The 120,685-nt window shown below is 34.5% G+C and overlaps 6 protein-coding genes across 17 annotated transcripts in view; 3 read left to right on the forward strand and 3 right to left on the reverse strand.

The window, feature by feature from the left end:
• The window catches only part of LOC126753357 (semaphorin-1A), a 505,489-nt gene extending 501,033 nt beyond the window's left edge, over positions 1-4,456 (reverse strand). For 6 of the 7 annotated variants that reach the window (XR_007666127.1, XR_007666126.1, XR_007666125.1 and 3 more), the window contains exon 1: positions 1,259-1,380. The gene's annotated coding sequence lies outside the window, so the exon portion shown is untranslated. Of the gene's footprint in view, positions 1-1,258; positions 1,381-3,864 lie in introns of those variants that run through there. The other variant, XR_007666123.1, reaches the window with a different exon arrangement.
• A 6,150-nt stretch (positions 4,457-10,606) lies between these two features.
• On the reverse strand, positions 10,607-92,849 carry LOC126752035 (uncharacterized). Of its 6 annotated transcripts, none has more exons than XM_050462566.1 (7): positions 89,968-90,094; positions 88,456-88,558; positions 40,020-40,558; positions 39,768-39,829; positions 30,368-30,515; positions 28,928-29,163; positions 10,607-11,859 (listed from the first exon to the last, which is right to left on the reverse strand). In XM_050462566.1, the coding sequence occupies exons 3-7, from the start codon at positions 40,037-40,039 to the stop codon at positions 11,045-11,047; spliced, it is 1,281 nt and encodes a 426-aa protein (XP_050318523.1). In that variant the 5' UTR covers positions 40,040-40,558; positions 88,456-88,558; positions 89,968-90,094; the 3' UTR covers positions 10,607-11,044. The 6 variants fall into 6 exon arrangements, with proteins under 6 accessions (XP_050318523.1, XP_050318522.1, XP_050318524.1 ...); XM_050462565.1 differs by lacking the exon at positions 89,968-90,094 and adding an exon at positions 89,749-89,956; XM_050462567.1 differs by lacking the exons at positions 88,456-88,558; positions 89,968-90,094 and adding an exon at positions 92,721-92,849.
• A 1,310-nt stretch (positions 92,850-94,159) lies between these two features.
• On the forward strand, positions 94,160-94,786 carry LOC126752131 (anaphase-promoting complex subunit 11). Its single transcript, XM_050462709.1, has 2 exons — positions 94,160-94,408; positions 94,506-94,786. The coding sequence occupies exons 1-2, from the start codon at positions 94,315-94,317 to the stop codon at positions 94,667-94,669; spliced, it is 258 nt and encodes an 85-aa protein (XP_050318666.1). The 5' UTR covers positions 94,160-94,314; the 3' UTR covers positions 94,670-94,786.
• A 36-nt stretch (positions 94,787-94,822) lies between these two features.
• On the forward strand, positions 94,823-97,678 carry LOC126752130 (putative protein TPRXL). Its single transcript, XM_050462708.1, has one exon. The coding sequence runs from the start codon at positions 94,831-94,833 to the stop codon at positions 95,803-95,805; it is 975 nt and encodes a 324-aa protein (XP_050318665.1). The 5' UTR covers positions 94,823-94,830; the 3' UTR covers positions 95,806-97,678.
• A 266-nt stretch (positions 97,679-97,944) lies between these two features.
• Positions 97,945-99,865, reverse strand: LOC126752129 (phosphatidylinositol glycan anchor biosynthesis class U protein). Its single transcript, XM_050462707.1, has 5 exons — positions 99,637-99,865; positions 98,941-99,574; positions 98,601-98,872; positions 98,392-98,534; positions 97,945-98,329 (listed from the first exon to the last, which is right to left on the reverse strand). Exons 1-5 carry the CDS (start codon positions 99,755-99,757, stop codon positions 98,219-98,221), a joined length of 1,281 nt encoding a protein of 426 aa, XP_050318664.1. The 5' UTR covers positions 99,758-99,865; the 3' UTR covers positions 97,945-98,218.
• A 451-nt stretch (positions 99,866-100,316) lies between these two features.
• On the forward strand, positions 100,317-102,954 carry LOC126752838 (U3 small nucleolar ribonucleoprotein protein MPP10). Its single transcript, XM_050463831.1, has 3 exons — positions 100,317-100,520; positions 100,586-102,320; positions 102,734-102,954. Exons 1-3 carry the CDS (start codon positions 100,417-100,419, stop codon positions 102,896-102,898), a joined length of 2,004 nt encoding a protein of 667 aa, XP_050319788.1. The 5' UTR covers positions 100,317-100,416; the 3' UTR covers positions 102,899-102,954.
• The last annotated feature ends 17,731 nt before the right edge of the window (positions 102,955-120,685 follow it).

A 120,685-nucleotide genomic window follows, 5' to 3' on the forward strand; every position in this document is an offset into this window, starting at 1 on the left:
GTGGGTTCAGTTTATAAAGGCTAAGGGCTCTTATAAGCACGATATCTGCTCTAAGGACACTGTTTTGTATAAATCGTACTAGTATAGAATGTACTGTTGGCTTTCAAAAATACCGGTGCCCTAGTAAATAACTATAAAAACCGTGATTACTGCTAAAAATAACGCTTTTATGGCACTACATCGACTTTTGGGATTCCCAAGCACTCAAAATTCGCCGCAACCCTATACAGCTACAGGGACTAAAGTAAACCTTTATATACATATTATTGGTATATTTATTTTGTACACCATTTCATTTTGGGCATTTTCCTCTGCAACCACACACACAAGCACAAACACACGGCGCTAAGGCGTAAATCCAAATTATCATCCCTGTGCGCTGACAGGAACCGGAGTAGAAAACAAGGAGACCACCACTCTATATATGCACGATGTACATATGTATGTATGTATGTTTGTATGTAGTTGGGAGCAGTCGCAACGCAAAGCGTATCCCTCACACCGTGTGCAGGAGACGAAATGAAAAATCAATGGGAAAATTTTCACAACACATACAACAATACACGGCTTGTTAGTGCCTGCCGCGGCTGCTGCTTTTACTGCCGTTATTCCTGTTGGAGTGCGACAATTGCGCCTCGTAACAAGCGCGTTGCAAGTGAAAAGTGCAAATATTCTTAATTATTTCACCAATTAGACTGCGCTAGTGTTTGCTGATTGGCAGCAGGTGAGCGCTAAGTGATTTTCAAGTACGCATTGACAACTTTCATGCGCCGTTAAACGCGTAGCACGGTGATGGGCGGCTTTGCAACACACAAAATTACTAAATTCACTCATTTAAGCAAAATTTCTTCGCATTTTTCGATTTTTCTATTTTGCACTCACGCATTTTGTCTGTATTTCACAAATTCGCACAATCATATTTGCCACAATTAGCGGTTCATAAAGGTCGCTTGTGCCGCTGCCACACGCTTGTGATTTAATTATTCAATTTGCACAATTTATTTCAATCATTTGTTTACCACTTTGCTACGGAGCGCTGCTGAGCTTGTCAGCGCGTTGTTAAAAATAATACACATTTTATTAGCACTAGCACGCCACCGCCCCACGTCGCACGCCCCACAAGCAACATACGCACTGCATTAAATGCTGCATTTAAATTGTTTAGTGCAAAGCCGTTGAGTGCTTTGCCACTGCTACTTATGATTTGCATATAGTTTTGCATGTAAACTATTTCACTTTATACACAGCGATCACTTACTGCAATGTATTTGCATTATATTTTTTCATTCACAAACACAATTTTCATTGAATATTTATTTGATTCACTTTTTTTCTTATTTTTTGCTTCTCAATGCGTGTTCCGAACGCGCGCGGCACCACCTCCCCAAAAGACGGCAAAACAGAAACAAAGTCGCTGTCACTTAGTGTGCAGCCAGCGGCGCCCGTTCAGTGTTGCCGGCGCTCGCTCTCGAATACTACGAAATTTAACATGCATGCGCAGCAGAGTGGAACGTTCTTCCAATCGGAACACCACAACTGCAGTGGGAGCGAGTTACTCAGAGAGCGTAAGAGAGAAAGAGTGTGAGAGAGAAATTGAAAGAGCGTAACAAGCGCATGAAGATAATACATGAGAGTATGTATACAAATTATGTAGCTTAGCAGTGAGCGGGTTAACGAGCGCAGAAAAGCACACCAAGAATTATAATTTACGGCACTAGATATAATTTATAAAGCTAGGCAATGGAGTTGGTAGAATAGAAAACTATTTTATTTCAACAAAAACAAAAACAAAACTTAAATTAATATTATTATTAAAAGAAATTTATAATTTTTGCTGTTTAATTTATTTTTCTCTAACTTGCCACACCGTTAGAGAACCAAAAAGGTGGAAACAGTGCTGCCATTATAGTAAAGCTGCCAGGTTCCCAAAACTTTTCCCATATTTTTAATAAAAAATAAAAAAAAAACAATTTTTATAAGAAATGCAAAAATAAATAAATAAATAAAAAACTAAAAAAATAAATAAAAGTTAACAAGATTCAAATTAACAGAAAAAAATGAAAAATATCAATATAATAACTATAAATATTTTTATAGTAAATTTATAAGCGAAAACGTATGAACTAATTTGTAACAGCTATCGAATCTTCACAGCTTAAAAACTACAAACATTTAGAAAGACAAAAACCACAGTGAATCCTCGAAAAGAAATACTAAAACTTTCAACATATTTACTAATATACCTCCGAAAGAATTACTAATACCTCATTTAATTTATGGTGTGACGGCTATGCATTCTGTACGGTCCAAAAAACAAAGAAACTTCAGAAAAAATTACTAATATACCTCGGAGAGTTATACCTCATTTAACTAATGATGTGACGGCTATGGATTCTCTACGGCACAAAATAATCCAAAATTTTGGGAGACTACATCCGCAGCGAATCCTCAAAAAGAAATACCAAATCCTCCGGGAAAATTACTAATATAAAAAAATATTTTTTTTAACTCATTACAATAGGTGTTAACACCTTTCCAAACCAGATACATCCTTTGCAAGTCAGAAAAAACGTGTTTTTAGTGGCTTCTCTATTAGTATTTAATAATGCGCATTTACAAAATCTAATGTATTTTAATAATCTGCGGTTCATTTTGAAAAATTTTGTATTCATTTGTTACCGTAGCCGAACTCCAGGAGAACCATAAACAGTCGGTTCAACGTTAAAGGAACGGACCTGGCTTTTCGGCCAAGGATTGTCAAATAGGCAAATTACATTAGGAATGTTTTATGCCGCTACAACAACGCTACAACCTCCGCAAAACCGTGTCTGGCGGTGCAAAAATTTTTCTGATTTGGAGATATATAAACTATACGTATTTTTTATTTCTATCATTTTCCTATCTCATTTTGTCTCCAGCATATCAGAACTCGCATTCGAAAAAAAATCAAATTGATTAAAAGTTTTGACTATACTTTGACGCTAAAGTAAAATTACAGGTGATACCAAAGTTCGTGTGTAAAAAATATTTTATGCTCTCCTCATATAAAGGGATCAAAATATAAATAATACTTAGGGCCGTTTTCTCTATGTCTGGATAGGAGCCACCTGTCAGTTTAGTTCTAATTAGCTTAATCAAGGCCACTTCTTTCGGTAAATACCCGGTTTTTTTAACCAGAACTGCTAACAAAACCCAGAGAAAACGGCCTTTAAAGGCGTTGACAAAGCTTTATATTGAAAAATGTTTGAAAAGAGTTCAACATTTAGTCTTCGAATCTGCCAGAAAGAATTAGATAAGACTCCTTTACTTTCATGTTCTGATTAAAGCTTCTTTGATTGATGTTTTTAAAAATGTTTTATTTGGGTATGAGTTCACTGCTTCAAGAAGTTCTCGAGTGTTTTGCTAATAGTATATTACTTCAACTTTCCGCAAATAATATGTTTTACGTTTTCCTCGAGAATCTTGCTAAGCATTATTTAAATTTTTCGCAAATTCTCTGTTTAACGTGTTTCTAAGCAAATTATGATAATTAGCTTTTTACAAAATTTAAAATAATTTGGCAATCCGGGGTTATACCAGAAATAACTTCAGCTTAATTTTGTCAATTTAGCAGAACCTATTTGTCATTCATTTTACTTAAAAAGTTTTGACAAATATAGATACTAATATTATCAAATTTATTACTAATTAGTAAATGCTTTTATTATTATTAATATTATTATTATTAAAAAAATATATATTATTTAATCTAAATATTTCACGTAATATTTTTAATCCAACTAATATTTGTCTATTCTAATATTTTCATTTCCGTTTTTATTTAACTACAAAGTGGCAGGCTCTTAATCTACATAAATAACTTACTTGACAACTCCAAAAGGGCAGCACTGGTCGCTATTATCGGCTGCGGCTGTCAACAATGGTTATTGCAGGTTTTTATGACTACATTTGATTTGTTTATAAACTGTGCACCGACACCGTTTGTCACAAGAATTTCTCACTTAATATTAACACAAACATGAAATTTGCTCATTTCATTAACATTGCCGCACTCACCACATAAAATCTGGCATAATTTGTGCTTTACACTTCACCGCTTTATTATTATTTTGCTACTTCTAACACCGCCGACCGTACACACACACTACACTCTCGGCTTGTTTACGAATGGGGCGAGTGGGAGAATGCAGACATTCCACCTATTGGAAGTGGCAGCAGTGTTGTTGTGTAAAATGCAGACAAACACAGCAGCGGTGCTTCCATGAAACAGGCAAGCGAAATCGGAAAAAAAGCAAATGTGAAAATTTTGTTTTCAAACACCACAAATTTCTAGCGTAAAACACCGGCAAACATTTATTTTTCATACAACACGCGTGCAGCACACTTTAATTGATAGATTTCATACAAAACATTTAATTTTCACACACTTTTATTTAGCTAAAACGACACAAATATAAACGCGACCGCACCACCGGACAATGAACTTATTACTTCGCTTTTGCGCTCTCTCGCTCAACTGTTCTTGGTGTGTGTTACTGCACTCATAGTTGCAGTGTAGAGTGTGCAGCTGATAACGGGGTGAAAATCAACGGCGTTGAATTCGGTTGCTGTTGGTTTATAGTTATACTCGTATCTTTTATGGGTGATTTATGGGTATACTTTATTAAAAATTAAAGGAAATAGTTTAGCAAAATATTTTTAGAAAAAATAAATGAGTAAATATTTTTTCAAAAATATTGTGCGTGTGTATAGGAGACCTTGAGTATATTTTTTTAATAATTCATTATATAATCACTAATAATGTCTATATTGAACACAAGTTAAATCTGATTGTAATATAAGTATATGGAAGGATATACATATATATATATATGGTAATATGTATTGTATACATACATATGTATGTGTATTGCACATACAGATGTCTACTGCTATCAAAATGCCTCGAATCTCAAGCGCCTAAAAGTATGCAAAGTTTATTTTCTTTGTGCATATTTCAACAAAGCAAATCATGACGGTTACCAATTTGAAAGAAAAAGAGTTATAAACAGTAAAATAATATGTAAAAATATGTTTTTATTTTTCTAGCAAATTCTTTTACTTGATTTATTGATTCATGGCTTTGCTGCTCTGTAATGTCAAAGTATTCAGTTAGCTTTTTTTGGGAAATACACTGATTCCTTAATATTCACAATCCACAACACCGATTTGACAGATAAAATATACAAAATTGTGCTAGATAGTCGCTTTTGGTGCATTATCGTAAAGCCTTATGACCTTGCTATCTCATTTCATCGTTTCGTTCAAATCATGTGGTGCTCTTAATGGAACTACTTATATCCCTAATGCCATTCAAACCATCAAACCTTTAATGGCGTAGTGGAATCCAAGATAGAACACTTTGGGCTTGAAATACAGCTGGACATACATACACAGAGAAAGTAGAAAATTTTTTCCTTGTTTCCTTCCTACAGCTACTTATGTATTTCCCTTATGACATTTCAAGTCATCACACCTTTATTGGCGTAATGGATGCGTGTGCGTGATGTATTCAAAGTGTTCCACGTCCAGTTTGTGAAACAGCTTTCGCAAAGATAGTAGAGAATTTTTTCTCTTGTTTGTAGATACGTTATCTTACTTTTATTCAAATTGTGTATATAGCTTTCTTTTGATCGTTCTTAGTGAGCATGGTATTGACTCGGCCTCGGATTCGTCTAGAAAGACTCCTAACTTCTTTGCTTTTTTGTTTCCGAAAATATTCTTCCGACCGAGAACCCAAATTATGTGGAAGTGACTTTATCTACCCAGTGAACCTAAAGCCTTCCTGCAATTGCTGAAATTAATCTTTGTCATTGATAAGACCAGGAAAACCACCCTGGTTATCCGCGCATATAATTGCTTTCTGTAAACTACCTCTCCCTCCCTCACTCTGTAAGTGAACAGAACTTCACATGCCTTATCTATGTCTAGTACTTCCGCTTGAAAGATCTTTTCTAGACGAATAGAGAGAGATGTTAAAATCCTTTGAGTATACCTACACTTACTAACCGACGCGTCGGTTATTCTTATCTCTTCTCTCGTACTAAACCTGAAAGTGACTATTTAAATCCAAGCCTTTAATTTTATAGCAAACCATGCTGCTATTTTCGTATGAAAACCTTTATGGGCAATTTATACAGGAGGATATTAAGCGGAAAAAGTCAATTAGACTTGACTTAATGCCCTCGCTAACACCAACACAGGCTACCTTCTGCATTCCATTTAATTTTCTGATATTATACTGTTTCTTTATTGCTGACCGTTAAACCAGTGCTCCATATGTCAGAATGAATCTAATGATGGCCGTATACAACCACAGGACTATAATCAGTTTAAATCCCAAATTCCTGCTCAGTATTCTCTTCGTTTTTCGTTGATCATTTTCCAGTTCAATTTGGTGGTAGAGAAATTGCTGTACCACTGAGTGCAACTTCCTTAGGTTTTTTGATTTTACCGTTGTTCTCGAACTATAGCTGTAACCCTAGCAGGGCTCTTTCTACAAACTCGCTGATTGTGATCTGTCATCTGCATGGACTTCTGTGTTGAAATAGTATTTCGTTCTGTGCTACCACTCATAAAAGCGGATTGTAGAAGACAATCTCCTAATACCATCTGATTACATAGCTTGTATGTACTGTCTATTGTATTCATTTTTGCATCATGTCGCCTATGTTGAAAGCTCTATCTTTTTCAAAAAAACACCGCCAATGCATATTGTTTCAGATATAATGAGTTTTCTATTACATTTTCCATCTCATGTGCTTTTCATTCTGGTCTTGATAGAAACAATCCCATGATTTCTTCTTCATCCTTTCAAACCTTAGAACCAATCATTGGTTCCTTTAGCTTCTGTAGCATTATGGGAATGATTCCATCAGGATCCGCAGCTTTATATGGTAAGAAACTGTTAATGGCTTATGTGATTTTTTCCTTGCTTACTATGAAAATGGATTGCTCTACTGTACATGCAGCTTGTGCTGGTTAAACATCCATTATTTTAGATTGCTTCACTCCCGGGGAACATCAAGTGGCTCTCCAGCAGAGGAGGTCGAAGCGCCTGCCTCCGTCTTTAAATAAACAATATTAGTATGCTATTTGGACGTAATATTGCTCAGCCTGGCAAATCCTTTGCAGCTTTCTATTGATGTACAGAAGAACTGTCACGAGTGTCTGCCTTAGATTTCCTGACTACTTTTTTATATTGCTTCATGATTTCCTTATACATACTGAGGGTTGCCAAATTTTGGTCCTATAGATTTCATTGAAGACATTCCTCAGTTGAGTTCTTATGTCCTCAAAATCGCTGTTCCACAATTAAGGGAACTTCCTTTTCCTCAGGATAGTTAAAGGTATGGATTGATTAAAAGAGGTGGTTAAAGTTTTCTCAATCTTCTCCGACTCTGCGTCTAGCTTTTAAATAGTACTCGGCTATAACCACGTAAGCGGTGTCTACGCCAATAAAGAAGAAGATTCCGTCTGTTGTCTACTATGCAAATTTATCGCATGCTGTTCTTCTAGGCTTTCGGTATTAAGGGGAGCATCAAATTTCTCGCGAATGTTGAAAGGTATCCAAGTGTAGTCCGACATAAACGGCCCTCCGAGTCTCTTCAGTCGCCGAAGCAATGCTGTTTGTTGTTAGTGTCCAGATCTCACACTTCCTCACAACTCTGAAACGTTTTCGAACTTGTAAGATAGAACTTGCTTTATCGCTTCATTACATAACAGGAAATATTGAGATTGACACGAAGTTCGTAACTCACAAAAGGAAACGTTTGGAGATCCTAAAATACTACTATGAGCAAAAAATAGTAGATTTGTTCATAATTTTAAAATTCTAACTTTATTTTTCATAATCTATGCCGTTCCTCTCAAAGTAATACCCCTTGGCCCCAATACACTTATGCCAACGTTTTTTCCAATCCTCGAAACAATTTTTAAAGTCAATTCCGGGGTGTATCCTTCAATGCGTGGTGTAGCGATTCTGGTTTAATGTCTTGTCTGGTATTTCTTGTTGACAGTTTGGCCGATCGACTGACTCCTCGTCGGCATTTTGTCACGTTTTGTTTTTCGAGAAAATTTAGTGATTTTAGAACCAATCGTGCTTTCACTTTTCTTAGACCCAGATTGGATAACTAAAGCATATATGTAGCTGCCATACAAGCTGAACATTCAACCTAAAGTTCTGTTGTAGAAATCATTTTCTACCTAATACCCACCCTAATGTACATAATATAATAAAAAAGGAATTTTTCCAATGTAAAAACAATTTTCCCATACATATTTATATGTACATACATATGTATGTACTATATATCCATACTCACACATTTCCGCATTTCATAGCAAATAACAACAAAAAATTTATTGTAATTAAATTTCATTACAAATATTTATTTATATATGTATATATTATGTATGTATGTACATTATTTGCTTCATTCAACTTAATTTATTTCTGACGATTAACGGTAAAATACAATAACGCATAGCTCGTATACCTCAATTCTTTCAACAATAAATATAATATAATAAAAGTATGTATATACAAATGTATATAATATATATATACATATGTACATATGTATTTGTGTAAATAGATGCAATCAACAAATACTGGAATATTTTATAAAATGTGAAAATAAATGTAGTTATGTACATATATATTTAAGATTTTTAATTATATAATTTAATTTGTGTTACTTGCAGTATTAAGTACAGTAGTACCACGCTAACTGGTTATATTATATATAAAAATATATGTTAAGTAATTAAATTTGAGCAGCTTTCATACTTGGGTGAATTTAAAAGTTTGTTCCAATACAATTTACAGTACAGTGTAGCCTCGCTAACACAACCAAATATTTTATTTAAGAAAGTTTGCTTTCAAACTATTTTTCTAAAAATTCTGCAGAAAAACTGTGATAAATTAAAGCGTTTTTTACATTTTATAGTACAGTGTTGCCGCGCTAAAACATGCAAACGTTTTATGTAATTAAATTTTGATCTCCGTTATTTTTATAATGATTTTTGCTAAGAAGCTGTATTAAATATTTTGATTAGCTCCAGTTCCCAGTACAGTGAAGCTTCGCTAATATGTGCCGCAATATTTTTTAGCTGTTTTTTATTTTTCTTTGCTAAAAAGCTGTGATTAACAATATGGCTACTGACAAACTATATGTTTGCTAACATTTTATGGTACAGTATAGCCTCGCTTACATATCCAAACTTTTTATGCAACAAAAATTTGATTTCGGCTAAATTTTAATATTATTTTTGCTGAGAAGCTGTGTTAAATGTTTTGATTTTCTTCTAAGTACAGTGTAGCTTCGCTAAAATGTACCGCATATATGTATATTTGTTTATATTTTTTTAGCTGTTTTTTATTTGTTTTTGCAGAAAAGCTGCGATAGACAATATGGTCGCTAATATTTTAATGTACAGTGCTGTCTCGCTAACACGAAATAAATTATAATTTATAAATTAATTATAATAATTATTTGTGTTGTTATATGAAATTATAGTATATAATTTTACATTCAAATTTGAAATTTTGCAGCATTTTAAACTTAATTGCTGATTTCTACTACTTCAACTTGAAATATTAAGAAAAAAATATTTAAAAAATTAAATATTACACAACAAAATCAAAACATTTATTTTATTAAATTCAAAAACTAAATGATTAAAAAAAATTAATTAAAATATTAAACAAATTAAGAAAAATAAAAATATTAAACAAAAATAAATCAAAATATTTATTTTTAAAAAATTAAATAAAAAAATTAAAAATGAAAATATTAAATAACATGAAATATCAAAAAATAAAAATAAATGAAAATATTATAAAATATAAACAAAAATATTAAATAAAAATGAAAATATTTATTTCATTGAACTTAAAAATAAAAATATTAAAGAAAAATTTAATATTAATTTGAAGAAAAAACTGAAAATATTTATTTTATTAAACTTTTGCCTAACCTTGTTCAACACAATATAAATTCAACAAAATAATTTCATTACACTGGACATATTTTATATTAAAAATATTACTCTAATTGCTATTAATTCAATTTTAAGCTGTTCCATATCGAAGTACAGTGTTGCCTTTCTTACTTGACCTATTTTGATTTAATTCTTACAAAAGCAATGAAAAAAATGCTTTTAGCTTTATATTTTACAGTAAAAATAGCTGCGCTCACTAAATAGTATAGTGAAGCTTCGTTAACACAAATTTAAAAAAATAATTTAAAAAAAAAAATCAAAACTTACTTTTAATTTTCTACTCATTTCATGTTAATATAATTTTTTTTTTAATTTACAGTTATTTTACAGAAAATTATTTAACAATAAATAAATAAAAATAATAAATATTTAAGCAATTTTGGCAAAAAAAAAAATTATTAAATTTTCTCATTTCGTAATTCTCAATCTTTGTGTTTTAATATCTAAAAATTTCTAGGAATGTAAAAAATTTATAAAATTGAAGAATTTTTTATAATTAAAAAATTTTAATTTATTAATTTAAAAAAAAAATTTTTTTTTAATATTTTTTTAAATTTATTAATTTAATTTTAATTTTTTTAACTTTATTTATATATATTTCTTTCATCAGTTCTCGGCACTATGCTTATGGAGGTTATTATCCAACGTATTTAATACGACCTCTTAATTCTTAACCAATTTTTACGCATGTAAAAACTGAAAGAATTTTAATTACAGTTCTGAATTTTTTTATTATTTATTTTTTTATTTTAATATTTTTTTAATTTAAATTTTATTCTTTAAATAATTAAAAAAAATTTTAACGTGCCTGTTAGCGAAGCTTCACTGTACTGTACTGTTTAACAGTTACACACTCATTTACGCTCACTTAAGCACAAACAGAAATGGCAACGCTCGCACCAATCGCTCTTCACCCGACGCCATACACCACTAGCCTTAATGTACCGTTATACCGCACATAACAACAGCATTTATAATCCACACTGTCCTTGACTGTCAACTAATCCAGCTGCTTGCCCTCCTCCCTATTCTTGCGGAACGACACTGAATGTATCAACAATGGCGGCAAGTTGCCACGCAACATTTGCAAACGCTTACTCTTGCCCTTGTCCGGCCGATGTATACCCTCATTGGATGATGACATTGAATTGGACGATGTTGCAGACGGCACAGTCGATAACATTTCGCTACTCTGCGTTTGCAGCATGGCTGCCGAGCGTCGGAAGTAGCGTGGCATGGAGTAATCATCTTGATTGGCGCGTGCCGCATTCGCTGTTTGTATGGAGTACAAACTCTGCGAGACGCGATATTTCTCGATGGTCGGTGTATCTTCGTAATTCTTCGGTAAATTGCTGAATGATATGGATGGCACTTCGGGTGTCATGCTGATACGTGAACCGGAACCGGTAATCGAAAAGATGTCCGTTTCGCTGGCAGCGCTGCGCACATTGAAAGCCGGTACGCTTGTGGCGCTACGCTTAAGCTTGCGCGGTGTCGTATTGCCCGAAATGGTGTTCAACAAATGCGTTTGACGATCGATGAAACGTGGTGGACGGAGTATGACTTCGTCAGTGTCGCGTTTAGTTTGATTCTCAGCAGCCATGTCTTCTTCGGCAATCGCATCGAATTTTTTCGGTGTCAATGTTTGGCTGCCCTCCGGTGATGAATCGGTGGTTAAGGTGAATGTAATGCGTTTCTCGTTGGCACTATCGTGTGCATCAGTCGGTGTTGGTGTGTTCGTAATGGTGGCGGCGCTTGCAGGCGTAACATTTTCGGGTGTACGTATGTCGGTTAACGTGCCATTGCCGGTTTTACCTGGAAAATAGTTGAATTGTGCAGAAAAGAGAGAAAGAGAGGGAGAAAAAAATTTAAATGTTTTTATATTTATATATAAAATGATTTTGATAGAGACTGTGGACTATATGAATAAGTATAGATTATATATATACGTATATACATAAGTATGTGATGTAAACCAGGCATGATCGAATATAGATTAGCTTATATTGACAGCGAGTAATACGTGGTATGACATCACATTAGCGAGTACTAGTAAGGAAGACTTTGGAGCAGAATGACAAGAATATGTCGTGTTTTAGTTAAAGGCTGCTGTTTTCAAGTCATAAGCTCTCAGGGTTTGCAAAAGCTGTCACTATTGAAACGATTCAGTAACAAATAACCTCAAACTCGAAAGCTCTAAAGGGTTGCAAAACCTGTCACTATTGAAATAACCCTAAAGTCAAAAGCTCTCTGGATTTGCAAAAAATGTCACTATTGAAACGATTCAGTAACAAATTACTTAAAACTCGAAAGCTCTCAGGGTTGCAAAACCTGTCACTATTATAACGAACCAGTAAAAACCAATTCTCAAGCCGAAAGCTCTCTGGATTTGCAAAAAGCTCTCCCTGTTGAAACGACTCAGTAACAAAAAGACTTCTGTTTTCAAGTCAAAAGCTCTCTGGATTTGCAAGATATGTCACTATTGAAACGACTCAGTAACAAATAACCTCAAACTCGAAAGCTCTAAGGGTTTGCAAAACCTGTCACTATTGAAACGACTCAGTAACTAATAACCTTAAACTCGAAAGCCCTCAAGGTTTGCAAACACGTTTACTATTGAAACAACTCAGTAGCTTAAATACTGAAGAATAATAACTATCAAATATATAAAGAGTAGGGTTACTTAGGTAAAATTCACATAGACACATACTGTCAAATTCTCACAAAATCGATGAAAAAAGTTTTGAAAGCGATTTTAGAAACCTACAATACTTTGTAAACAAAATGTCTAATCCTTGTCAAAATCTCGTAAGTTGCGTAAAATCGTTTGAAAAAAGCTTTTGAAGCTTTCCGAATAAAAGGACTGTCATATTTTATAAAGAAAAAACTGTAAATGCGTTCGTCTTTTAAATTTCTAATGTTGTCGAGTTCTGACAAAGTGTGAACAATTACTATAAAATAATTTTTAAGGTTTTCTTTAAAAATATCGTCATTCAAGCAGATGATATTGAAAATATATCGCAAGCTCTTTAAACAAAAGCTTTCAAAGTGTTCTTAAAACTAAATGTAGTTTTTTAAAAACGTCAACTCGCTTATCAACTGAAATGGCAAAATTTCGAAAACGTCAAAAAAAAGCTTCAAAAGCTTTCTTAAAAAATTAGCTGTTTTATTTTTAAACAAGAACTGTCAAAGAGCTAATTAGTTTTACATATGATTTTGTAATATTTTTCTGTAAAAAAAAAGCTTTGAAAGCTTTCCTAAAAATTGAGCTTTTAATTTAAAGCTTTTTAAACTACAACAGCGAAAAAGAGCTTACAAAATTTTTTGTAAAAATAACGGTAATATTATTATTTTGTGAAAACCTTGTAAAAAACGCTTTGAAAGCTTTCCTAAAATTAGGCTTTTACTTTTAAGCTTTTTAAACTACAATAGTGCAAAATTTCTGAAAAAAATGCTTTCAACGCTTTCATAAAAATAACGATAATATTAGGGAAAACTAGTTCACTCCCTTTGGTAAACTGTAAATATCGTGGAAAAGAAGCTTTCTATGCTTTCTTAAAAAATAAATGTAATTTTTTATAAATAAAAAGCGTCAACTGGCTTACCAAACGAAAAGCTTAATTTGTACAAATCTTGCAAATTCTAAAAATTATTAAAGAAGTTTTCAATGCTTTCTTAAAAAATAACTGCCATATTTTTTAAACATAACCAACTCGCAACGAAAACCGAAAAGCTGCAAATTGTCGTTAATCACGCAAATTAAGAAAGAGCTTTCAGAGCTTTCTTGAACTGTTATATTTAATGAAGAAATCTTGTCATATCGCTCGTCATCTTAACATAAATTATGTTGACAAATTCGCGTGAATTATATAAAATTTTGTAAAAAGCTTTCAAAGCTTTTTTAAAAATAAGAACTATATTTTCAAAACAAGAAATTTTCAAAGAACAAAAACTTTCAAAGCTATCATTATTCTAATATGTAATTTTGACAAATTCTTGAAAAAGTTTTCAAAAGAAGAACTTGATTAATATTGATCAGTTTGAATGACTGACAAATGCTTAGAGGTCCAAGTATGGTAGCTCCGAAAACGAAGCAGTTTTTTGCGGGAAAAAAGAATGTGTGCAACTTTTCACAGAGATGTCTCGCAAGCTGATGGACTAATTCGTCGATGATTCGATACAGAAAAACATACTAAGATCAGGTGATCATTTATCCCATATATACACTTGGCTTAGGTTCTCTGATACCTCCATCTGGGTGTTAGAAACAACGTAGCAAACTTAATATACTTTTAGATATGTAAACACCCGCTATTGTGACGTCATAAAATCAACTGCGGTTGCCAAACTCACTGACACTCGATTATGCCAGTAACCGACACTGTCAACAACGAAAGCTATATACCATATTCAGCCATACCCAGTGTGAACTATGAACAGTCGTGTCACAAAAAATATATACACTATTTACACAAAAATACAATAAATAATAATTAAAACTAAATAGATATATATGCATATTAAGGTAGAATATAATAAAATAAATATATAAATATAATATACAGTCAGCACCCCGTAAGCAAAACCCCCACTTCGATAGCCCACATTTTGACAGCTGCATTTGAGAACTTTTTTGTTTCAATTTGAATAATTTTTTTTTAATAATACTTTGAGCCAATTAAACGGTGTGGCATTACAACAAAAACATGCACAGGTTATAGAGCGCTTGGGTGTTTCTTTTTTCTTCGTTTTTTTGCTTGAAAAACAATGACGGGACCAAGGGTGGACGGGTTAGTAAGAGTTGTAAGCGTGTTGCAATTTATTTTCCATTGCAATTACAATTGGGTTAATCATCAGAGACAGTTATGAATGCATGTACGAATGTATATATGTATGCGCTTTTAATTATGTAAATATATATCGATATACATAGATGTATAGACAGCGTCACCGTTATGGTATTTCCCCAATTGTAACTCACTCGACTCATTTCATTTCATTTCATTTTCTGTCAATTCGACTTCTCTTATGTGTGTATATTTGCATATACGAGTATATTATATATGGATATGTATATTATATGGCATGTAGAATTTGTTAAGGAATGCAGTATGACTGTCATCTCAAGTCTCCTATACAGTAAGGTAATTCTTTTTGAAAGTTTTACCTCTCCACAATGGTCTAAGGGGTAAAAATCTGCACATCAGTTACTGAATTATAACAATTTCTGGCACTAAAAGTAAATAAATATATTACAATAATTAAAATACAATAATTGTAGTTGTATAAAAGCAATAACAGCTAGATATTTGTATATACTATATATTTATGTATGCGTGTGTGTAGGTAGTGGTAAGTGAGTAATCTGAATTTCTTTTATAAAAACTTTGATAATTTTTTGTTTATTAAAATACTACTGCATAAAGAAATTCCATCAGGTAGCAATGGTATGACAATGGCAATGCACAGTGCATCATGAGTGTGCAAAAAGTGGATAAAAAAATTTTAATTTACAAAAAATTTAAAAAATAGTCAAAAAAAATATAAATAAAATTTCTATGACTAAAATATGAGAAATAAAGATTTTCGAAATTTTTCGAACACACAATTTTGCATAAAACAAAAGTTTGAAAACAAAAAACTAAACGCAAAATAACATTTTATACGACTAAAATGATGGAAATAAATATTTTCGAAAATTTCCGTTTTTCAAAAAAAAAAACATTTTCTTTAAATTGAAGCAAAAAACTTAAAACAACCTTTGTTTGTAAAAATGTTTTATGCGAGATTTAAGCAAAACCTAAAAAAAATATAAATAAAATGAATACGACTAAAATATGAAAAGTAAAGGTTTTCGAAATTTTTCGAACATAGAATTTTGCATAAAACAAAAGTTTGAAAACAAAATACTAAAAGCAAAATTACATATTATACAACTAAAATGTTGGACATAAATATTTTCGAAAATTTCCGTTTTTCAAAAAAAAATATTTTCTTTAAATTGAAGCAAAAAGCTTAAAAAAAATTGTTTATAAAAATATGTTATGTAAAATTGAAGCAAAATCTAAAAAATATAAATAAAATTAAAACGACTAAAATAAAGGTTTTCGAAAATTTTCGAACATACGGTTTTGTATTCAACAAAAGTTTGTAAGCAAAAAACTTAAAGAAAAATAACATTTTTATATACGACTACAATGTTGGAAATAAATATTTTCGAAAATTTTCGTTTTTCAAAAAAAAATATCTTCTTTAAATTGAAGCAAAAAACTTAAAAAAAATTTTGTTTGTAAAAATGTGTTATATAAAATTGAAGCAAAACCTAAAAAAAATATAAATAAAATTAATACTGCTAAAATATGAAAAGTAAAGGTTTTCGAAAATATTCGAACATACGGTTTTGTATTCAACAAAAGTTTAAAAGCAAAAAACTTAAAGAAAAATAACATTTTTGTACGACTAAACTGTGGCAAATAAATATTTGAAGCAAAAAACCAAAGAAAAAATATAAATAAAATTTTTACGTCTAATATATGAAAAATTAAGATTTTCGAAAATTTTCGAACATACGGTGTTGTATTCAACAGAAGTTTGAAAACAAAAAAATTAAAGAAAAATAACATTTTTATACGACTAAAATATTTCAAATTAATATTTTCGAAATTTTAGCTAACAAATAAAATTATTTTTGTAAAATTGAAGCAAAAAAAATGTTATTAAAACTTAAATATGTAAAATGTAGGTTTTCGAAACTTTTTATATAAACAGAAATATTATTTTTGTAAAATTGCAGTTAGATCTAAAAATAAAAAATTTAATAGAATTTGTAGACTACTAAGAATTAAAATTAAAATATGGATTTTTTGAAAATTTCGATAAATAAATAAAATTATTTTTTGTAAAATGGAAAAAAAACTTAAAAAATAAATTGTAAATAAAAGTTTTAGACAAATAAAATGTGAGAATTATGGTTTTCAAAAATTGTAATATAAAAAAATAAGTTTTGCAAACCTTAATCAAGTAAAAAAAATGAATTAAATTAAATTTTTATAATGCAAAAATAAGAAACATAAAGATTTTCGAAAATACATTTTTTCATGCAACAAAGCAATTGTAAACATACATGTGTCAGAAATAATGGAAACGTAATTAATTTTTAAGACCAAAGTTGGACATCTCTATCGGCAAAATATATTCATCATTTTCCAACAGGCGGGGCGACGTAAGCGGACCACACACTTATTTGAGCAAAATCAGGTAAAGTGGACCCTCTATTGTTCACTTGATCATAAAAATTAAGTCCATGTATATTTTTCATAAGTAGGTGGGTGTGTCCTCGCTCTCTATATCTCGGAACCCAACCGACCTATTGCGACTAAACTTAGTACGAAGCATTTTACTCATATTCCTATATCACAGCGTCAAAATGGGCAAAATATGACCACAACTACGCTTTCTTTCATGTAACACAATGTGAAATTCCATTCGATTCTTTCACTTTCCAGTACACAAATTAAGAAAGAAATAGTAAAACGGGTTAAAACTTTGCACTAAGAATATAGCACCTTATGATCAAGAATTGTCCAAATCCAAACAAAACTATTCAAGCCCCTAGATACCCAATATGTGGACCCCAGTATCTATAGTTGACTTTTGACCTAAGATATCAATCAATGTTTGAGATATAAAATTGAAATTCAGACAGAACCGTTTTCTGACAATAGTAATTCTGTACCAAAAATTAATTGAATCGGGTCAATACTTCGCTGAGCCCTCATATACTTTATATTATATTTGTATATCTTTGTGCCTAAAATAGATACAATTGGGCAAAAACTTGACCTAACCCCCTTACCAGGATTTTTGAACATCTGGCTGAGTTTGCTCTTTATGATTGGCGATTATTTATATGTGAGGTGCCTTTATGAAACCCAAGAAACATTTTTTAGTATGTGTATCTATATATATTTAGTATATTAATATATAAAATTGCATTAACGTATTTCGACCTTGTTTTCAGAGTATAAAATGTATAAAATCTATATATATTTAGTATATTAATATATAAAATTGCTTATATTTCGATCGTCTAGTAGACCCCTTACATTTTAACGTATTTCCCTGACTTTGATTCTTGCAAGTTTTCAGAGTATAAAATGTTCGGTTGCACCGGAAGTTAGCTCTTTCTTGCTTCTAGGATATCCATTTAATCGAAGAGAGCCTTAATATAGTACCAAATTCTCGAAGCGTTGTATTCGGTGTTACATATGTATGTAGAAAGATATCCCATAGCACTAACTCATTCAATGTTTCGAAGTGTATAACATAGATAGAAAAGATTACTAATCATGTTCACGTGTGGCAGATAAACGCTCCATACTACTTTATACGTGACAGATGCATATTATTTGTGTTTAGAAACACAACGGTTTGGTGTAGTTTGTGGGACGGTGGAATCATCGGTCTATATATCTTCAAAAATGATGGCTGTGAGATCGTAACCGTCAATGGAAACCATTGTCGTGCCATGATAACCGACTATTTGATGCCTGAAACTGAACGTCGTGATCTCGTCGACATTTGGTTTCAACAAGACGGCGCCACTTGCCACACATCGCATCAATCAGTGGATTTATTGAGAGAACACTTAGATGGGCAGATAATTTCAGATTTCAGATAGGACTGTTGATAGGCAACCAAGATCGTGTGATATCACACTGTTAGAGTTTTTTGTGTAAGAGGATATGTAAAGTCTAAAGTCTACGCGGACAATTCCGCTTTGATTCGTCAGTTACCAGTCTAAATATTCGAATGAGTTATCGAAAAGTGGACATTGGATGGACCATCCGAGACGTAGTCGCGGTCAACATTTGAGAGAGATAATCTTCAAAAAAGAAATGCGAAAGAATGCTGCCATTAAATTTGATGTTTCTGTAATTTTTCATTAATAGCTAAAGAACCTCGAAATGGATCACCCTTTATACATATATGTACACATACGAAGAAAAATGTGTAGAAGTTGAACGCTTTTTATTCGAATAGTCGACAAAGAAGTGTTAATCGGACAGTCAAAAATGAGCGGTTAATCGACTGCAAACCGAATATTATTATTCGAATAAGTATTATTCGGTTGATCCGGCTAGTTGAATAGTCGAATACCAAGAGCTCCTGTGTATATATTTGGTTTGTTCTTTTCGTGCTCTTGATTAGACTGAGATCGCTTACTGGTCTGACAAACGTGTACTGGTGATATTGATATCGACATTTTTTAATTAATATTTTCGGGATTAGACACGGGTTCAATTTCGGAGTGACTTTAAAATTTTTAAATAAAGCTAATAATCATATATGGGTTTGTTCGTTCCAGGATCGGGATTAGACTCGGGATCAATTTCGGGACTGACAAAAAAATTTGAAATAAAGTTAGTAACCATATATGGGTTATTTTTCGGGATCGGGATCGGGATTAGACTCGGGATCAATTTCGGGACTGACATAAAATTTTTAAATAAAGTTAGTAACCACGTATGGGTTATTTTCGTTTCGAGATTGGGATCGGGATCGGGTTCGGGATTAGACTCGAGATCGTGTACGTGCATGGCATACGAGTACCATTGATATTCATATTTGACATTCATATTTTTAGGGTAGTTTTCGGGATCGGTATTAGACTCGGGATCAACTTCGGGACCGACATCAAAAACGTTGAGTAAAAAAATATTATATATTATATATTATATAAAATAATATATTTTCCAAACTAATTTTCGGGATTGGCTTTGGGATCAGAATTATAATCGGGACTGTCAACAAAATTTTTAAATAAAATTAATAATCACACAAGGAGTTGGCAAGTAAAAGCAATTAAAGTTTTTCTTATCTCATACAGCTTCACCTATTAATAGTACAAGTAAGTTGTATGTATATGTACATACATATGTATGTACACATGTATATGATATGTACTTAAAGCGGTGCTAAGCATCTACGTGTGCGCACGCACCCACCCAGCTCGCACAAATAAACAGACATACACATGTACATATGTTAGCAATTATATTTTTGGCAAATACGTCATGCTTGTTGAAATCACAGCTGATTGCGCTTGTGGTCATACATACTATATGTATAGGTATGTTTGTATGTATTTATGTCAGTTAACTTGCTTGTTATCTAAACATTTTTCTAAAGTCTCTACTAATAAATTTTGCATTTTCAACCGAAGACATGCTGACATGTCTTACCAACTTGTCGCTAACGGTAACATATTTATACTACGCGCATTAAAAGCCAAAAAGCAGTGCGAAATCAACAAACATTACAAACAAACACATATACACACATACAGACGTATGCTTGTAGATAATGGCCTGATTGATGGTGAAAAATTATGATATACATATCTTTGTAGGTAACATACATATGTATATGGATAATTATAACGGGAAGGTTGAGTGAAAGGCGCAAAAATGAAATAATTCACAGATAATATGTGAAAAGAATGATAACAACAACCACAACAAAACAGTATAATAAACGAAATAATCAACACATGACAATCGTTTAATGCTATTTTGTGCGGTGCGTTGGTGCTGCTACAGGGTGTCTCTTATGTGGACACCTGTAGGCATACACGTAGATACGTATGTATGTGTATGAGTGTGTGTGTATGTGGTTTAAGTGCAGGTGCACAGGTGCACAGGTGCTTTATTATTATTATTATTGCGTGGGATATAAGACTGAGCGATCCAAATCAAGTATTTGTATGGAACACTTTTTTATTCGACAAGGTATCATCATGAATTTCGGCATGGTTTGTTCTAAAAGGCTACGCTACAATTTCCGAATATATTATATAGATCGGACTACTATAGCACATAGCTGTCATACAAAGTTATCGATCAAAATCAAGTCCTTACATGGAAACCCCTATTATTTAAGAAGATATCTTCGCGAAATTTGCAATAGGTCATTATCTAAGATAACGTCATAGTCTCTGGAAATAAGACTTAGATCGGACCACTATAGCATATAGCTGTCATACAAACAGCGCGATCGAAATCAAGTTCTTGTATGGAAAACTGTTTTATTTTGCAAGGAAACTTCACGAAACTTGGCACAAGTTACTGTCCAAGGCAACTTCAAAATATCTGAAAGTAAGGATCAGATCGGATTACTATAGCATATAGCCACCATACAAAGTGACCGGTCAAAATCAAGTCCTTGTATAAAAAACTTTTTCAACTGGCAAGGTATCTTTACGAACTTTTAAGTAAATTATTTCCCAAGACAGCGCAATAAGATACGAAAAAATTTTTCAGATCGAACTACTATAGCATATAGCTGGCATACAAACAGCACGATCGAAATCAAGTTCTTGTATGCGAAACTTTTTTATTTAAAAGGATGCCTGCACGAAATTTGACACAGATTATTATACATACAAAGCAACTCCATAGTCTCTGTAAGTAAGACTCAGATCGTACCACTATAGCATATAGCTGCCATACAAATTGGTCGCTCAAAATCAAGCTTAAATCTTTTAATATCCTTTAATGCTATAAGAAATACAGCTGTGAAGGTTTTTTTACTAATTTTTTTTTTATTTTTTTATTAATTTCTTTTATTTTTATAACTGTTGATTACTTCTGCCTTACATGTTACCAATCAGCGCCACCAATACAAACAACTGCACCTTCAGAGCGCGTAATCCATCACAATGCGATAAAAGCGCTAAACGTTTTAATTAAGTGACTGCTGGAATTTCGAAATGTGTGTTGACTAACACATGCACACACATTAACTGTGCAAATATCGCTTCAGCAGCGACAAAAGTTCTATTATATGTACATATGTGTGTAAGTGTGTACTTCAAATTCGCTTTTATCAGATGATAAATTGCCTACATCAACCTAACTAAATATAGACAGCTGTATGTATGTGTATGTGTCATATTATTGTTTGTATATTGGCAAGCTGAACTGATTTACGACGGACAATTAAGAAATTACAAACTCAACTCGCTATAATCAGTTCAATATGCGACTAATCAGGGCACGTAAAAAGGCGTTTATTGTATCTGACTGCCGATGCAAATGCTGATATATATATGTACACATAATTGTACATATATGTATATAGATATGTGTATATACATGCAAGAGAAGAGAAGAAGATATACATGCATATATATGTATATTTAAATTGATTTATGATAATTGAAATAAAAATTATCTTCCGTTCAGATGACGGATAATTTCTTGCAGCTGATAAATTATCCGTGTAAATAATAAAAATAAAGCAAAGACAAGAAATCTTTCAACTTCAGCGGCTTAAAAATTTTTACAACAACAAAAATGTAAAAGTAAAAATAAAAGCAAATATTGCGCTTATTTTAGGTCGCGACAGCGCAAATAAAAGTTATTACCGAGATGGTAAGTGGGAAAGTCGTGCAAGCATACATGTATATAAATATATATGTATATATATTTAACACAACTACATATACAAATATTCAGATACATATATGTATGTGTCCGCATATAAATACTGTAAAAACTTGAAAAACACTCCAAATATAGCTTCGCACCCGTTCCGATCGAATTCACTTATGCGTGGCTTATCGGCTCTTGGCTGGTAGGTCGCGAGTTCGATTTTGACCTGATAGGCCACCAGCCTGAGCAGCAAAGCTTAAACGCAATTTGGCGCATAAAAAAGCGAGTCATTATCAACTTTATCATACATGTTTGTATGTTTTTTCAGGGTTTATATCTGCTTGTGAACTTCGAAAAATCGAATTTTTGATTTGCATATAACGGGGCTTAAAAAAGGGATGCTATGATTTCTAACTTTCGTTTCGGCAATTTTTTTATACTCTCGCAACAAAGTTGCTAAGGAGAGTAATATAGTTTTGTTCACATAACGGTTGTTTGTAAGTCCTAAAACTAAAAGAGTCAGATATAGAGCTATATATATCAAAGTGATCAGGGTGACGAGTAGAGTTGAAATCCGGATGTCTGTCTGTCCGTCCGTCCGTCTGTCCGTCCGTCCGTGCAAGCTGTAACTTGAGTAAAAATTGAGATATCATGATGAAACTTGGTACACGTATTTCTTGGCTCCATAAGAAGGTTAAGTTCGAAGATGGGCAAAATCGGCCCACTGCCACGCCCACAAAATGGCGAAAACCGAAAACCTATAAAGTGTCATAACTAAGCCACAAATAAAGATATTAAAGTGAAATTTGGCACAAAGGATCGCATTAGGGAGGGGCATATTTGGACGTAAATTTTTTTGGAAAAATGGACGTGGCCCCGCCCCCTACTAAGTTTTTTGTACATATCTCGGAAACTACTATAGCTATGTCAACCAAACTCTATAGAGTCGTTTCCTTCAGGCATTTCCATATACAGTTCAAAAATGGAAGAAATCGGATAATAACCACGCCCACCTCCCATACAAAGGTTATGTTGAAAATCACTAAAAGTGCGTTAACCGACTAACAAAAAACGTCAGAAACACTAAATTTTACGGAAGAAATGACAGAAGGAAGCTGCACCCAGGCTTTTTTTTAAATTGAAAATGGGCGTGGCGTCGCCCACTTATGGACTTATCTCAGGACCTACTCTACCAATTTCAATGAAATTCGGTATATGTGACCTGGTCTACGGAAAGGGGGCTTAAGTGTAAAAAAATCAATTTTCACTTTTTAGTTGATTCGGATGGAAGATGAGATGTTTATTCTGTTTCCCAGAAAACTAGTTTTCGCACGTTAGCTTCCTTTTCGTAGACCAGGTCACATATAATAATTTCTTAACACCCTGATGACATGTACAAATATGGGTGAAATCGGTTCACAACTTTTCTTTCAATATAACGCTGTTTTGAATTCCATCTGATGCCTTCTCTGTATAATATATACATTAGGAACCAATGATGATAGCGGAATAAAACTTTACACAAATACGGTATTTGAAAAATATGTAAATGACGGATAATGAAATCTCGATTATCACTTTATCATGCGAGACTATAAAATGTTCGGTGACACCCGAACTTAGCCCTTCCTTACTTGTTTTCATTGTATTCAATAATGTTTCATCATGGTAGGATATATGCAAGAACAACTTCTACAATTCTAACTTTTCGTACTCTCTTGCCATTTTATGGTTGTAATTTTCGACCAACTATGCTCGCTATTCGTCGGATTATTGAAAATTTCAAGCTTACATTTTCTTTACATAATATTCAAGTACCAATAAGACAAAAAACCCCTGGAAGTTATGAAAATCTTGCTGCCGTTCAGGCAAGTGTTGCTGAAGACCACAATTTGTCGATCCCAAGACGTTCTCAAGAATAGGGACTGTCTCAAACTATAGCGTGATGGATTTCAAGAAAGGCCTAAAAGGAACACCGAACAATTCTTATCACTCAAGAACTGAAATCAATGGACCACCGCAAAAGCCGTAAATTTGCTTTGATTTGATTTTGTCTTGGAACAACTTGAAAACGGTAACGATTAAAAAAAAAGAAATCATCTACTCTGATGAGGCTCACTTTCGTCTGAGTGGTGCGATAAATAAACAAAACAGTTGATTCTGGTGCGAAGAAAATCCACAAATTATTCATCAATAACCACACATTCACCTCAACTGACATTTTGGTGTGGTTCTTGATCTAGTGGAATCATCCGTACTTCTTTCGAAATGACGCTGGTAACACCGTTATTGTCAGTGGAGACCGGTATAGATCGTTGATAACCAACTTTTTATGGTCATAGTTGGAAAAAGTTGATCTTGACAACATTTGGCTCCACAATACGATGCTACTTGGCATAAAGCACGTGCAACAACCGTATGTTTCCGAGATAGGTTTGGAGATTCGATTATTTCAAGATATTGTGACATTGAATGGCCTCCAAGAAGTTGTTATTTAACACCATTAGACTACTTCTTGTGGGGTTATTTGAAGTCATTGGTCTTTAGCAATAAACCAGACTCTTTTCAAGCTTTAGAAGTCAATATTGAACGTGCTCTTCATGACATACGACTTGATTTAGTGGAAAAATTACTCGAAAATCGGGTTCATTGAATTCGTTCCTACAAATGAAGTCGTGGAGGCCATTTGAATGATGTTATATTCAGAATTTCATTGTATCGATTTTAACGAGTGATCCAATCGAGTTACTTTTTTCAATAGCATGTTTTGACAGATCACGAGTGAGTCGTGTCAAGCTGTCATGTCATTTTTGTTCAGTATTGCTTGGCATTTCATCAAGGAAAGACTTACGCCTGAACAACGTTTACAAATCGATCAACTTTATTATGAAAATTCACGTTCTATAAAGAATTTGTTCACGCGATTCTCTCAATTTATGATCAACATAATCGGAAATCGACGATTTCGAGCCAAATTTTGTACACCGATGAGGCCCATTTCTGGCTTAATTGGTATGTGAACAAGTAAAATTGCCGCATTTGGAAGAAGTAGAAACCTGAAGAATTGAGAGTTGCCATTTCATCCAAAAAAATGATGCCGGTAAGAACGTAATCGTCAATAGCGATAGTTTTCGCGCCATAATAACCGAAAAGTTTTTACCGGAACTCATGATCTCGGTGACATTTGGTTTTAACAAGACCATCTCACTTCCCACACATTGCACTGTGCAGCAATCAATGGATTTGTTGAGAGAACACTTCGGTGAGCATACATATAATTTAACTTTTTGGGCCGGACGATTGGCCGCCACGATCGTTTGATATCAAATCGTTAGACTTTTTCCTTTGGGAATATGTAAAGTCTTAAGTCTATGCGGATGCGGTCTATGTTAATCCCGCTTCGATTAAGGCCTTTGAGCAAAATGTCACGCGTGTCATTCACCAGTTACCAGTCGAAATGCTCGAGCGAGTCATCGAAAATTGAACTCAACAGCTGGACCAACTGAGACATAGCCGCGGTCAACATTTGGAAGAGATAATATTCAAAAAATAAAGACCAAATGTTGGTTCGAATGTTAATAAACATTCCGCATTCAAATTGAAGTTTCTGTGTTTTTTCTTTTGGAAAGGAAAGAAACCTTGAAATGGATCACCCTTCAGCTTCACCGAAAGAATTTCAACTGTTGAGAGGTTTGTTTCCTAGCTAACTTGCTACCTGAGAACCTCATTTCGAAACCTACGATATTTTCGAAACAAATTACACTAATTTCAATAAAAACATTAGAAACTGGATGCGAGAAGAGAAAAATTCAATCGAATAGCTCAGAGATACACGAGAGTGCTATAACAGCTGTATAAGGAAAAAATAGTTCAAACCTCTTTCCAAATCATTTTTCAAAACAACTTTTAGGACGAGAAAAAATCTTATAAAAATGTTTTTATTGCAGTTTTTTTAGAGAAAAATTTTAGGAAAATATCTAGAGTAAAAATAATATTTATAGTTTTTTAAAGGAAAATTTAAATTTCGAATTTTGAAGAAACTTAAGACTTTTGGGAATAATTATTAGTATGAAAGTATAAGCGAAATGGAAGCTTCAAAATTTTAGAATATTTTTTCCCTAACAAAAATGTTTTCATAGAAATTTTTTACAGCAAACTTTTAAAAAATATTTTTAAATTTTTTTTTTTTTTATTTTTAGAAATAATTTATTTGTTTCAAATATTGAAACTTAACAACAGACAATTATTGCAAAAATTTTTTCCAAAGATTTTGAATGAACGGAAAAGAAGCTTAACATTTTTTAACTTAATCATGAATAAGAATAACCGAAAGGGAAACATCAAAATTTTTGAGAATTTTTTTTTTTTAAAACATAAAATTATTTTTGGATAAAAAAAGAAAAATAAATTTTGAACGAACGCAAGAGAAGCTTGAAATTTTTGAGAATAACATGGAGCGAAAGAAAGATTATTACTTTTTTTTCGTTTATGAAAAAATATATTTTCGGATGGAAAAAAAATATGTATATAAATATTGCCCAAATATATTTTATTTTATTTTAAAACTATGAAAATAATTTTTTTTTTATTTTTAGGCAAAATTGTTTAAAGAAAATTATATATTTTTCATAAATAATTTTTTTTGTCGAAGTGTTTATTTTGCCACTAATCTTATGACCGGGTGGAAAAAAAAATTTTGAAAAATATTTTTATTTTATTTTTAGAAAAAAATGTTTAAAGAAATATTTCCAAGGAATATTTTTCGAAATAATTTGTTTTGTGTTTTGAAATATTGAGATTTCTCAAATGAAAATTACCTTTTGCAAATTTTTATTTCCGAAATGTTTAGCAAACGGAGGAGAAGCTTTAAATGTTTTGAGAATAATATTGAGCGAAAGAAAGATTTTTATTTTTTTTCGAATGAAATAAAAATTCTTACAAAATAATACTTAAATACTTTTTATTTTATTATAAACTTAAGAAAACATTTTTAGTTTATTTTAGAAAATGTTTCAAGAAAAATATCAAGGGAATATTTAAAATTTTTTTTTTTTCGAAATATTAATTTTGACAACAGTCATCCCTTTGGATAATAAAACTCATTGAAAAAATATTTTTATTTTATTTTTTGAAAAAAAAAATTTTTAAAGAAAAATATTAAGAAAATATTTTAATTTATTTTAATATCTTTTTTCTCGAAATATTGTGTTTGCCAACAGTCGTGTCATCATATGAAAGAAAACTCATTGAAAAAATATTTTCATTTTATTTTAAAAAAATTTTGTTTTTTGAAATATTGAAATTTCCCAACAGTAAAATTTTATAACTCAGCAAAAAACTGCACGAAGTTATTACTGCACGTAGCAGCTAAACACTGCAACCCATAAATCCCCGTTTACGACACATGATGTTTGCAATTGCTTTTTTGCTTTTTGTTACATAATCACAGGAAGCCGTTAAATTTTTTTATTTTCTGTAATTTTTTTTATCCAACAAACTTAATTACTGCTTAGCGTTACTTAATACTACTTTTTTAAGTATCCATTTGACTTATTGTCGCACCGAGACGTACGCTTACGGAATACGCAAATACATAGCGCATATATAGATACGTGCGAATGTTTGTATGTATGTAAGTGGGCTTGTGAACCGAACCAGGGCCGGCCGAATGCTTGACACATTTGGTCATGCAGTATCAAACAATTCGAACGCACTGTTTACGTGCCTCATTGCCAATAAAATGTAGCAGACGCCTATTTATGCAACTATGTACAGGCTGCTTACATATAAATAGTAGCAGTGTGCTAAAATAAGCATATTGATTAATACTAGTATATATATGTATATACTATATATGTATAAATAATATTAATATAGTTATAGAATAATATTGAAAATCATAATAACAGTAACATTAGTAATACTCATTACAATAAAAGCTAATAAATACAAAGCATAATACTATGGCTATATATATTTCTTGATAAGTGTCAATGTACATAATTCTATATACTTCTATATCTATATATAAGTATGTGTGTTTGTATTGTGGCAGGTTATTTGTTAAGTACAAAAACTTTCACGCACAAAAATACTCAAAAATAAATTATAAATAGATGGCAACGCTAAAATTATTATTTCCTGGTACGCCATTGCATTAGTATTAGTGAGCCACTTTTGTTTATTTTTTTTTTTTTTTTTCTTCTTTGTCTAATCAGTCTAGATAAAATTTGACCTTGTGTTGGCCGGTCGCACCGCTACTACTACTACTGTTACCACTACCCACATGTGTACCACTACCGATGCTAATTTTACGCGAGGGACGTTTAAGCGGATGATGTGGCTGTGCGTCATCATCGTACTCATCATTGTCATCATCATTTTCGTAATGATTGAGACGATTGTGGTGTTGGTGATTGACGATGTAGCTGTTGTTGTTGTTGTATTACCTTCCAAACGTCGCAGCAGCCGATCCTGTTCGGTTTCACGCGGCGTTGTCGGCACTTCCTTGTTGGGTGAGTGTATGCCGGCGAGGAACGTCTTCGTGCTGATACGTGTCATTTTGGTCGGTTGATGATCTTGGAAGATTTGTGAATTTGCAAAAACGGCCAATATTTCGGGACCCAACATCGGCACGTTCGTTTGTGTTTCGCGGCGGTAGTCTTCTTCGTGTATCTTTGCATTGCTGGAAAATATGAAGTTGTTTTAAGGAGTTAATGAGTGTTGAAGTGATGCCAAGAGAGAGAGAGAGAGTGATAGGTGGTATGACTTCGACGATTCTTCCTCTTGGAAATATGAAGGATTTTGAGGACTTAATGAGCGTAGAAAAGATACCAAGAGGCAGAAAGAGAGAAAGAAGAGAGAAAGAGAAAAATATAGGTGGTATGACTTCAGTGATTTTTCTTCGTATATCTTTGATATGCTGGAAAATATGAACGGGTTTTAAGGAGTTAATGAGTGTTGAAGAGATACGAAGAGAGAAAAACAGAAATAGAAAGAGAGATAGGTGGTATTTCTGGATGATTCTTCCTCGTTTATTTTCGCACGGTATGAAAAATTAAGGCATTTAAGGAGGTGTTGGGCGTAGAAGAGGTATGAAAAGGCAGAAAGAGAAAAAAAAGAGAGAGAGCAATACAGGAGGTATGACCTCGTTGATTTTTCTTCGCGTATTTTCGCATTGCTGGAATGTAGATTTTTAAAGAAATTAATGAATTTGGAAGAAATAGCAAGGAAAAGAAAGGAAAGAAAGAGAGATAGAGAGATACCAAGTGAGAAAAGTAGAGAGAGACAAAAAGAAAAATAGTGAGTAAGATAAAAGGTATGTCCTCGATGGGCAAATAAGTGTCTTACAAGTGCATAATGTGTCTTAGCGCGATAATGGAAAGCGTATTAAAAGCTTAAAACTTCGGTTTTGTATAAAAATAATTAAAAACCATGTGAGAATTAGAAAAATAGGCTTGGAAACTGCACGGAAGTTCCAAAAATAGCGCGATTCGCCTTAAATATGCTATACATTTTGGTGCTATAGCAAAATATGTAACGAGAACTATCAAAAGCTTGCACGGTTATGCCAAAAAAGCTCATTGAACTCAACTTTTTTTAATCTCAGTTTTTTATAGAATAATTTGAGACCAAATACTGGTGACTCAACACACAAAATTTCTTTGGGCATGTACAAAAATAGTAAAAACCGATTACTGCGTTTCTATTTTCAGATTTGGGGCAATATACTCTAAAGATAAGAAAAGAAAAGTCATTTCTTTTGTTTTGCCGCTTCTCAGGTTAACGTAAAAAGGTGTGACAATATCTTATGCATGGAATACGGAAAAAGGTGTGCATCAACGTCAGAATGCTCCACCTTAGGAGCAAAAATTGCCGTGCGCGTGTACCTCATAATGCCGGAAGCGTCACGTCGCAATGGTTGATTACAGATCGGCACCGATAAATTGTTGTTATCCGACACTTGTATATGACTGAGGGCACTGCCATTCTTCTGCATTGACATGTAGTCCGTATCCTCTTCGGGATTGTAGTTCGCTGAAAGAAAATGAAAGTGATAATTATATTTATGTTGCAGTTTAAGTACTGTAAGTATTTGTTGATTACTTGTTTGATTATTACATTTTATTACAAAAGAATTGATTAACAATTAAGTAAATGTCATAATTAAGTATTTTACGTGCATGAATTGATCACGATTTTAAATAAAATTAGCATTCGTGACGAACTTATTACATTTCCATTACTTGCATATTAATGTGATTACATCATATTCATATTTAGAAAAAATTTCAAAAATGTGTTGGGTTGTATTTCAAAGGTAAAATTATACATGTGCATATCTAAGAAACTTGTTATTATGTAATCACAATCATGATTATGTAATCGTTACGCAATTATAAAGTATGTAACTACTTACTAGCCCTTTAAAATACTTACATAAAATCTAACCGAAACTACTTAGTACACTTTTTTGACGAACAAAAGTATGCAATCATAAATGTAACCTTAAAAGTAATTAAAAAATTTAGTTACCAAAATGTAATCGGAAAAGTAATTTAAAAAATTTTAATTACTAAAATGATTACAAATAGAAAAAAATCCAAAATAACTTTTTATATTGTTATCGACATGGTTATGGTTCACAGGAAATTTCTTTTATATAAACGTTATGTAATTATAAAGTAATTACTTACTAGGCACTTAAAATACTAATATAAAAATATATGCTAGACTATTTACTAAGCCTTTGTGCCGAACAAAAGTATGTAATGATGCATGTAATCGTAAAAGTAGTTTAAAAAAATTAATTACAAAAATGTAATCGGAAAAGTAATTAAAAAAATTTTAATTACCAAAATGATTACAAATAAAAAAATATCAAAATAACTTTTTATATTGTTATCAACATATCTTAAGGTACCAAGTGTTGCAAAGATACCGATTAGACATTAGTAAAACTCTAATCATGAAACAACAGATCCAATGGATGTATAAAAATCAGATTACCGTTAATTTTGTTCCATATTATAAAAAAATGTAATCTGTAATCATATTTTATAGCATAAGACTCTTCTAACAATTTTAATTTAGCCCAATGTAATCATTATACAAAAAATTCAAGAAATAGCTGAAATATTCATTACATAAAAATAATTCTATCATTTTATAATATGTAAATTTTCAATATCATTTTTGACTTTGTGTTTAAATTTTTGTATTTGTATTGTTATTTGTTACATATTGTAATCATTTTCATTACATATTGTAAACACCACCATTTTCAGGGTTATATTTAACAACTTATAGAAAAAGATAATTGTAATTGTTTAGTAAACAAACAAAGATTTGAATAAATTAAGTTGAATTGTAATTGGTAAACAAATCTTGAATCTTGTATTGAAATATAAATGGCAGTAAGTGACTCAAGTACTTAATATTTCTTTATCATATTAGTTAACAAGTACCATTTTAAGTTAAAAACAAAAAATGCCTTAAGCATTGTTATATATGGCAAGTACTTATTACATTACTGTTAGCATTTGTAGTAGGAATTTGTTAAAGAAAAATGATATGAGCATAAAATCAGTTTCACAAACCTGCATTGGCAACGTTTTTTCAATATGGTAATCATTACAATGTTATTACAATGAATTACCTTAACATTTTTTTATTGTAATCATGACATTAACGAAAAGAGGAGAGATAAAACAGTAATGCATGAGTTTGAAAAAAAAATAATTGTAATGATTACTTTGGAAATAAAAACATTCTGCCATAATTGCTAATATTTTAATAAAACAAGTAATCAAAAATCAAAGACAATTCTGCAAATTTGTAATAAATTATTACGAAAAAGCATTAAAAAAGCAAATGTATTGATTAATAATTGTTATAACAAAAATTTATAGCTTTAAAGTAGAAGTAATTGTAATGATTACTTTGAAAATAAAAAAATGTATTTACTAATAGTTTAATATAAGAAATAATAAAAAAATTTAAATTGTAATGATTACCTTATAAATCAGAAGGTATGATACAAATATTTTTAAACAAGTAATCACACAAAACTAAACCTTTTGAAAAATTATAATTACCAGCAACAAATAATTAATTAAAGATAAAAATGTCACACAAAAGTTTAATGAAAACGTAAATTTAAAATTTAAACTTAAATTGTAATGATTACCAACTTGTTACCGATTAATGACCGTAAAATAAACAAACATATTGTATTTATGGCATTAACAAAAAAGGTAAACATTTAGAAAAAATTAAAATAAAAAAATGTAATGATTACAAAAGTTTAATGAGATGAAAATGTAATAATTAAAATAAAAATAATTCATGAATTTTAAGTAAAAGTAATAGTAAGGATTACCTAGAAAATTTAAAATTTTATTCCCATTATTTCAATTAAATAAGTAATCATAACACGCAAATAAATTGTAAAATTGTAATGAATTCCTTCAAAGCAGAATACTTTAATTAAATAATCAACCAAGTAATCACAAACATAAAATATTTTTTAAAATTTTAATAATTACTTTGAAAATAAAAAAATGTAATTACCAATATTGTAATTAAATAAGTAATCAAGAGCCCAATACTTTAAAAAACTGTAATGATTACCTTAAGAACCAAAAATTTTAATAACCGCTATTATTTACATATACGTGATATTTAATTAAGCAAGTAATCAAAAAAATTTTTGAAATGTAATGATTACTTCAAAATTAAAGAAAAATTAATTGCCAATATTTTAATTATTTTGATTACTTAATCCGACTATTTAATAAAATTGTATTGATTACCTTAAAAACTAAAAATTTTAATTGTAATCAAAAGTAATCAAAAAAATTTTAAAGTTGCAATGATTACTTTAAAATAAAAATTGTTAATATTTTAATCAAACCAGTAATCAAGTAATGCTTTTTGCTCATAAAATTGTAAAGACTACTAAATAGTAATTGTTTAAAGTCCAAAAAGCAAACAACTAAGTTCCATTTTTACATTCAGTACTGTATGTACTTATACTCTAAGTGTAAAAAACACGCGATTTTCTAAAACGACTACATTACGTATTAATATCCGCGTTGTTCTCGATCACGTCAATCGATTTGGTGAAAACTCAATCGGCTATGTAAATTCTACGACACGTACAAGTCATTACAAACCACTCATTTACTTAAATTCCCAAGAAGCTCATACACAAGTATACACATTTAAATACAGAGGCATTTACAGATGCAAATAATCATTGCACGCAAACGAGCAAACCGCAATAATCGCGAGAACAATAGTAATCATTATATACACAACAACAGAAGTCTTGCCAACACTTAACGCATTACGGTGATTCATTGTGCCAACATTACAGAATGTCCGTTCATACTAAAGTCAATATATGCAATAATTGCACTCTGAATTTTATTATTGTTGTTGCTGTGGCTGCCGTTGAAATGTAATATTTTTAGCAGTAATTATATGCCAATTTTTTGCTTGCTTCTTAATTTCTTGCCGAAGTGGTGTTAACCAATTAACTAAATAAACGAATTACGGGTACAGTAAGCATACGCTAAATGGCACAATAAATACCTTCGGCGGCGCATTTTCTCTTTGTATAACAGTAAATGGTGACTTTCTTTTGTTGTTTGTTTGTCGTATATATTTATTCGATTTCATCAATATAGCTGTAGCTCAAGAAACAAAGAAAGCAAGAAATATCTTTAAAGTCATTGGCCGCACTTCGCGTGCACGTGACCCTTTTATCCGCTAATTGCAAAATAATTTGCCTGTGAATACAGCGTAATTAGTTCACAGCAATATAAACAGTAGGCTCTACTTTTTATCTACACAGTAGTATCATTATCTATGCCATAGCATGCCTCCCATCAATCTTTTGTAAGTTTCTTAGAAGCCAATCAAGCGAGCCCTTATCTATGGTATAAACTGCTTTGCAGTAATAATACCCATTACATTTACACATAATATATTGAAATAGACACTTTGACATTTCGTAATCGTTTTGACTTTATTTTCTATAAAGCTCTCGAAAATATCATTGAGGACTCACATTTAATTATGATAAGCTTTTCTTTCAATGTTTTTTCCGTTACTCAAATCTTATTTTCCTATTTCTTATCGTCGCTGTTGATATCATGATTTAATTAGCTTTAAACACCATTAGATAAATCAGTCAATTAAAAGTGTTTGAGCTTATTAGTGAAGACAATTTAGTAATTGACTCAATTAAGTGCCAAAAAGGTGTTAAAATCCTATTTAGTTTTTCGAATTAAAATTATTGTTTCCTCAAAATTCGAGAACTAAACCTAACACTAATATTATAGGCAACTTGGTAACGGCTAAAGGACAACAAAGTGGTTTTACCGGCCGAGCTAGTCAACTACGGCGGTAAAGAACTGACAAGGTGCATGTATCAGCTTCTTTTCAAGATATGGTCGGTTGAAAGCTTGCCCGATAATTGGAACCTAAGTAACCTCTGCCCAAACCACAAAAGGGGGATCCGTCAACTACCGCGGGAAAAGCCTTCTTAATATCGCATATAAAGTCTTATCGAGCGTAGTGTGTGAAAGCCTGAAGCCCACTGTCAACAAACACATTTACCTAATCAGTGTTGCTTTAGGCCTGGAAAATCTACTATCGACCAGATTTTCACTATGCGCCAAAACTTGGAAAACTCCCATGAAAGGAAGATAGCAAAACACCACCTCTTCCGCGATTTTAAAGCTACCTTCCACAGCTGCCACAGCCGCTATGTCTGACCTTGGTATCCCCGCAAAGCTAATGCAGCTGTGTAAGCCAACGTTGAGCAACCTCAAAAGCTCCGTCAGGATCGGAAAGACCTTTCCGGGCCGTTCGATACCAAGCGATGTTTCAGACAAAGAGAATCCATAGCGTGTGACTTCATCAATCTATTACTCGAGAATATAATTCTAGCTGCAGAGCTGAATCGAGAAACTACAATATTCTATAAGAATGTACAGCTACTGGCGTACGCTGCTGATGTTGATATTGGCCTCAACATCCGCGCCGTTAGTTCTACTTTACTTAGACTGTATAAGGAAGCGAAGCAAAACAGTCTGGTAGTGAAAGGCGCAAAACGAAATATCTCCTGTGATCAAACAAACAGTCGTCCCACTTGCGACTTGGCTCTACGTCACTGTTGACAGTCACAACTTCGAAATCGTAGATAATTTCATCTAATTTGGTCATCTCTAGACGAACAAAGACCAAACTCTACAAGTCCCTCACTATTTCTGTCCAGCCATACAATGCGGCGGCGTGGACAATGACTACATCTGTTGAATCGGCTTTAGAAGTTTTCGAGAGGAAGGTTCTGCGGAAGATTTATGGTCCTTTGCGCCTTGGCAACGGCGAATACCGCAGTCGATAGAACGATGAGCTGTACGAGATATACGGCGTCATGGATATAGTTCAGCGAATTAAGAGACAGCGGCTCCGCTGGCTAGGTCATGTTGTCCGAATGAATGAAACCAATCCAGCTCTGAGAGTATTAGACATAGTATCCGCCGGAGTAAGCAGAGGAGGATCTCCAATCCGTTGGAAAGACAAGGTAGAGACGGACCTGGCTACAATGGAAATCTCCAATCGGCGCCAAACAGCGAAAAGCAGAAACGACTGGCACGCTGTTGTTAATTTGGCTATAACCGCGTAAACGGTGTCCCCGCCAGTAAAGAAACAGAAACCATTTTGAATGACTTCCGTTTCAAAGAACAAGTAAGGTTAGGCTTGGATGACGCTCAGGTTATTATAGCTGTTTAACGATGAATGTAGGAGCAGCTTTCTTATAACCACGCAGCATCTTGAGCCAGCCTTAAAACCACCAAGATAATTGATTTTGTACCGTATAGCTCATCTAAACGGCTTAAGGCGTGTGAGTCAAGGTGTTCTAACTTTAATCTGTTACTAAGAACTATCGTTGAAAGTTCTCCGTTAAATTTAGATTTTAACAATAAACGATGGAAATATATCGGAGAATTCCCATGGAATTCATTTAGTCCAAACAAATGACTAAAATAATCGTTCGTACGATTTAATTGCTCTTAGAACATAACGACTTATCATGTTATATATGTATGCATATATGTATGTACATATGTACATATATAAAACAAATGTCATATAATCAATTGCTTACTTACGACCTTCGCTTCTAATCTTAATTTGTTTTTACCTCATTTATATGCCGTCAAATTGGGCAACCCGTGACATTGACGCATCGAAATAGAAGTTCAGTGATAAATGGGTTAGTAATATTTATTGTGCCAAATGGATTTCGTAATAAAAAAAAATGTTGCATTTTCATTCATATGACAAATTAATTGTATTTTTTTTGGTTTTTCGTTGGTTTTTTTCTTTTTATTAAAAAATGAAAAAACGGATTATGCTAACTTTTAATTTCATTTTTTTCAAAAAACCCATTCAAATATGTTTCAAAAAAAAAAAAAAAGAAATTTTAAATAAATTTCAAAAAGTTTTAATTGTTTTTTTTTCACAACCTAAAAAACATATTTTTTTAATGAAAATTTTCCAAAAAAATTTAATATTTTTTCACAATTCGTTTTTCAAACAAACTTCATTTTCTATTCAAAAAAATTTTTAATAACAATTTTTGTTTTTTTTTTTTTTTTTTTTGTTAAAATTTTTTTAAAAAAACAAAAATTGTTGTAATATTTAAAAAATCTGATAGCGATTTTAACAAATGAAAATTATGCATGTAGAATTTTTTTTTTTACAAAATTTGCAATAATTCAGTTTTAAAATTTTTGGGTTTTAACACAAATTTCAATAATGTTAATAATTTTTTTGAAAATTTAAAAAAATGTTTTAAAAAAAATTAAATATTTTTTTTTATGAAAATTTGTAAATATACAAAAAAAAATAATGTGTTACAAAAAAAAACAATTTTTTTTTAATTAAGACAGTTTGGAATTACTTTTTTTTTTTTTGTTTTTTTTTTGTTAATAAAATTTTGTTACGAAAAAAGCATTTTTTTGAATTACGAAAAAAAAATTTTTTAAAAAAAGAAAATTTTTTGTTACCAAAAAATTAAATGAACACAGTTTTTATGAAATACGACTTTTTATTATTTTTTTTAATTGAAAAACATTTTAAAAAATTACAAAAAATATATTTGAAAAGCCTTTAATAAATTAGAAAAAAAAAATTAAAAAGTTTTTCAAAAAATAAAAAAATGTTCTTAACCGCATAGCTGCTAACGCTTAACATTTTTTGTTGAGTCAGTTTCGAATTAATTGTGTATATGAGATAGTTTGCCTCTTATAACAACAACAAAACATGACGGTTTTAAAATCTATTCCAAAAAAAATAATTACACTCATTTTTAACATTTAATCAATTTTGCATTCGGTGAGTAAGTTTTGCATTTTACAACAACAACAACAAAATTAAAAAAAACGATTACAACAATTTTGAATAGTTAATTCCATATAACATTCTATTTTGCGCTTGTTGCACCACCCACAATAACAAATTACACTTTTTTTAATTTTTTTTACTGCTGCTACAACAACTAGAATAATATTCTAGCGATGTTCTGTGTAACTTAACAAAAAGTTGTTACATTTTATTTTTTATGTCTGTTTTTATTGTTTTTTACTTTTTATGTTTGTTTTTATCGTTTATTCTCTTTATATTATGCACAATTTTCCGCGCTAAATTTTCCATGCCGCAATTAATAATTGTATATGCATTAACTCTTAACACAACGCCTACGAAAATAATCAGTTTTTAATTACAATAACAACTATCGCATAAGCATATACGAAAGTACTAGAAAACAGCGGTCAATATTTCAGATTCTTCGCAAATTATTAACATATTATTACTTTGTTTACATTTTAAAATATTTATTTTCATTTTTTGAGTGTAGACACTAGCAATCTCAGTATTAGCTACAGGCTTCTGCGCTTAACATTTTCATATGACTGTCTTTATTTGTCATACTATACATATATGACGTCGCTTCACTGTAGACAAGTAATTGAAGCTACAGGTTTGTCACGTGTATTTACAAATGTATATATGTATATATATATATATATATACTATTTTCTTGTATATATGTTTATATATTTAACTAACCACTTCCTATGCACTTCCTTTAGCACTCTAACCTGTAGCTTACCTGCTAGCTGATCGCTGCTTTAAATTTATGCGTGAATGTGTGCGTCAGCTGGCTATCAGCGCGCGGCGCTTTACGCTCAGCACACTCGTAATGACTTGTACTTTGCCGTATTAATCACTTATTTTTTTAGAAATTGCAAGTTAATTAATCACGTTTTTAGTACACTTTTCGTCCGAATTATTACGGCCGGTATTAACTCAAACGCTTAAACCGTTTTTATGGAATTTCCGTTTGCTTTTTGGCTTTACTGTTGGTTGATTTTGTAGTTTTGGGAAAAAACTTTTTTTTTATTTTTTTAATTTTTTTAATTATTCTTAATTTGTTTTTAATTTTTTGATATTTTTCAACTCTATTTAATTTTTTTTATTTTAAAATTTTTTATTTAATTTAATAAATTTTTTTAATAATTATTAATTTTGTTATATTATTATTATTTTCAGTTTTTATTACATATGTTTTTAACTATTTTAAAATTCCACCAAAAAGTATTTTTTTACTGTTACACATTAAAAAATTCAACAATTTCACTAATTTGCTTTATTTTATTTAAATTTTTATAATTATATTTATTTTTTTATATTTTTTTTATTATTTTTTTAACCTTTTTTTAACATTAAAAATTTCACTTTTTTTTAATTTTTTAAAATTATTTCTTAATTTTTTAATTTCATTTAATTTTTTTTAATTTTTTTTAATTATATTTAATTTTCTTTAATTATTTTAATTTTAATTTTTTTATGATATTTAATTTTTTTATTAATTTTCAGTTTTTATTAATTTTTTAATTATTTTAAAATTTCAAAAAAACTATTTTTGTAACATTAAAAAATTTTAAAATTTCACTATTTTTTTTTTAATTTTAAAATTATTTCTTAATTTTTTAATTTTATTTCATTTTTTTAATTATTTTAATTTTATTTAATTTTATTTAATTTTATTTAATTATTTTAATTTAAAATTTCTTTATGATATTTAATTTTTTTTTTGTTAATTTTCAGTTTTTATTATGTTTTTTAATTATTTTAAAGTTTCAAAAAAAAATCTTTAAGTTTTTGTAACATCAAAAAAAAATTATGTATCTATGTATATCAACTCACCGATTGACTCATCGTAGCAGAATCTCTCCTCGAAGCAGTTCCACTTGAAGTCTTCCCAGCAGCTAAATAATTTTATTAAATTTTATTTAATTATTTTAATGTGTTTTCTTCTAACAGTTTACAGCAAAAACTGCTTGAAAAATATAAATAAACTTTACTGTTGCAATGCAAGCGTGAAATACGAAAGAAAGCGTTAACAAAGTGTCAGCGCGCACGCCAAAATGGTCAAAATATTTTATAACATGTACTCACCTCTGGCAGCAGCGACACATTTTACCGTTGCAAGATTTATTTTTAACTGCCTATAGCTTGTTAAAGCGCTTGAGCGTCGCGTACGCTTGCTGACGCGTTTGCGTGCGTTGTAATGCGGCGTTTGGTACTAGCGCACGCAACAGCTGCCGATGCGTCTGCTGTCGCTGGTGTAACTAACTGTTGTCACCGAAGCTATGTGACTATGGCGCTCTATTGGCGCGCCTACTTAACTACCAACGACGTGCTATTCGTGGTTGCGCGCTGGCTATTGTCGTGGTCGTGGTGGTGGTCGTCGGCGCTGCTGTTGCTTTCGTTGTCTCTTCGCCGCTTTAGTCTTACGCGCTATTACGTATACGCGCATAAATCACTATGAAAAGCACGCTTTTGCACTTTGTCGTATCAAGTCGACTTAATTGCTGCCTAGCTAGCTATTTTCTTGGCTTTTATCAGCCTTAATGCAAACGAAAACAAAGTGCGCGCAGTCTTTTCTCTATACACTTTTTGTGGCGCGCTGGCGCTTTTGCTCGTCGTTAGCTCAACTGCAAACAAAATACACGAAAAAAAATTTTATTTAATATTTCATACTGCCAGGTCGGCGCGCGGCGTCAACATGCCGCTTTAACACACGACAACACATACACACACTCGCACATAGGATTATATGTATGTAGCTGCGAAAACTCACACACTCGTGAAAAAAGTCTCGTCAATTTTTGTACGTCACTGCGCTGTCGCGCCGCCGCCGCCGCTGCTGTCTTTGCCACACACGCTAGTCGATTTGTTTTTCGGCTACCACCTGTAATTTTACACTTGTTGTTTTTATTGTTGCTGCTGTAGTCTGCTATGTGTATGCCGCCGTGTAGCTCATTCATGGGATTAATTCAATTAGCTGTTGTTTGCTGCTTGCCGTCGTCGCTTACCGCCTGTCGTTGTTGTAGCATACGTGCGCTTTGTTGTCCACCGTCCACATGACTCGGCCGCTTCGTACTGCTTTCGCCGCGCTTGTACGCACCCATTTAGTAGTAGTGCGCGCGCTCTCGGCGCCAACTCGCTCTGCTCCCCATTTGGGCGCTCGCAAGTCTTTCGCGTGAGCGCATTGCCGGTGTTGGCACCGGTTCGCCTCAACTCTTTCACTTTCTGCGGTCACAACATTCTTTTGTTCGCTTTTGTGCCTGCATTCCTCAGTTCTTGCGCTGATAAGCTACAACTGGCATTATCTTGTTTTTAATCCATATTTACATTGTTATTGCTTTTGAGTACATTGTTTTGCTATCGCCCTTTTTGCCATTGCTCTCTCATCACTTCACATCAACAGTTCGTTTCGTTTTTTATGGCGCTGTGTTGTAAGTGAAGTCATTCGGCGAGCAACTCCAATGTATTTGCTAAGCACTTGATGTGCTCCCAATAAAGCTAGTAAGTGGTAAAATGTTGCATTTGTGTAAATATAGCGTCGCCGCGTCTGCGAGAGTGACAACAGCAGTAAGGCTAACGCGCAATTCATTTGACGTGCAGAGAGGCGGTACAGTGTAGCGATGCAAAAGAAATCGGTGTTAAATTTTATTTTAACTGAGAGTTACTTGGTGAATAGCGTATTAGGAGTTATGTTGGAGAAAATCTTTCTGATAACCACTAACTGGAGGGTATTATTATTATTCAAGAACAATTTGCTCTATTAACGGGTGTGGTAAGTTCTAAATTTAAAAATCCAACAGGCACTTGAAGTCGCCATGGGATTTTGTAGAACGATCTATTTTGTAGCATAATAAAAGAGAAGCCTTGAAAAATGACTCTTAATTGTTTGAAAAAATGCCCAAAAAATAGACCGAACGTAGTTCCTTACGACAATATCAATCGTCCAAATGTTAAATGGTTCCAGTAAGATGTTACTGAAATCCGCACAACGCTTCTAACCATGACATTTTTAAGATGAACATTCTATAACCGTATTATACCGAGAAATAGTTTAGAGAGGGGGCACCAGGGAAACAATGGAGCATCTCTTATGCACTTGGATTCCTACAGTAAGATACTCGATAGTGAGGCCGCATACTCTGTAAAAATTCGCTTCCGGAAGACATTGGAGCAGGCATTGTGGGACCACATACCAAATTATTCCTACCAATGGAACGTTTTCCGAGCATCTTTCGAGCAGAAAGCTTTGCTATAAGTTACTACACAGAAATCAATCTATAAAGGTGTTACTCCGCACGGAGGAGAAGGTGGTGAGAGAACGGCACTGACAGCAGGCAACAGAAATGCGCCACGCTAACCTTTTACTGGGAGGGTACAACCTTGCCAAGTTAAAAGAAATGAGTAACCTCACCCGAGGCAAATTCCGCTTCCTTGTCGCGCTCTATACAGGGCACTGCAGGCTCAGGAGGCACTTGTCCAGCATGGGCATAGTCTCTTGTGCAAACCGGCGGTTTTGTGACATGGAACAGAAAACTCTAGAACACCTGATTCTAGATTGCCCACCAATTTTAAGGAGCGGGCTTAAGGCTCTAGGTTCCTTTTACGTGGGCAGAGATCATATCACCTCAGTCGCGCCCAGCAAGCTCAATTTTTTATCAATCTATCTATCTAAGTTACAGTCATGACTTGTAAACAATCATCGCTAATGGCGACAGAAAAATGTTTCATCAAGATGTAGTGCTAGAAATTATAGGCAACAGGCCTTATTAAACTTCTTATAAAATACCAAATAGAATTCATAGACTGTGAAACCCGTCATCTAAAATAAAGGGTACTCGATTTTTTTTACAAATTTAAATCATACTCAATCATTGCCTTGAATAACGTATGTTTTCAGAAAGACAATTAAAAATGTATTTTTTTCATATAATGGAACAAAAAATATTTCCTTAATAGTTTGAAATGTTTGCTTGAATAAAAATAATTAATTCGTAAGAATAAATTCCTTTTAATTCTAGAACATTCTATTATTTGAACGACATCACATTTTATATGCATTTACGACGACACCGGCCCACTGCGCAGACAGAAGTGTGGTGCCAAAACGAGTGAGAGCGTACATATGTACTTTCAAGTACGAGTAAGTATATGTACACATCTGATGTAGTTTTGAGAGTTAACGAACTCCGCTCACTCCATGAAAGAGCGATTAAATGCCGCTGAATGGCATGATCGCGCAACTACGGGTAAAACGATTTCTCGTAATGACTTACCAATTAACAGGTAAAATAATTGAATGTGCTAGAAGGCTTATAAAATGAGGTATAATTTTAGGCGTAAGCTGTAGCTTATATTTTATATTTGATATACATATGTATGTTATTATAAGTCTACTAAAAAAGCTTTTCGTATTTGGAATGATATAAAAGAACACTTTAATTAATTTTTAAACTAGTTAAATTTTAATTCAAATGAATTGGCAATAAAAAATTTATTTATGTTATATGATTCCATAATCATTTGTTTAGTCTTTCAGTTAATAGTTTTTATTACCGCAGAAGAGGCCACAGCGTCTACGGATTTCGCGCAAAAACCAGTTTAAGCGCGACTTCGCAAATTAACAACACAAAGAGCTAATAAAATTTTGGTAAAGTAAGTAAAACACAAAGCTAAGATGTTCCAAATTCAATGCACAAAGAGGCGGTTCATAAAAAACTGATTTGAAATTCAAAGTTAAAAGGTGGAGATAATTTGAATTTTTGTATGTCAAAAATATATTACGCCGGCGGCAATCTGACACGGTGATTATTTCAAAATTATACACCACATATGGTTGTTATATTTCAGGGCTAAGCAAATTGCAAGCGCGAAAAAACTAAGAGCGCTGCTGAAGTAAAGAGAAGAGTATACTCGTATCTCTTACTGAAACTTTGTACGATAATTTTTGAAGAAAATGTATTCAAAAATGCTAAAAAAGTCATGAACTTAAGACTCTTCAAAAGCCACTTAATTAAAAAAAAGGTAAGCAAAAATCTCTCTAAGCCTCTGCGAACTTTTTAAGATGATCTTACCACCGCGGTCAAATATGAGTTCTGAACTCGAAATTAGTTGATGCGATTGTATCAAAACGCCTTTATCAGATTTTATGTTAAAATATAATCTTTGAAGACAACAGTTAAACAAAGCCGCATTAAATAACAAATACTAACTTAATCGGCTGAATATCGATCACAGCAGCTATAAAAAATAATCAATCAAACAAAGAAAAATTATTTCAGCTTAGAATCAAATAAGGTGTCAGGCTACCGGGCAAAATAAAGCGGTGAGAGAACACATTACAGCAATATCACTCAACAGCGAGCCATAAAGGTCAGCTGAAGCCCACCAATTAAGCGCAATCGGAAGAGTTTCTGTGTCATTACTGACCTGCCGATCAAAGTGGGATCCACTACGAGCCCAATATCAATAACAGTCGAAGTAGTAAACTTCACTCCGGCCAATCCGATAGGTAAGATGTGAAGACTGTTCTGTTGGTTGGGAAGATAATGAGCACTACTTACTGATATTAACACGGTGTGATCCACATCGACTAACGGTTGACTCTGAACCTGCCTCCGTACCATATCATTGTGGAAATGACAGCAAAGAGGTCTAGATATATCAGGAAATGGTAAGAACAAGGTAATAAACACTCAGAAACAGAGTGTCATTTGGAAGAGACTACAGCTATCATATCACTATCCTCAGAGATGATATTACTAAACAAATTTATTTCAAACACGTAAGGAAGACCTAAGTTCTGGTATAATCGAACATTTCATACTTCTGCAACTTGTAAGGATTTAAGCTAGAGAAGTATCTTTAAATATATAAGGCTTGTTAGTTTTATGGGGTCTAGAGCGAGTTTTCACCCGATTTTGTTCATTCTAAGCACAAAGATACATCGTTATAAAAAAATACGTTCTATCAATTTTATTAAGATAACTCACATATCGACCGATATATGCGATATAAAATCACCCGGAAGTTCGACTATCTACTATCCGGAAAGGATTCTCTTTGAATTTCAATTATATATCTCAAGCATTAACCGATATTTTCGGTAAAAAATATACTGTAAGCATTGGGTCCATATATTCAGTACTTAGTGGCTTGAACAGCTTTGGTTCAATTTGGGAGTGAGCTGGTAATCATCCGATTTCATCCATTTTCACACTGTCAGTAGGAGTTCTTACACTGCATACTATTTGTACTGGGCGAATTTGGTTGCTGAAGCTTTAGTGGTTTAGGAGATATGTACATTAAACTTATTGGAGGGTGGACCACGCGTACTTTTTCATAAATTGTTTGCCCACAGGTGACCCTTGCTACTGAGAATGAAGCCACACTTCAAAATGTCAGTACCTTTGGGCGGGTCCAAAATAGACTGCGCAGTAGGCACGGGGGTATTCTCCGCTAATCTAGGCATATCTCTCTCTATACGTCTACCGAACTCGGCTAGCATCTTCCAAACAGAAGTACTTGGCATAAAAAAAGCCTGCGAAGTTCTATTAGAAAACTAAGAAAATATACATAAAGCAACTACATTTACGGATAGCCAGGCGGGGCTCCTGGCCTTGTCTTCACCCATGACAAATTCCAGTATAGTTCACAACTGCAAGAGAGCACTAAGCTCAATAAAAGACAAGCTCCAACTAGACTTGATCTGGGTTCCCAGCCACAGCAACATTTTCGGTAACGAAAAAGCAGACGAATCGGCAAAGGCAGGAGCTTTCCTCAACGAATCAGAGGCGGAGCTAATACCAAGCACGCTAGAATCGATCAAAAGAGAGATCAATAGACAATTTCAACAAGTTGCAAATAACAGGTGGAAAAACATTACAAAATGCATCATAACTAAACAATTATGGCCAACATATGACCGGAAAAGAACCAATGACTTATTAAATAGGTCAAGAAAAAGTATTTACAGAATAACAGCTACCACAACAGGGCACTGGCCATTTGGGGAACATGCGTCCAAAATGAGTATGCCCTACAACAACATCTGCCGAGGCTGTGGAATAGCTGGGAACAAGGAAACAATTTCCCACTTTCTCTGTGAATACCTAGCCCTAGCACAGATCCGACACAAAACACTTGGAATCCATCAAGCACCAAACCTTGAATGGATTTCCACTAAAAGCATATCAGACATAAGTAGTTTCATCGAAACCTCAAAACACCTCAAAGAGAGAAGGTGAAACGTAATAGCAGATACAGGAGTGTATCAGAATGGCACATCAAGTGCTAATTGAGCCCGATAGATAACAGGGCTGCACTCCTCCTACCTACCTACCTACCTTTGGGCAAGTTTCCAAGCCTTTTTCAAACTTAGGTCTACATCATTAGCAGATATGCAGAGATTATTCTAGGGAAAAACTCTCACGGGGAACGGGTTGTTACTCTCAGTAATAGTCAAGCGAACCTTCAGAAAATTTCGTCCATTGAAATGAAATCATCAATTGTACTGGATTGTATAAAAATACTTTACAGCGTTGCCACAAAAATAACGATTTCTGGGTAATAGTGGAAATGAGCAAATCGATCTCCTGGCGAGATAGGTTGCGGCAACTAGTCCTATAGGACCGGAACTGTTTTTCGCTGTGGGCCCCTACACTTTACGGGAGGAGGAAAGTGGAAATCGCTACTTAGAAAAAGTACAGAATTCTAGAGGTGAAGCAATTTCTAGGAGAGTTGGATACAGAACAGTTCAAGAAACTAATCGTTCTCACTAAAAGCAAATTAAAGCGGCTTGTGGAGTCTTATACAAGTTACTGAAGGCTACATTGTGTCATTTATAGATTAGGTGACTACCAGCGCACATACTCCTTGATTGCTTCACAACCTCAAGAAAAAAGAGTCAGGCTATCGGGCAAATGAGTCCGTTGAGTGCACAAATTACAACCATTAACTCATGAGATTTATTTATCCTCTTTGATTCGGCTACGTTAAAGAACTGTTGTGATAATAGAAGAGAGCGCAATAGACCATATTTCCCTAGTAGCAATAGGGCCATTTGGCGAATAAACCCCGCTTCTCCACCGGTTCACGCCTTCAACTTTACGGACTTGTGAAATAATTTGGAAAACCGCTGGATCCAATATTTCGATTTTTCTGTAAGTATTTTTATTGGACTGCCCTTATATAATGAGTGTTACTTGTATACCATAGTACTTAGTTGAAGATAAAAATATTTAGAGAGTTATTTCTTTTCGGCTCGCCAGTTACATAACACGTATACCACAAGTAAATTTCAAAAATTAAATTTTAGTTTTCTATTTTTATATTTTCATATATTTTTCCAATTCAATGCGCATCTCTTAAAATTTTTATTTTTTTTTTTGCATTTTTCTGCTTGCGTGTTTATATTTTAAAGTGTTTACAAAAATTAATATACACGTTTGTACTTATGTATATATCTACACATGTTTAAATGTAAGTGCATACATAATGTGTTTGTAGGAAAACACAAAATCACTGCCAAGTAGCAATCAAACTATTAACCTGGCAATTTCATTTCGGCTATCATGCAATAATTGCAACAATTGTGTGCATTGAATAAATATACAAATGTCTGCCCACACACATACACACTTGTACGTATGTAAGCTAAAGCAATAAACAGCATTTCTACGCATGACAAATGTAGGTTGTTAGCTATAAAATAGCATAACTCAAAAAAAGCAAATCATATAATAATAACTTTATATTATTGTGGACGCTATGTGCATAGTGTATAAGTATAATTAGTATATATGTAACGGGGTTTCCAATATGATATGATTTGATGAGTGTCATTTCGACATTTTTAATAACTCATGATCTGTAATTTTCTTGCACCTAAATTGACAGTTTGGAGTTTGCTGTAGGTTTTAGTCTGGTGGAATCATCGGTTCGTACTTCTTTCGAAAAGAGGCTGGTGATACCAAACGTTACTGTCAATGGAGAGCGGTATAGATCGATGATAACCAACTTTTTATGGCCGCCATTGGAAGAAGTTGATCTTGACAACATCTGCTTCCAACAAGACGAGGCTACGTGCCACAAAGCACGTGCAACAATCGTATTTTTCGCAGATAGGTTTGGAGATTCGAATATTTCAAGAAATTGTGCCATTGAATGGCTTCTTCGGGGGTTATTTGAAGTCATTGGTCTCTAGCTATAAACCAGACTCTCGTCAAGCAATAGAAGTCAATATTGAACGTGCTCTTCATGACATACGACTTGATTTAGTGGAAAAAGTACTCGAAAATTGAGTGCATCGAATTCGTTCCTGCAAGAGAAGTCGTGAAGACCATTTAAATCATGTTTTACACATAACTTAAATATATTGATTGTACTTCACATTAAATAATTTCCTTAACAATTAGTGTATTTCTTTCTTGAAAAGAAATCATATCATTGTTATTGAAACACCCGGTATATACAGTGGCTCCAAGCCAAAGTCGGACACCGTAGAAAAAAATGTTCTTTCCTAAAAATATTTGAACCAAAGCAGTTCGAAAAAAAGGTAAAATATTTTTTCAATTACTTATTTATTTCAGTTCCAAAATATAAAAACAAATCATATAAATTAATTCAGTATTATAAAATATTCTACTAAAACATCAAATAAGATCAAATTCAATGCAAAGCCAAACTCGGACAGTCAACAAGTTTTTGAAATTTCAATATATATTTTAAAAACTAATATTTTGTATGAAGACTTTTATTTTTAGTAACCGGTTAGGCATTGATTTAACTAATTTTTCGCAAAAACTAGGTTCGATTTTTTCCCATTCTTGTAATAAGATAGATTTCAAATCATTTTTTTGATACATAACTGTCGAAAGATAGTCCCATAAATTTTCGATCGGATTAATATCTGACTTGTTTCCAGAACATGGGGGCAATTATAAAGTAACCAAGAAAGGCCTTGTGCTTTGGATCATTGTCTTGATAGAAATACCAATTATCACAGATCCAATTTTTTAAGTGTTTTTGGTAAATTTTCTCTTAAAAAAGATAGTCATTCTGATTCATTATTCCGTCAATAAAATGCAAAGACCCTGGTCCAGAAGCCGAAAATGAACCCCAAACCATTACCGATCCGCCACCATGTTTAACAGTTGGTCTCAGATTGCGCAGTTGGTCCTCATTTGGTTTCCGCCAAACATATGGTTTTCCATCGGAGCCAAAAATATTAAATTTACTTTCGTCAGTAAACATAACATTTTTCCAGAACGAAAAATCCTTGTTTTCATGTTCGTTTGCAAATTTTAATCGGATGGACTGATTTCGTTTGCTGATCAACGGCTTTTGTCGGGCCTTTCTACCATTTAGATCAGCTTCATGAAGTAGATTTCTAATAGTAGATGCATCTAGATTGTTCCAACTCATTTTCAGCTAAGAACTTTGGTGCGCTAAGGAAAACCTTTCGCAGAAATTGCATCGGTAAAAATCTTGTTGTGTGCAGCTTTGAGCTTGTTTTCTACTTGTTTGTTGGTTTTGAAGCGCTTAATTATATCGTGGACAGTAGAACGACTTCTGTCAACAATTTCCGCAATTTCACGCACGAATTTTCCATCGTTGGAATGCTTAATAACCAACTTTCTGAATTCAATATTGGTTTGGCCTCTTTGCCTAGACATTTTCAAATCACAAATCGTAATTCCAACTATATATATATTAAAAAAACTATCAGGGAATTCCCGTTAATCAGCCAAACACTCTACTTGAAGTTGGTTGCGCTTCTTTGACAGAGTCATTTATTTAGAGGATAGTTGCCACTGTCCGAGTTTGGCTTTGAAATATTTTATAATACAGAATTAATTTATATGTTTTGTTTTTATATTTTGGAACTGAAATTAATTTTACCTTTTTTTCTAACTGAAAAGTAAATAATAATTTTTCTAAGGTGTCCGACTTTGGCTTGGAAAATATTGTGGGTTTATTGATGCGTTTAAAGTTTTTGCGTCATCATCCGGCATTGTCCAACAAGAAAGTGGAAAAGCAAGAAATTGGCAATAAAAACAAAACGCAAAAATAATAGCTATGTATGAATATACAGGGTGATTCGTGTCAACAAACTATCAATTTGAAATTGTGCGAACAGTTGATTAACGAAAAAGTAAATAATAAATTCAAGAAGCAAAAAACTTTATTTTCAGAATACCAAAGCTAGCTGTTGTATTTCTTATTTCTTATATTAATTGTATCTATACGACTATAAATCTGAAAAAAATAACTGAAAAATGCTTTGCTCCTACCAACGTTGTTTGATATAAACAACCTTCCAGTCGAATTAAGGTTACTTAAAAATAAAAAAGATCGTCATGAAGATCTTTATCTTGATTCTGATAACCTAGTTTATATGACAGTTACATATATAGTGTAGTTGTCAATAATCTATGCTAATTTTTGTGAAAATATCTTGTGAAATAAAGAAGTTTTCTTTAAGAAGAATTGGTTTTGAACGGCCAGCTTGCATGATTCGATATCGGTAGGTTCTAACAAATGAGAATTCTCTTGGGGTATTTCAGAGCGATCTCTGAAAGCTGAGAGACTATTTCGAGTATATACAGACAGACAGATATGGCTAAATCAACACAGCTCGTCACGTTGATCATTTATATATACACTGTGACAAAAAAGTATCACAAAATTGTAATTAAATTCCCCGAGTAAATGATATTTAAAAAAATGTATTTTCATAAGTTGGTAAGACCGTCCTTAATTACTCTGCCAAATATGAGCGCGATCTGTCAAACAGTTTGTTTACAGCAGCTGCTTAAATCGGTACACCTCAGTAGTGCGTTGCGATTTTTTCAATGGATAAAAATATCGAACAAAGAAATTGTCTCAAATTTTGTATTTCTAACCATATCTTGTGTGCAGATTCATTGCGAATATTGGAAAAGGCTTATGGTAATTCAGTTTTATCAAAAACACAAGTCTACAAGTGGTACAAAGACTTCAATGACATTAAACACATGCTTCGTTCTGGACGACCTTCGAACTCTTCAACTGACATGTGTCGAAAACGGCCGGATTCATGAATTTTACACGATAATAATGCACCACGATTTTAAACGAATTTAAAGCCAAAACGCAATTTTTTTTTGCTCCCCAAGCTGAAATTGTCGCTCCGTGAAACACGATTTTACTCGATCGAAGAGATAAAACAAAATTCACTGAAAGAGCTGAAGGCCATTCCAAAAAGTGCTACGAAAAGTGTTTCGAAGACTGAAAAAATCGTTGGCATAAGTGTATTACATCTGGTGGGGATTATGCTTTGAAGGCAACAAAATAAATATTGATTAATATTTAAATATTTTTCGTTTTATTTACGATTTTCGGGTACATCATTCTCCGACCTCTTCTTCTAACAAACCCTGTTGAAACTTTACTAGTTTTTGGGCACATTTCTGTATTACTAAACAAGCTCTTGTTAAGACTACCTTTTTTAATTATATTATTTTTACTTTTACTATTTTTTTATGTTGCAAGGGTTCACTGAGCGAGATTATAATATGTAAGGATATTAAAATATTTCAGCTATGCTATCATAATATGGTTACGATCAGTATAAATATGAAACGAGACTTGGATCTTCTAATCTTTCGAGCTCAAAATTTGATACTCCATTTTTAATAATTTCAAATATATGAGAGCAAGTAGCATAACAATAGAGATAATTTTGCTGTTGCTATGAAGAAGTAAGTTCTCTGTTGTTCACACCAGCTTCTTAAATGTTAAATTACTAGTCTCGGTTCATTAGGATTCATGAGGGAAAAGTCGTCGTTTTTGAATGGAAAAATAACAACACCATTTCCTGAAACGATTGGATACGTTTTAGAGAAGCCTCTATGAGCAATAGTGTTACAAGCTTACATAAATTTGCTTTGAAGGGCGCCTAATTAGAAAATGCTCAAAAGGAGGCTTATTTTGATTAGGCTAAAAAGGTTAGGAAAACCTTTATACTCGTTCCAGCCCTGTATTACTGCTCTGTTGACGAGAGTTATGCCCCCTTCTCTGTAGGTGTATGCACTCTAAAACTGTATATCTACTCTGGCACAGACGACGTAATTCACCAGTATTTATTGACAAAATATGCCAATCGAGTCTTGTAGAAACAAAATTTTTCCATAATTCCAAAATAAGAATTTTGAAATCGTTGAACATTATCAAAAATACAGTCATTTGCATTCAGTGAAGATCGAGAAGTCATCGAAAACTTGCATCATGTAAGTCATCCATCTATCTCTGTTAATGGCGGTAATAAGTTAAAGAGCAGTGCTTGAAAATCCACATGTTGGCATCAGAGGATTTTAACATCTTTCATGGCGCAACTAAACACATTTCGGTTAAAGTTTTGGGTATGAAGCATAGTAAAGTTACGCTCGTTCCAAAAGACCTGAATCCTTTACAAAAACGATATCGAGTAAAGGTCGCAAAAGAGATGCTTGACAACGGAACTGAGGACTCTTAGTTTCATCAAACGTATCATTACTGTGGATGAAACATAAGTTTGTCAATATGACATCGAAACTATCCAACAATAAAGCAAAAGGCGCTTCAAAAATGAGACTAAACCGAAAAAACCACGTCAAAGTCGGTGAAAAATCAAGGTAATGCTCATAGCTTGGGTCACGAAGGTGTACCGTTTCCGTTTTCAGGGGCAATTCGTTGTTATTAGCCAGATTTCTGGCCAGATATTACACGGATTTTTCGCCACGATAAAGCGCCGTCATATTCTAGCCTGATTGTGACTGCCTTTTCTGCTGAACGCAACGAGAATCATTACTCATTCCGTCGGTTCGCCTTACTTGATTCCGTGTGACTTTTTTCTGTTTTCGAAACTCGTTTATAACAAGCCTTATGGAAAATGAGATTCAAACGAATTTGAGGGCAATACAAAAGATTTGTTTTTTTTTGTCAGTCCGTTTCAAATTTGATTAGACGGTAGGCCTTACCAATGTAGGAGCACTTCGAACACTCCACATCAACTGAGACCACCAATTTTTTCCGATATACAAACAAATATTTATCTGAATATAATTTGACTTCAACTACAACACCCTGTATATAGTTGTGCACAGTTTAAAGCATTAAAATTGCATGTCTACACAAATATTAAAAGTTGTTTATTGCATTTTAATTACAGTAATTGACGTGTCTGTTAAATAGGCCTATAACAACCGCCAACTCTCAGCAAACTACATAATTTTAGAAAGTACAAACAATTATCTAGTCAGAACCGGATTGCTTGGCTAAGTGAAACGAAAGCAAACTGACAACAAGATTTACGAAGTATTTCAATAAACATCAATTATACAATTTATGGGAAAGTCGTATAAATATTCTTGAGCATAGACGGCTATTAGGTTAACCAATGATAGTCGTGAATATTTACACGAGCTAGAGCATACGTTGTACGTACGCAAAGCGACGACAAACGACAGCAAAAAGTCGCGAGATCAAAAACGTTTGGAAATACACGGCGGATGAGTGACACACCGAAACACAAACAAGCGTATATGTTTATGTGATGTATGTGAATGTGCGGCAAAAGCACGCGAGTGCTGTGGAAATGCTTATAAATAAACGAACTTACACACATGTTTTTATATGAAAATTACATACATTCATTACTTAGAAATCGCTCATATTTTATTCAACGCGGCTGCTCGTTTTGTATTCAGCCGGTTGTTGTTATTGCTTATTTTATAATAATATAATATAAACACTGATTCGCCTTAAACTCGTGTGTGCGTTGAAAGATCTTCCGATAATAAATTCCATACATTAATTGATTTTCATAGTTATTCGGTATTGTAAAAGCATTACAGTTGCCATAGTGGCGGCTGTATATATTTATATTGACATTAGGGTGAGCAAACAAAAAATAGTAACGCATTTGTTTTCAAAGCAATTTATGTATATACCATACACATATGTCAATTAGAATTGGAAAAAGAGAAAAAAAAATATTTCTCATAGCATAAAGGTTATAAAAAGGCCAATATCTTCATTTTTTTGGGACAGTTTGTATGGCAGCTATATGTTATAGTTGTCCGATCTGAGCCTTACTTTGAGAGACTATGGAGTTGCTTTGAACAATAACCTGCGACAAATTTCGTGAAGATATCGCGACAAATAAACAAGTTATGTATACAAAAACTTGATTTTGTACGATCAATTTGTATGACAGCTATACGCTAAAGCAATCCGATTCAAAAATATATATTCGAAGAATATAACGTTGCCTTGGATAATACTCCATGCCAAGTTTCGTGAAGATATCGCGACAAATAAACAAGTTATGTATACAAAAACTTGATTTTGTACGATCAATTTGTATGACAGCTATACGCTAGAGCAATCCGATTCAAAAATGTATATTCGAAAAATATAGCGTTACCTTGGATAATACTCCATGCCAAATTTCGTGAAAATATCTCAACAAATAAAAAAGTTTTGTATACAAGAACTTGATTTTGAACGGTCAGTTTGTATGACAGCTATATGCTATAGTGATCGGATACAAAAACATATATTCGGAGAAGATAGCATTACCTTGAACAATAATCCATGCCAAATTTCGTGAAGAAATCTCGACAAATGAAAAGATGCTCCATAAAGAACTTAATTTTGATCGGTCGGTTTGTATGACAGCTATATGCTATAGTGACCGGATGCGAACATTATATTCGCAGTTTGTAGACTTGCCAACGGCCATGATCTGTGCCAAATTTCATAACGATATCTTGTCAAATAAAAAATTGTCCATACAATGATTTGATATTAATACATTGTTTGTCTATATACAGAAATAACCTATAAATGCGTTACTCTTTGGCTGACCCTATTATACCTACAGATAAAAGTATTCATATATTCACATGTGTGTGTACCAGCACTCATAGTTCAATTCAAACAAAACAAACACATTACTTAACCGCTGGACACCGCAGTATTGCGCGCGATTACCCACAAAACCAAAGTCAAAACCAAATGCGAATACGAAAGTGGAAGTGGAAATGGAAATGGCAGTCCAAAAGGTGGAAATAGTGAATGTAATTTTGCTCTGCATTTGCTTGTAGAAATATTTTTATGTAATTTATTTTTCGCGGTAATGAACTTGAGTAGATAATTACATTGTATGGAAGAAAAATAATTTTCGAGAAATTAAGCGTAATTTATGTTTCCTTAAAACTATTTGTAGAATTCGAATTAATAAATTGTAATTGTTAAAAGGAATTAGTATTTCACCTTTAAATATTTTTGTTAAACGTTAAGAATATGGTTAGAGCAACTCTCATTATCCCTCCCCAAATAAAAATAATATAACAGCCTCGGATGAGAGACCCCGGTGTGGGATTCGTGAAGGGAGAGAGACTCGGCGCCGAGTACTGGCATTCACCCCGGTGGATGAACCGCATCAAAGCGAAGTTCCTCAACATATCTCTGATTTGTGCCCACGCTCTAAAGGAAGAGAAGGACGATGTGACCAAAGACGCTTTCTATGAGCGCTTGGAGCACTCCGGATCGAAAAGCCACCAACCGGATCGATCATATTGTGATATACGGAAGCCACGTCTCTAGTATTTTAGACGTGCGTAGGCTCCGAGGTCCTAACATCGACTCGGACTCCTATCTTGTTGCAGCCAAGATACGCACCCGCCTCTGTGCAGCAAAATACATAGCCAACAAACATAAAGAAGGTTCGACGTCGAGAATATGCAATCACAGTTGAACGATTTTCTGCTAGATTTGCACTCCTGCTCTCTGGAAGCACTTATCATCAACTTGGCATAAGGGAACTGTGGGACGGCATTTCGAGCTAACGTACAACTGCATGTGAACCATTGGTTTCCGGCAAAGGCAAAAGAACAGCTGGCACGATGAGGAGTGCCGCGTCGCAGTGGAGTGCAGGATGGGATAGATACCGAGAGTTGAACAGGGAAGCGAGACGCATTTGCAGACAAAAAATGAGAGAGGCCGAAATGCGTGAGTACGAAAAGCTTGAGAAGCTGGTCGACAGGGGTAATGCTTGAAAAATCGACGAAAGGATGCGGCGACTAACAGAAGGTCTCAAGACAGGAGCAGGCTCTTGTAGAATCCCCAGAGGTTATCTAGGATTCCAACACCAGAAGATGGTGAATCCGGCCAGAAAGAAGTTCGAATAGCAATTACTCGTCTGAAGAGCAACAATGTGGCGGGGGCCGAAAGATTGCCGCCCAAGCTAAAGCCAGACCAGACTATGCTCTGTTCAATCCACAAAAGGGAGACCGCACAATCTGCGCCTACTGCCGTGGAATAAGTATCCTCAACATGATTAGTACAGTACAGATGTGTAAACTGACGTTGAGCAATTCCAAAAGCTCCGTAAAGATCGGGAAGAACCTCTCCGTGCCGTTCAATACTAAACGGTTTCGCTTCGGTACTGCCGATATCAGACAACTATAGCATATAGCTCCAGACTAACCCATCAAAATCATCTCTTTGTATAGAAAATTTTTTATTTGAAAGGATAGCTTCACGCTACGACTTGAAGGTTATTTATATCAAACAAATGGCAAGAACGAAATAGAAAAGCATTTTCCGTAGAAATCGGACTCAGTTAATATACATAAAAAATGCCCCTTTGAAGGGTATAGGTGCAGCCGAAATTAAGTTTTCTTTCTTGTTTTCTTTGATGATCGTCTCTGAGCAGATATTAACGAAGAGCCCATCACACTTATTTCATAAAAAACATGTTTATAATATGTATCAGTTATTCAGGGTCGACTTGAGATTCACAGATCACTCTTTTTGTTGGATAATATCGATATGAAGGAAGAGCTCTTCCAAAAATATATGGCTGAAATATTAGCTTGAAGTGCAAAAATGCACTTTTTTCTGAAAATTTCCTTCGAATATTGAATTATCGCCTAATCGCAAAATTTAAAAAAGTTTTTAATTATGAAGACTCTCTCTGTAGATTTATCTTTACTTCAACTTCAAATTATCTTTTAATTCACACTTAAATTTCATTATGAACGGATGTTCTAACTAATCATTGTTACGGGGATTTGTAAAGTTCGTGATTTGTCTCAGAAAATTATTGCAATTTTCTAGAATTGTACACATTGTGATTGCTAGCAGTAGTTATTGAGTTAAAGATGCATGCAAACCTATATACAATATACAAGTATGTATATAAGTTTATCTAACTACATGAATACATAACTACAAATTTCCATTGTTCAATTCATAGTCATTTCACAGTCATTATATGAATGAATTTTTTCCTTCGCAAAATGTGTTGTAACAGTTGTGGCCTTTGCCGTGAATTTTTTTCACATTAGAATGAATTCGAAGGTATTAAAACAAAAAACGTCATAAGTGCTTTTAAGCACTTTTGAGTGATCGCTTACTACTGCAAAAGAATATCGAAATATAATATCAACACAGCAGGAAAATATTTACGTCTAAACATGAAATAGACTAAAGATGAATGGAACGCGCAGAAAAAGAGTATATATTGCACAATAAACAAGTAAGGAAGGGCTAAGTTCGGGTGTCACCGAACATTTTATACTCTCGCATGGTAAAGTGATAATCGAGATTTCATTATCCGTCATTTACATATTTTTCAAATACCGTATTTTTGTAAAGTTTTATTCCGCTATCATCATTGGTTCCTAATGTATGTACTCGTATTATACAAAGAAGGCATCAGATGGAATTCAAAATAGCTTTATATTGGAAGAAGGCGTGGTTGTGAACCGATTTCAGCCATATTTCGTACATGTCATCAGGGTGTTAAGAAAACATTATATACCGAATTTCATTGAAATCGGTCTAGTAGCTCCTGAGATATGCTTCTTGGTCCATAAGTGGGCGGCGCCACGCCCATTTTCAATTTTTAAAAAAGCCTGGGGGCAGCTTCCTTCTGCCACTTCTTCCGTAAAATTTAGTGTTTCTGACGTTTTTTGTTAGTCGGTTAACGCACTTTTAGTGATTTTGAACATAACCTTTGTATGGGAGGTGGGCGTGGTTATTATCCGATTTCTTCCATTTTTGTACTGTATATGGAAATACCTGAAGAAAACGACTCTGTAGAGTTTGGTTGACATAGCTATAATAGTTTCCGAGATATGTACAAAAAACTTAGTAGGGGGCGGGGCCACGCCCATTTTTCCAAAACAATTGCGTCTAAATATGCCCCTCCCTAATGCGATCCTTTGTGCCAAATTTCACTTTAATATCTTTATTTATGGCTTAGTTATGACACTTTATAGGTTTTCGGTTTCCGCCATTTTGTGGGCGTGGCAGTGGGCCGATTTTGCCCATCTTCGAACTTAACCTTCTTATGGAGCCAAGGAATACGTGTACCAAGTTTCATCATGATATCTCAATTTTTTACTCAAGTTACAGCTTGCACGGACGGACAGACGGGCGGACAGACGGACGGACAGACGGACGGACAGACGGACGGACAGACAGACAACCGGATTTCGACTCTACTCGTCGCCCTGATCACTTTGGTATATATAACCCTATATCTGACTCTTTTAGTTTTAGGACTTACAAACAACCGTTATGTGAACAAAACTATAATACTCTCGTTAGCAACATTGTTGCGAGAGTATAAAAAACCGAAATACTTACATATATTGTTAACAAGAAAAATGTGTTAATTAGTTTCTTGAAATTTCGCATGGCTACTGAATTCATTTGTCTGCTAACTTGTGTATAAAGAATTATAAATTCATTATAATTCCAGCAAAATACAATAAAAAAGGTAAATATGCTAGTAAATAAGTAAGGAAACTGCTGATAAATAAAATATTATGTAATGAAATTAACTGAACTAAATACTGGTATGAATTCAAGTGTTATGGATGGCCATGCTCACTATTTATTGTCGATAATCCCGAAAGTTAATGAGCATTGGTTGTTAATATTCTTTTTTCTTATTAATAAATAGCGAGTGAGTCGTGTCAAGTTGTCATGTTATTTCTGTTCAGTATTGATTGGCTTTTCATCATGGAAAGTCTTACGCCTGAACAACGTTTACACTCGACCTTGACAAGCGACACCGCTTCGCTCTATGGGCTCTTGAAAAGTTCCAAGAAGATCCGACGTGTTTGAGCGAAATTTTGTCTTTTGAGAAAAATTAGATATCAGAATCGCCTTCCGTCTATCAGATCACCGTAATTAAAGAAAGCCTTTTAGCGCTTGCAACAAGAAATATATTTAGTATATTCCCAGATAACCAACCGAATTTGAAATTACTAGAGCCTCTTAGTGTTTTATCGAAGTTAGTGAAAGAATGTCGTGATGTTTTAGTGGAACTAATATATTATTTAACGGTAAACCAACAATCTGTTCCAGGACACAGTGGTAAACGTGAAGGAAATGAACTAGCCCGAGCAGATACCACCCATAATTAGCCTCCTTTTAAAGGATAAGCCTCTTTTTAAACTACTGTCAAGGCCTTGCCTAAACTGAAGTTATATGATCACCGAGTTGAAATTCAATTCAATGGTAATGCCTCTTCGGACTCGAAAAAGTGCGCGAAATATTTTAGCCGGCAATTTTCACAGCACCCATCGATAGACAAAGCCAAACAATGTGTTGCCCAACGGCTGCGCAAAATGCCAAAAGACTGCGCACCACTTACTTTCCCCGATGAGAAGATTCGGAGTGTCATCAATAAAGCAAATACTTAAAAATTCATTAGCCCTGATGGAATAATCAAGTTGATGCTAAAGCACCAAGGATCGATGGAAGTAAGCTTCCTCACCAAGGTTCTCAACCTCCATATAGTCGTCTAGATGCAATGAAATGCAGACAGAACACTGCACACTGAACTATAACAGGATGCCTCTTAATGTCTCCTATCGAATATCTACACAATGAAGCCTATATGCTCCCAGTTAACATGCACTGACCGCCATTCACAGTGGAGCCATAAGCACCTCGACCGATTCTCTTTCAGTGAATGGTGTACTTGAAGACAACGAGTTCGAGTTGCCGCGAGAATCGAGAGTAACACTTGAGCAGCTTCGTTCTGGATACTCTAGCAGATTAAACTCCTACTTATTCAGAATCGACCCCGAAATATCAAATATATGTCCATCACGCAACGAGTCCCCACATGACTATAACCACCTCTTTGCATATCCACCTAACCCTATTCATCTGACACCCTTCTGTCTATAGTCCAATCCCGTCAAAACAGAACGTTCCCTGGACCTACCGTTGGATGATCCCGATAACAACCGATTAGAACCTTAGGGTAATTAGGGTAAACGATTTTAATAAATATTTTATAGACTTTCAATACTTCGATTCAGTGAGAAGTTCCTACTGAATTAAAACTATGGCTCGTTGAACCATAATCGAAAAATCAATTGCTGTATAATCATAATTATAATATATGGACCAGACCAGACCAGGACCAGAAGATTGTCATTGACCTATCGACGGATTTAGACAACTATAGGCTTTCAATATTGCATTAACTTTTGTTTGTAAAAAAATGTTCACTTTGAAACCCACGCAATTTGTCGATCGCTTAAAATCAGGCTCGTGTCGTTTGCTCGAGAGAAATTATAAAAAATACGATAACGGTGCTTCGAAGCACGTCTATGTCATCGTGACAGCTGATAAATAGTGGACTTACGTGTATGAGTTCGAATGTAATCAGCAGTCGACTGTGTGGGTGTTTCAAAATGAGCCGAAGCCAACAAAAGCTGGAACGAAACACTTCCAAGCAAATGGTTGCCTGTTTTTTTGGAAATAGTATAGTAAATTCTAAGTGGTATAAAACAATTTGTTTTTGCCGGAGCAAAATGTTAACCTTAAAACAATTCAAACTAATTTTTCAACAATCCCGAAATTTCGGGTTTAACAACACTAATTTTTTCAATAATCCCCTAAAAGATCCAAAATAATTTTTTTACAATCCCGAAATTTCGGGATTAACAACTAAAAGATCCAAAATAAAATTTCAACAATCCCGAAATTTCGGGATTAACAACACCAACGCACAAAGTAAGTACATACGTTCGAAAACACACGTTTTCTTATTCATGAGCTCGTCTACAATACGACCAACTGCGTGTGCGGGTAAGCGTTGTGTCGTATAATGTGAATCGCTGAATCGAAAAAACTATGTACATTATAATATATTTTTCAGCTACAAACAAATTATGTTAATATGTACATATGTATGTATGCAGTAGAAAAGTAAAAAAAACACCCGCCTTGTTTACGTTCATCTCCCAAAGAGCAAAACAACTGGCAAAGTCGCGTAATGCCGAACAAACAAGCCACCAACCGTTTTGAGCCACTGTGCCGAGCCACCAACAAATTACATTCAATTCGACTCACCTCAACACAACTCGAAAAAGAATAAATAATCATAATATTAATGGAAAAGAATAAACAGGAAAATAACCGGTAACGGTTGAACAGATTCGTGATAAATCTCATATGTGACTTTCAGTCGGCGATCGCAGAGAATGTAACGAAATTATTCATAATTAACAACATTTTATTTTCCTACAATTGTTGCTCGTATTGTTGTAGTACAGACAATTTTAAAATTTTTCCATTGCATGCATGTTTGTATGCCTATGTGTACTTATGCCATTTTCCAGCCCTAATTGCGGTAATAAAACGCGGCAGCACTGTATTTTAACACGAATGAAATTTCATGCCGCTTCTCAGCTTCTTCTTATTTTTCACCTGTTTTCAATCTTTAAATTGTTGATTGACAAACAGTAATCGAACAACCAAATATTTGTATACTCATTACCGTCAAGCCATTAATTGTATTAACCAATTTCATATTTATTTGTGATGAATAAGCACACACACAGACACAGATACATAAAAATATTTACTGAAGTCTCGACGGGGTTGAGTGAGTACAATGGCTGTTGTGGCGAAAAATATGTAAATAAGCAAATTTTTGTAGCAATTTTTGAGATGAGCTGATTTGTCTGCCGACAAAGTGAAATATGTGAGATTTCCCAGAATTTCAGTTCAAAAAAACATAGGTATATCTCCTCAGCTAAGTGTATTTTTGGACGTTGGGTTTGCAACGAAGACAGTACACTTTTCGGAGTTGGTATTGTTGACAGCTGTTACTTGATGTTTACTCATTTTGGTTATTCCATTTCATAATGAACATGAAGAGACTGTCTCCGGAACAAACTTGTCGCACGTTCGACTAATGAGCCCAAAACGAGATGGCCAACGATCCCGATTTTCACAAGAATATTTGCTTCAGCGACGGAGCTCATGTTTGGTTTTATGGGTACGTAAACATACAAGAATATCGCACTTGAGTGATGATAATCCACAACTATTGTTTATACGCCGTAACCGGTTGTTTGCTAACATGGCAATTGGGCCTCTCAGCTACAGTTTATTCGAGCAAGCCCCGGAAAATTCTTGTACGAAATCATTTTTAAAACATAATGATAAAACCTTATTTTTATAATAAAACAAAATTGTCAAAATATTGGCCATAACATTAAATTATATGTGTTTATTTACTCTTGAAAGCCATATGTCTAAAAAATATCCTATATTTGATTACTAAGCATAGGTGAGTTCAATATGAAAATATTAGAAATTTCAGGTCAGACACGGTTGTAAATATAACTCTCTGCATTGAAAACCGAGCCATGGTAAGTACGAATCCCGAAATTTACAGGAGTTTAAAAATTACGCCTTACCACCGAGAAGAAAGTAGAAATTTCTTGATTCAAACATACATATACCTATACAGTAGAGGCCCGCTAATCCGGATCAATTAAAACCGGCCCCTATCCGGAATATAAGGAAATCCGGATTACCAAAGACATATCAGAACAATGTGTTATGAAAAAATATTTATAAATTTCTGTTTGTTTATTATAACAAATAATACACATGACCCAAAAAAACAAAAAAAACTTAAACCAATAAAGCATAAAAGCGAATGTAGTGAATAATAAACATGTGATCCGGATTAGAGAATACGAATAGAGAATGTCGGTCCGGATTACAAGGGACATAATAGAAATTTTGAGTTTTTTAACCCTGTCCGGATTACAGTGTAATCCGGATTAGGCCATGTCCGGATTAGCGGGCCTCTACTGTATTATTAAAGTAAATAGCTAATAAAAAAATCCACAATCGAGTTTTAGATCCTGAAAAAGTTATTCGTTTGAAAAACTGGAAAATAAAAACTATAATTATAAATCCCATTTAAAATTTTTGAATTTATGAAATTTTGTATTTCATTTCTTTAAAATCTCTATAAAAACCTATAAAGTCAAAATACTAAAAATTTCGGGATCTCGAAAAATTTAATCGAGCCGCAAAATGCTATAAAATTTGTAACTAAATTTATAGCATCACAAAAGTTATCCCCTTACCTTCGAGACGAATGTAGAAATTTCTCGGGTCAAACTAAGGCAAACATATAATACATATGTACATATATTAGAGCGGGTCGATTTACAGGGAGACAAAAAAACATCACGTCTACAGGAAATGTTCGACAGATTATTCCTAACTACTCTGCCTAAGAGACTAAGGGTCTAAAACCGGTTTCGAGCCAACGATTTTTAAGACGAAGTTTTTTAGGAATTATAATAATTTTTTCGATAGTTTTTGAGATATCCCAATGAAATTTAATGTGCTGAATAATTAATTTTTAACATAAAATGCTATGAAATCTATATTTCAAATTTAAAGTTTTAATATAAAAAAAAAACCACGAATACCTAAATTTCGGGATCCCGAAAAATTTATTTGGGCCACTAAAATTAAGAAGAACTATAAGGAAACTTATAATGCCTTCATATAAAACTAATAATTACGAATCCCGAAATTTCGGGGTCCCGAAAAATTTATCTGGTCTTAAAATGTCATTGAATACCGGTAATTGTTATATACAATATTTGCATACATAGTGTGTATCAAGAAATCCCAAAAAATTAAATCGCGAATCCCGAAATTTCGGGATGTCAAATAATTTATTTTTAACATACAATTCTATAAAATCCCTATTTAAACTTTTAAAGTCATATTATAAAAAATAAAATCGCGAACACCGAAATTTCGGGATGCCGAAAAATTTATTTGAGCCATTAAAATTCAAGAAAAATTATAACGAAATTTATAGTGTCTTCATATAAAACTAATCATCATGAATCCCGAAATTTCGGGATCTCGAAAAATTTATCTAGTCTCAAAATGTCATTGAATACCGATAATTGGTATATACATATCATGAAATCTCAAAAAATTAAATCGCGAATCCCGAAATTTCGGGATGTCAAATAATTTATTTTGAACATAAAATTCTATAAAATCTCTATTTCAACTTTTAAAGTCATAATATAAAAAATAAAATCGCGAATCCCGAAATTTCGGGATCCCGAAAATTCTATCTGAATTTAAATGTCATAGAAATGACGATAATTGGTATTTTAGTTTGCAAGAAAATTTATTCAGGAACACATGATGCGCATGGTCTTAGCACTCCTATATTTTTGAAATAAACAGCAGATAATTGTTCGCAAATATCAATTGGCATGAACCATACACTAGTAATAAATGGCATGTATAGAATGTATGTGTATATATGTAAGTATTTGTATACTATCTTCCATTGTGTATAAATGTCAGCTGAAATCTCTATCCCGAGCCTTCAATTTAAATGAGTACACATGCGATGAGCCAATATAGCTCAAGTGTAACCTACCAATTAGCGCCACGCACATACATACATACATATGTACATATGTACATACAGTGCCAGTTATTGTATCACCTACAATATAATAGTATATTTTGTATTTTGTTAATAGATATTACCCCAACGAAAATGTCACATGCCTGTAAGTACATTGCGCATCTACCAATTTATTGGACAAATCATTAATAACGGTAAAGCATTTGATTTAGCGCAATATTGTGTGACAGTATTAGCACTCGAAATTTGTTTATTGGAGCAATTATGTCAGATCACGTAGTACGTGATTAGCGAATGCCAAACGAGCCAGAATAATACACACATTTCTGTGCAGGATTATAAGTAGTTGTAAGGTTGTACGTGTGTAAAATTTGTAGGTGTGAGTAGAAATTATATCCGATATACCCACGATGTTTGTAACACCAGATGGAAAAGTCGGGAACTCAATAGGGCATATATGTATATATATATATGTATTATCAGCGTCACGAATTGAGCCGATTAAGCCATGTCCTTCTGTCTGTATATCAGCTTTCGAGATATCGATCAGAAAATTTTCCTATGTTCTTTTCTCGACAGGAACTTGAATATGAGGGTGGATAAAAAATTATTTTTTTTTGCTAGGTACTGAAAAGTAGGTTCTTAGACATCTAAGAAAGTCCCTCAAATGAGCTCTCAATTGTTTTTTCTTTATTACCTGTTGGAAAAATTTAAATCTCGCTTCGAACTACTTGAAAAAATTTCTTGTTTCATAGATTTTGTCGGAAAATGAAATTCTCTACAAAAAAGTCTACATCACATCAATCAATGGATTTATTGAGCGAACACTCCGTTTTGGGCCGGTCAATTGGCCACCAAGATCATGTGATATTACACCGTTAGACTTTTTTCTGTGAGGATAAGTAAAGTCGAAAGTCTATGCGGACAATACCGCTTCGATTCAGGCCTTGAAGCAAAACATCACGTTGGCAAACCAGTCGAAATGCTCGAACGAGTCATTGAAAATTGAACTCAACAGTTGGACCATCTGAGATGGAGCCGCGACCAACATTTGAAAGAGATAAGCTTAAAACATAAATGCCAAAGAATGTTCTTTCAAATGATAATAAACATTCCCCATTAAATTTGAAGTTTCTGTGCTTTTTCTTTAAAAAAAAAAGTAGGGAGATTCGAAATGGACCACCCTTTATATGGTCTTAAAGTTCTCACAAACACTATTACATATACGTGTAAGTAATTGTACGTATGTATGTACATTTATATTGGCTTCTTCGTTCCTCTTCAGTGATTTTAATAATTACTCCACAGTTCTAGACTGGCAGAGCAATTAAAATTGTTGGCAATGAAAATGGTCGGCGTTCTTTTTTTTATTGCCATATATGTGGCTACAGCACTTATGTACATACTTATAAACATATTCCATATATACATATGTATGTACTTATGTATTTTTGTTTTCAAAAATCTGCTGAGCTTATTAAAGTTATAAAACTTTTCGACACTTAAAAAGCAATAAACTTGTACACCTCAACTGATTGCAGAACTTTTTTAGGTCAGAAATTGTTTTTTTTTTTAATAAGGTATTCTGCCCTGGACTGACACATAGCTGGCGCTATTAGAATAAAATCCATATGGTTTTTGGTTAGCGCTAACCTTCAAGAGGCGCATGTATAAATTTGACAACTGTTCCTCCTTACAGCTGTGGATCCTTAATTTGTGAATTATACCATTTGAATAATGAAACAAATTTTATTATTGTAAAACAATGGATAACAAGGAATTTCGTGTGTTGGCAAAATATAGCTTTTTGATGGGTAAAATACAGTTGAAGCAAAAACTTGGCTTGATGACGAGTTTCCGGACATTGCGACAGGAAAATGAACCATCAAAGTTTGGTATGCTAAGTTTTTCGAGCACCGAATACGTCCAACGCAGTAGACGCCCATTGAGGCTGTTACCGACAAAAACATCAGAAAAGACCGAAAAATAATGTTTAATGACAGTAAATGAAGTTGTTCTAGATAGCAGGCACTCTTAACTCGAAACTAACAGCCAGAACTATTCCAGGTAATGTGGTATCCGTTGTAACGAAACCGTCACTCGCCAAGACTAACCAAGTGACGGGTGCAACCTTTATTTCAAGCACATCAAGATTAGACGCACTAGGGAATGAAAGAACGGGGAAAGTCGGTACCACCTCGCCACCAGCTATATCACCACCGCCTTACTGAATATAGCACCGATGGACAAGGCCACAAAAACATAGTTGACTGCGAGCCTGTGCACTCTGAAATCCTCGCACGCTTTGATTTCATTCCAAGATACTTGTAAACACAGTTAGCCGAACCTATCCCTGGCTGCCGTTTTTTGGCTCACATATGTTTGGTGGTGGCATGGGAGGGGAAAACTCGCTGAAGGAGAGGGGCTGTGGGCTTGTTTACGGATGGATCAAAGGTTGCGGAGAGGATTGATGGAGGAGTATACCGTCGAGAACTTTCCATCAACTCCAGTTTTAGGCTTCCTCACCACAGCAGCATCTTCTAAGCAGAGGTAGCTGCCATAAAGCTAGCAGTAGATCTACTACTCCAGAGCGCAACCTCCTTTATTATGGTATCCACTTCGATAGTTAGGTAGCGATATTAGTCTTGGTTCGCTGAATGTTCGCTCAAGTCTATTGACGTCGTATATAGACTTCTTATCTTCTAGCATACAATTACTTTAGGATTAGACTGCTTTGGGTGCCTGGCCACAGCGACATTGCAGGAAACTGTAAATCTGTTAAGCCAGCTAGGACAGGTACTTCAGTCTCAATAACAGAATGGGAACGAGTAGGAGCTTCCTGTAATTTGCTGCTGGTCCGCTGGACCTCACACCAGCTCAAAAAGCATTGGTCAACTACCACCCGCTGTGTCGCAAACTCCTTCTGGTCCGGGGTAAATCATAAGAAATCTAGCTCACGTCTCTCAGCAAAGTTCAACTTTCAATGGTTATAGGAGTCTTAACTGGACACTGTTCCATCAGGATTCATGCAGAAGCTATTTGGCAGATGATGAGATAGCAACATCGAAATACTTCCTCCTTGAATGTCACGCTTTATCTAGAGCAAGGCAAAAAATACCAGGGATTTCATACACTTAAACATTCAGGTGAAATAGCAAAAATAAGCATAAAACACTTTAGCAGATTTTTAATGGGTTGAGGGCGCTTTGCCGATATCTAAGACTTAATTATAATAATTTTTCATTTGGCTTCACAAAGGACTGAGTACACCAGTCTAAGTGTGAACCCTCCGCCACGCCGTGGGTTCAGCCATCTAACCTAACCAAAGTATCTTCCAAGTGCTGATATGAACTTCATGCCTACTTGGAAATGTTTCATCTTTCAACGGAGAAGATATCTAAAGTGAAGTTAGTAAAAAGGTGGAAGGAAAAGATAAGTGGAATTTTTCTATTATCTACAACTTCCGACTAAAGCTAAGCCTTTTCTAAAATCAAATCATGTATGTTTATATGTATTTTTTAGCGAATTTCTATCACGTAAAGTTCGTGGGCGTAGTTAATTGAGACTTTTAATTCAGTAGCGAAATCTGAGAAAACGCCCACAAAGATCCTAAGCCTTGATATGAAGTATTGATTTCATGCTAAAATTAATTGTTAACAATTAAATAAAATGATGTGGGGAATTTGATAGCAAGCAATAGTAAATAAATCATTGGAATGGGCGTGATATCTTACAATAATATAATTATCAATAGTTAAAGAGTTAGGATGAAAAACCTGCCTTAAGGTGAAAGCAACTAGTTGCAAACCTGCTTACAAAGGGCATGAATTGAAAGGTCAAAGAGTCGGCTGACAAATTTTTGTCCAAGCAATTACTTGGTGTTTTTACAGAGCGATCTGCAAGATATCAGTTGACAGATTGCAACCAAATATAAGAAACTTAAAGTAGCAAATCTTATATTATATCTTGGTTATTGGTTATATAGCTTAAGACGAAATTTGTTAAAAATAATATTTTGTAGAAGTTCTGCGTTCAAACTCGTACAAATCGGACAGTCGGAAGTGGTCTCACCATCAACTGAAATAAAGCCGAGATGGTTTTATTTACTAAAAGATACAAGATCCCAGTGGCACCGCTGCCGCCAATGGGAGACATCCACCTGCAACCGGGAGATACAGTGAAATATCTAGGACTCATCCTGAATAAGGAGCTTTCATGGAAGCCGAACATCGAAGAGAGAGCAAAAAGGCCTCGATTGCCTTATACTGCTGTAGAGGAGCCTTGGCAAAAGGTGGGGTTCTCACCGAAAGTGATCCTATGGCTCTACGACACCATAGTCAAGCCCACTATGTTCTATGAAGTATGTGGTGGAGGGCTCTAGAAAATACCACACTTGCAAAGAGCGTTCGGCGTCGTCCATCAGCATGTGTGGTGCACTTAACGCCATAAAACATAGTGCCCGTAGACATAGGTCGGAAGATGTATGGCTGCGAAAGTTGCTATCAGACTCAGACTCAGAGAATCTGGGTTCCTAAAAGAACATGTGTCTGAACACTCGGAAATGCTCACACGCTTTGATTTCATACCGGATTACTTGGATCATGGAATCACCAAAACGAACTCTGGCGGCTCCTTCTATCTCCACATACCGGCGAGGGAGTTGTTGGTAGGAAGAAGCCGTTTGGGCTTCTTTACAAATGGGCCAAAGCTTGGAGGGGAAGATTTGTGGAGGGATTTACTGTCATAACGCCATCTGCAGAAGCTGTATGAAAGAAGATGAGGTAAAAACAACTCAACAGTTCCTTCTTGACTGTCCCGCGTTTGGTAAGTAAAACTTAATTACTTGGGAGCGCATACTTTCAGACATCCCACCGACCTGGCGGGAATAGAAATTAAACAAATTTGTATTGGCTACTAAGCGTTTTGCAAATTTATAGATTCGAGCAAAAGAGTTCTTCTCTTCTTTGGTTTTACAAAGGGCAACATATAGCAGTACACGTGCGACCTCTCCAGATCAGTGATCTAACCTAACCTAATAAAGCCGCCTATAAGTTCTTTATCAATTTTTATCAAAATATATTTAAAATCTCATATCTTTACAACTTGTCCGATTTCAATCAAGAAATCATAAAACTTGAAGTTTTACTTTTTTTTATTGCCATTGTCGTGATTATTAGGAAAGCTCTCTGATCCCATATCAACTTTAACTAAAAAGGTGATAAAAATGTGATATCTTTACAACTTGTTCGATTTCAGTCAGGAAATCGTAAAATAATATTTGCTCTCGACTAACTTGAGCTTTTGTATTTTTATTATGATTATCGTAACAATTTTTGTTACGTATGAAGAAGTTAAATGAGATTGTATAGGAATAGTTCACACATAGGAAATTTTACTGCTCACAAATGGTAAATTCTATTTTAGTGCTCCCATCGCATTGAAACCGAGCAACTGATTTCGGTTAATTTTCTCACCTTGCATTTCATATAATTTCACCAATGCAATACGCTTTCACTCTCTTCTACAAACTTAGATTTACCAAAACAAAATTGCTGCGGCTGAACTCAGATCTACAAATTTAAGTTCGAGTATGAAACATCTTTGGAAGAGAGCGAGACAACTGGTTGGGCAACAACTGGACTTCTACAAACTTTGATTTGCCAAAACAAAATTGCTGTGCCTGAACTCAGACCTACAAATTTAAATTCGAGTGTGAGATATTTATCGAACAGAGCGAGAAAGAGAGCATTCATTTTCAACGAAGTCGTTAGCGACTGCCAGCTTACTGAGAAATTACTCACTGATAAAATAATGACACTGCTCGTAAAAAATGTCAAATCATCGATCAAAATGACAAATATTAAGCTTCGTAAAGTTTCCCGAAATAAATGTCATACCTTATAATTGAGCATGAGATGTGACTGTACTTAAATTTGTATGTAGATAAAGAGAGATTTTATTTCATGTACACATATGTATATTTATATAAATATTTTTACAAAAAAATCACGCTTCGTGATCGATTGAAATTTTTACAATTATTTTTTCATATCTTTCATTGATCGTGTTGCCTAATATATCTATATATGTATGTACATATGTATGTATATGAACCACAAAAATATAAGTGTTATGAAATTTGTGTATGGAAAAATATTTATATAATAATTATCTGGAAGTTTGTATAGTATGTATGAGTATTTATTTAATTGAGTAGGTGTGGTGAGCGACTTACATAAATTTATTGTAAATTGATAAAATATTTTATTAAGTGTGCCTGCAATTAAGTGTTATATTACCCACATACTTGCTTACTATGTATTTAAAAATACTGCAAAAGAAGTTATTAAAAATATTTTAATTACCTTTAAGAATGTTGCTATTTATATAAAAATAAAACAATATATTAATTACATCAATAAGGCGCTAGAATAAATAATTATTTATTTAAAAAGCAGGGAGTTAAGTGATCTAGTGCAAATAAAACCAAACCTCTAATACAAGTAAACTGATATGATCTTTACAATATTTTAAAGCAGCAAACTAGTGAGGATAGTAGTGACTAGAATTTAGTGACTAAAGTGGAACTAGTCCGGTAAAGACTAGCAAAATATCTTTTGACAAACGACCACAACACGTGCGGGATGGGATAGATACCAAGAGTTGAAGAGGGAAGCGAAACGCAATTCCAGACAAAAACAGAGATAAACCGAAATGAGTGATTACGAAGAGCTTTACAAGCTGGCCGATAAGGGTAATGCTACGAAAAGATGCGGCGACTAACAGAAGGTTTCAAGAGCGGAGCATACTCCTGTAGAACCCTCAAAGGTAATCTAGTGACTGATGCCCAGATCATACTGAAATTATGGAGGGGGCACTTCTCCACCCTGCTGAATGGCAGTGAAAGTACAACACCTGGAGATAGTAAACCCGATTCCACAGTGACAATAGAGCAGGCGAACTGATAAGGAGCATGCATCAGAATTTGGTTGGACGAAACCATACCTGACGATTGGAATTTAATGGCATTCTGCTAAATCCACAAAAAGGGAGACCCACAACCTGCGCCAACTACCGTGGGATGAATAGAGAAGGTCCAATCTTCTACAAAAGTGTACAACTGCTGTCGTACGCCGATATCATTAACCTCGCCGTTAGTTCTGCTTACTAAATGTTGGACAAGAAAGCGAAGCAAATGGGTCTGGTAGTGAAGGAGGACAAGACGAAATATCTCCTGTCATCAAACAGTCATATCTTCGATAGAAAATAACTTTGCCCATCTTGAAACCAGTATTAACACCAACAGCAACGTTAGCCTAGAAATCCAACGCAGAATAACTCTTGCCAACAGGTTCTACTTCGGACTGAGTAGGAGAGAAGTAAAGTCCTCTCTCGAAGAAAAAAACTAATCTCTATAAGTCACTCATTATTTCCATCCTGCTATATGGTGTAGAGGCATGGACGGTGACAACATCTAACGAGTCGGCGTTACGAGTTTTCGAGAGAAAGATTCTGCGGTAGATTTATGGTTCTTTGCTCATTGGCAACGGCGAATATCGCATTTGATGGAACGATGAGCTGTATGAGATATACGACGGCATTGACATACAAGTAGTTCAGCGAATTAAAAGACAGCGGCTACGCTGGCTAGGTCATGTCGTTCGAATGGACGAAAATACCCCACCTCTGAAAGTATTCGACGCAGTACCCGCCGGAGGAAGCATAGGAAGAGGACGACCTCCACTCCGTTGGAAGGAGTAGGTGGAGAATCTCCAATTGGCGCTAAATTGCGAAAGGACGAAACGACTGGCGCACTGTTGTTAAATCGGCTTCAACCGCGAAAGCGGTGTCTACGTCATTAAAGAAGAAGAATACGAGTAGTTGTCCTACTGTCTCCTACTTATACTATTGTCTATTTGAAGTCTTTAACATAAGTCATTTTTGCACACTGAACACATGGAGTAAGAATGTCAAATGTAAATTTGTGGTAAGAAAGATATGTATGAGGGTTATATTGTATTCTAACTGAGATATTTTTTGCTTACATATATACGGACTGAATATTTTACTCGATTTAATTGAAATGAGAGTCAAATACAACCTAAATCGAATGGTAAATGTTATCTTACAAATATCGACCACCTTGAAAAGAAAATACCATTAACAGCGACTATTGCATAGCATTATTGGACCATTTGAAGGACGAAAACCCGCCGAAAACCCGCAGAATTTAACGAAAAAAGTGCTGTTTAACGAGACAATGCACCGTGTCACAAGTTAGTTAAAGAGATGGGGAAAAATCCATGAATTGTGGTTCGAATTGCTTCCGCTTCCACCGTATTCGCCAGATCTGACCTTCAGCGACTATTTCCTGTTCTCAGATTTCAAAAAACTGCTCCCTGAGAAGAAATTCCCTCGAATGAAGAGGTGATCGCCGAAACTGACATCTATGGACTGTTAGATCCCGCTCTCGATAGAATTTTGGTCGAAATAGTTTATTTTAATATTTATTTAGAGAGAGTTAGGTGTTCCGTGATTAAAATTAAATAGACTTTAAAATAATGAAATAGTAAATGTAATTTTAGAACATAACTTAATTCTTATTTTCAAATGAAAATTTGTTGACAAGAGTCCGACAGCACAAGCCTATCTGGCGAGCACGAGAAGTGGCCAATCTTAAACGGCTTCTTTTTGATTATGCAAGTTAATACCAGAATTATACCAGTTGCCTGTTCGATTCGCTACTTTTCAAGTTTTGGGAGTTGAAGACAGCTTTGTAAAATATATTTCCATATTTATTTATTGAAAATTCTTATAAGTCAATTACCATTCATTATTTCTAAGTAGTTTCTTATATACACATGAAGTGCACAACAAAAGATAAGTCAACAGCAAAATGCTTTACATATTGATAATATATGGTATACATATGTATGTACATTATAAGCTGTATGTAGAATGGCGCAAATAACTCCACATACACAAATAGATATCTCGTGAATTCTGCTCACTTAAAGCTTAATGGCTGTGATATGTGATAAGGTGCTATTTGATGGACGTCGTCAAGCAAATCATCACTACTTCAAGCCTTTGAAAACAATGCCAAATAACAATAAAACGCAAAGCACATTTTCAAAAACAAAAGAACAAGAAATTAAAATAATAAAGTAAAACAACAAAATGCGCTTGTAAATGTTGCCATTTTTATCAGTGAGTGCTCTGTCACTTGCTGACAAGACGGAATTAATTGCAACAACAGCAAATATGCCAAGTTTAAAATTGAAGCCGTAGGAGAAATGCAACGAAATATTAAGTAAATTTACAATATTTATTTAGGCGCGCTAAATATTAATACAGAGACAAAGGTATGCAAATAATATGTGCATGTATGTGTAGCTGAGTGCAATTATTGCACATAATTTATACTTTTACATACACACATATTATATAAACATTAAGTACACATGTAAAGATAATGCGATAATTATATAGACCAAGTGATTGCAACGATAATAAAGACTGAGTTTTCTTTGTTATTTCAATAAAAGATGTTTTTCTGGTCTTTGACACAGCTGTTGGAAATGTGGCTTTAAGACTCCATAACAGTTTTAATATTCATGATTCAGCACTTCATTCAGCTATCATTCTCTTGAGCTGAATAGATATTGAAAGTCAATTTGGAAAGTTCAATAAGCTTTATAACCAAATAATATGTTTATTTCAAGAAAAACAAATGCAATCCTACCACACAAATTAAATCAAGATCATTTCAGGAAGTTGTGAAATACTAAAAAAACATATTTGATCCCCTTCAAAAAGTTTGGAAAACTTCGAGTCGACAGCTGCATCCAAATAATATAATTATTTTCACTTGAAAAAACCACATGGCCAAGCAGCTCACGTCTTCCGGTTGACGACCACTGCAAACGTATTAAGGATTTTAGGGACTGGGAAATGCTCGAAAATTCTACGACAAAATGCGGCGATTAACAGAAGGTTTCAAGTCTGGAGCATACTCTTGTTGGGCTTCATAGGTGATCTAGTAACCGATGCTCAAAGCATACTAAAATTATGGTGGGAACACTTATCCAGCCTTCTGAATGGCAGTAAAAGTATAACGCCAAGATAAGGCGAACCCGATTCTCCAATCTTTGAAGATGGAGTAGACGTTCTATTACCCGACCATGAGGAAGTTCGAATAGCAATTACTTGTCTAAAGAAAGCAGCGGGGGCCGATGGACTGCCGGCCGAGCTATTCAAATACGGCGGCGAAGAACTGATAAGAAGCATCCATTAGCTTCTTCGTAAAATAAGGTCGGACTAAATCATGGATTGGAGTTTAAGTGGGATCTGTCCAATTCACAAAAACGGAGACCTTACAGTCGGCGCCAATTACCGTGGCATAAGCCTCCTTAATACCGCATATAAGATATATCCAACATAGTATGTGAAAGGGTGAAGTCCACTGTCAATAAACTGACTGGACCTTAGCAGTGTGGCTTTAGACCTGGAAAATCTACTATCGCCCAGATTTTCACCATGCGCCAAATCTTGAATAAGACCCGTGAAAAGAGGGTCAACACACACCACCTCTGCGTCGATTTTAAAGCTGTCTTCGACAGAACGAAAATGTACTGCCTCTATGTCGATAAGTCGGCTGTGTAAGCTGACGTTGAGCAACACCAAATCCGTAAGAATCGTTCGCTACCAAATTAGGTTTCAGACAAGGCGATTCCCTAACTTCTTCAATCTACTGCTGGAAAAAATTATTCCAGCTGCAGAGCTAAATAGAGAAGATACAATCTTCTACAAGAATGTAGAACTGCTGGCGTATGCCGATGACATCGATATCATTGGCCATAACAACCGCGCTGTTAGTTCTGCTTTCTTCAGACTGGATAAGAAAGCGATGCAAACGGGTCTGGTAGTGAACGAGGACAAGACAAAATATCTCCTGTCATAAAACAAACAGTCGTCGCATTCGCGAATTGGCTCCCCCGTCACTGTTGACAGTCATAACTTAAAAGTCGTAGCTAATTTCGTCTATCATAGAATCAGCATCAACACCGACGAAATCCAACGCTGAATAAGTCTTGCCAACAGGTGCTACCTCGGTCTGAGTAGGCAATTGAGAATTAAAGTCCTCTCTCGACGAACAAAAATCAAACTTTATAAATCAATCATTATTCCCGTCTTGCTATATGGTGCAGAGGCTTGGACGATGACAACATCTGATGAGTCAGCGTTACGAGTTTTCAAGAGAAAGGTTCTGCGGAAGATTTATAGTCCAACTCTGAGAGTATTCGACGCAGGACCCGCCGGGGTAAGCAGAGGAAAAGAAGAGCTCAACTCTGTTGGAAAGACCAAGTGAAGAAAGACATGGCTACACTTGAGACAACTCGCAAATCGACAGCTAACAGTTTAGGCTTGGTAAAATTGAAGCATTACACGATAGAACATAGTGTCTTCTTGATGAACAATTTTTCAATTTTCTGAATGCTGAATGGATTTATTGAGCAAAATAATCTCAAGCGATAAAGCACAAAGTGACTTAATGGTTTTGTTAGTCGCCGAAATTTCCGCTTTTGGGATTTTGAGAGCCATGTGATTGTCGAAAAACAAAACAAAACACAGCTTGTCGCTGTTAGGTGTCGATTTAGAATGGAGGCATAATTGTACCATACTTTTTTGAGAATATGCCGGCTGGTCAAGCAGTGACTGTTACTGGTGTTCGATATCGCGACATGATAACCCAGTTATTTTTGCTGAAATTGGATGATTTTGATGTGACCAATATGTGATTTTAACAAAGCGATATGTCATGCAGCCCGTGAATCACTTCAATCACTGCATACGACGTTTCCATGTCGTGTACGCTCTTGTTTCGGTGATCAGAATTAACCCCTAGATCGTGTGAGTTAACGCCATTAGATTTCTTTTTACGGGGCTATTTAAAATCACAAGTCTATTGCAACAAGCTCGCAGCCAAGCCTAGGAGGAGATTCAACGTTGCATCAATGAAGTTCAGCCACATTTATGTCGAATAATCAGGGAAAATTTCGACAAACGAATATGGAAAGCCGTGGATGGATTTGCTCGATGTGTTATTCCACAAATAAACATATCCTATGTACTTTAGGATTCAATAAAATTATTACAATCCAACTGTGTTTTCTAACTAGTTCCAATATTTTGGGACACCCTTTATATAGATCGAATACCAAAATCTAAATTCCAGTGAAGTTTACTTGTCCGACTGTTTGATAAGTTGAGGCTGATACCATCTTAGTATGTTTCTTATGAAATATCAATATCTTGGGCCTTCAGCATTTCCAGAAAAAGCCAAAGGATATATATTAGGTCTTAAAAGTAGCTGAGGTGATGTTGGTTATAGTTTGTAATCAAATTCGTAAGAAATTATTTTTGCTAGGAAACCAGATATTCTCAGCAGAACTGTATGATGGGTATTAAACTTTATGTGTAGCGTTTCTCTAGGTGACTTTAGAAACAGAACTCAATTATGTTCGAATATGTAGCGATCTAATGACATGAGATTAAAAGCATTTGGAATATCTTCACAATGCTGTCATCATCAGCCACTTTGCATTCAAAATATGCCAAAAATGTTTCACAGCTGGTTTTAAAGCTATCCCTCCAGGAAATTCTTTGAACAATTTTAAATTTAAAATTATTTTGACAGCAACCTTGTACATTGCAAAAAATAGTAAAAAATAATAGCTTTTCTACGCTTTGTACATTAATACATGTACTTATGAATTTAAAGCTAATTGCTATTCGTCCTTGATATTTGCTACATGTTTCAATTAGGTAAAATGTTTCAAATTGTTTTATAATTCAAGAACAAATTATATTGTTGATAGTCTGATATATAAACAAACATTCATACATATATGTATATGTATAAATGTATATAAATATAGTTTCTGACTATTTCAAACGCGAGTTATTTATACTTGAAATTCCAACCATTTGCCAAGCTTAACTATTGTACTATTTTTCGTAAGTCTAAAAAAAACAGCATTGAAAATAATTATACATATATAAACGTAAGTATGTGTAGTTCAATATAATACCTATATATATAAGTATATAAATACATATATTTATATATATATTATTTTGCTCTGTTAGTAGCAGTTATTGTACTTTATTTCCACAGCTGTGACTTTCACTTTCAGAATCGTTTCAAAAGCAGATGTTGTGTTGTATAATGCGGATAGTTAATATATTCAATTTAAGTTAAGCAATTAAGAGATATTTTTTACATTTTCTGTGATTGTTGAAGCTACTTTTCAATTATTTATTTATTTTTTAAATAAATTTCACAACCGGTTTCCATTCTGCGCAAATACAAAAATTAAATTAATAAAAAATACTGTTAAAGAAAACAAGAAAAAACGTTAACTTCGGTTGCACCGAAGCTAAATACCCTTCACAGGTGCATTTCTGTTAGCAACTATGTGTTCAGTTTGTATGGAAGCTATATACTACAGTAACCGTTATAAACAAGTTTTTTAGAGATTACATTGTTGCTTTAGAAAATAACATATACCAAATTTCGTGAATATATCTTGTCAAATGTGAAAGTTGTCCACACAAGAACTTGATTCCGATCGTTCAGTTTGTATGGAAGCTATATGCTATAGTTAACCGATCGGAACAATTTTTTCGGAGATTAGATTGTTGCCTTAGAAAATAATATATACCAAATTTCGTGAATATATCTTGTCATATGTGAAAGTTGTCCACACAAGAACTTGATTCCGATCGTTCAGTTTGTATGGAAGCTATATGCTATAGTTAACCGATCTGAACAATTTCTTCGGAGATTACATTGTTGCCTTAGAAAATAATATATAACAAATTTCGTGAATATATCTTGTCAAATGTGAAAGTTGTCCATACAAGAACTTGATTCCGATCGTTCAGTTTGTATGGCAGCTATATGCTATAGTTAACCGGTCGGAACAATTTCTTCGGAGATTACATTGTTGCTTTAGAAAATAACATATACCAAATTTCGTGAATATATCTTGTCAAATGTGAAAGTTGTCCATACAAGAACTTGATTCCGATCGTTCAGTTTGTATGGCAGCTATATGCTATAGTTAACCGGTCGGAACAATTTCTTCGGAGATTACATTGTTGCTTTAGAAAATAATATATATACCAAATTTCGTGAATATATCTTGTCAAATGTGAAAGTTGTCCACACAAGAACTTGATTCCGATCGTTCAGTTTGTATGGAAGCTATATGCTATAGTTAACCGATCGGAACAATTTCTTCGGAGATTACATTGTTGCCTTAGAAAATAATATATACCAAATTTCGTGAATATATCTTGTCAAATGTGAAAGTTGTCCATACAAGAACTTGATGCCGATCGTTCAGTTTGTATGGCAGCTATATGTTATAGTGGTCCGATATCGGCCGTTCCGACAAATGAGCAGCTTCTTGAAGAGAAAATGATGTTTGCAAAATTTCAAAACGATATCTGAAAAACTGAGAGACTAGTTCGTATATATATACAGACAGACGGACATGGCTAAATCGACTCAGCTCGACATACTGATCATTTACATATATACTTTATAGGGTCTCCGACGATTCCTTCTGGGTGTTACAAACTTCGTGACAAACTTAATATACCCTGTTCAGGGTATAAATATACATACTAAAAAATGTTCCCTGGGTTTCATTAAGGTACCTCACATACAATCATATTGAGTAAATTCAGCCGTTTGTTCGAAAATCCAGATATTAGTTATATGAGGTTTAGGTCTAGTTTTCACCCAATTGTATCTATTTTAGGCACAAAGATACACTGTTATGAGTAAAACACGCTCTGTAATTTTCATCGAGATAACTCACATATTGGCCGTTATAGACGGTAGAAAGTCATTCGGAAGTTCGACTCCAATTCAACCCATTTTTGATACACAAAATAACTATTATCAGGAAAGGATTCTCTCTGATATATCCCATACGTGAACCGATATTTTCCGTCAAAAGTGAACTATAGATACGGGGGTCCACATATTTGGTACCCAGGCATATTCAAAGGCATATTATTCGTGCAAAATTGTAACCCCTTATATCAATTGTTTCTTGATTTGTACTCAGGAAAGTGAAAGAATCAAGTGGAATTAAGAATTGTATTATATGGGAAGTAGGCGTGGTTGCAGTACGATTTAACTCATATCTACACTGTAATATAGGAACATCCGTGTCATACCATCTTAGTGGTAAAATTTATTGTCACTGGCGTATTTAGTTATTGAATTATTGCGCTTTTAGTAGTTTTGAACAGTACCGTTATATGGGGAGTAAGCGGATCCCTACGGTGATCCATCTACGAACTCGTAATTTTTTTTAAAAAGGAATGCGCATAACACTCAGTTCATCGAGATATCGCACGGACGGACGGACGAACAGACAGACAGTCACCCAGATTTCAACTCGTATCTTCAACCTGATCATTTATATGTATGTATATACAACCCTATACCTATCTCGATTAGTTTTAGGTGATACGTACAACCGTTAGTAGAACAAAACTATTTAAGTCTGTAGCAACTGTATACAAACTGTTTTTGATAGGTTGATTTGTATGATAGCTAGAAGCTATAATGATCCGAACTGAACAATATTTTCAGAGATTGCATCATTGCTTTGGATAACAACCCTAGCCAAATTTGGTGGAGATATCCCGTCAAATGACAAAGTTTCCCATACAAGGACTTGATTTGGATGGGTCAGTTTGTAGGGCAACGATATTCTATAGTGGTCTGATCTGAACAAATCTTTCGGAGATTAGACTACACCTTTAGTTAATAACCTACATTAAATATCTTGAGAATATTTCATCATTTAAGATAGTTTCCCATACAAACACTTGTTTCCAATCGCTCAGTTTGTATGGCAACTACATATATGCTATAGTGGTCCGATATCGGCGATTCCGACAAATGAGCAGCTTCTTGGAGAGGCAAGGACGTGTGCAAGATCGATATCTCAACAACTGAAGGACTAGTTCGCGTATATACAGACTTACAGACGGGCATAGCTAAATCAACTCAGCTCCTCATGTTGATCATTTATATATAAGTATATTTTATAGGATCCCAAGCATGTTACAAACCTCGTTTCAAAATCTTCTGACCATCATAGTTTAATTACAAATTGAATGCAATATCCTCCGAGCACGATTTTATACCTTATCACAACCATCCTCCAAGCGAAAACACACACTCAAATTTTTCTTTCAATTTGTACATTATTTCAAAATATATTCCTAACTGCATTTCCCATTAACGATAAGTTTGTTGTTATTTCTTTATAAATCTACGTATGCTCCAGAAATACAAGTATGTGGTGACACCAACACTTGAGGTGGTAGCCCGGTTTTTAAGTGGCTCAAAATTGATAAAATCACATTATAGACATATGACAGCACGTCATTTCTTGGTGCTTTATTTATAACAACAATAACAACAGAGAGCGGCAAAAATTATATTTTTACATAACCGATTGCTTAACACTCTAATGAAATCTAATTAGTGAGAGCTCCACTAGGTGAATAGTGTTTATAGATAATAGTGAAGATTATAAGAGCGTGTTATTTCTATTTATTAGAATATATACAAGTAGTACGAGTATACTATTATAGATAATACATAGATATCTTGTATAAACAAATATTTGTATAAGTATTTCCTTCTATATAATATATTTCTCAATATATGTAAATACAAATATCCAAAGTGGGCACTTTAGGGTTAATAAAAAATGTCCACTATAGCATACCTTTATAGCTACCATGCAAACTGACCAAAATTAAATTCTTTTATAGAAAACTTTTTTACTTGAAAAATAAAGTTCTTGTATGGAAACTTTTGTATTTGTGCAGAGTTTTATATTTGCGGTGCAACCGAAGTTAACGGTTTTCTTATTTTTTGATAATATCGAGTAAAAGGTAGAATCCGTAAATACACATATAGGTTTAGGTATAAAACTTTTGATCATTTTAGGAATAACAAAGAAATATGCTGACTCATTAATTGACTTGTCATCGAATGGAATCAGTCGGACTTCCCTATTTCCACACAAACATACACATATGTATGTACATATGATTCATCACTTAACTTCGTTTGTGATTACTTTGAGCCAAGGTGTTGTACTATATACATTAGGGTGTGTCATTCTGAGTCAACCTTTTTTCAACTGAAAAACAGGTTTAAAACTTTCGAAAATGTGAAAAAGAAAGTCACTCAAAAGATGAGCTCTTAATATTAATATTAAGAGTGCCTGTTTCAAATTTTCTGTTTTCCATATAAATTACATGGAAAAAAAATCATTTTTTTGTGGTGGTTATTGTGCGGAGGTTATTATATGTGCACGCGATTTTCGATTTTCGAGTAGAATCGTAGCCGCTGTCTTTCAATTCGCTGAACTATGTCAATGTCGTCGTATATCTCGTACAGCTCATCCTTCCATCGAATGCGATATTCGCCGTGGCCGAAGCGCAAAGGACCATAAATCTTTCGCAGAACCTTTCTTCCGAAAACTCGTAACGGCGACTGATCGGTTGCTGTCATCGTCCAAGCCTCTGCACCATATAGCAGGACGGGAATTATGAGCGACTTATAGGGTTTGCCTTTTGTTCGTAGAGAGAGGACTTTACTTTTCAATTGCCTACTCAGTCCGAAGTATCACCTGTTGGCAAGAGCAATAACATCTTATAAACCATCTGATCAAATTTGACTCAGACTCGATCACTTAAACCGCACACCGAATCGATATTTCTATCTATTATTTCTTAATTTATGTTCTTGCGAAATTGGATATCCATAGAAATATTTGTCTCCCAAGTTTTCCAAAGAAAAAGTTTTCAACAACGAATTTGCTTGAGGTTTTGTGTTTCCAATGGAGTCCCAGCAACTGAATCGTTTTAAATGTATCAGAAGTGTTTTGGGGAGTTTCGTTTATAATGAACAAAAGCATTTGAGTGGCACAAAACATTGAGTGAAGGTCGTGAAGTTATAGCAAACTAGGCTCATTCTTGTCGGCCACTCACCTCTGTTAATGGCGAAAACATCAAAATAAATCTTCATAAAAAAGGGCTTAAAAGTCGTTATGTTGGCATCAGAGAGATAGCCGAGGATCTCAACAACTCTTACGTCTTGACTTAAGATATTTTGGTTAATATTTTGGATAAGAAGCGTGTCAATCCTGGCTCATACTAAAAGACCTGAAGCTTTTGCAAAAACGACATCGAGTAGAGTAGAGATGCGTGATAATGTAGCTAAGGGCCCCTAGATTCATCAAACACATCATTACTGGTGACAAAACGTAGGTTTATGAATATGACCTCGAAGCTGTCCAATTATCTAGTGAATAGCCCTACAAAAATGAGTCGAAACTGAAAAAAACCAAAAATCGCTGGAGGCATTGTAGGCCATCCTAGCCGAACCTTACAACAAGTGTATGGAAAATGGAAAATTGTAGCATAGGCTTATTTATATTGCCTCAGGAGCTTAGTTTGAATACTACTAACAGCAAAGATTTGTATTAAAAGGCGTGACAATTTTTTTTTAGTTCGGGTCAAATTTGACCCCTGTGAACCAATTTGAACACAACTTGTCGAATAGCAGCAAGCTTTACCAAACTTTTTGGAGAATATAACAATCTTACCACTTATCAGTTATCAATTTGGTAGTTCATATGACGAAATCTGAGAGATACAAGGACTGCTATCAAACATTTCCAAAAGAAGCATAACATCAAATATCTTTAATCGTGTTTCCGTTTATTTACAGAATTAAAAACAAGACATCTCGGCCAAAAAATGGAATTAACTCGTGGACATTTTCGTGCGATCATTTTTCACAACTTTCGACGTGGATTATCACGACAAGAGTGCATCGATAAAATCTTTGTAATATGAAGCACCATCCTATACCACTGTGAAAAACTTGTACAACGAATTCAATCGTAGCCGACGCTCGCTCAAAGACGAATTCCGTGAAGGTCGTCCAAAAACAGCCGTTGTGCCAGAAAACATCGATGCCGTACGTGAACTGATAATGCAAGACCGTCATGTAATAAACCTTCAGATAGAGGCATGCCTATGCACACTCCCTCCAGCATACATTCGATTTGCATGAACACCTGGCCGTAAAAAAGTTTTGTTCTCGTTGGGTCACGCACAATTTGACAATCGCTCAAAAAAAGGCTCGTGTGGATTGGTGTAAAGAAATGCTGAAAAAATACGATCGCGGTGCTTCAAAAGACGTTTAGAAGATCGTCACAGGTGAAGAATCATGGATCTATGCGTATGAACCCGCAACAAAACAGCAATCGACAAAAAAATATAAAAAACCAAAAAAGAAAAAAAAAACTATTTTCGTTGATAAATATGCCTATTTATATTATTAGGCCAGAAATATATATAGCAACCTACGTATCAGACTGAAAAAATATGAAAAGAACTACTTAAAACTCAAATATCTTTTTACCGGTTTCCGTTAGTAAGTACATAAGAAAACACACAAGATTGCGTCGTCTATAAGGACTTCGTATCCCACAACGCAAACGCATATAATACTTTTTCAATAACCAAAATATGTGTTATTGGTCAAGCAGCAATCCACACGAACCCCATTATGGGCCGGCGGCGTCATTGGGCTGTACGAAAGAAGATCAAGACCGGCACGTTACTGTGAATGGGAATCGCTACCGCTCAATGATAACCGAATATTTTTGGCCTGAATTGGATGATATCCTTGGATAATAAATGTTCCAACAGGACGGCGCCACAAGCCACAAAGCGAATGTCATAATCGATTCATTGAAAACTATCGAAAATGGTGAATGTTTATCTCACGAAATGGACTCAAATGATCATGCCTCGGTCGTGCGGTTTGACGCCGTTAGACTATATCCTGTGAGTCAAGTCAATGTTTTATGAAAAAGCCAGCGCCGATTATATACTGCCGATATCGAACGTTAATCAAATACTGATCTTCGATGGCATTTCAGTTGGTTGGAAAATATTTGAAACCTTTGTCAAAAGCTTCAAAGTCTTGTAATATTAGTTTGTATGTGTATCAGACGACTTTTTGCAACAGAGCAACCAAAATAATAAACTTGCTAGAAGAAATTCATTCTAGAAAGTATCTTTTTAGCAGAAGTCATTGAACTTGATCGTAGTCTCTAGAAGATAGCCAAAACTTGACAGTTCATCGACAAACCTAGATCATATGGACTGTGAAAACAGCGTTCATTCACAATGAACTTAGAAATTGAAGTGGATCCCTACTGAGACATTTGTAACTAACCTAATTAAGTTCGATAGGTTTGAAGATTGTAAGACTGAAAATATACATATGCGGCTATAAAAAAATATTTGTATTAGCATATTCTATATGAATATTTATATGTAAGCAGATAACAACACTAAAGATCGTTCCATTGATAAATGTGGCAAGCAGCAATGAATACCGCATGAATGGCGTGACTTAACGGCAAACCTGTAACCAACACCTGTGCTGCATATTTCTGTATAGTATACATTGAATCTGGCATCTAACTATGCAATAAACCAGCAGTTAGCAGCAATAAGCCGGCGGTGGAGCGTTGCAAGAGCAGACAGCAGCAGCAACTACGTAGAATGTGGCCAAGCAACATATCGTTTTTGAGTGTTTCGAACGCGTAATGATTACAGGGTCAGCAACGCACTTAGAAATAAAGGCAAAAAATGGCAATACAACAACAACGGCGGCACTGACACTGACAACTTTTATTGTTGTTGCCATTATAATTTTTTTTTGTTTTGCTAACAACTTTCAAATGCGTTGTGGGACAGCCGCCTGTTATGGTAGGAGGCGCGCCAACTTTGTTAATTTATGCACATTTTTAAGCAGCGGCACGCACAATATATTGATTTTCTGCTTTTTGTTTGCTGAATTATATAATTTTATGTAAGTAACTTTTCGTTGGCATCACACGCGGTCAGCAAATATTTTTGCACTTTTTTATATAAAATCCACATTACGCATGCGTGCGACTTTTTGGCGATTTTTAAATTATTTTATTTTTATTTTTTTTTTTTTGTTATATTTTTTAACTTTTTTTATTTTTTTATAAAATACATTTTTTTTTACCTAAACTTTTTTCTTGAATTATGTAACTTTTCGCTGGCAACACACGCGGATTGCATATGTTAAAAAAAATAAATATTTTGCATTTATTAATTTAAAACGTATACTATTAATTTTTTTTAATTTTTTTATAAAATTTTTTTTTAATTTTTTCTGTTAATTTTTTTATTTTATTGTACATACACTGCCATGTATCCGACTTTTTGAGGATATATTAATTTTATTTTTTTGTGAATTTATTTTATTTATTTGTTTTTATTAATTTTTTTAAATTTGTTTATTTATTAATCTTGTGTTTTATTAATTTTATTATTATTTTTTAATTAAAGTGTATAATGCCCGAAACAGAAATGTTAATTTTTATTTTTCAATTTTTTTTCAGAACGCACACTGTGCATGTTTTTTAATGGGTTTTCCATTTTTCATCGCGTATTTTGGATTAAAATTGAATAATATATTTTTTTGTTTTATTTATTTGTATTTATTATTTTTTAATTTTTTTTTATTGTTATTACACATTTATTATTATTTTTTTTTTAATTAAGGTGTAAATTTTCAAAAAAAAAATTAGTTTTTATATTTTACACATTTTTCTTTCTTTTTTTCACGGTTTTTAAATTTTCAGTTTATTTATTTTTTTGTTTTGTTAATATTTATAATTTTTTAAACTATATTTTACAAAAAGTAAATAATAATTATTATTTTTAATATTTTTTTTTATTTTGCACTGTCCACACCACTTTTGATGAGTTATAAACATTTTTAATTTTTTTATTTTACTTTATTTTTCGTTTTATTTATTTTTATATAATTTATAATCTATATAAAAAAATATTATTTCTTTTTATAACTTTGACACCATTTTAAAAAAACTAAAAAATAACTTATATGCCAATAAATGAAAGGAAAAATAAAAAAATACATAAAAGATGTAAAAAATAATTAAAGGAAAACAATAGAAAATTTAAAAAAAAAAATTAAAAAAACAATAAAAAATTATTTTAATTATTTTAATTATTTTTTTACATTTTTTATGTATTTTTTTATTTTTCCTTTCATTTATTGGCAAATAATTTATTTTTTAGTTTTTTAAAAAGGTGTCAAATTTATGAAAATAAATAATATTTTTTATGTATTTTTTAATTAATTTGTATATCATTTTTTTTAACAAATTTACTTTTTCAAAAGAAATAATAATTTTAATTTTTCATATTTTTTTTTCAGGAAACTTTAATTTATTGTGATTTAATTTTAACTAATTTTGTATATTTTTCATGAATTATTATTTTTAATGAAATTTTTTTAATTTACACTACCTACGCAATTCTGACGTTTTTTAATATTTTATTTTTTGTTTTATTTATTGGCATTTATTATTTTTTAATTTTTTTTTATTTATTTAATTTTTTTGATTGTTATTACGCATTTATTATTATTTTTTTTTTTTAATAAGGTGTAGATTTACAAAAAAAAAATAGTTTTTATTTTTTTTTACTCACTTTTCTAATGTTATTTATTACGCGTGGATTTTTCAGGATTTTTAATTTTTCAATTTTTGCAATTAGTTTAAAATTATTTTCTATTCTTTGTTTTTTTAATTTGTTTTAATTTTTGTTTTGTTTATTTATTAATTTAATTTAATTTTATTATTTAAATTGTTTTTTTTTTTTAATTTTTTTATTTAATAATATTATTTTTTTATTGTTAATTATCATTGCAATTTGCTTAAAATTATTTTTAATTTTTAAAATTTTGTTTAATCTTTTTTTTTTAATTTTTTGGTTTTTTTACTTTTTATAACCTTTTTTACTATTTTTGAATTTAATTTTTTCACTTAAACACTTTTCTCTATTTTTCACTTAAACATTGTTTTCTATTTTTTTAAGTTATTTGTAATGTTTTTTTTTTATTTTGTTTCTTTTTACATTTTTAATTTAATTCTTTCATTTTAAGTTTTTTAATTAAATATTGCATTTTTGTTTGCCTTTTTCACTTCAACTCTCACACACAATTTATTTCGGATTGACAATCGCCGCCGCAGCTATTTACACACACGCACTCGTGGTTTGCATTGGCTAAACAAAAACAGACTTGCTGACACTGCAGCAGCGCGACCGCATTGCGGCTAATGCACACAGCCCAGAGCCATTCACCGCATGGATCATGTTGTTTTTGGCATTCCGGGGATTGTTTGTGCTTTTTTTGGTATTTTCCGTTGCACACATGTATTTTTGGCTATCCGCTAGAGCTCGCCGCACATTTCAAGTTGCACGAGTATGCAGATTGGTGTGTGCTGTTGCACGGTGCCACACTTGAGATTTTCGCAGTTCGTTCACTGTTCCCTAAGATTTGAGGTTTCGCAATTTGCTACTTATCTACATACATCCCTCCAACAAGTGTATATGCATACATTGGTGTGTATGTGTGGGTGTTTTTGTATGTGTATGTGTGCATGTGGACATTTTGATTTATTTTAGCCGGTAACAGTGAGCCATAATTGAAATTATCAACATGTTATTAGACATTAATAAACTTTCGATGGTTGCAATAAAATGCGTAATCACCTTGTTATCTTTATAAGCAGGTACATACGCTTGTACATATGTACATACAACTATGTATTATGATTGCACTTGAACACCTTTTTTGTAGTTGTTATACTTATTTCTTTGTTTTGTTTTTATTTTTGAACGGGAAGAAAGGAGTACACAGCGAAAAGAAAGCAAAAAAATTACCACAAAAACGACAATAAAAAAATTTAACAACAACAACAATAAAAATTATCTTAAAAAAACAACAACATAAATGAGTTCCAAAAATCCGAAAAAAATAACGAAAAATTTATAAGAACATAACAACAAGCTTTATTAAAACAACAACAACAAAAAAATAATATCCAAAAATTAAAAAAACTTGAACGAAAACAAAAAATTTTTTAAAAGTAACAAAACAAAACAAATTAATAAAAACAACAAAAATTAATAAAAAAAACAAGCAAAAACTATTTTAAAAACAACAACAAAAATGTATACAAACAAAAAACAAAAACTATTTTAAAAACAACAACAAAAATTTATACAAACAAAAAAAAACAAATGATCGAAACCTCAAAAACAATAACAACAAAAATTATTTAAAAAAGCAATAACAAAAACATTAGTATCAAAAATTTCAAAAAATATAAACGAATATTAAAAAAATTATTAAAAACAACAACAACAAAATGATTTCATAAATAAACAACAACAAAAACTTATAAAACAAAAAACGAAAAATAATATGAAAGAAACCAAATAAATACATAGCAAAAAGAACAAAAATTAAAGAAATAACAACAAAAAACAAATAATAAAATAAAATAACGAAATAATATTAATAACAGAGAACAAAGCAACATATTATAAAAAGAACAACAACAAATATTAATAAAAATTAAAACAAAAAATAAAAAAAAACAAAAAGAAATAATTAATATGAGAAAGAATGAAAAAAATTAAAAGAAATAAAAAAATTTTAAAAAGCAACAACAACAAAAATTAGTAATAGAAAACAATGAAAAAATGAATTTAAAGCGCAACGACTAAAATTAAAAAGAGAAAATAATAATAAAAACTACAACAACAAAAATTAAGAAAACAATAAAGAAAAAAAGTAATAAAACGCAAAACAAATAGAGAACAGCAAAAGAAAAAACGAAAATATAGCAAGGAAGAATATTAATAAAAACAACAACAACCGAAATTGTAAAATATAATGAAGAAGAAAGTATGTATAAAAAACAAAAACAAGTGTTGCTAAAAACACCAAGCAAAGCCCTAAAACACAAATTATTAATATTTTATTTAATGCCCACATACACATTCACACGCATATGTATGTATAGACGCGTAAAATAAAAGTACCGCCGCGCGATCACAAGACACGACGTTTGCGTTTTGGTTAGTCCGTTCGGTCTGCTGCTTATTAGACAATGCACAACGATTGAACGCACGCACGTAGACACTTCACTGCTTTGGTCACTTCTTCGTTTTAAGTGTGTGTTTCCTTAGTTAATTTATTTGTAATAATTTAATCACCTTTCTTTTCTCGTTTGAACGTCCGTTCACAATTTTCCAATTATACGTCGTTTTGCGCCAAGTTCGCTACTTTGTTCGCGTGTATCGAGTTCAACAGTCGTCAACTAACTGCTCGTCGTCGTCACCGACAATTGCTGATCACTAGTACTGGAGCTGGAGCTGAACGGAGCTGGCTGCTGTCTGTTAGCTGTTTTGCTATCTGCGGCGGTCGTCGTTGCCGTCGTCGTCGTCGTCGCATTCTCGTTGCTGTTGTTGGTCGCTGTCGGTATTGACTGCCGTTAATACGTATGTAAATATTTAGGTACAGCTGATGTGTTGCCTGATCGACATTTCGGAAGTTGGCCAAAAGCACCGCATAAGCGTTGTGTGTGTTGTGTCTGCGCCGGCGATAAGAGTGACCAGTTCATAAATCTTTAGCTACGCGAGTGCTTTACTAGTTGTTAAGCAAAATATTTACTGCATTTAAAGATATTACCTAAAAAAAATCCCCTCGGCACTCACGCGGGTAAGATAAAGATTTTGGAGGTGGCAATTTGTCAAAAATGCAGGGGGTGAAGATTACATGGGAACATCTAGACACTTTCCTCAACGTCCAGCTTTCGCCAAACTAAAGTTGAATCCCGCGAATTGGCTGGAGTAGATATTATATTGATATCATCGGCCTCCCGCGCCGTTAGTTCTGCTTTTTTCAGACTGGACAAGGAAGCAAAGCGAATGGGTCTAACAGTGAACGAGGGCATGGCGAAATATCTCCTGTCATCAAACAAACAGTCGTCGCACTCGCGACTTGGCTCTCATGTCACCGTTGACAGTCATAACTTTGAAGTTGTAGACAATTTCGTCTATCTTGGAACCAGTGTAAACACCACCAACAATACCAGCCTGGAAATCAAACGCAGGATATCTCATTCCAACAAGTGCTACTTCGGACTGAGTAGGCAATTGAAAAGTAAAGTCCTCTCTCGACGAACAAAAGCTAAACTCTATAAGTCGCTCATAATTCCCGTCCTGCTATATGGTACAGAGGCTTGGGCGATGACAACAACAGATGAGTCGACGTTGCGAGTTTTCGAGAGAAAAGTTCTGCGAAAAATTTATGGTCCTTTGCGCGTTGGCCACAGGGAATATCGCATTCGATGGAACGATGAGCTGCATGAGATATATGACGACATTGACATAATTCAGCAAATTAAAAGTCAGCGGTTACGATGGCTAGGTAATGTTGTCCGAATGGACGAAAACACTCCAGCGCTATTGTTAACTCGGCTACAATCGCATAAGCGGTGTCTACGCCAATAAAGAAGAAGAAAAAGAGATTGTAGCCAGCTCCAGACACTTGTCGGCCATGAGCTCGCGAAAAATCAACATATTTACCTAACATAACCTAAGCTATGATATTTTCTTGTATTTTTACAAGTAGTAACATACATACATATGTATGTAAGTCTGTTTAGGACTTGAAAGTTTAGAGCCCTCAAAAAGTCCAACCTTTCACATTTTTTCTGGGAAAATGGAAATGGGAATTAAATTTCTCTTTCAGATATTATTAAACACAACAATATTCAACTAGATACGTGCGATAGTCTCCATACCATCATCTCCCAGTTGGAAAAACATAGTTTACCCACTGACCCAAATGCTTTGACACTAAAGCGGATCCCGTTTCCACAACAGTCGGGTCTACGTAACCGGAACGGACCCGGATTTTTATCCGGCCAAGGACTGTCAACACGGCAGATTTCTGCCGCTACAACAACAACAATACTAAAGTGGATTGAACAAGGTTTTTTAACGTTCTATCAAATTAGTAACGTTTTCAAGCCCTTAAAATGTACCTTAAGCCAAAAAAAATTATCGATCATGTGGAAAACCAATTGCTATTCCCCTGAATACATCAACATTAAGATAGATAGTATTAAATTTCATACACTGCATGAAAAGATCAGTGAATCTTCCTTGCTTATTAAAATTCAACGAAATGGACTTTCCGAAAGATATGTTTTGGATCCGGGTTACATCATTTGTCTCCAGTCATGGATATATGGAAATACCAAGATTTGTATACCATAATTCTAAATCCAAAATCTAAACTGAAATTCGTGATAAAGTTCTCATAAGAACAGCTATCAATTTAATCGCAACAGTGCGCAGATCTACACAATTTTAATAGGTCCAGTATTTACGAGAAAGGCGATTCCCACAACAGCCGGTTCTACGTTACCGGAATTGATTCGGATTTTATCCGGCCACGGGCTGTACTTTCGGAGGTTTAACCTCAAAAATCATCAAAGAAAATTGCTGTAGGTTGCGCTCAGATTTCATCGAAAGAATTCTTCGTTCTCACTCGAACTTCATATTTTATATGGGGGAATTTTTATTATAAATTGCCATATACGCAAAAGGTGAATTCAGATAAAACAAATAGTTTACGATGACTTTTTCTACTAGTTCTACCATGATGTTGTTGTTGTTGTAGCGGCAGAATTGTGTTTTTGATCGAAAAAAATCCGAGTCCATTCGGGTTACGTAGACCCGACTATCGTGGGAACGGAGTCCTGCCACGATTAAGTCATGCCATCACTCATTCTACTGAGAAAAAAGGAATATGTTTTTTTACTAAAAAAAAATAATAATTTAATTTAGCTGGTCACCTTAATTTATACATACTACATCAGGCATTCATACAAAAGCACACATTCGCAAAAATAAGTACACGTACACATGTGTATGCATGTATGTGTTTAGGTACATACCTCTTTTTCCGGGGCAGCCAAGTGCTTTCGTAATAAGTTCCCTTATCCAAAATTCGCAATTGAGCAGCGTTCAGCCCGTTTCAACCCCCTTCAGCGAGCGGCCAAAGATGGGAATGCGCGCGCAGCAACTGAGGCTCTTCATTTCAATAATGAATGTCGAAAACAAAACAAAAACAACTAAGCCGCACAAATAAAATATGATAAACTGTTGGAAAAATAATTTAAAAAAGCACAAACTGCACAATGATTTCACTATAAATTCAACACATAAGCACTTTATTATATATTTATGCATAAATTGCATTTGCACTTCCTTGGTCTACAAACCACAAAATAAAATTTAAAAAGGGAAACCAATTGACGTTTAAATATTTTCCGTTGTTGCACATAAAATACCGGCGCACTTTAGTTAAATGAAAGCAACAACTTTATTACACACAACACTAGTTGATAATCCACGCTTTTTTGGTGTTGTTAACCTCTTCAAGGATCACTGATTGTCAAGGTGACGGCTTTCAATGTTTTAATATTCGTCAGCAGTTGTTGCGCATGCAATCGATATAACGCTTTTGCGCCGCACTAGCGGGCAGAATAACTGCTTTTCAAAACAAGTTTTGGTTTCCTACAAAATTTTGTGAAACCATCGCACGCCCATTGTGTAACAAACAAAACAAATCACTGCAGTTATAGATTTAGCGCCATTAATGACAATTTACAGTTGTCACACGCTTTTTGGAACTCGATTCGAAACTTTTTAAACATATACACAGTTATTCACTAAATTTTGTAGTAGATTTAATTAATAACTACTTTTCTTACTGCTCATTTCGCGTTGATATTTTTTGTTTTGCTCTGCATGCGATTCGCCGCACAATGGCAAGTTAGCTAAGACAAACACCATATGCGGTAAATATGGTGTTACCAGTGTGTAGGGAAATTATTTTAAGCAATGAAAAAAAAGTTTTATCAAACGAACCGGGTTTGAGCCGTAATACTAAAATTTTCAATTAGTGCCGTAGTTCGTGGTTTCAAATTTGGCAAAATTTTATTGTATTAAAAGATAAATATTTCAATTTTCAATGTACAGCAACTTCCTAGTCTTATATTTCGTCAATTTGCCGTTCTACTGTGATTCTGGGTCATGAATGAATAAAAATCACAAAATTGCAGACAAAAATTAATGCGAAATTTAAATTTAAATCATAAATGTTAGAAAATAATGAAATTCCCAAAACAAAAGCCAATTTAAAATATTTTGAATTTTAAAATTTAGTTCATACTTCGGTTTTTATAATTTAAATATTAAAAAACCCACTGAAATTAGTTTTAACTATTACTTCTTTACATTATTTGTGTATGGCAGCCTTATTTTGCTGTTTTCCTTTACACTATCTTTCATAAACTGATTTTCGCCTAGCTTTTAGCAAAAAGCTATCTGGCAACTCTACCGAAGTAACAGAAGCAGAAAACATAAAAAGGGCCAGGATAAAAGTGTGAAAATTTTCGTGAAAATTTTATTTTGTGCGCTACTTATAAACAAATACTGTGCTGCGTATTTTGAATTATTGTACTCAATGATTCTAATGTTTACAAAATGAAACTGACAATTAAATCATGGACTGGTGTAGCAACTTGGCGATGGATCGCAAATGATGAAAATTGCGGCATCTGTCGAATGTCTTTCGAGAGTAAGTGCCGGAGCACCATTTATCAAATCAAATTTTTAAATATACATAAATATTATGCAAACAAAATCAAATAAATTTCATATTTTTTTTATAATAGGTACCTGTCCGGAGTGTTCGCTACCTGGTGACGATTGTCCTTTAGTGTGGGGCGTGTGCTCACACTGTTTTCATATGCACTGCATTGTTAAGTGGTTGAATTTGCAAACTATGAATAAGCAATGTCCCATGTGTCGCCAAAGCTGGAAATTCAATATACATTGAGCAAAAGCAACACTTGCTTATTTGCAAAAGAAAAATAAAATAATAATAATTTCGTAAAAGTCATTATAGTGTATTATATGCGAGTATAAAGCGCGAATAAAATCAATAACAAATTTATATAGATATCATTAATATTAAAAAAAAAAAAACACGATATACACATGAGATTAGCAAAGGAACGTTCACGTGAGCGTGAAATGGATAGTGAATTGAATAAATTATGTTTGCCGGGTTTGCCGCCACTGCCAAAAAGTTTAAGCACAGCAGCTGCTGCAGGCGTTTCGTCGGCCGCCTCTTCAGCAACGCACTCGAATACGGCGTCACCGTTAAACAACCATCATCAGCATCATCATGCATTGCACGGTGTCGAGAGTGTGGATCTCTTTTTGGGACCCTCAACATCGGCGGCCGCCACTCGTAATCACTACCGACACGGTAGTTTGTCGTCGACACAAGAGTCGCTGAGCGATCGTGAAAGTATACACAGTCGCGCATCTTCGTCGCACAGTAGTCATCATACGCCCACAAATACCAATACCGATAATGGTGGCACATCAATTTCGCTAAGTGGTGGCAGTGGTAGCAGCACAACCAGTACGTTGGACACACAACTAGCCATATTGCGCCGTGAAATGTATGGACTGCGTCAGTTAGATCTATCTTTACTCTCACAATTATGGGCACTCAACGAATCGATTCAGGGATTTCGTGTATTTCTACAAGAACAAGAAGCGCTTTCACCGCCATCACCCTCACCAACGCCATCTGACACTAATTCGCTTACATCAGAGGCGGAAGAGGAATCATATTCAGCGCAACCATTGAAATTACAACATCCCATTGTTGCACAAGCAGCATTACCACCTGGTGGCTCGACAACATCGCACGCCTCAACAAGTTCAGCGTCTGGCACGTCGGGCTCCTCATCGGCTACCTCTTCGATGGGTAAGCATGGCGGTATGCCATTACCGCCGGCACCACAAAAGACACACCCACAGCTGCCACGTATCCTGCAGCAACGTATGCGTCGCGCACCGCCGCCACCGCCACCAACAACACGACCCAAAACGACTAGGGACGCATTGGCGGCAGCCAATGGCACAGCAACGACACCAGTGCCACAAAGACCAGCATGACAAAACCCATTCTTGGATTAAGCATACATGCAACGTAAAGTATTTGCTTAATTCAAGAATGTTGTTTCTAAACATAAATTTATAGCTCGTAAACTATTTAAACGTTTGTGAGTGTAGTACGTGTAGGCTTGTTGCCATTTGGGAATAGTCGTGCAAGTCGTAGAGACAAATGTTGTCAATTATGTGTTGCGATTGTGTCGCCATTAAGGATGAAAAACGAACACGTAGACGTTGAAGCGCAATTATGAATAACATAATCAAAATATATTCAGTGGATTTAATATTTGCGTATTTCGAAAGTGTATTTTAGACGCTTGTAAACGGTAAAAATTTGCGGTAGAATGTAGCGTTTAATTTTAAAAATTATAGCGCGTTTTATTCAGTGCGTTCCATGCAATTGTATCTAGTAAGTAAGCGCGTAAGCTAATCAAAATGTAATGAATGAAATATCGGTGTCGTACTGTACACATATTCCCAAATATTGCTGTTAAAGGGTTAAAAAACAAAGAAAATGTAACGAATTGAATATCAAACTTTAGATATACGAAAATTATTGATTAATACATATTGCTATAAAGTCGGTTAAAATCTTTTCCACTATACACTAACTTACATACACAACCCACATGCACAACAACAACGTGAAAGTGCACACATCTGTAACCAAAATACACATTGCATCCTAACACCATGCTGCATTTACGCATAGAAGAGGTGTTGTGACAATATGCGATGTCATTATTCACTCCACTCCATTGTAGCCCTTGGTGGACACATTTAACGAAACAAAATTATACTAGGAACTATGACAAAGACGATAACAAAAACGATCTTAGCTGATTTTAGCCCAATACATACCATAAATAAACCTAAACCGAAGTAGCACTAGACGTTCAATTTATATTCAGAAATTGCAATCAATTATATAAATTACATACATAAATAATAAACGGCTGCACAAGTCGACTTACAATTTATTTCAAATTATTCGTATGCGTAACATAAGACTGCAATGTTCCTTGTTCTCAATGCATGTGCGCTGAACAGCGTAAGGAAAAATATGCGTGACATTTTCAAGTTAACCACTTACATTGCTGTAAATGTTATCAAGAAATGTTAATGCAATAGGTCACTCATTGCTTCGGAAATATCAAGTACACTTGTGCAGCAGTTTAATAAATAATAACGAATCAAGATCATCATTAATGCATATACATACATATATGACGTATTACATCGATCTAAATATTTAAATTAATTTATAAATCATAAATAAAATTGCAACATATAAGTAAAGCGAAAATTATAGTTGTATTGTAATCCGCATTAATAAGCGTTGTCAAGTTATACAAAAAATAAATAAATGCTAAATAAAATAAAAAAATAAATAAACGCATTCGCATACATATATGCATAATAATAATAAAGAAAATCTACTTTGAAAATAAGCTAAGCTAAAATAAAACTTGTTCTCGTTCAATCGTTATAATCAAGCTCCTATTATAAGAAAATCTACTCCACTAATTTATACTCGAACTATTTTCCTTATAAATATCCTGGTGGTGGTTGACAAGCGCCAGTCGTGTGAAGCATATGTTGCTTTAAAGAAATTATGTTGTAGCGGATTTTCCTAGAACGCAGATATACCTAATATAAAATTGTTTCTAAGCGTGTAATTGTTTTTACAAGCACTCAAAATTATAAATTTTCTCCAAATACATTGATTTGTAAACATGTTTGAATCACACATATGCATATTTACTACATACTAAACCTATTATAACTTATTAAATTATAATATAATGAAAGTGCAGAAATGTGAAGAAGAGAAACGTTGATATGAATTATGCAATAAATTATTAAACGAAACGAATTTTGTGTATTATTTATAACTGTTTAGTTTTAAAAAGCACCGGTTTTAAATGTCAAATTACTTATGTGTTGTTGGTGCTGTAATGCAGCGCATCGCTACTCTCCTATGCATGGAATAACTATTGCAATGTCAATTGTGAATTGGAAGCGTATCAAGACATGTTATTCTCATTGTTTTTATATTTTTTTCACACTATTGGTACACATTGTTTACATTTTAGTTCGAAGTGACCAACAATTATTTGCCAATAAAAATTACTTCACAGATTATTTTAAGTATAATTATATGTGCAATTTTATTTTGTTCTTTTTTTTTTTTAATACTAAACATACGCCATTCACTACAAATTTCCTGACTACGGTCATAAAATGCAGGGTAGATATTTATTCAATACTAAATTTCCAGGGTCCATAAATCAACCTCACAATGCAGCAGCCAATACGTAACGTTTGACTAATAAATGCAGTCAACAAAAGTTAAGTGTACTATTGTTAGATTCAAGAAGCAAACGCGGTATTGGTGCAATAGGACATGCACTGCTCACTCTAAAATAATTTTTGCTTCCTTGCCATCGATGTAGACTTTTAAACCGTTGCGTAGACAAAAATCACGTTTGACATGCGCAAACAGCAAGTCGGTTACCAAGAATATCTATAAGGCATTGAAAATAATTTAAAAAAAGATATTTTTATAAACAAAATACCAATACTTACTTGTCCTGTGGAGAAAGCTAACGTTGTGCCAAAATAAAAGTTAGCATTCGCCGAGCCGGAATAAATCCATAATTGCCATAGCGCCGGCATCATTGATAAGGTGACCACGAAAAAGCAGAACACCACAAAGTTATGCGCCATAACTGTGTTTTATAATAAAGTAAATTTGTTTTCTGTTCTCACAAATGAATGAACGTTGGCACACTTACACTTCCAGCAACGACGCCACAACGGTAACAGAGCCAAATAGAAACTAACATCACCAACGCTAGGATACGAACGGAATATAGACATTAATGCAATCAGCACTGTGGCTAGCAACAAGGGTTCTTTGCGCAATTTCAGTGATAATGGCACGAGGTAAAGGACGGTGGCATTCATTTGGAATGTGATTAGGAACATTGTGCGAAAGTGTTCGAACATTTCCGTAAAGAAATACCAGAAAAGTCCGATATTTGGTTGTAAATCGCGGTAAAAGAAACTAAGAGTAAAAAGGTAAAAAAAAAACAATTAAAATTGTTACTTCAGACAATAAAAATCAACACTTACATAAAACCAAGTGTAGCATCTATAAAGCTCCAGCTATGTATTACCGCATAGTTCAAACCGGTGACTGCTAGACAAGCTGCTGCGAATAACGTCAAAACACCAATGGCACCGGTTGTAATGGATTTTGAGCGTTGTGCGAAAACCAATACAATTGGTGCAATGAGTACCAACGGATATAGATTACGCATTGTTTCCAGTGCTAAGCAAATAACACAAGGTAATAACTGGCGTTGCACGAGAAAATAGAGCGTAAGTGCTAGCAGAAAATTGCTGAATACTGTCGATGTGAGACCAGCGCAACTGAGTAATGATAATGGATTGAAGAGGTAAGCTAGTAATACACAACGCGGTATAACATCCATATCGGAAGCTTGTACTTGTAACTCCTCTGTGCCTACGGCAAACTCTAGTGCTTCCGCTTTTTGCTCAACAAGTTTCGTGCGTACAAATTTTTGTGCCAACTTATATAGTAGCGTAGCTGTTAGTAAATCGACTAGTACATAGAATAGTGGCACAAAGCTTGATATCGCACCAAAAATCCGTACAAGCAGCACTAAAATTATTGGCAGTTCATGTACGACATCACCGATGTAGGGGTCTATGCCATTTTCATATAGATATATGCCCTCTTGTACTGTTTGTGTGAAATTTGAAATTATTAATGAATATTAATTGCACTATTTTAAGCCGACAAACCTCGTTTGTAGGAGTTTATAGGCGTTGACACTTCAACTCTTTCACCAATCCACTGGAAGCTATGCAAGTAGTAGCGCGTTAGGCCACCAAGCGCCACCAGCAGTAATAACCTTTTTTCCATATTTTATTATAATATTTCGAAATTATTTCTATCCACCGGCAAAATATTTTTTGAACGCCAATTAAACAAACAAATTCTGACGAGCAAATTGCAATTGGCTTTCTATAAACATATGAAAATTATGGGTTGCCAAGTGGGGAATATTTACAATTACGAACAAAATTCAAAAAATACAGGATTTTTATGAATTTAATCAAAAAAATGTTCAATCTTGATTTATAAAAAATTTATCCGTATCCACATTTCTATAAAAATTAATAATTTTTTTTTTCGGAAGTTAGTTATCACTCAACAGCATGCAGAAATATTTCTGTTAAAGTTTATATGAGTTTCTTAAGTAGCAATTGACAATTACAAACGAAACTCTTGTGTATGTGATTTTTTATCCCTTTTTTATGCCAAGGGCTTAAAAGTTCTACTATTTATATGAATTAGTTTCAATCCATTGGAATTTCGGCAGCCGGACTTGATGGGTTGTATTTCAAAATTTCTGTCCATGATATACATACTTCTTAGTCAGGCAACTCTTCACCATTTGCTCATTGTGAATTCACGCTTAAGAAGATCAAGCATTATTTACATCGGGATTGATAGAATTTTGTGTAAGTTATTTGCTAAAATATATTTAAATAAGAGAAAATTGATTGGCATTACAAATAATGGGGACTGTTGAGAAGGATAACTTTCTCGATAATGAAGCGCTTAACGAAATAACTACTGAATTCAAGAATATAACTGAAGACCCAACACAATTCCTACTTGTGTAAGAATTGCACGTGGTGCAACAAACATACAAAAACAAAATATAATAATTTTCTAATATTTTAGTTCGTCATCAAAAAAGCAGGAAGATATAAAAACGTTGTTACAAAAAACGTATCAAGCGTGTGTACGAAACGATGAAAGTAGCAAGAATGCGCTTGAAATACTGCCGGAGTTGGTTGTGGAGGACATGGATGAAGAACAAATTTGGCAACAGTTGGAGCTCCGCAACAATACAATACTAACAGCGTTAGTAGAAAATGCCTCAAAGTTATTGTCACTTAAGGAAGAGAAACTGGAGGTACGACTGGATGAGGATGATAATCAAGAAATAGAAGAGGAGTTAGAGCAAAGTGAAAGCGAAGCGAAAGATAATTCGGGCGACGCCGATTTATTTAACGGCGAGGTCGATGATGAAAGCGATGAAGAACAAAAAGTCTTTCAAAAAAAGCAAGAAGTCAAAAAGAAACGTAAGGGGCGCACATCCGTGGTAGATGATAAATTTTTTAAGTTAAGCGAGATGGAAGCATTTTTGGAGGACGAAGACGCTAAAGAGATGCGACGAAAAAATAAAAAGGGTGACAATGCGCTCGATGCAACGGTGGACTATTTTGCGGATGATCTGGGTATAGGGGATGAAGAGGAGGATGATGAAGACGCGAATCCAACATACCAAGACTTTTTCGACGAAGAAGATGAAGATGTAGACGTAAGTCTTGAAAAACCTACCAAAAAGCAAAAGGATCATTTCAAAGAGGTGCCAAGTGAGGATGATGAAGATATGAGTGTAGATGGAAATGAAGATGACGAAGAAGAAGATGCTGAAGATGACAGCGAGGATGAAAATATGCAAAGTGAAGATGAAAATCCTGACAGTGATAACGAAGTAAAAACTCGCAATGAAGGTTTACAACCTGCCTCCTCAGGCACTGATGATTCCGAAGATGAGGAAGATCATAAAGAACCAATGCCACAATCTTCATTCGAAATACGACAGGAGCGTTTGCAACAACGCATACGGGAGTATGAAGAGGAAGTTCTTGGTGAAAAACCATGGCAATTAAGAGGCGAAATTCAAGCCACTAGCAGACCGGCGAATTCACTACTTGAGGAGCTGCTGGAATTCGAATCAACCGTACGACCAGCACCTGTCATAACTGAGCACACAACACGTTGCTTGGAAGATATCATCAAGCAACGGATTAAAGATAAAGCTTGGGATGATCCGCAGCCGAAATTAAAACCGTTACAATCCCCACATGAATTCCGCAAACAATTGATATTGGATCAAGAAAAGTCTAAGGAATCGCTAGCGCAAGTCTACGAAAAAGAATATCAAAAAGAATTAGATAAATTCGATCCAAATCGTGCAGACGCTGGCGAGGAGGAACCGAAAGAGCATAAAGAAATTAAACAACTTATGCGTGCACTATTCGTTAAATTGGATGCGCTGTCGAACTTCCACTTTACACCGAAACCCGTGGCGCCTGAGGCCAGAATCATCACGAACACACCGGCAGTCAATATGGAGGAAGTAGCGCCAGTAGCTATAAGCGATGCTAAACTACTAGCGCCCGAAGAGGTCTACCGCGGACCGAAGAATGAGCTGGTCGGCAAAACAGAACGTAATCGTACGGATAAGAATCGCGAGCGCCGCAAGAAGAAGCAGAAGCAACGTGTTATCAATCGACTATTGGACGAAAAGAGCAAGAAGAAGCAGGAGTTGGGCATAGCGCCAACAAAGAAGGAGGAAAACGCCAAGCTGCTCAAGTCACTCACAAAGCATCGCAATGTCGAGAAGGTATTAATTATTTACTTTACTACCACATTCATTTTTATGCACTGAATAGGATAACGAGCTGAGTATTGACGGCCAAGCACTGTCAACTCGGCAACGCTTCAACAAAAACAACAACGAGCTGAGTGGCTTTAGAATTTTTAGAATTCTGTCGAGTTGAAAGTGCTTGGCCGGATAAAAATTCGGGTCCGTTCCGGTTACCCCAATGTCACTGGGAACCTCATCTGTTTCATATTTTCACGGAATTTGGCATGGATTATTATGGAAGATGTGACCATCGGAGATCAAATTGCTTAGATCGCACCAACAGCTTATTTAGTTTTTTTTTTTTTTTACCTGTGATATACCCTTCAGTGTCATCGCAACCCATGTTAACATTTTTTCTTGTTTTCTAATACTTTTTTTCTGTCTTACAGTTAAACACCACCAGCGACGATCAGCGCGCATTGAAGTCTTCCAAGTCGTTCTTCTCCAAATTGCAGGACACCACCAGCGTGGCGGGCCAAGCGGCCATAGCGGCAAAGGCCAAAAAGCAAAAATCCACTGGGAAGACGTTGACAGCGAAAAGAGTGAAATTGTAATAACTCCTATTGTGGACTTTGTTAATAATAAAGAAGTTTATTTTATTATATTACGTTTGTACATATGACTGACGTGCGCTTATTTGTTGGCCAAGCGCCTATCTAATGCAACAGTATACATATACATATGTACGTGTTAGTGAAAATATCCAAAAAATATTCCAAAATATTTTTTTTTTTGTTTTGTGTTTAATGTGTGACGTCAACTTTTGTGCGTACATTTCTAATGTAGCAATTTTGTGCTGTGCTCCAGGTCACGTGCCGCAACAATTAGGCTACTGCTGCCACTAGAGATAACTGTGTGTTGATGTGCGTGTGTCTATGCTGTTGCGCGCGCCGGTAAATTCAAAGTAGCAGGAAAAGTTACTTTTATTACATGTTTGTATGTGTAAATGTCAGTAGATTCCGTTACAGTTAGGCGGAAAGCCGTATGGGGTAATCATAGCTCAACACAGCAGATCAACAACTTAAATATGCCACAATTTTAGACACAGTATACGGTTGATGTTTGTGAATGTTATATATGTATGTATGTATTTATTTGTGTTTGTGTGTGTGTACCACGGACCATGGGGGTCACAAAACTATGCGCGTGTCATGCAAGAATAAAATGGACTTGCAAATATGATAACTTAATATGTTATACATATGTATGTATGTGCAAATCTTTGTGTGTGTATTTATATATTTTAATACGAATGTGCATATGTTTTTATAAGTGTGTGTGTTTAGCTAGTCGGCGCAGCATTCAAAGATTACGCTTTTATGCGTAGGTTGGCATTGAAATTTGTGCACAAAAAAGCAAAAAGACCGTTTTTAGAATATAATTTGTTGTAGAAATTTTAACAAGAGTGTGTGAGAAATCTGTATATGTATGTATTTGTGACGGTGGTTAGTCATCAATGGAAATTCACGTTCTCTACACACGTCAGCGGCGCCATTGCGCACCTAGGCACATATTGCAACAATGCAGATTAAAATAATTGCATATTTATTTTTAGTAGCATAAATGAAATACACTTACATACATACATACATTTGTGCGCATACACATACATACATAAGGGTGTTTGTTATTTCCTAAGTTGATTTTTATACCCTGAACAGTTTGTCACGAAGTTTCTAAGAGACAGAAGAAAACATTTGAGATCCTATAACGTAAATTATATACATACATACATATATATAAATGCATATATTATAAATTATATGTTGTAGATATAAATAAATTATGTATATAAATTATAGCGTGACAAGCTGAGACGATTCAGCTTTGTCTGGTCGTTGGTCTCTCCGTATATACGCGAACTAGACTCTTAGTTTTTGAGACATAGTTCGGAAGTTTTGCACACGGTTCTTTTCTTCCTAAAAAGCCGTTCATTTTTCGAAACCAGCAATATCGGATCACTACAACATATAGCTGCCATACAAATTGAACGCTTAAAATTAAGTTCTTGTATGGAAATTTTTTTTATTTGACAAGATATCTCCTCGAAATTCCGCAAAAAAAGCTGTCCAACTTAATGCTATAATCCTCGAAGAAATTGTTCAGCTCCAACCACTCTAGCAAATAGCTGTCATACAAACTGAATGATCGGTTTCAAGTGCTTGTATGGAAAACTTTTTAATTTGACGAGATATTTTCACGAAATTTAGCACCGTTTATTATCAAAGCCAACGCTACAATCTTTGAAGAAATTTTTCAGATCCGACCACTCTAGCATATAGCTGTCATACAAACTGAATGATCGGTTTCAAGTGCTTGTATGGAAAACTTTTTAATTTGACGAGATATTTTCACGAAATTTTTTATTATCAAAACCAACAATATCGGAATCTGATACAGAAATTTTTTCTTGACGAGTTCTTGTATGGAAATTTTTTTTATTTGACGAGATATCTCGTGAATGATCGGTTTCAAGTGCTTGTATGGAAAACTTTTTAATTTGACGAGATATTTTCACGAAATTTAGCACCGTTTATTATCAAAGCCAACGCTACAATCTTTGAAGAAATTTTTCAGATCCGACGAATCTAGCATATAGCTGTCATACAAACTGAACGATCGGTTTCAAGTGCTTGTATGGAAAAGTTTTTCATTTGACGAGATATCTTCAAAAAATTTGGCATGGGTAATTATCAAAGCCTACACTACAATCTCTGAGTAAATTGTTCAGATCGGATCACTATAGCATATAGCTGTCACACAAACTGAACGTTCAAAAGCACGATTAAGATACTTTTATACCCTTATATACATATATGCTATAAAAAATGCACCTGTGAAGGGTATCGCAGCTTTGTTGTAAACGAAATTTACGTTTTTTTTTGTTTTTTGCCAAAAAAAAGTATTCTTAAAAGTGATTTTTATGTACATTCTGTGTTGCTCATACGACATGGTGTACCATATGAATACAGTGCATTTGAGGCATAACTTTTAAGGGAATGCGTTTATAAAACAAAAATCTTTAAGATTTAGTGAACAGAAATCAATTTGGTGTAAAACAGTCATCCTTGTACATATACATATGTATGTGCGTATAAATATTTTTTTCATAGTACCTAGTTGAAGCGTAGGGCCTGAACTACATATACCTACATATTTTTAAATATACAAAGCGCAGTGCATTTATGCCAACTGCTCATAAAAATAATCGCAATGCTTTCATACACATATGCATGTACTTGCATGTGTAATTAAATGTTCATTCGTTCTTATTATTCAAAAGCAATAACGCCATATTCGCTCTACCATCCTCCCACCTAGTCGCTCGCTTGCTATAAATATGCATACGAGCTAAACGAACCATATTGTCAATATTATGCACTTTGTTACTCATCAATGAAAAATGTGTAATAAATTTCAAATCAATTGATTTTTAAAATCAATCCAACTATGAAGTGCAAACGACTGCCCACGCGGTTTATAGTATTAAACGTTAAAGGTTCACACAATTTGCTTTTATTGTCAACGTATACTAGGATGGCGTTAGCATTAATTTTTAATATATATTTAATGTATTTCTTGGTTAAGTGCGAATACATCAACTACAAATATATAAATAAACACATAGTTGCACTTACATCCATCTGATCAAAATTGACACGGACTGACATAAAAAAAACTTTTGATGTATTCTAGCACAAATCTTAATTATCGCTTTCAAAAGAGGCTTCTGTACCAAAACAAGCATGAAAACATTGAATTTCATACACTTTTTATAAACCTCGGCTGGAATAGTAGCCTTCAGTATCTTCAACCAATTTAGATTTTTTTGAATTCGGCACATTTTTCGCGTGCAACGCGCTAGAATGCTAAATAGTCAACGTCTGATTCATAAACCCCCACCTCAGCGCCAGTAATGATGCGTTTAATGTATGCAGGGTTCTCAGCTACGTAGTCAACCAACTCTTTTGCAAGAGATTCAGGACCTTCATACCCAAAACATTAAATAAAATGTGTTAAGTCAATCCATAAGACATGTTGAAATTCTTTGCTGTCTCTCTGATGCCAAAACGACGATTTTCAAGTGCTGCTTCTCAATCTTTTTCGCTGTTATTGTCATTGACAGAGGTGTATGGACGACTAGTACATATGTTGCAAGTTTTCGATGACTTGACAACCTTCATTGAATGATTTAGAGTGATTAAAAAAAAGAATTTTTTTTCTCATTTGGTACTCGGAAAATAGGTTCCTAGACACCTCTAAGAAAGCCTCTCTAAACATGAGTTTTAATTGTAACGGGAAGGTCATCCTACATATAGTTTTCTATTTTTTTCTTATTATCAGATAGAAAAATTTATATCTCGCTTCCAAAGTACTTGAAAAAATATCTTGTTCCTTAGATTTTGTAGGAAATTGAATGCTCTACAAAAAAGGTCAATTATGATTTTTTCGTAAACCCAAACATTTAAAAGATATTAACAGTTAAAGTTTGATTATTTTTGGGAAAATTTTTTATTTCTTATGAATTTTATAACTCAATGAAAAAAAAATATTATGAATAGGTTTTTGGAGAGGCTTTCTTAGAGGTGTCTAGGAACCTATTTTTCAGAGTACCAAACGAAAAAAAAAATTTTTTTTTTGAATCACTCTAATGAACACAGTGACTAACCCATGAAAGAAGAAATAAAAAAAGGTTTTGCTATGCGTTTGGTGGCACTTCAGAGAATCTTCGAATAGGAGTTGCTCCTCTGCGGCCAGCTCATCATTCAGATCTGTACCATCAGAACAATACCTGGTCTGTGAGATTCGCCAGAAGCTAAGGGAGTTTGGTTGCAAGGTTCTTATGTATGCTCCTTATATAGTCTGGACTTGGCATGAAGTGATTACTTCCCATTCCTGTCTATTTTGAATGGTTTTGCTAATAAAAAATTCGCCTCAAGAGAAGCTTGTGAGAAGCGACTGTCCCAGGTTTTTCTCAGTAGGGAGGAGGGCCTTTATGAGAGTGGCATTATGAAATTAACTTTAAATAATGGGATAAAAGGCACCATATTTCACTCAAATCGGATAATTCGAACAACAAATTTGTTTTCCTTTTAAGGGTTGGGTCCACTTAATTAGCATCATTTGGATTCTCCAAATACTTTAAACAACCATGTGGTTGTTGATGACGTTGTTGCGTTATAAAATATACATCAAATAATTTTGAGTAATGTTGCCGAGTTCATAATAATCGGCAGGATAAAATTCTGGACTTGGCTAAAATTCCATAACTTCAGAATTAATCGAGTCTGCAGTGAATAATTTCCTTGCAGCTGTCCAATCTGAGCGATCTGGCCTATGTGTGACCATTTTGGTCATCCAGAACTGTCCCCTGCGCTGGTCGTATAGGTCCCATCATGTCTTTTAATGTATTATGCTGTACCCATCTTGCCTCTAGACAAAGCCTTGTGTAATCTAGGTACCTCTGGCGCGAAGGAGACGTTGCCACAGAATTTCCTGAAAATGTTCGTCTTCGCGAACCTAATTTCTTTGTTTTAGTGTTAGGTGCTGCTTATATTCCTCCCACTTGCCTTTACGTTTGGCTTTGTTGGAAAGCCTACGTACTGACTGCCTAAGCACTGCGAGCATAATAGGCCAACTTGAACAAGTTTGTTTCCTGGTTGTCCTTTAGTGGACAGGCGCAATGATAAGCGTTCACTATCAACTGGTTTGTCGCAGTCAGACTGCTCTACAGTCTAGCCACGCGCAGTGTTGCGAAACCGGAATTTTTTGGAAATCATATTGTCTAAACGGTAATTTTAATTGTATCGATGAGAAACTTCTACAGATTGGTCAGAATGAAATCCCAAACAGAATGAGTGAAAAAAAAATTTACACCGAAAAAAATTGTTGGGTCAAATTTTCAACAAAAGTCAAAAAAAAAAAGTTGTTCGAAAAATTTACAAAAAAAAATTTATTTTAATTCTTCTATTATTTCTGATAAATACCCTATGATTAGTTTTTTAAATAAAGTATAGGGTGGTCCGAACAAGAATAATAAACGTCAAATTTTCATGATTTTTCGATATTTGTTGAAGTTTTCCTCGCATGGTAAAGCCTTGTGTTTCTGAAGTCCTTGTTCCCTGCTTCCAATGCTTCTTCTGATAGTTGCCCAATGGGGACCAAAAATGAACAAATTATTTCAGCTCCATGAATAAGAACCTTGTGGACAGTTGGTGGCATATAATGCCACAAATATTTCTTTACATAGAGACCAGCAGTCTATCTTATATCCAGAAGTTATAGCTTGAAGAATACTAGAAAACCTTTTTATAAGTTCGGTATCTACTCCTGTGGCCAGAGCGGTTTCCTCAGGATCACTAAAGAATTTCCTTGCTGTGTTACCGTCATTAGTTGTTCCACTTCCTTGTTTCACAACATCGACAGTTATTTGGAGCTGATCTTTCAGATTTTGTTGAACTTCCTTTTTTCATTGATCTCTAATAATCTTCTCATCTTCACTAAGCTTAGTTCTCTTTGTTTCCCCTGCCTTGCCAATATGATTAAATTATTCAATAAGTGATTCCGAGAATTTCCGTTCTATTTCTATGGAATAAATACTGAGAGTGATATACTAAAATCGCTATAACTCCCAAGAGGGCAGGTATGGGCAGCTGATTTTTTCACAGTTCGTTGAAAACAAATTATGTAACATTTCTGTAGTGGTTTGGAACTGGGACTCTCTGGGACTTTTTAGATATTGCTTACCTAACCCAAATTTAAAGGAAAAATGGACCTTTAGTCGGGTTTTCGCTCTAAAAAAGGTGCATATGAAAATGTCTCAAACAACATTCCTTTGTTTTACAGAAGATACTTGTCCGAAGGCAGATTTTTTTTCCGAATCAAAATATCTGTCACCAAAATCAAATGAGATCATTTTGAATACAGCCCTGAAATCCCCTCTTTTCGTGAAAATTTTGTATATTTGACTTCTAAAATCAATTAAAAATCAACGGGCCAACATAAAAATAAGCTTTATGTGTTTTTTGTTTACTTGGAATGTCTGTGACAAAATTGCATCATTAAAAACACTGAAAAAAATAATCGGAGAAAAGTTACTTTTCCACTAGCCGCAACACAGTGCCACGGTGGACGCACTATCTACCTGAATTACTCTGTTTATATATAGCCCTAGACTTTCCCTAAAGACGTCCCAGTTCGCAGTTTTAGGTATACGAATCGGCTGTCGGTTTTTGACCTTCACCTTCAGTGAAAATTGTATGATGCTGTGATCTCATAGTGGGGGGTGCTGTAGCTGTCTCCTCTTGAAGGTAGGCTGATGCAATGACGAAGTCAGAACATTTCTTGTTCTTCACCTGCACCGGCACTAGATCCTGCCTTAAAAACTTAATAAAAAAAATTGAAATCGTTTCTAATCACTACACAAGAACGAGGACTGTCGCTAGAGAGATACTAAATTACCATGCTTTTTCTCGAATTGAGGCCCCTTATCTGTCCTCTGAAGATCCATGGTTCTTAGATCAAAAGAATACCTCGGTTATTCCATTCGAACCTCCTCGCGATGGGGCTGCCGTAATAATAACTGTACATTTTAGACCTCAATGCCGGTAAAAATCAAAAAAGTTATGTTATATATGGAAGTAACTTACTACTTGAGAAATATGTAAACCTATTGAGACTTAGATTTTTCGCATACTAAGGCTTTGGTGAGGGAACTTTAGTCCCGTTTGCATCACAATGGGCCTTCTAAGGCATATGTGCGTCGTAAGACAACCACTCTACCTAACCTAAACTAACTTAAGCTCATGGATAAAGATTACTCTAGTACACCAGGCTACCAGGCAGGCTATTAAGGGATACTCATTGAACTTTCTGCTTTCAATTTTCCGAATTCCTTCCGCGCTGCACCTTTTATGACGACATATTTGTTCGGTAGGTCGAAGACATTTCCATAACAGCGTAGTTAGAATCAAAAAAACCAGAAGGGAAATCGTTACAAAACTAAAAAAAATGCAAATGGAATGTTGAGCTGCACATAAATAGTCAAATATGTGCTCATTATTAAGAAAAAATCTTGTATACGTGAAAAAATACCGATTTCCCCTTTCAGACAACACGGGAAAGCTTTTAAAACACCAGTTAGTAAGTGGAGTTTTGTTCTGTTGACGTCTTTCGATGGCTTTAATGTCTGCAGGGACAAGTATGGGAGTATGTAAATTAACAATTTTGTACTTACTGAAGTTAAACTGAAGTGAAAGGAATATAGCTGGCAATAAGTGCATATGTGAGAAAGCTGGAAATTTCAATCAGTGCGCCATAGTTTGAATTTATGGTAAAAATGATTGAGTCTTACTGATTTTACAAGAATTTTGCACTCAATCGTTTTTATGATGGTTGAAGCTCTGAGGCGAATGGAAGCTTTATTGTGATGAAAAGCTTTGAATGCAAGCGAAAGCTGTTTGATCAACCGTGTGATAGCTCTATAGTGAAGGCCAATATTCTAAGAGACTACATTATTTGAATTTTCTAGAAGTTTTAGTTACTTGTTTAAAACACTGACTAAAATCTTTAAAGCTAAAATTTAATATAAATTTTGAATCAATTCTTCAACAACCTTCAGTCTAACATATTTACAGTAAGTAAATATGTGTATATACATATATGTAAATATTTACCTGTATATATAACTACACACTGATATGCATTTCATCATTAACTTTTCGTTTTATGATTTGCTTATCACAGCGTTTTCATTATGCTACGCTTGTACTCGTGCAGACCTTAAGCTAATGTATCGCATTTGCATGATAATTATCTCTGCTGGCTGAAGTCATAATTAGGCAACTTTTGCTGCATTTTGTATTCACATTTTTTTATTGTTGTATGCTGTCGTAAATAAGCCAAGGCCCCCCTGCATGTATTATATTTATATATCTATCGGCATAGACGCGACAACCAGCAAATAGACGCGATAAATGAATAATATTAGTAATAAATCTATCATAAAATGTTGTCAAGCAAAAATGTTGCAGAGAGATAATTTAAAAGCCTAAAAGTAGACTTTAGTTATTACAAAATAATATTTTTTTGTAATAATTGCAAACAGCAAAAAAATTATAAAAAATCACTTGCAAAGATCAAAAAGCCGGGGAAATACCTACGAAACTTTATATTAAAAACCGAAATAATTCAACATTCACAGTCTGACACAATCGTGAAAGGATTAAGATAAAACTTAGTATCTTATTGACTTACTTGACCACACCTTACACTCATTTAGTTTCATTTATACATCTCACATGTCCGAAATTCGTGAGTATTTAGAGCTTGACAAGCTGGCTGACAGGAGTAATGGTCGAAAGTTCTACGAAAAATGCGGCGATTAACAGATGGTTTCAAGACCGGAGCATATTCTTGTAGAACACCCAGAGGTGATCTAGTGACTGATGCCCAAATCATACTGAAATTATGGAGGGAGCACTTCTCCAGCCTGCTAAATGGCAGTGAAAGCATAACGTCAAGAGATGGTGAAACCGATTCTTCATTCGATGACGATGGAACAGATGTTCCATTGCCTGACCATGAAGAAGTTCGAATAGCAATTACCCGTTTGAAGAACAACAAAGTGGCGGAGGCCGATGGATTGCCGGCCGAGCTATTCTAATACAGCGTGGAAGAACCATCTCTTCGGCTTTATGCCGCTATGTTTGAATTTGGTATTCCCGAAAATTTAATACGGCTGTTTAAACTGACGTTGAGCAATACCAAAAGTTACGTCAGGATCGGGAACGACCACTCCGAACCTTTCTATACCAAACTAGGTTTCAGACAAGGCGACTCCCACCCTATCATGCGACTTCATCAATCTACTGCTGTAGAAAATAATTCCAGCTGCAAAGCTGAATAGAAAAGATAAAATCTTCTACAAGAGTGTACAACTGCTGGCGTACGCCAATGACATCGTCATTATTGACCATAACAGGCGCGCCTTTAGTTCTGCTTTCTCCAGGTGGACAAAGAAGCGATGCAAATGGGTCTGGTAATCAACGAGGGCAAGACGAAATATCTCCTGTCATCAAACAAACAGTCGACGCATTCGCGACTTGGCTCCCACGTCACTGGTGATAGTCATAACTTCGAAGCCGTAGATAATTTCGTCCATCTTGGAACAAGAATTAACACCAACAACAAAGTAAGCCTTAAAATTCAAAGCAGAATAACTCTTGCCAAGAGGTGCTACTTCGGTCTGAGTAGGCAATTGAGAAGTAATGTCCTCTCTCGACGAACAAAGACCAAACTCTACAAGTCACTCATCATCCCCGTCCTGCTATATGGTGCAGAGGCATGTACGAAGTCAACATCTGATATGTCAGCATCAAGTTTTCAATAGAAAGGTTCTGGGTAGATGGAACGATGAGCTGTACGAGATATACGACATAATTCAGCGGATTAAGAGACAGCGGCTATGCTGGCTAGGTCATGTCGTCCGAATGGATAAAAGCACTCCAGCTCTAAGAGTACTCGACGCAGTATCCGTCGGGTAGTCGAAGGAAGAAGACTTCCACTCTGTTGGACCAGGTGGAAAAGGGCCTGACTACACTGGCGCTGTTGTAAACTCGGCGATAACCAAGTAAGCCAATGAAGAAGAAGAAGAAGAAGAAGAAGAAGAAGAAGAAGAAGAAGAAGAAGCATGATTGGAATACTCAATGGTCTGCAATAAATATTTTCGAACTTCCGATTAAGAAATAAGAAATCCTTATGAAATTCAGAAAAAACTAATTACAATAACAGTGTGTTCCTTTGCCTCAAATACTCTTTGCGATGTATTTCAGGATGTTAAGCCTATAAAGAGATGTTGCGATACGGTAGGTTCATCAATCCGTTAGGGCTTGACTCCAACCTTGAGAGCAGTTTTAGGAATGTTATATATCAAGGTCTCACGTTAGACTCCATAAGCATGTGAAAATAACACTATCTAACGCTATAAAAGCACTCATGGCAAGCAGACGCCTAGACTGAAGATGCTAGGGATGTAAACCAAACATCATGAGATGACGTATACTATGGTCGTGACATATGGGGCGCGAGCTTGTGCATCGAAGGCATAGCAGGCTTCGATAAGTCTTCAACGGACGAAGCTGGAAAAACTTGTCTGCGTCTGCTCCACTGGGGCAATGCGGACTTGTTCAACCACAGCACTTGAAGTCATACTGGAGCTACACCATTGGCTCTTCTTCCAAAAGACGGCGTTACGAAGACGGTTAACTCTAAAAAACAGTTTAAAGTTACCTTTGGCTGTTAGGCGGACTGGGGTGATTTCTTACTTCACCTTCTACTGCTGGACAGCACTATTCAGTGGTACACTGCGGCCCGAAGACACCGGAGGAACTGAGGTACAAAAGGTAAGCAAAGTTCAAAGATATGATCAACCTCCCACGAGATAAATTCGGTTTTCTTTAAAAAAATAAATAAAATTAAAATATAAAAATTTATAAAATTTTAGCTCTAAAATATTTTAAAAATTAGTTGAAGAAAAAATGCCTGATTGATAAGTTAAAAAATGAAACAACAACTAATATGCATTTGTCCTCAAAATTAAATTAATAAATAACTTAAAAATCAATAAAAAAAAACGTGAAAAATTAAATGAAGTAAAAAAGATAATTAAAGAACTAAAAACAAAAATAAAAATTAAAAATATAAACAAATTTATGAAATTGTAATTTTGTAATATTTTGAAAATTAATTAGAGGAAAATGTTACCAAAGTAAAAAAAATATTCATTTCATGAATTTCTCGTAATTTCAGCCGCGACTTTCCCACACCCGTTTCTAGTCAAGCGTGTGTGGTAGAAAAGCAAAACACTGTTTTCTGATTGCATACAACAAAAATCCCACACAAAATGCTGTACACATACCAAATATAAATGTAGATATGTATGTGTGTACATCGATGCTACATATCATATCTAAAATATCTGCCTATATCGACAGTCACATGGAGCATATGTGCAGTAGCATGTTATGTTACGGCGCTTTATGTTGCTATTTGCCGAAAATACGCGCACAACAATAAAAACGCTAGCAGCATTAGCAAGCGGATTGTGGCTTATTTCTGGCACATTATGGGCTTTAATGTCGCTGTGTCAATGATACGTGACACTTTTGCGCGCCAAGTTATGCCAGCTATGCGCCACGAGTTCACCAAAAATTAGCCAGAATATTTGTGTAGCGAAAATCACTCATACGACCTGGTGCACGGATGTCAAAACTAAAATCAACTAACGATATATGTGTGTGTGAGCGTGTGTGTTTGTAGTTGTGCAAAGTTAATTGAGAACTTTCTAATGACTGGTAATCGCCGAAAATACAAAAGTCATCATTTTTATTGTTTTTGCTGTGGCAAAAGTTGGCATAAATACATAAAGTGATGAGTTGTGGAATGGCGGTGGCGTATGAGCAACGTGCCGTGGGCAGTTAATTAGTGTTTAAGTCCATGTTGAGTGGTCACACTTAGCTAATGTTGACTACATGGCGTACAAACACATTATACCGAAGCCCTTAATTCGCAGGAAGAATAGGATGAAAGTGAAAACGATTGAACTCATTAATTTGTATTAATTTGTGGGGGAATCCGAATTACTGATTGATAATTTTGGTGGAACTTTATACAAATTTGGGGTTCACTTACCTCAAATATGTAGTATTCATATAGTTTCCTGCAATTTTTCCACATTTTGTTGGGCGTACATGAAAAGTAAAGTAAAATTAATATGTTGCATATCTTTAGGGGGGCCATATAATTATCTAAGTCACATACCTAATACGGTGATATTGAATTGTAACTGTGTTGCAATCTAACAAATTTGGCATTTTTAAAGCTCAACTAAGATAAGACTGAAAAGTAAAGTTCTCGCTCGACGAACAAATGCCAAACTCTACAAGTGTCTCATCATTCCCGTCCTGCCATATGGTGCGGAGGCATGGACAATGACATCATCCAATGAGACGGCCTTAGGAGTGGAGAGAAAAGTTTTGCGCAAGATTTATGGTCCATTACGCATTGGCAACGGGCGGTGGAAGCAGAGAAGCAGGATACCTCCACTCCGTTGGAGAGATCAGGTGGAGAAGGATCTGGCTGCCGGCTGAAATTTCGACATAAAATAAATATTTTTAGAATTCAAAAGCGTGATATTCGGCTGCTTCGCTTCACAGGTGCATTCCGTTTAGCATAAAACGGTATACATCGTTATCTATATTTTAGTCGGCCACTTTATACGAAAGCTATATCTTATAGCGGTTCGATATGATCCGGCCCGAGTAAGCAGTTTCTTGCTGAGAATTTCATATTTAATCTCAAAAACTGAGACCAGTTGTCTTACACACAGAGAGACTGGCACAACTTTATCGACTCAGCTTGTAAAAAAAAATTTAAAAATTATAAAATTATTTATCCATTTGTGAATGATGCAGAGTAATAGGAAGAAAGGACATGTGCCACTATCCACTTAACAGGAAGTCGATGAAGTGGTATTATCATAGCACTGCCTTCTCATTGTTTCCACTTGAAAAACTAAGATTGTTATCGCTTGAGTGTCATCTTTTTAGTAGTTTTGCGGTACTTTCCGATATTTGAGAAAGTCGCCTTAACAGACTCGTGATAAGTTCATGACTTTACGCCAATATAGAGTTCCCTTTGATTAAGAACTTGTCTTATTAGAACGGAGTAATGCAACTAACTTAACACTGTATAAAATCGAGTTAGAATAGATTTGAGTACAACGATATACTGTCAGCTGGTAGTGAAGGAATTCGGAAGGTTTTTGTTGGATTTGACTAGCTGATCCATTTAAATTGCTTGCAAACCGATTGGTATTACTTTTTTTATGTTCGTGTCAAGTTTGATATCCATATGTCTACATACATATTACCACTGTAAAAAAATTAAAAACGAGTTTGTTTGAAATTATGTGTTTCCAATGGAATCACTTCTATGGAATCCTTGAAAGAATTGCAGAAGTATTTTAGGGAGACTACTTTATCACGAACACAAGTATTTTAAGGGGCAGAAAGCATGCAGTGAAGTTCACGAAGTCATCCAAAACTTGCCTCGTGCGAGTCGTCCACTCACCTCTCTTAACTGCGACAACTTTGAAAAAGACAAAGAAACAATATTTGAAAGTCGAGATGCTGCCATCAGAGAGATAATGAAGGAATTCAATCTTCTGTGGACCGACTCAACAGATTTTGGTTAATGTTTTGTAACTGTCTTGTGCCAAAAGACCTAAATCTTTTGAAATAGCATTCTTGAGCAAAGTTCCGAAAAAAGTGCTTGAATACTATACATTGTGACAAAAAAGCACCCTGAAATTGTAATTAAATTCCCCATGTAATTGATATTTCAAAAAAATGTACTTTGCCAAGTTGGTAGGACTGAATCAGTTTTAACAAAATAGTACAAAGCCTTCAAAAACGATCGAGAGATCGTTGAAGACATGCCTCGTTCTGAACAACCTACGACCTTTTCAATTGATGCAAGTATTAAAAAAAGGATGGATATGGTGACTGAAAATCATAAGGCAAGTGTTAGAGAGATGGCAAGAGAGCTCGAATTCTCCCGCGAATCAGATGATTTTCGTGGATATTTTGGGTATGAAATGCGTTCTTGCTCGACTCGTCCCGATATTTTTTTCAAAAAGAGTACCGTAAACAAGTCTTTTCGGACATGCTTGATCGTGCGGATTCCGATCCCACATTAATGCAGAGCATTATAACTGCCGATGAGACACGGGCTTATGAATATAACATGCAAACAAACCAACAATCATCGACATCCGTCGAAAATGGCCGGAATTACACGATGATAATGCTCCATCGCATCGAGTCACGATTGTGACTGAATTTAAAGCCAAAACGCAATGAATACCATCGATCAACCACACCGTACTCACCAGATTTGGGACCGTGTGACTTTTTCTTGCTTCCCAAACTGAAATTGCACCCGTTTTCAGTCGATCGAAGAGATAAAACAAAATTCACTGAAGGAACTGACTTACATACCAAAAAGTGCTTATGAAAGCTGTTTTAAGGACTGGAAATTGTATGACTCAAGTTTTAAAAGTGTTACTTAACTCCGTTCTTACTTAGCGAATGTAGCTTCAAAAATACTTCTTTTTCATAATACAATGTACGGATATATGACTGAAACATAATTGAATAAATATCTATATAGCGGATTATATGATGGATATGAATTAAGTTCGTAACAATCCTAATTTGTCAGACCCCAAACAAATGACTCAAGTTAATTAAAATCATCCGTTAGGATAACAATAACTAAGATTTTCATGAAATGACATCAACGAATTCGTTGCAAATAAACAATTTTATAGGGTCCAAAAGTTAACTGTGAAGTGGCAGTCATATTTGTTGCATGCGTCAAATCATTCTTTATTAATATTATTAGCAATATACTGATTTGCATGAATTTAATTACAAATTGAGCTGATGAAATGTTACGAAATTCGGTAGCTAGCATAACGTCACATATTTTTGGGCATTTATGAGTGCAGATGTTAGTGGTAAACCAAGGAACACCCGGAAATGTATGAAATCACAAGTGGCAGCTAATAAAACAAGCCGCTAATAAAATTAGAGAAATAATAGATTAATCGCAGAAAAAAACATTGTATTAATATATGTTATGTATGCTTGTAGGCGCAAAAATTATATCGTAAAATATGTTTGCGTTCTGCTGGAGTTCTACCATAAAATCCAGGTATCGTCACGCTAATCTTATCAGCCAGCGATTGGCCGAAAATAATTAATGCAAATTTAATAGCTGAGTTCGTTTGTGTAGAGGAAATATGCTGACACATAGTTCGGCGAATACATATATAGTGTACATACAGACACATATATCTTCTTCTACTTTATTGGCGTGGTTAGTAAGTCGTTCTTCCTTTTCATTGTTTGACGCCTATTGGAGATTCCAAGTAACAGAATGAAGGTATTCTTCCTCCTCTGCTTCCTCCGGCGGGTACTGTGTCGACTAATCTTAGAGCTGAAGTGTTTTCATCCATTCGGACGACATGACCAAGCCAGCGTAGCGGCTGTCTCTTAATTCGCTGAACTATGTCAATGTTGTCGAATATCTCATACAGCTCATGGTTCTATTGACTGCGATATTGGCCGTTGCCAATGCGCAAAAGACCTGTAGCGCCGACTCATCAGATGTTGTCATCGTCCATGCTTCTTTACCATAGAGCAGGATGATGGGTGGACTTTCTTTTTCATTGCCTACCGAGCTATTCAAATACGTCGGCGAAGAACTGATAAGGAGCATGCATCAACTTCTTCGTAAAATATGGTCGGACCAAAGCATGCCCAACGATTGGAATTTAAGTGTGCTTTGTCTAATCTACAAAAAGGTAGACCCCACAATCTGCGCCTACAACCGTGATATAAGCCTCCTCAACATCACATATAAGCTGCCATCGAGCATATTGAGTGAGAGATTAAAGATCACCGTCAACAAGCCGATTTGACCTTATCAGTGTAGCATTAGGCCTGGAAAAACAACAACTGACCAGATATTCACCGTGTGCCAAACCTCGGAAAAGAGGATCGATACACCACCTCCTCGTCGATTTCAAAGCAGTTTTTGACAGCACGAAATGGAGCTGCCTTTATGCTGCGATGTCTGAATTTGGTTTCCCCACAAAACTAATACGGTTGGGTAAACTGACGTTGAGCAATACCAAAAGCTCCTTCAGGATCGGGAGGTATCTCTTCGAGACTTTCGATACCAAACAAGGAGACTTATGCGAGCTGCACAGCTGAATAGAGAACGTAAAATCTTCTACAAGAGTATACAACTGCTGGTGTACACTGATGACATCGACAAAGAAGGGAAGCTAATGGGTCTGGTGTTGAACAAGGGCAAGAAGAAATATCTACTGTCATCAAACAGACAGTCGTCGCACTCGCGACTTTTCTCCCATATCATAACTTCGAAGTCGTGCATAATTTCGTCTATCTTGGAACTAGCATTAACAAAAATAACAACGTCAGCCTCGAAATCCAACGCAGAATAACTCTTGCCAACAGGTGCTACTTCGGACTGAGTAGGCAATGAAAAAGAAAGTCCACCCTTCATCCTGCTATATGGTAAAGAAGCATGGACGATGACAACATCTGATGAGTCGGCGCTATAGGTCTTTCGCGCCCCGCCGCTTTTTTGTTCTTCAGATCAGTAATTGCTATTTGAACTTCTTCATGGTCAGCCAATAGAACGTCTGTTCCATCGTCATTAATTGGGGAATCGGGTTCACCATCGCCTGGTGTTATATTTCACTGGCATTTAGCATGCTGAAGAAGTTTAGTTTTAGTATGCTCTGGGCATCAGTCACTAGATCACCTCTTTGGGTTCTACAAAAGTATGCTCCGGTCTTGAAATCTTCTGTTAGTCGCTGCATTTTTTCGTAGAATTTTCGTGCATTACCCTTGTCGGCTTTACGTTGCGCGGTAAGCAGTATGTTTACTCTCCGCTGCGACACGGCACTCTAGAGCTTGAAATGCCGTCCCACAGTTCCCTTATATCGAGTTGTTGACAGTGCTCTCAGAGAGCAGGAGTGCAAGTCCAGTCAAAAATCGTTCGGCTGTCTGTTGTGATTGCAGCTTCTCGTCGTCGAACCTTCCTTGTGTTTGTTGATGTGCGTTTTTTGCTGCACAGAGGCGCGTGCGAATCTTGGCTGCAACAAGATAGTGATCCGAGTCGATGTAAGGACCTCGGAGCCTACGCACGTCTAAAACACTGGAGACGTGACTTCAGTCTATCACAACATGATCGATCTGGTTGGTGGCTTTTCGATCCGGAGACAGCCAGGTAGCTTGATGCATTTTCTATGCAGGAAACTAGTACTACATATAACCATATTTCCGCCCAAATTAGATAGAAAGTAAGAGTGAAGTTACATAATTTTACAATAAAATAAAAGGAAACGACGGAGACCCTGTAAATTACACAAGGTGGCGCAAAAGTAATCCTCATATCAGAAGATGATATAAATTTTGCAATTGACCTCTAATATCAGTTCTGCTTTGACATTTGTGTAGTAAACACATGCGAAATACATGTAAATAAACAATGGTACGCTACACTGCTTCAGAACGCGGGTTGTTGGTTTATTTATTTGACAAATCATCGGTCGATGACTTTGGCACAACGTGAATTTCGTCGCAGATTTCCTGGCCGTCCGACGCCTACTGGTGAAACACTGCAACGTTTAGCCGCTCGCCTCGAAGAGACTGGCACAACACGAGATGCTGCCAGGCGTGGCA

This window comes from Bactrocera neohumeralis, chromosome 3 (genome assembly GCF_024586455.1).
Source record: "Bactrocera neohumeralis isolate Rockhampton chromosome 3, APGP_CSIRO_Bneo_wtdbg2-racon-allhic-juicebox.fasta_v2, whole genome shotgun sequence".
Taxonomy (NCBI): domain Eukaryota; kingdom Metazoa; phylum Arthropoda; class Insecta; order Diptera; family Tephritidae; genus Bactrocera; species Bactrocera neohumeralis.

Bases quoted from the DNA above. Each gene is read 5' to 3' on its own strand.
- LOC126752035 (XM_050462567.1), bottom strand. From the start codon at position 40,039: ATGTGTCGCTGCTGCCAGAG. The intron at 39,830-40,019 runs GTGAGTACATGT...AAAATTATTTAG, and splicing joins ATGTGTCGCTGCTGCCAGAG to CTGCTGGGAAGACTTCAAGT. The intron at 30,516-39,767 runs GTGAGTTGATAT...ATTTTCTTTCAG, and splicing joins CTGCTACGATGAGTCAATCG to CGAACTACAATCCCGAAGAG.
- LOC126752131 (XM_050462709.1), top strand. From the start codon at position 94,315: ATGAAACTGACAATTAAATCATGGACTGGTGTAGCAACTTGGCGATGG. The intron at 94,409-94,505 runs GTAAGTGCCGGA...TTTTTATAATAG, and splicing joins CTGTCGAATGTCTTTCGAGA to GTACCTGTCCGGAGTGTTCG.
- LOC126752130 (XM_050462708.1), top strand. From the start codon at position 94,831: ATGAGATTAGCAAAGGAACGTTCACGTGAGCGTGAAATGGATAGTGAA.
- LOC126752129 (XM_050462707.1), bottom strand. From the start codon at position 99,757: ATGGAAAAAAGGTTATTACTGCTGGTGGCGCTTGGTGGCCTAACGCGC. The intron at 98,873-98,940 runs GTAAGTGTTGAT...TTTTACTCTTAG, and splicing joins GATGCTACACTTGGTTTTAT to TTTCTTTTACCGCGATTTAC. The intron at 98,535-98,600 runs GTAAGTGTGCCA...TATAAAACACAG, and splicing joins GTGGCGTCGTTGCTGGAAGT to TTATGGCGCATAACTTTGTG.
- LOC126752838 (XM_050463831.1), top strand. From the start codon at position 100,417: ATGGGGACTGTTGAGAAGGATAACTTTCTCGATAATGAAGCGCTTAAC. The intron at 100,521-100,585 runs GTAAGAATTGCA...CTAATATTTTAG, and splicing joins CCAACACAATTCCTACTTGT to TTCGTCATCAAAAAAGCAGG. The intron at 102,321-102,733 runs GTATTAATTATT...TCTGTCTTACAG, and splicing joins AGCATCGCAATGTCGAGAAG to TTAAACACCACCAGCGACGA.